The sequence below is a fragment of the Oncorhynchus nerka genome, linkage group LG28 (genome assembly GCF_034236695.1).
Source record: "Oncorhynchus nerka isolate Pitt River linkage group LG28, Oner_Uvic_2.0, whole genome shotgun sequence".
Lineage (NCBI taxonomy): Eukaryota > Metazoa > Chordata > Actinopteri > Salmoniformes > Salmonidae > Oncorhynchus > Oncorhynchus nerka.
Genome location: NC_088423.1, coordinates 70,781,074 through 70,902,969, shown reverse-complemented (window position 1 = coordinate 70,902,969; position 121,896 = coordinate 70,781,074). Strand labels below are relative to the sequence as shown.

The 121,896-nt window shown below is 42.9% G+C and overlaps 3 protein-coding genes across 8 annotated transcripts; all 3 read left to right on the top strand.

The window, feature by feature from the left end:
- The first annotated feature begins 2,322 nt into the window (after nt 1–2,322).
- LOC115113637 (alpha-parvin) lies at nt 2,323–11,634 on the top strand. The gene is made up of 13 exons (XM_029641506.2): nt 2,323–2,580; nt 4,887–4,976; nt 5,138–5,208; nt 5,330–5,432; nt 5,582–5,722; nt 6,775–6,890; nt 6,990–7,048; nt 8,000–8,019; nt 8,167–8,228; nt 8,316–8,384; nt 8,468–8,569; nt 8,675–8,747; nt 9,642–11,634. Exons 1-13 carry the CDS (start codon nt 2,445–2,447, stop codon nt 9,716–9,718), a joined length of 1,119 nt encoding a protein of 372 aa, XP_029497366.2. The 5' UTR covers nt 2,323–2,444; the 3' UTR covers nt 9,719–11,634.
- Nucleotides 11,635–17,219: 5,585 nt separating this feature from the next.
- LOC115113636 (transcriptional enhancer factor TEF-1) lies at nt 17,220–95,343 on the top strand. 6 transcript variants are annotated; one of them, XM_029641499.2, is made up of 15 exons: nt 17,220–17,392; nt 17,811–17,937; nt 57,951–58,203; nt 77,167–77,231; nt 79,009–79,071; nt 79,163–79,225; nt 84,045–84,056; nt 86,801–86,935; nt 87,214–87,260; nt 87,587–87,648; nt 87,824–87,948; nt 89,201–89,374; nt 90,582–90,722; nt 91,403–91,555; nt 92,201–95,343. In XM_029641499.2, the coding sequence occupies exons 3-15, from the start codon at nt 58,002–58,004 to the stop codon at nt 92,312–92,314; spliced, it is 1,356 nt and encodes a 451-aa protein (XP_029497359.1). In that variant the 5' UTR covers nt 17,220–17,392; nt 17,811–17,937; nt 57,951–58,001; the 3' UTR covers nt 92,315–95,343. The 6 variants fall into 6 exon arrangements, with proteins under 6 accessions (XP_029497359.1, XP_029497364.1, XP_029497363.1 ...); XM_029641504.2 differs by lacking the exon at nt 79,009–79,071; XM_029641503.2 differs by lacking the exon at nt 79,163–79,225.
- Nucleotides 95,344–97,396: 2,053 nt separating this feature from the next.
- Nucleotides 97,397–99,493, top strand: LOC115112817 (ras association domain-containing protein 10-like). The gene has a single exon (XM_029639816.1). It carries the CDS (start codon nt 97,628–97,630, stop codon nt 99,020–99,022), a length of 1,395 nt encoding a protein of 464 aa, XP_029495676.1. The 5' UTR covers nt 97,397–97,627; the 3' UTR covers nt 99,023–99,493.
- The last annotated feature ends 22,403 nt before the right edge of the window (nt 99,494–121,896 follow it).

The window sequence follows — 121,896 nt, the reverse complement described above, 5'->3', positions numbered from 1 at the left end:
GCTTAATGTCATTTACAACAGGATGAAATCTTTCCTGAATAATCGTATTGCTCAAGGGAGGGTCTGTTTGATCCCCAGTGTTTGGCTCCCATTATATGGCTCACCTCTCTATTGCAAGATAAGGCAGCTTGGAGACAAACAGGCCAGGACAGACTGCATATCTTCATAATGGAAAGGTTAAGGTGTTCTGAATACCACAACCTTCGGTCACATCTCAGTCTGACAAACAATGTGACCGAGTGCCAACCTGTCAGATCCAACATGTGACCATTACTGACACAGATTCTAATAAAATCTATCAGTTGAAGGAAATGAAAGACTTCAGGTTCTATTTTAGGAACCTGCTGAATAGCTAGCTATCAGTTGTGATAACCGCTTCTATTAATTTATTATATAGATTTTGTATAACCTCACCTCTTGACGTCAGTTATTTAACATGGAACATGCCTAGGCAAGTGGAGGTACCAGACGCTACATAGTACATAAGGGTTATCTGCTTATTAACTGGCTAGTGATATTAAATTCAATTACCAGCTGAGAAAAAATCATGCAAAGTCATTTAGACTCGGCACACACTCCTTGCTTACGCAATTGAAGAAAACAGAGATGCCATTTAAAAGCATTTAGCCCAACCAAACTGCACTGTGCAGATCTCTTTGGCATTGGATTACTTGTGTGTCATGGACACAGCATTTAATGCCTGGGGATGGAATTGGTAGGAGATGGGGTTAGCTGAGACCAGTTATGAAGGGAAAGTCAACTATCACAGTGATAACTCAAGTTTGTTTTGACGTGTGCACATGTGTTTGTGTGTGTCACTGCTGCATCTGAGGATCCCTCTGCCTGTGAACTTGACAGTCCTTAACCTGGGCCCTGTTCTGAAATTCTTTATTTATTTATTTTTTTATTTCACCTTTATTTAACCAGGTAGGCAAGTTGAGAACAAGTTCTCATTTACAATTGCGACCTGGCCATGATAAAGCAAAGCAGTTCGACAGATACAACGACACAGAGTTACACATGGAGTAAAACAAACATACAGTCAATAATACAGTATAAACAAGTCTATATACAATGTGAGAAAATGAGGTGAGAAGGGAGGTAAAGGCAAAAAAAGTAATAACAGCAGTGCATCAGTCAAGATGCATGTTGTTAATTCAGTACGTTATGATCAGTGTATTCTGGGAGTCCACCTACGAGCCGCACTCATGACCTAAGGTCTCAGATGAGACAGTAGTCCGTGGTGTAGGGTGACAGGGTGCATGGCCCTGGATGGTGGATAGAGAGGTGGGACTCCAGTGAGAGGAAAGGGAGCATTTTAGAGTTGTGTTCTTTGTTATTCTTTGTGTCTGTGGAGATGACCACAGTTGGGAGTTTAGGAGGCACAGGAGGCCGGATGCTGAGGTCGAGGGGATGTGGAGGTGTAAGGAGGAGGGCTGTGGGCTCAGCGCTCCCACTCCTCTCTAACATGCTCCTCATGCCTCACCCCACAGCAGGATCCTCCAGCACATGGGAAAATCGAAGTGCTGACACGGCCATGGGGGAACACATGCACTGACAAATAATCACACAAGCCCTATCACAGATCTCTCTCATTAATTGTGTCTAGTCTCAAGTTACATTTGACACCTCTGCATGTGATCAACACAACAGAAGCTGCAGGGACATGTTGAATGAGATTTCAGAAATGTATCTCTAACAGCAGAGCAAAGACCGATATGAGGTTTTCAGTCACACAAAACATATGTGAAGTGGCCCTGCTCTTACCCCTCACTGTCTTTCACAGAACTGAGTATGGCAGAGCAAGTGGCATTGGTAGAATGCTGGTGTAAAATGGAATCCACTGCAGAGGTCACTGTTCATTGTTGTATCTGCCTGTCCGCTCTGCTCATCCCCGTGGACTGCAATGTGACTGTGAATTGACTCTGGGGGGGTCCTTGAACAAGTTTGTTACACTCCTTGTTAGGACTGCAGAACAAGTGTGCTGTATATCATTGGTGTTATTTTCTATATTGGCCTGGTTCTAGCCCCATGAAAACGCATGTTTAGCATAAGTAAAAGAAAACTGATGGATAATTATATTGCTGGTGGTAAATACATCTGGGTAGCAGAAAAACAAAGGAAAAATACGTTTGATAATTTCGCTGGACTTAATTTTCCTATGACTAGAATCGAAACCCCTCTGATTATTTTACATTATCGGCTCTTGCTTTACTATACTTATTCCCAATAGCTGGACATTGGCTACCTTATTTTTCCCATATCCCATGAAAAGTGGGTGGGTAAGGGAATCAAATAACAGGGAGACGTCAGATGGCTGCGCAAATACTTGGAATTCCGGTTCCGTCGTTGGCTATTCCGTAAACTTTGACAAGCAGAACGTTGTATTTATATGATAGGCTACAACAGTCTCAATAGCTTGAATACCCAGTAATAAACTGGAAATGGCTTCTTCGCCACAGAAATCACCTTCTTCTCCCAAATCCCCGACTCCAAAATCACCACCTTCAAGAAAAAAAGATGACTCTTTCCTCGGAAAACTTGGGGGAACTTTGGCCAGAAGAAAAAAGGCAAAAGAAGGTTCGTGCATTGGGCTATATTTGGATTATTATTAAGGCATCTATATAAAACGATTGACATAACGAAAGCTAAAAAAGGATTAGAACTAAAATACGATTCCTGTTGAACAGTAGGCTACATTATGCTATAAATAGCCACATTCCAACGTTTTTTCCCTCAGAATTAAACAATTTGTTGAATAGATTTATGACAGTTTTTGCTTGAAAACAAGCTAAGAAACTTTGCTATATGCTGCTTTCAAGATAAATGGAAACTCGGAGAAAAAAATCATGACGTCTGTGATCTTCATGTCGGAAAGTCGGGGCTCTAGAAAGATGCACGAGTTCCCGACTTTGAATTCGAGTTGGATGACCGTTCAAAAAAACATTCTCAGTTGGAGCTCGTTTTTTCCGGAGTTCGCAGTTGTCTTGAAAGCACTGAAGAGTGAAATCAGAGATGTCCGAGTTCCCAGTTGTTTTGAATACGGTAATAGTATAGGCCCGCTAGTAATTGCTGGGTGTGTCTATTTCCATGACGTCATTTAGTTATACGTCAACGGGAATGGTGACTGAAAGACCCTCTTCATATTTGATGTCTGCATCTATCATCAAATAACTGTGATAACAATTTGGATGATTTTGTTTTTGGTGAGGGGGGACAGCATCTGTTTGAGTTGTATTACGTTGTGTCTGTCCAAGCCATTGCGGGAGAAGGCTGTGTGTCTGTGTTTACAGTACACATGGCTGAGCTACTGCCATGTAAGGATAAGAGACTGCTGATATTCCATTACAGATGTGTTCACCAAGGACTGAGGAAAAAATCCCATTCTCTCTCCAGCACAACCACTGCCTGAGTTCAGACCAGAGGCTGCTAAGGCTTTCATAGTTTCACATTTGATTTAAATCATAATTAAGTATTAATTAGACAAGCACTTGAGTTTTCGTTGAATCTTTTTGGTAAATGAGCAAGCATCAAGTATGATTAAATGTCTGAAGCACTATTATTGTTTATATTGTTTCTTGGAAGACACTTTGACCCATTTTCATTCATTACATTTGAAGCGTATCTTTTGATACAGACATGCCTTATATATACTCCTGAAGGGCATGTAAAAGTGAGTCTGCAGCTGAGCCCCATTCACCAAAATCCTGAACAAATACCGTCCAACCTGGTCCTGTAGGGGTCTGTTCCATGGAGGGCCTCTCCGCTGCCATGACAGCAACATACAGTATTTCAATCATAAGAGCGTTATTGTAAACCATGTTGTGTCTCTGCCTGTGAACTGAGCAGCAGTCCTTTCAGACCAGAGAGACAGAGACAGACAGAGAGGTTTACATTATCCAGATGATGCTTTTGCGTTGGTTCAACAATCTGTTGAAGAACCAAATGGATGCAGCTCTTTTATTGTGAGGAAGGAGGAAGGTGATCTCTGTCTCTGTGGGTTAGGCCTGAACAGCAGAGGGAGATCTTGGTGTTGATTACTAACAGGATGTTGACATCTCCAGGGGGCGCTTTCTCTGTTTGGGAGGAAACTAAAAAAAAAACTAGCGTAGTTTGTTCTGCAGGCCTTTATCACTTATGTTATGCAGCTCTACATCAGTGCTATAGTGATCTTACTGAAATATCAACTGGTCCGGACAGGAACCAGACAGAGTGGTCAGGTTGTCACATTACCTGTGTGAATTCCCCACATGTGCCAATTTGCACGATGCCAGGCGAGGTAAGTGAAATGATCAGGGAAGGAGGCGGATGCTCAGGACAGCAGCGTGAGACCGAGCCTAGATCTATGAATGCCTAGCAACTGGATGGAGAGGATGGCCTTGTCCTGTGTGGGGCGATGTGTCTCAGAGAGAAAGGTTTTTTTCAAAGAGGGCATGGTCTGAGCTATCAGAGCAACTGACCTTGACTGCTTAGTGAATAGACAATCACTCTCTCACATCTCCTCCAATTTACGGTAATAGTGTGATTGGCTCGTTCTGGGAGTCTCCCTTGTAGTATTATCACTGGCTACAATGAGGCACTTCATCTTATTAATCAAAGCTAGACTGAGCTCTCTCTCTCCTGGCTAACCCGAACGTGACCAAAGACTAGGTTATAATTAGAGACATGCGTTGTGAGCCAACTCTTTCTGGTAAGATCAACATGCCATGATACTAACAACCTGGCATGAAGAGCAGAGCGTAACCTGAAGAAAAGAGCCCTAAATTGGGTGGACATATTTTTTCATGAGTATTAACTCAATGGAGGTGTCAGTACAGTTGTATAATAATTAGCCTGTCACACATTGAGTCAGGCCACTAAAGGTCTCCGCTTCCCTGCTTCTGCAGTGTCTGAGCTCCAGGAGGAGGGGATGAATGCCATCAACCTGCCGCTCAGCCCCATCCCCTTTGAGCTGGACCCAGAGGACACCATGCTGGGTAAGGCCTCCATCTCCACTCCTGTAGTGTATCGCATGCACACACACACACACACACACACACACACACACACACACACACACACACACATACTCTCTCACTTTCTCACTCTCTTGTACTCTCTCTCATTGTCTATATTCTAAACATGTGTGTGGTTCTAGAGGAGAATGAGGTCCGCACCATGGTTGACCCTAACTCCAGGAATGACCCCAAACTGCAAGAACTGATGAAGGTGTGAGAAATAAAATGACTGCCGTATGTCACAATCAAAGCATTGGAAAGCGATATTATGGGCCTTATGAACGTACAGTTTGTATGTGCCTGTTAAATTCCATATAATGTTTTGTATGCAGGTACTCATAGACTGGATCAATGATGTGCTGGTGGGGGAGAGAATCATTGTCAAAGACCTGGCTGAAGACCTCTACGATGGGCAGGTTCTGCAGAAACTATTTGGTACAAATCCCTCCAAAACATCCCTTCTATGCTTGCAATGCAGCACATTATTCTCTGGAATTTGTCTGATTCCAATTGGATTTGATGGTCCTCCCTGTGCTCTCGTTGTATTTGACAATAAAACATGTTTATTTATTTTTGTGTTACAGAGAAGCTGGAGGGTGAGCGGCTGAATGTGGCTGAGGTGACCCAGTCTGAGATAGCCCAGAAGCAGAAGCTGCAGACAGTTCTGGAGAAGATCAACGACACTCTGAAGGTCTCAATCAGAAACATCAAATGGACCATTGACTGTGGGTGACATGTTTCACAGAGCGCTGTTTCATTTCAATTCTGCTATTCTATGAATGTGTTCATGTTTTTTTGGAATGTGTTGATCACAATAATTATTATGCCATCGGTGTGCGTAAAGGTGATGTAATAAGGCCATCGGTGTGCGTAAAGGTGATGTAATAAGGCCATCGGTGTGCGTAAAGGTGATGTAATAAGGCCATCGGTGTGCGTAAAGGTGATGTAATAAGATCATGTTATTTTTTTATCGTGCTTGTTTGGTCATTTTGTTGGGTGACAGAGAGGCACAGAGAAAGTTCACATTGGACTAATCTGCACCGTGCTGACCCTCTGACATTATGACCATAGAAGTAATCCCTGTCTCAAGTGGTGGGAGGTCATGGTACTCAGTCTTGTTTCCTTTTTCAATTTGATTTTTTTTCAATATTTGTAAGGGTAGGCTGAAGCCATGTTTCTTTTCACATTGGTTTATTATTCTTTGGTGAATTGTAACCCTCTAATTCTCTTAAATTACAGTTGAATTTTCTTTTTATCTTTGTAGATGATCTAAAAGCCCTTGAGGAAATCAATAGGATTGTTTTTGACTGTGATCAAAGGACAACTAGTCCCTTTGTTTTTCACTCATATCCTCCCATACAGGTTCTCTAAATAGTAAATGTAATATTTTTTTGTGGTAAATTATAATATTTCACATGTATTTTGGAATTCTATCTTTCAAGAAGTTGTCATTTGCAGCTCGTTGTATCAGTCACTTGAATCGCTTTGACATTACAGACAACAAGATTGGAATTGGTTGTAACAGTTTTCTAACAGTCACATTACTTCTACCCCAAAGACACAAGTTCAGTTTGTACAGGACACTGAATTCATTGTTTTGTTTTTGACCTTTGTTTAACCTATCTTGATAATTGTGAAAATAAATGTCATTTCTTCTTATCTTAAGCCTGCTCCAGTGCACCAGTGTGTGCATCATCTGTTAAATGACAATGCCAGTGGATGTACTAAAACATTCCTCTCATTCCTTCCCTCTTTCCCTTCCTATGTTCTCCCCTAGCTGTCCATGCTAAAAGCATCGTGGCCATTCTCCATTTACTGGTGGCGCTGTCTCAGCACTGCCGCGCCCCCATCCGCCTACCTGATCATGTGTCCATTCAAGTTGTGGTTGTACAGGTATAGTCCTTTCCTGATACATTTTGTACTATGAAAAGGGAAATCCTGAAAAAACTAAAATTTCTGTCAAATGTCATAATTGTCTGTTTTTCCCCACAGAAACGGGAGGGGATCCTGCAGTCTCGCCAGGTTCAGGAAGAGATCACAGGGAACACGGAGTATGTCTTCACTGTCATCCCTTTTAACTAACTATGTACAGATGTCTGGATGAAACTACCCAACTTGTCCTGTCTTCCACAAGGCCTTTATCAGACCCTCCAGGGTATGAAGAAAACATTTCTGAAACTGAATGCCAATGTTTAAGGAAAGAAGGCCTTAGAAACTTGGCCGTGAAGATTATGTTCATTAATGGAGGTATAAGTATGAGGGACGAAAACCGAACACAATCATGTACTCTGCCTTGGAAAGGTCATTCAAAACAAGGTGATTATAGGGCAAATCACATGTCTGTAAATATCTGTTCACAAATCAGTCAGCAAATAAGTCCACTGGGCATTGAAGCTGTTGGAACAATTGAGGGACTGCGTTAAAGCAGAAAGACAATGCGGACACGCCAACCCCTTGGGGGGCCGATATGGACAGTTGGAGCCCCATGCTGATGGGAACATTTAGTGTGTGTGTGTGTGTGTGTGGGGGGGGGGGGGTTCGGGGGTTCTGCTCCTGCCAGCCACACCACTACTTTATGGCGCTGCAGCTGATTAATAGTGGTCCAACGGGTGCAAATCAGCTCTGGAGATAAGAGGGAGGGGGCCCTGGGCTGTTGTCCTGTGAGGGGCAGCAGCTGCTGAAGCAGGTCTCTGCCGGGGAAGATTGGACCGTGAAGACAAGCCACTGCCTCCCGGGCACATGTCCACCAGGAAGGCCCACCACACAGCGTTTGATCGGACCGCTCCTGGGATAGAACCACAACGCAAATCTTTTTGTCTTCCTGCCTGGCCGTCTTGATTAGACCATCTGCATTCAGTTAATATTTTTTCCAGTTCAAACAAAGTCCTAGTTGATTTTTTCTTCTCATTTGAACTTGTCTGTTTCGTCTAATGTCTTTCTACAGTGCTGTGATTACACAGTACGATACCAGTGCTGAAATACTTTGTTCTCTTCTCTTGCAGGGCTCTATCAGGAAGACATGGTCAGCATTTTCACTTTGTTCTAATAAAATAAAACGGGTCATATTACCATACATTCATTTTAGTTCGTTTGCCATTACATTACTACTGTTTTATTACTCAAATGAACATTCTGTTATTGTAATCATTTAACATCTATTCAATTTCAGAACGAGATGCGTTTGACACCTTGTTTGACCATGCACCAGACAAGCTGAATGTGGTGAAAAAGGCAAGTCTCCATCCTAATTTTGAAAAATAGAAGTTATTTGTTGTTTGTGTAACATTTAAATTGACTGAATACCTGCCCTTCTTGCAGACTCTGATCACCTTTGTGAACAAACACTTGAACAAGTTGAACCTGGAGGTGTCTGAATTGGACACACAGGTTTGTTTCCCTTTTAATATACCTGCTTATGATTTGATGATGAACATGGTCATTATTAGTATGTCGTTCTACCTGTCATGCAGTTTGCTGATGGTGTGTACCTGGTGTTGCTGATGGGACTGCTTGAGGGCTACTTTGTTCCTCTCTTCAACTTCTTCCTAACGCCAGAGCATTTTGACCAAAAGGTAGGCTACAATGTAAATAGGACTCATTTTAATCTCTTACAAATAGTTTACAGTGAGCTGCTTACTGGACTGGCATGGCTGATGCTGGTCTCTTTTCCCATATAGGTGCACAATGTGGCTTTCTCCTTTGAGCTGATGCAAGATGGAGGCCTGGAGAAACCCAAGCCACGGGCAGAGGGTGAGTGCCTTCATTTTGTACACGTACATTGTTTCTGAAAGAAAGGTATGTGACAGCAGAATTTCAACATTTTGTCTTTTGGGATTAAACAAAAACAAAATGTGCCAATGTTTTTCCCTTGGAGCAGTATTCACTCAACACTATATATAGTCAGAGCATGCCTTCTAATAATAACAACAGAGAGAGAGTGCATATATTTCCATTTTTGTCATTCAGCAGACACTCTTATCCAAAGCGAATTACAGGCACTGCTTTGCTCAATTGCAAATCAAAAGATTTTTCACCTAATCAGCTTAGGGATTCGAACCAGCAACCTTTCAGTTACTGCCCCAACGCTTTTAACCGCTAGGCTACCTGCCACCCTATTTGACGTGGGATTACTTTTATCCCCTGGGTATAACCATGTGACCGTTGTGTTAATTGAACTGAGGCCTGTAATAGTTTTAATGGTACGGTCAAGCACCAGTGAGTGGCCCATGATGACTGCATTGGGCTGTAACATTAAGTGTTCCCCTTTAGCTTTGATTTAAAGGGTGGTTGCATGCCAAATTATAGCAATAGGCCTACTTAAAGCTCACTGCAATCAAAACAGCTTCATTGAGGCATGGGGCTCAGGCAACATCTGTTTTTATAATGCATCATTCCTCATAGCATAGATGAATGAGGCCAGTTTTGCCTCACTGGATGTAATGGGCTAATGTAGATCTTCTAGGTGATGTGTCTTAAGTATGCAGTAGCTAGCAACAGGAGCTGGTTCCAATTACAGGAGATGTTTGAAGAAGGTGTCATTACAGCGCGCACATCGCAGCTCTAAATCTGGGTCATTTAGATGTTTTTCTTGTAAATGTTTCTCAGAGTAAAGTCTGCCTTTTGGTTTTTCTGATCTTTTGGCAGATATTGTGAACTGTGACCTGAAGTCTACTCTGAGGGTACTCTACAACCTCTTCACCAAATACAGAAATGTGGAATAACGACTGGTACTTCGCCGTTCATTCAGTTATATTGACGTATCAATCAAGCAAATGCCCTGTTTAGATGTATATTTCAGGGCAAACACGATGCATCGAATAGGGAGAGCACACCTGTGTTAGCTTTGTCCTGCTGAAGGCTGACTAAAACACAAGTACAGCACAGTATGTTGTAAAGTACTTGGATATGAAAAGACAGATATATTTCAGTATTATTGAAGGTTAACTTAATGAGTTATTGATTATGCCGTCCTATTGTTGAGTCATTGCCATGTTGAATTGTTCTTGCCCATGTCATTCCGGGCCGACACCGTTTGAAGTCTACTTGGATTCACTTCCGACTACATGAAGGATCAGAATATAGATGTATTGAATGTATGACAGCTGGGTTTGTGCTCATCAATGTATTGACTTCCATCTTTTGAAAGAAATCAGACGTTTTGAATTGGCTCAGAAGGTTTTTGGTTGTTGTGCTTAAAGCAGTGGGACCACATACAGTGCACACTATTCATTTATATACTGCCACACTGCATATGTTTACCTTTGTTTGCTTTGTCTAATTGTATATATTTTAATACTGGTCATTGTACTTTAAATATAGTCTACCTGTAGTGGCATTTTGGCTTATCATTTACCAAAGATAGTATTTTAGATACATTATTTGAAGCTGTTAGATTCTTTAAAATATTTTCTACTTATGCAAAGCATGATGTGTGGCTAATTTTGACTATTTGTTTATAATCTATTCATAAAAAAAGGTTTGCAAAGTAATATTCCAGTGCAATGTTGACTACAACTACAGAACAGCAAGACCCCAGTACAGTTAATTTTTTTTAAATGACAAGAGCGTAGTATGAATTAGACGACAAAACACTATATTCAACAGAACTAGCTAGTAGTGCTGAGAATGTAGTGTGGGAGTTTGACCAAAATTGATTCCGTTGTGTACTTTAATTTGAAGGTCGTAATCATTTCTTTCTATGTTGTGGTCTTGAGTGCGGGTTTGATTATGGGCCTTGTGCTGTAGCAAACGTGTGGCATTCCTTCCCATGGAAACCTGTATGCTCTGTATTTGTTAATATGCCATATCATCAAGTGAAATATAGAAGAGCACAGTCAAATGCTGACCGCTGAATGGCACAGCGGTCTAAGGCACTGCATCTCAGGGCTAGAGGCGTCACTACAGACACCCTGGTTTGAATCCAGGCTGTATCACAACCAGCCGTGATTGGCAGTCCCGTAGGGCGGCGCACAATTGGCCCAGCGGCGTCCGGGTTTGGCCAGTGTTAATAAGAATTTGTTCTTAACTGACTTGCCTAGTTAAATAAAGGTTCAATAAAACATGTTTACATTAAAATACCATCAGGATTTGGTGGTTTTAACATAGATTGACTTTACTCAACTTTTGTTACACCTGGCATTGTACCATTTCATAAACAAATAATACTGTATGGGACTGTGGATGTTGGTTAAAGTGGCTGCTTTACAACGAGAACTTAGCTTACAGTGTTCCCAAGAAGTAGAGGTACTCTACATGCAATTCATGAATGAATTTGCTAACCACACAGACTGAATGGCTTTGCTAAGTGCTTAGCTGCAAATAGGAAGGTCACATTTTTCCTTTGAGTAACAACACTTCTGTACAGTGAAGCACAGCACATAATGCATGACAAGGTTACAATAGAAGTTTCAGTGGAATTTCTTTGTGCCTGATTTGAACTATATAGCATGTTTATTTTATTTAATTGCTTCTTTTTAGGAGTTGGAATTAATTTATTTCAATTTACAGACACTTAAGATTAGTTAAGATGCTTTTAGTGTGTCATGTCAACTGACTTAATTGAGCACAGAAATGAGTGAGAGGAGAAATGAGTGAGTTATCTTGTTTGAGTCTTCGAATAAAGTAGAAAATACTCATAGCTCAGTTCTTTGTTTTCTTGATATTTCTGTTTTTACTCTTGGTCATATCTCTTGTGAACTGAGTTGCTATCTTTCTATACATCATACTGTATAACCTCTGACCCTCTGTTGTCTTCATCTTGCTTTTTGTGGTGCGTTTAACAAGTACCGCTATTTCCATGAATTGAAGCCCAGAACTGAAGGCTTGGACCTTCAGGGGAGGATGTGACAATGTGTTTCAGTACTTCATTGTTCTGACACATTTCTGGTCATGCTATTATCAGTCAAGCCCAGGGACTAAGAGCTCTGCGTTTTCATCAGAAAGCTGAAATGACCATCCATAATCAACCATCGTGCGCAAAAGTGTTTTGAACAGGAGCTTTTGCAGCCATTAAAGTAATTACCCTCCCATCGCATCTTCTACATCCCTCCCTCCATTCATTATATCAAATAAGCCTCTACGCATGACTAACAGACATGATACTCTCTTGCCTCCGTAGTGTACGATGCTGAGAAAACACACACAGACACACACACACAAAAGGTGAGGCAAGAAGTGAGTAATACAATTGATAAGTGGTTCATAGTTATTACAGGGTTGGCACTTTATGTTGGTATCTATTGATTGGCACCAAGGATTATGATCTGAAAGAGTGAATTGGTCCTTCATTGAAGTTCCTTTTTTCTATGTAGTATATATGGTTGTAAAGGCTTTACCTTGTACTCCTTTTGTATAGATGGTTTGTTACATTTCTTGCTGAAGATTGCTTACGCCATTTTCCCTGTGTGCAATCAGTTTTTTCCTTATAGATTGAAAATATTGATTTATGTGTGGTAAGAGTTTTGGGGTTTTCTGTAATTAAATCAGGTCAAGGGACTGGCAGATATGCAGCAATACATATCTCGTTTAGAGACACATCATTCCTGTTTGTTGCTAAAGAGATGTGCAGCACTAAAGTTATATATATTTTTAAATGGTAGGACATGAAACAGCTTTAAAAACATACATTTGTGTGATACCGTAAAACCCTCTGCCTCATACAATCTGCACTCCCATCTGGTTTTAATCACATTTTAGAAATCGGTTATGCCATAATCTTTCTCTCTAATGGTTGTGGTTTACTGGCAGATACCTTTTGCTGAATAGACAGTGAAGTTTGCAGATGGAAAGCCTTGCTCGGTTTAGATTAATCTATCTGTTTTACATGCGATGCTGTGAAAGAAAAACACTATTTCAATGAACAATGTTTTGACCAGGATGTAGGTGTCTTATTTAATGATTACCCGTTACCTCTTCAAGAACTTACCTCTTCAAGAAGTTCCTATCCTTTGTGGGGTGGTAATCAAATTCAAAGACAACCCTATAGCTGTAGCTGTTCTTCATTATATTTACAATGTGTCAGGTTACTACAAAACAGACAATTGATTAACTCATCCACTCTCTCCCTTGCTATTTGTATTGATCTGGCAGAAAACTATTTTATTTTACTAGGCAAGTCAGTTAAGAACAAATTCTTATTTTCAATGACAGCCTAGGAACAGTGGGTTAACTGCCTGTTCAGGGGCAGAATGACAGATTTGTACCTTGTCAGCCTGGGGATTTGAACTTGCAACCTTTTGGTTACTAGTCCAACGCTCTAACCACTAGGCTACCCTGCCGCCCCAGGGCAGCCTAGTATATATGTAATTATGAAGAGATAAGATATGTGAATAAAGATAGGGCCTGTTAATGCAGGCTGTGCAGGGTAGGGTTGATAGGATTCATGCTTACTGTATAATGGTCTTCCAGTACCTTAGGAGTTGTACTCAAAGAATAAAATGTTCTCCACATGGTTGCACACTTATCCTTCATGTGATGTGATTCAGAAATAGCACATAGTCCTCTATGATTAGACAACAATGAAAGGATCTGCATGGCCACGTTGGCTGCATCATGTGATGGGGTCCTTGTTGTTCTCTGTAGTGCAGGATTGGTACAATGACATGCCTCTGAGTACCAGGATGACCATCAAAGGCAGCAGGCATTGATCCGTATCTTCAAACACTGCATTACAGAATTGAATTAAAGAGACATTTAGTGCACAAACATTTAGACATCAAAACCTCAGCTGTTGCCTGGAGACTAGCGAAACCGGCTAAGTGTCTGCACAGAGAGAGAGAGAGAGAGCGAGAGAGAGCGAGAGAGAGAGAACGGATAGATGGGCAGACTGAACTGACATACATACAGACAGAGGGTAAGAATGCACAAGGACTGAAATTGCCCCTCCTTGTAAGAGGCCCAGGTGTACCCTGTTATCCACTGTCTGTAATTCAATCTGCCTGCTGAATTCACTGGTGGAGTATGCAGTAATTCATGTTTGGCCCTTTGTCACAATTTGGCCTTTTGTCAAGGCACTTTTTTTGAGGTCAGTTACTATTGAAAGTTCATTTATATACACAGATAAATATATTTTCCAACTTTAAAAAATGACATCCTCACACTTCATTGTTTTCAATTGTCTTCAATTGATCATTGTTCAATATAGCACAATGATTGGTCATGGAAAGTTAATTTGAAGTGGGGGCTGTGTACAGTGTTTTACGTTTTAAGGTCATATGCAGTTAGACCATAGAGAGAAAACATTTTGCAATGATGTGTAAGTCATTGACTGAGCTCTGGCTCTACTATGGCATGTTCATACTGTAGTAGTCGATATACACAGCTTGCTCAATGTTCCTTAGTATGTTCACAAAGCACTGTTTCTAAGTGACCACAAGATGGCATCTGCTAACACATTTGGTTTGTTTGCGTGATACACTTGAATGTCTATACTTCCCAAACAAACTCCAACGCATGTTCAGTTTTGGCCAATGTCAACACCAAAATGGCCACACACTATGATATACTGTTTTGTTATAATAATTTAACCTTCAGGTTGAGGAATTGTTCTGGTATTTCATTTTCAGAAAAACATTTTACTTTATGCAAGATAAATTGATTTCAAATGAAGTGTAAGTGACCATATTAATCGAATTAACCCAGAGCCACCTTGGGTAATACCAATTTCTCTAAATAGTTTGATTGAAATGATGTGGGCTTTTTCCACCAGTCAGCTCCTTGCTTACCCCTCTCCTATCTTCTAATAAAGCCAATCAGTGCACCGTCAGAGCAGAAAGCCAGTGACGATCTGCACCTGGCCTCCCAGGGTCGTCTGATTAGGAGAGGTCGGAGGGCAGGGCAGCCGGTTCACCTCTCCCCCCAATATCTCCCCATCCTCCTCAACCAGCAGCACCCCAGGCCTCCCCTGGAGCAGAGGCTCCAGAAGGCTCCAGTTCAAAGCCCTGCCACACCAGACCTTTAGGGCCTTATCTGCCCAGGTGTCAGGCAGCAGGCAGCTATCCCTGGATGCTTCTGTAGTGACAAATGGTACTGTAGAACGCAAATCCATATCTGGGGTAAGACCTATGTAATTAACACTGAATGAGAAACGTGTAATTTAAAAAAGTGTCCTGTTAAAGTTTATATTTTAAACTTGTAAGATGTCATTGTTAAAAACAATGATCTGTGAACAAATACATATTTATTACAAATTAGGGCTAAATAGAATCTAACAGGATAATGATGTCCACTGCTCAAATACCAATAGATTTCTGTTGATACAATTACAATTATATTAGGCATATCTGTTTGGTTCCATCAATTGTCCCTGAATTATGGGATTGCCCTCCCCACTAAAATCCTTCTGTCCTCCCTTATTCCACCCCCACTCCTATTGCTCTGTGGCCACACCCAGTCATAAAAGAGTTTGAAGGCTGTGTGTGGATAGAGGGGTGGGGACAGAAACCTGCGATGTCTGTTTTGGGGTAAACAGTTCAGCCGTGTTGAGCACTGTCTTCTCCCCTCACCACATGCAGTGATCCTTTGCAAAGATGCACACAGATTCAATGATTAGTCTTGGTATAATTTGCCAGCGGAGAGGCACGAGAATTTCAGATGTTACGTTTTCACACGCGCACATGGGTTCCCATGCTGTCAGATAACACTTTTATGGCTTCATTATGACATGTAATATCTATTGTTTAACTTGTTCACCTATACATAGGAAGGAATAACAACACATTCTACACTGAAATGAGTGTTGGTTCAATATTGTACCTTGTCAAATACATTCCCAACTGGGTACACACACATACACACACATTTTCTTATGGCCACATTTCCTGGATGCAATCTGCCAGGAGACTCATGTGCCCGATAAGGCAACGAGAACAGGCTCTGATGTAAGGCTATGAACCATTTTACAGTTTGCCATTATGCTGGGATCCGCCGGTGGGCTTCCTGGATATGCAGGGCTAATATTTAACAAGGAGCTTGTGAAACACTGTCGACAGATGACCCCATGGCTGTGAATGAATCACCGCTGTGACTGTACTCAGGTGTTGGTGTGGTGTCACATGTGCTGTGCTAGCAGGGTTTGTTCCTCCAGGGCTTGCTGCATTTGCATAGATAAGACTCCCTTTTGATGGTTAATAGGTTGGTATTGAGGGAACAGACACCACCCTGGAGAAGAGAGAAGCTGATAAGATAAGGGGCCCTTGGAAAGCAGGCATGCAGCCGGTGGTTAAGAATCACAGCTTAAAGTAGAGCTCCGCCAAGATGATGCAATTGAGACTGCCTGATATAAGGAATATGGAAGTGAACCTCAATTTAAATGAAACTGCAATAGAGGATGTTGTTGACTGGCAATCCATGTGTGTGTGATACTATCTATAGTTCAAGAACAAAACCCCACCTCTCTCCATCTTCAACCCCACCCCCTCCTCTCGATCGCTCTCTTCCTCTGTCTCTCTTTTCTAAACATGCACAGACATGTGTTACAAATGTTGATGGATGTCTTCAACAGGCCAGCCGTTCATCTTCATAGATCCCTCTTCATAAGAATTGGTGTCAAAACATTGCCTCCTAATGGATGGCTTGCACAGACACGATCAGACATATAAGCCCAAACCTGCTCTATGGTGTTTGACATGTCTTATGATTGTCTGCTCTCCCATATTACCAGGTTGTACTTCATAAGTACCACTGATTGTGGCTCACTAGGTCTAGCCCACAGTTCTAGCCTGCTTGTGTCTCAGATGATACTGTATTGAATATATAGTTCTGAAGATATAAGGCCTACTGATGCTCCATTTACAACACATGCAGCTACCGAAGTCTGAGAGGCGGGTGACAGATGTTCAACCTGATAAATGTTTCTAAATCTGCTCTATTTCATGTCCCAGCTGCGGAAGTGTCAAATAAAAATGCCAGTGTTGTATTCACATGTGATATTTATCAAGCAACAACATTTCAAATGACTGATATGGTTGTGATGAAGGTATCATACATGTACTTTTATTCAGCTTTGTTGAGGTAGATGATTACAATATAATGAACTTACTCCACAAAGAAATTCCCTCTTCTTTCTCCCACCAATTTGAATTCGACGTGTCCTGTGAGATCATTCTGCTTGTTTTTTTCCGCCTTGTCCCTCCTATCTAGGGCTGTTAGGATCGGGATGACGCCACCTTTGCTCCGCCCCAAAGCAAACTCGCTCTTCGCGTTCATTTCATTCCTGTTCTCATTCCGAGCATTCTTCGCATCTCTGTCCGTGCGCTGTCGATTCACGTACACATATCCGGCTGGCCCAGAAACACAACAATAACTTTACACAGTTTACAAAAAAATGTAATATCCCACATTAGACAAACAAAGGGGGACGAATTGTATTACAAATAACAATAACGGAGGTGTTTGAGGTAAGTTTCAATGTAGTTAATGATATGCAAAATGGTTGCAGACTAACACTGTTATGATGAAGTTGCGCCTTTCATTAGAAATAAGAAGTAATGTATGGTATTAGAATGAGTGGGCATATTTTTATATTACAATAAAAGTGTGTCGGTGAGATTTTAGGTTGCCGTTTCTTGTCGCTGTTGCAACAGGGTGCTTTCACTTTGTCCACTCAGTGTTGTATTGACTGACACGAAAATCTTTGACATTTTTCAAATTTTTGTAAAGAAGCTCGACCATACGCCCTATTATATCGCAGTAAGTCCAGTGCATGAACCTCAAACTCCTAACAGGATTCCGGATACGATTGGACGTACATTATTTTATGAATGACAATTTTGGACAAGATGACGGATCAAAATGTTGCTGTTTTCTTCTCCTTAGTTGGCTCACCCGGGAGTTGGAGATTTCAGTGGAACATTTTCGGAGCAGTGCAAAAACATTCTGCTGAAAGACTTGTTGCTCCAACACCTTTGGTCGTGTATTTTATCCATCGTCCCTTGAAGTCACTGTAAGTATATTTTTTGTAATTTTATCAGGTTTAGGCAACAAAAATTCCATCAAATTCTTCGCATTCCATTTTCCATATGCGGGATTGATTCAACCGATCATAGGCAAGATCCATCAATGTTGCCGAATTGATTAGATGTGTTTTTTTAAGATAGTTTTTGATCATCTTTGACAGTAGAATATTGTGGCCTACATTTAAACACATATTAGCCTACATTTAAACACATATTGCCCATGTGCCATCACAGTGTAGGATAGTGGGCCGGGCAACATACTTTTAGAGAATATAATTGATAAAGCACAATCTGTTACATTTACAAAATAATCTGAAAATATTATTACATCATTTTGGTGTTCTAGAGATAGTAGATGAAAACATTTGATATGTGTTTGGATTCAAAGCTAGGTTTTACTTGGCTTTCGGGCACTGTTGAAACGTTGCAAAAACGAAAAAGAAAAAGACCATTGCTACCCAGTTCTTATTTGCAACTCCCTTTGTCTGTTTAGTTTTTAAACAATTGGTAATTCAATATAGATTTGAACTATTTCAAAAATAAATTCTTACAAGTAGGTTATTGTGGGCTTTGAGCTATGTTTATGTCTGCCTCATTGCTCTGTTCGATCCTTGTTTTCCATATCCGCCTTTTTTCGGCATACATTGTTTCCTGCTCAGCTAAAATCTGAATAAATCACAGGGACTGGGGTTGCATTATGTAGCCAAGGCCACTGCTATGTGTTACAAAGTTTCATCGCATCGGAAGAAACCGTGTGATCCGATGCCTATTAAATATAGGCCTATAACGTTAGTCCGTTAATCTCAGGAAAGTCTTGATCAAGGTTAAGGGAGATTATGGAGCTTTCTATTCCTTTAGAATTTCGTAATATACATTAATTACCTATAGGTTACACAGATGCGCAGTTTGTTGCTATTTTAAGGATGAATTTGTTGCGGGAAACTTTGCACTGCCTTTTATTGTAGGCCATGTGGATGTAGGGGTTTGCGCTGATGCTATTGCAGAGCTATGAAACATGAATATTAATAGGTTATGTAGCCTGACTGCCCTCACTTGCACCAAATTCTAAACGTCATCAAGGTCACCACATCAGATACAATTCCAATATAGTTTGTCTGATATTTAAGCAAATATATTTTATAGAGTAGGCCTATGTAATCATTGTGTAATTAACTAATAGTGTTGTTTATAGTATCTCAAATAATGTAAACCTTTCAATTATAACTGTTTATGCTTGTTGGTGAATATAGAAGGTGAAATGTCTTGGTTATTTCTATGCATGGTGATATACACTTCATTCGTGACTAAACAAACCTAACTGCATGAGGGTATTCTTTGGCTGTGCAAGTTCTCTTCTATGGAGTGGAATTCAGCTCTTAATACAAGTTAGGGTTAACCCTAACCCTATTGTGTGATTGGGGAAAAAACTCTTTCTTGCAGTTAATTACCATCTTATATTTCAGTTTGTCTCCCTTGAAAATAGGGGCCAGCAAGATACAATGTGTTATCGGTTGATTCCTCTAACTATGCTATTATAATTTACTACATTAAATAGGTTGACTTCTATCAGACTTAACCCCTGACATGTCATGATGTTGAGAAGTAAAGCTGCTTGCTGTAGGGGGGAAATCGGGAACAGCAATAGATGTTTTGTTTTCTGCTTATGCAACAAGTGGACCTGTTGGACATTAGCCTGCATGGCATTTTCAAGTGCAAGAATTGTACATTGTCTTTGCTTGACTCCATGTGTTTTTGCTTTTGAAATTGGGCTGATGAATTCCCATTTTACCAGATGATATCAGTTGAACCCCAAGTGTGTGTGAAGATAAGAATTATTATATTTATCTGGAATTTCTCTTTTTCAAAAGTAATACCATATGTATGTTGAAACCCAATCACATAAACATATAAGATTAATAAATAATAACAAGTCAATGTACATTATGGAAATATGCTACAGAGGCATTCAATAATGTATATCAGATGTATTGCAGGTATTTTGAACTTGGCATTTAACACAGATAGACTGTAGCCTACTAAGCCCGTCCTCCCCCATTTCTGAACATAAGTGTTGCATAGTTTTTTGTTATAACATTCATTTAGCCCCAATGACTCATCGGACAGGTACAGTTGAAGTCGGAAGTTTACATACACTTTAGCCAAATAGATTTAAACTCAGTTTTTCACAATTCCTGACATCTAATCCTAATAAAAATTCCCTGTCTTAGGTCAGTTAGGATAACCACTTTATTTTAAGAATGTGAAATGTCAGAATAATAGTAGAGAGAATGATTTATTTCAGCTTTTATTTATTTCATCACATTCCCAGTGGGTCAGAAGTTTACATACACTGAATTAGTATTTGGTATCATTGCTTTTAAATTGTTTAACTTGGGTCAAACGTTTTGGGTAGCCTTCCACAAGCTTCCCACAATAAGTTGGGTGAATTTTGGCCCATTCCTCCTGACAGAGTTGGTGTAACTGAGTCAGGTTTGTTGGCTTCCTTGCTCGCACACGCTTTTTCAGTTCTGCCCATACATTTTCTATAGGATTGATGTCAGGGCTTTGTGATGGCCATTCCAATACCTTGACTTTGTTGTCCTTGAGCCATTTTGCCACAACTTTGGAAGTATGCTTGGGGTCCTTGTCCACTTGACATGTTGCTTCAATATATCCACATCATTTTACTTCCTCATGATGCCATCTATTTTTGTGAAGTGCACCAGTCCCTCCTGCAGCTAAGCATCCCCACAACATGATGCTGCCACCCCCGTGCTTCACGGTTGGGATGGTGCTCTTCGGCTTGCAAGCCGTCCCATTTTTCCTCCAAACACAACGATGGTCATTATGGCCAAAAAGTTCAATTTTTGTTTCATCAGACCAGAGGACATTTCTCCAAAAAGTACGATCTTTGTCCCCATGTGCAGTTGCAAACTGGAGTCTGGCTTTTTTTATGGTGGTTTTGGAGCAGTGGCTTCTTCTTTGTTGAGCGGCCTTTCAGGATATGTTGATATAGGACTCGTTTTACTGTGGATATAGATACTTTTGTGCCTGTTTTCTCCAGCATCTCCACGAGGTCCTTTGCTGTTGTTCTGGAATTGATTTTCACTTTTCGCACCAAAGTACGTTCATCTCTAGGAGACTAAATGCGTCTCATTCCTGAGCGGTATGGCGGCTGCGTGGTCCCATGGTGTTTATACTTGCGTACCATTGTTTGTTACAGATGAGCGTGGTACCTTCAGTTTGTTAACAAGAAATTTGTTGCGTGGTTTAAAAATGAGTTTTAATGACTCCAATCTAAGTGTATGTAAACTTCCGACTTCAACTGTATTTGTTAGCACTCAATTTGACATGTGCAGTTGCTATGTGGTGGAAGTGAGCTTCACAAATGAACTACATCATACAAAAACACATTTAAGCTTAAAGCTAGAATCCTTATTAAAACAATATTAAAGCGTTTTCCCCATCCATGTTTGGGGCTGGATAAATGTAACCACTCTCAAATTCATAGACAGAGCTATGGATGTAAGGACTGACCACCAATGGTATGAAATGTGTAGTTTAACCATGTTTTGAGGCTATAGAATGTTTGTTTACATTTGCATCGTCTACAAACATTGGAGTAAAACAAGCTTATATTCTGGGTTCTGATGGGGTACAACAGTTTAACTAATCTCATGACATATAGTTGATGTCGGAAGTTTGCATACACTTAGGTTGGAGTCATTAAAACTCGTTTTTCAACCACTCCACAAATTTCTTGTCAACAAACTATAGTTTTGGCAAGTCAGTTAGGACATCTACTTTGTGCATGACACAAGTCATTTTTTCAACTATTCTTTACAGACAGATAATTTCACTTAGAATTCACTGTATCACAATTCCAGTGGGTCAGAAAATTATTCTTTAGAAGCTTCTGATAGGCTAATTGACATCATTTGAGTCAATTGAAGGTGTACCTGTGGGTGTATTACAAGGCCTCCCTTCAAACGCAGCGCCTCTTTGCTTGACATCATGGGAAAATCAAAGGAAATCAGCCAAGACCTCAGAAAATAAATTGTAGACCTCCACAAGTCTGGTTCATCTTTGGGAGCAATTTCCAATCGACTGAAGGTACCACGTTCATCTGTACAAACAATAGTATGCAAGTATAAACACCATGGGACCACGCAGCCGTCTCCAGGAAGGAGACTCATTCTGTCTCCAAGAGATGAACGTATTTTGGTGCGAAAAGTGCAAATCAATCTCAGAAAAACAGCAAAGGCCATTGTGTAGACGCTGGAGGAAACAGGCACAAAAGTATCTATATCCACAGTAAAATGAGTCCTATATTGGCATAACCTGAAAGGACACTCAGCAAGGCAGAGGCCACTGATCCAAAACCTCTATAAAAAAGCCAGATTATGGTTAGTAACTGCACATGGGGACAAAGAGCGTACTTTTTGGAGAAATGCCCTCTGGTCTGATGAAACAAAAAAGCACGGGGGTGGCAGCATCATGTTGTGGGGGTGCTTTGCTGCAGGAGGGACTGGTGCACTTCACAAAATAGATAACATCATGAGGAGGAAAATTATGTGGATATATTGAAGCAACATCTCAAGACATCAGTCAGGAAGTTAAAGCTTGGTCGCAAATGGGTCTTCCAAATGGACAATGAGCCCAAGCATACTTCCAAAGTTGTGGCAAAATGGCTTAAGGACAACAAAGTCAAGGTATTGGAGTGGCCATCACAAAGCCCTGACCTCAATCCCATAGAAAATTTGTGGGCAGAACTGAAAAAGCGTGTGCGAGCAAGGAGGCCTACAGTTACACCAGCTCTGTCAGGAGGAATGTGCCCAAAATTCACCCAATTTATTGTGGGAAGCTTTTGGAAGGCTACCCGAAACAGTTTGACCCAAGTTAAACAATTTAAAGGCAATGCTACCAAATACTAATTGAGTGTATGTAATCTTCTGACCCACTGGGAATGTGATGAAATAAATAAAAGCTGAAATAAATCATTCTATCGACTATTATTCTGACATTTCATATTCTTAAAATGAAGTGGTGATCCTAAGTGACCTAAGACAGGGAATTTTACGAGAATTAAATGTCAGGAATTGTGAAAAACTGAGTTTAAATGTATTTGTCTAAGGTGTATGTAAACTTCCGACTTCAACTGTAAGTTATATTCTTCAAGAATCAATGGGTATACAGTGCCTTCGGGAAGTTTTCTGACCCCTTGACCTTTTCCACATTTTGTTAGATTACAGCCTTATTCTAAATTTGATTAAATATGTTTTTTTTCTCAGCAATCTACACACAATGCCCAATAATGACAAAGTATTCCGACCCTTTGCTATGAGACTCGAAATTGAGCTCCGGTGCATCCTCTTTCCATTGATCATCCTTGAGATGTTTCTACAACTTGATTTGAGTCCACCTGCGCACACCTGTGTATATAAGGTCCCACAGTTGACAGTGTATGTCAGATCAAAAACCAAGGGTACCAAAACATTTCTGCTGTATTGAAGGTCCCCAAGAACACAGTGGCCTCCATCATTCTTAAATGGAACATGTTTGAATCAACCAAGTCTCTTCCTAGAGCTGGCTGCCCGGCCGAACTGAGCAATTGGGGGAGAAGGGCCTCGGTCAGGGAGGTAACCAAGAAACTGTTGGTCACTCTGACAGAGCTCTAGAGTTCCTCAGTGGAGATGGGAGAACCTTCCAGAAGAACAACCATCTCTGTAGCACTCCACCGATCAGGCCTCTATGGTAGTGTGACCAGGCGGAAGCCACTCCTCAGTAAAAGGCACGTGACAGCCTTCTTGGAGTTTGCTGAAAGACACCTAAAGACTCTCAGACCATGAGAAACAAGATTTTTTAGTCTGATGAAACCAAAATGAAACTCTTTGGCCTGAATGCCAAATGTCACGTCTGGAGGAAACCTGACACCATCCCTACGGCGAAGCATGGTGGTGGCAGCATAATACTGTGGGGATGTTTATCAGCGGCAGGGACTGGGAGACTAGTCAGGATCGAGGCAAAGATTAACGGAGCAAAGTACAGAGAGATCCTTGATGAAAACCTGCTCCAGAGCGCTCAGGACCTCAGACCGGGTCGAAGGTTCACCTTCAAACAGGACAATGACCCTAAGCACACAGCCAAGACAATGCAGGAGTGGCTTCATTTGCACACACTGTATACACATTTTCTATTGTGTTATTGACTTTACGTTTGTTTATCCCATGTGTAACTCTGTGTTGTAGTTTTTTTTGTCGCACTGCTTTGCTTTATCTTGACCAGGTCACAGTTGTAAATGAGAACTTGTTCTCAGTTGGCCTACCTGGTTAAATAAAGGTGAAATACATGTTTTTATTTTTTTATTCTCGGAATGTCCTTGAGTGGCCCAGACAGAACTCGGACATGAACCTGATCGAACATCTCTGGAGAGATCTGAAAATAGCTGTACAGCAATGCTCCCTGTCCAACCTGACAGAGCTTGAGAGGATCTGCAGAGAATGGGAGAAACTCCCCAAATACAGGTATGCCAAGCTTGTAGCGTCATACGTAAGAAGACTCGAGGCTGTAATCGCTGCCAAAGGTGCTTCAACAAAGTACAGAGTAAATGGTCTGAATAGTTATGTTAATTTTTAAGTTTTTTGTTTCAATAAATTTGCAAAAAATAATAAAACCTGTTTTTGCTTTGTCATTATGGGGTATTGTGTGTAGATTGATGAGGGGAAAAACAATTTAATACATTTTAGAATAAGGCTGTAATGTAACAAAATGTGGAAATCGTCAAGAGATCTGAATACTATCCGAATGCACGGTATATCGTTAATTTATCATTTAAAAAATGAATGTAGCAACTAAGGATTCTAGCTTTAAAACATGCTCCAAAATGTGAGTTTTTGAACCTCAACATGCAGTAGTTGTACGCAGACCACCTCTCTCTGAATACACATGCCTTTTTATAGATCCCACCACTGTACTGTTTTGGCTAAGAATGTGGAAGTCTCAGGGCCGGGAAAAGAAGAATATAGTCTTTCACTTGTGAAATGTGGGGAGAATATGTGCATTGCTGAGGCATTGAGTGGATTGGATTTCTTCTGGGAGCAGAGAGAGACCCATTGTCTTTCCTGTTGTCAAGACTGAATGTGTGCGAGGCTGTTGAGCTGCTGAGTGCAAACAAGCCCGTTCTCATTGACATCTGCTTGGGTCATTTTCTGCACCTGTATGAAAAAAAAATGCAAATATCAACATTTGCTCTAGCTTGTACTGCTCTGAGATTTAATGCCAACGACCATTAGTCAACTTGTGGTTCTACGTCCTGGCCAGGCCATTGTTGTGTCAAAAACAGGCTGTGCTGACTATGACACCATATGGCTCTTGTATGCTTCTGATAAGCTATCTGTTCCCTTGCTATATCATTTAATATGCTTCATATTTTATTCACCAGCTGTTGTAGGACAGTGTGTGTGTGAGTTATTGTAGGTGATGTGCACATACGTGATTTCGTCTTACCATGAAATTCCTGGCCTAGAATTGTACTTCGATGTTTACAAAGCATAAATGTTGAAGCGAACCACGAATACATTCATAGTTATTGTAAACAAGTTCACCTAGTCAAGGCATCAGTAGGTATGACTGAACCACACATGGGCATTACCACATCATTTACAATTAGCAAGCTTATTTTTCCCTCTGTGGTCATGGGCCATTGTGAAGATGTAAACTGTAGTGGGATTACAGCCCAAAGCAAACAGGCACGTCCTGTCGTTTTAATGTTCCACTAAGTCATAATTTCCTATTAAAATCCATCTGCGGTCAAAACGAATTCAGAGTTATCACAGGCAAAAGAATGCCATGGAAACCGTTGGATCTTTGAGTGTGTTGGTTTTGTGCAGGGGGGTTGTACTTGGGCTGGTGCCACATGTCAAGTTTTCCTTCACAATGCCATTTTATGTATTTATTTATTAGTAAAGGTTGGCATGGAAGAAATATTTTTTTCTTCAGAAAATCTATTCTTGTTCGATCCTCTTACATTTGCGGCATTCTTTAAGAAATGGAAACAGCTGTTAGGAATAAATGCCTAAACATATCAAAAGCACAATTAGGAATACTCAACAAATATTTTATATTCCTGTATGATAACAGTCTGAGAAATGCCTTGAGGGAATCTGAATGGCACAAAGCATTCCTTTATCTAATCAAGGGAAAAATTGATGAAATCAAAGGATGCTGCCTTTGTTATAGCTACACAAAACAGGAGGAGTAGGGCGAGCAAAAGAGATGTGATCTGTAATTTAATCTGGACACAGGGTCGTTAATTGTGTAATTACATCCAGACATTTAGCAGGGGAGGGACTCATCGCCACATCATTGTGTCTGTGATCGGATAGCATGCTTCACTAAAACACACTACCGTACTGCGGGGTTCCAGTCACTCAGTCCCCTGAGGTAAACTCTGTTGTAGAAAGAGAATTTTGCAGTATGGCCTGCTGCTCAACAGTTTCAGTAAGGCCTCAGAGAGGCCGATGTAGAGTGCCACCAAAACGGAAAAGCTGGCTCAAAGCCACTGACGTCATCTAAGTAAATCTGCTTCAGGACTGCAGTCATAAAATGACTGCAGGCTAGAATGCACTTTGGCCTTGTCAACCACCTTTGCAAGTGTAATTCACTTTTTCTACATATGTATAATTATGGCAAACAGCTTTTGTATTCATTTGTTTGTCCCACTTTGTCTGTTGGTATATTGACCTTTACCTCATCATATGTTAATTTTCAAAAGGTCCAAAGCACTTTCTCCCTAGATAAGTCAAAGAGTCAATGAAACCTTGAAAAACAAAGTTGTAGAGCATTATACTGCCATACTGTTGCAGGAAATCTGGGGGAAATAAGAAGGAAAGAGAAACATAAAATGTAAGAGCTTTCCTCATCTTTAGAAGTCATACAGTAAAGAAACCACTGTTTCAGCACTTTACAATTATAGTCTCATAATTCGTACCATATGTCAGCCTCAGTCAGTTTCTCAGGAAAGCAAATAATGTTGATACAAATTCTGTCTTAATCACATCTTATTAAACTGTAATGATTTGGAAGTTGGGATTGGGAAATTGTTATAAGTACCTTACCTGCTTTCACATTCTCCTAACTCTTCTTTTTTGCATGGGGGAAAAAGTCATTTAAACGAGCTACCACATGACCAGACAGACATGAGAAGCAATATCTAATCCATGAATCATTAGATGAGTCAGTTCCTGAAACCACTATAAACCTTCAAGCTGTTGGCCACAGCTGAAATCAGGAAATCCAGGCTTCAATAACTTCCCAGTGCAGGCTATGCTAGTGGTTTAGTGCCCACTAGCAATAGGAATATGTACGCCTGTGGAACAAAGGCCCTCAGTCACTTCATTTACTGAAACTGTTTATAATTTGTGGGCTGTATTCAAATGTGGGCTGTCCAGGCTCTCTGGCACCGTATTCCCCAGTCCTCTCCTGTAATAAATCCCTACAGGGCCTTTCATTAATGGCTGCTGTATTGTTATCATGGCCGACAGAGATCAGACAGGCTCGCTCTGCCCTGAAGCTGTCCTGGATTCAGCCGAGGCACAGATAGACTTTGGGTGAGCTCCCAACATTAGTATGCACTCTGTGCCCAGTGAATGAGTTTGAACTCTAGCCCGAAGCACAGCTTTCGTAGGTTTCTTTACAGCTTAGATCTATGTGTATGTAAATACTTCTGTAAGCATGTTTGGCTGGGATTCATTGGCCTAATATGATTGCACCTCATAAACAGTTTAATTGCTCCGTCTGAGGACCATACAGTACATATTGCTTTGATCCATTTTTGCGTTGATGCTGGATGTGGCTATGGACTACAGCATGTTGAGACATTCCTTGCATTTATTAAAAATGTAGTCTCAAAATGTTCTGACAAAGTTGTGTTTTGGTGTTGTTTTGCCCTGACAAATAAATTATATTACAAGGTAAGCACTTCAATAGAGTTCCCCGCCTTACATTTTGGGCTTCAAATACGGAAATGATCATTGTCAATGTGAAACTTAGTTTCTTTCAATAGTTCAATGGTTTTTTGTTTGTGTACACTGCTTGCTTAATTGGAAAAGCTCATGAAATGAATTAAAGCTTTGTGCTGAAGTTGGATGAAAAAAATCAGTTGAGTAAATCAGAGTTTGAGAAAACCTTGAGTGAGGTTTGAGCTTTTGTTTGACACTGGCAGATTTATATGGTATTTGTTTCATACAGTGACTCAACATGTACTTAACTAAGTCGGGTCAACAAGGAATTTTCTCCATCAAATTACCTTGGAGCTTCATGGGGACAATGTGGCACATCTGGCCAAGCCTTCCTTTAAGTACCAATAAACTGGACAGCGTCCGCCACACAATGAACAGCAAACAAAATAGTTTCTAGAAAATTCCATTTGACCTTTCTGCCGGTAGCACCTTGCTAGTAGGGGCTGGTTTATGGCAGATGGAGGCCCAAACAGATATCCTTTCTGAGATGGAGGCATCTGTGATGGTGAGTGTGGTGTGGAGGAGCTGGATGCAGATGGTGGTCTTCATGATCATCACTGATTTGTTTTTTCATGCCAATCCACAGTGTCCTGGCTGAGCCCGCGCCCAGCCTGAAGCCCCCAGACTGCTCTACTCTCATAACTGTCAGGGGATCCTTTATCTGCCGGACGTTTATTTACAGCTTTCATTTCCTGCGCTTTATGCGCTCCCCCTTCTCTCCTCACTAGTGTGACGTGACCATGTGCAGACGTTGGAATGCCCTGCATATTTTTGACAAACAGAAGTTTATTGCGTCGAATGCATTGATTTCCAACATCATTGTTGCGGTTGGATGGCATGGATTTGTAGTTCATAATTTCTGACGTGAAGAATATATCATGGGCACATTTTTTAGCAGATTTTTGCTAAGATTTTTGCTAATTTTCTGAATAGACATCTACAGTAAAAGACTGGTCCCCTGCACTCCCACTGTATCTGATGTGATGCCCAGGTCTAGAAGGTGCTACTTGATTCTGATGCGTCGTGAGGCAGGTGGGGACTGGGAGAGCTTCTTTGACAGCGCCTGTAAATCAATCCCATTCTCTACCGAGTAGAGATTGATCCCCGAGTGGCTGGCCCGTTGGTCGGGCACTGGGCGGCGGGCTCCAGACCTCACATTTGAGTGGGATATTATCAGACAGATTCACTGCACCCAAGCCTGCTGGTTTAAAGAGGCATGAAATAAACGCTTGGCCGTTGCCAATAACAGAGGGAGCATTACCGAGCTACTCTACTGAACCTTTTGCTCTCTGCATTGGGAGATTGGTATTGAAAACCTTGTTCATTCATTTATCAGCACTCCATACCCAGCAGATTTATTCATGAAACCTGGAGAAAAATCCAATACTACGTAGATCAATCGGTTTGTCCCTGTGTACGGCAAGACATTCTTGTGTTCCCCTGCCCACCTTGTCATTTTCCTCTCCTTAAAGAGGCTACAACAGAACAAATATCGTGCCTGTTTCAGAAAGAATACATGTCTAACAGAAGAAGCCTCTTATTTCTATGTTGCTGGGTGTGTTCATCTAAGAAATGTAAAGACAAGCTTTCTGAATGTTTGAATCATTTCATGAATGTTCTATAACTTTATATCTCAAGGTCCATACCGTACTACAGAAAGGGTTTCTGCTCGTCATTCTTGATACATGCCATTCCAGTTACAATGAACATGTTTTGATGAAGCAAACTGTAAATGGAATCTCAGTAATGTCCCATCATGGTAATATGCATAATTGGATATGTGTTGTTCCAAACATGAGGGCTTTGGCATACATTCAACATTACTGAAATAATTATCCAAAGCCCATGGTACGCCTTTAAAACTCACAGCGACCATTGAGTTTTGTAATCACATGGTAATTATAGTTCTCCACGGTGCAGGCTTAACTACTAGGGGTCATTATGGGGTGCGCAAAAGCCATTCACAGGATCATTATTGCACCCTCTGAGATAACAGCACAAAAGGACTCCACATGGAAAATTACATTTGAGACCTCTCATCTGCTATTTCATTACCCAGGTCTGTATGATCGGTGAAATGGGTTCTTTTAATTTAAGGAGCTGGATTCCAACTTAGCGTGAACGAGAGTGGTTTATGTAATCTGCCGTATAAGTGTCATCTCCCATAATGCCATGTCACAACTATGGCCCAACCCTTGCCAATGCATTCACTTGTTGCCCGCTTTTGTCTTTATCTCGCTAATAAGACCATTTCCATGGTTCCGACCTTGGTGTGATAGGAGTATGCAATTATCTGTTAGGGCCCCAAGTGTTTCTACAGGTGACATTCCTACCTCTCTCTTTGGCCGGGATAATTAGTGTTCAGATTCTCAGACACTAGGAGACCAGCTCAATAGGAAACCTCACAGTCCCCATGGACCTCTCACATCTCAGGACAGTAATGGCTCTAGAGTACCTCTGTGGAGATGGGAGAACCTTCAACCATCTGATTGATGCCACATGGTGTTGAAGACCAGGCGTCTGGGGACAGAGATGGAGAGATGGAATCTGGGCATATGTATGAATTCTGTGGTGTAGTCACTCAGTCCATGTTTCAGAAGTATTTAACACGGAAATAATGTATTTACTAATTCCTAACATCTTTTAGTTCTCTATTTATCACATTAGTACCTTCAAATCAAATTTGAATGGTCACATGTGCCAAATACAACAGGTGTAGTAGACTTTACAGTGAAAAGCTTACTTACGAGCCCATTCCCAACGACGCAGAGTTAAAAAGTAAAATAACCTTCTAACAGCATCAGTAATGGCTGTTCTAACTTGTGGGCCTGGTGGCTACTGGAAGTTTTGTGATAAACAAGGGGTAACATGCTGTCCTGGGGATATGTGGAGTCTATGAACACCAGTAACAGGAATACACAAGGAGATGGGTCTGTTCCATGACAGCCTATGTGATGAGGTGATAACGATTCCCACTACCACAGAGTCTTCTGCAGGAATAAAAGATCCCGGACCCACTCAGCAGAGAGTGAGCAGACGCAACAAAATATGCACACTCTCACACAGATGTGTGCCATATAAATGTGAAGGGTTGGTGGAGGTTGAAAAGGGGCTCTTTTTTTAGGTTAGCTTAATTGAATAGACATTTTATGATTGTAGTTTGTAGAAATCCTTTTGAATTGATGCAAGAACCTTAATCATATTCCTTGGCAATAACCTTATTCACAAGAAGCTTGTTTTAAAACATATGGGTTGGAATGTACTCAACATAGTTGTATCGTAAATGAAATGTCAAACCAAGCCATATAGGGTTTGGATTGGGAGTTTACAAGGGTTACAAAGACATTGGAATCAGAGTGTATAAAATATTAGGAACACCTTTTTCCATGACATAAACTGACCAGGTGAATCCAGGTGAAAGCTATGATCCCTTATTGATGTCACTTGTTAAATCCACTTCAATCAGTGTAGATGAAGGGGAGGAGACAGGTTAAATCATTATTTTAAAGTCTTGAGACAATTGAGACATGGATTGTGTATGTGTGCCAATCAGAGGGTGAATGGGCAGACAAAATAATTAAGTTCCTTTGTATGTGGTATGGTAGAAGTGCCAGGCGCATCGGTTTGTGTCAAGAACTGCAACGCTGCTGGGTTTTTCACGCTCAACAGTTTTCCGTGTGTATCAAGAATGGTCCACCGCCCAAAGGACATCCAATCAACTTTACACAACTGTGGGAAGCATTGGAGTCAACATGCCCTGACAACTCAATATTAGGAAGATGTTTATTATCTGTCTAAAAGTAATAGTGTTGTAGTTGTATTGTCATTCCTAAGGGAAAGCAGGACACATGAAAACTTTCAATTATGCGAAGAATGTCTCCCTCTTCTGAATGTTGTACATTTGACAATCTCAAACTTTGTTCTGTAGTGGTTTCCTTTGTTTAGGGAAATCTCTTTCCTCCATCTTTTCCAATGACCTTGAGAGAGCGTGACACGTAAAAAGTGAAATTCAATGATTGTCAACATCTTTTGAGTTGTCCATCCTATATTAATAGTGCAGTGAGCCGAGTCTTTGTATCTTTGGATAGCACTATCGCCTCTGGAGTTCCAGTAAGTTCATTTTTGGTAAGCACTCAGATTAGACAGTTCACTTCTCTAGGGACTAAACATATCAATCATGATATAGTTTGTGTCATGTTTTATTACAGAATAGGGTTTACAAAACCCGGTATTTCCCATCAAAACCGGAAGTGTCATTCAAAAGCATTATAAAGCATGTCTGGATTTGATTGGAGCTTTGGTCAGCATGAAAATTCAAACCTGATACTACCTGAGCCTGATGAGACATATATTAACCACATTTAATGAGCCCAAGCCCCCCAAAAATCAAATTCCGTTATCTAAGCACACAGTGCCTTCGGAAAGTATTCAGACCCCTTGACTTTAACCACATTTTGTTACCTTACAGCCTTATTCTAAAATTGATTTTTTTTTAAATCCTCATCATTTTTCACACAATACCCAATAATGACAAAGCAAAAACAGGTTTTTAGAAATGTTTGCACATCTATTACAAATAAAAAACAGAAATGCCTTATTTACTTAAGTATTCAGACTCTTTGCTATGAGACTCGAAATCGAGCTTTGGTGCATCCTGTTTCAATGGATCACTCTTGAGATGTTTCTACAACTTGATTATAGTTCACCTGTGGTAAATTCAATTGATTGGACATGATTTGGAAAGGCACACACCTGTCTATATAAGGTCCCACATTTGACAGTGGATGTCAGAGCAAAAACCAAGCCATGAGATCAAAGGAATTGTCCGCAGAGCGCCAAGACAGGATTGTATAGAGGCACAGGTCTGGGGAAGGGTACCAAAACATTTCTGCAGCATTGAAGGTCCCCAAGAACACAGTGGCCTCCATCATTCTTAAATGGAAGACATTTGGAACCACCAAGACTCTTCCTAGAGCTGGCCGCCCCACCAAACTGAGCAATCGGGAGAGAAGGGTCTTGTTCAGGGAGGTGACCAAGAACCCAATGGTCACTCTGACAGAGCTCTAGAGTACCTCTGTGGAGATGGGAGAACCTTCCAGAATCTCTGCCGCAGTGCACCAATCAGGCCTTTATGGTAGAGTGGCCAGACAGAAGCCACTCCTCAGTAAAAGGCACATGGAGTTTGCCAAAAGGCACTTAAAGACTTTCATACCATGAGAAACAAGATTCTCTGGTTTGATGAAACCCAGATCGAACTCCTTTGGTCTGAATGCCAAACATCACATCTGGTGGAAAGCTGGCACGGTCCCTATGGTGAAGCATGCTGGTGGCAGAATCATGCTGTGGGGATGTTTTTCAGTGGCAGGGACTGGGAGACTAGTTAGGATCGAGGCAAAGATGAACGGAGCTAAGTACAGAGAGCTCTTTGATGAAAACCAGCTCCAGAGCTCTCAGGACCTCAGACTGAGGCGAAGGTTCACCTTCCAACAGGACAACGACCCTAAGCACACAGCCAAGACAACGCAGGAGTTGAATGTCTCTGAATGTCCTTGAGTGTCACAACCAGAGCCGGAATTAAACTTGATCGAACCTGACCGATCCCTGGAGAGACCTGAAAATAGCTGTGCACCAACGCTCCCCATCCAACCTGACAGAGCTTGAGAGGATCTGCAGAGAAGAATGGGAGAAACTCCCCAAATATTGGTGTGCCAAGCTTGTAGTGCCATACCCAAGAAGACTCGATGCTGTAATCGCTGCCAAAGGTGCTTCAACAAAGTACTGACTAAAGGGTCTGAAAACTTATAAAAATGTATATTTCAGTTTTCTATTTTTTATAAATCAGCAACATTTCTAAAAACCTGTTTTTGCTTTGTCATTATGAGGTATTGTGTGTAGATTGATGAGGGGAAAAACGATTTGATCAATTTTAGAATAAGGCTGTAACCTAACAAAATGGGGGAAAAAGTCAAGTGATCTGAATACTTTCCGAAGGCACTTTATATGACATAAGCTACTGCACATTACTCAAGACAGAAAATCATAAAAGCCCATAGATATAGCTAGCTATATGCTCTCTTGGGTAAATAAATTAAACTAGCTCCAGTAGGCTAATATTTTTTATTGTGAACTGTATTACTGTACTGTATTGTTCTATACTGTTTTATATGGATTGGAATTAGGCACATTGTTCAAACTATGATAAAGCAGGGGAGAACATATGATTCTGGTGCAGCACATGCGGCCTACAAAGTTACAAGTATATGCTAGCGAATTGGATTTGAATTTTGAAAGATAATAGGGTCTATTTTTCAAATTAGTAGGCTGATGCATATATACAGTGGGGCAAAAAAGTATTTAGTCAGCCACCAATTGTGCAAGTTCTCCCACTTAAAAAGATGAGAGAGGCCTGTAATTTTCATCATAGGTGAGAAAAAAAAGTGTGACTGTTTGAGGTTCTGGACAGGTGTCTTTTATACTGATAACAAGTTCAAACAGGTGCCATTAATACAGGTAACGAGTGGAGGACAGAGGAGCCTCTTAAAGAAGGTCTGTGAGAGCCAGAAATCTTGCTTGTTTCTAGGTGACCAAATACATATAACAAAGTATTGAGATAAACTTTTGTTATTGACCAAATACTTATTTTCCACCATAATTTGCAGATAAATACATAAAAAATCCTACAATGTGATTTTCTGGATTTTTTTTTCTCATTTTGTCTGTCATAGTTGAAGTGTACCTATAATGAAAATCACAGGCCTCTCTCATCTTTTTAAGTGGGAGAACTTGCACAATTGGTGGCTGACTAAATACATTTTTGCCCCACTGTATAGGGTTATATATCAATCTAGAACACAATTATATATTTTGGATGCAATTTGAATGGAATATATGGAGAGAGACAGAATGCGAGAGAGTGCATGCGTGTGCACTGATTTAAGCAACGATAGGCTTTTTTTTAACTCAGCTTTAAAACTCTGCTTAATTTGCAGCTACAATTAAAAAAATTATAATCTTTACAATTGAAAAAACATGCTGACCCACGAAATCCAGGTGGAGATGGGTAAATTAGACGTGCATTTGGTCTTTATATTACTGTAACATAGACTAAGCTGCAGCAAATGTAGGCCTACCTGTTACCATGATGAGTTACCATGATGAGATGATAGGTCTACCTGCATTTTGAACTGCGCTCCATATTGAGATGGGCTGTCTGTCCCCACCCTCAGCGTTGATTCATCATGCAGAGGCCGTAGAGAAGACAGATTTAGACATCACATATCATTTAACAGTTCCATTTCACGCCATGCTGTTCATAGAAATAATTTATTATAATTTACCGCTTTCTTTGTTATTTATCCCGGGAAAAGGGAGTGGTTTTGGCGGTAAATCCCGGTAAATCTCAGTAACCGGGTTCCCACCATTCAACCATATCACTGAACTCTCTGAGGTATAAGTTGTCATTTTCTTTGTTTATGCATGTTGATAAATTGATTTTTGTCCTGATTCGCTCTATCACTCTCTTGCTTTCTCACTTTAATTTTCTATCATTCTCTCTCTCTCTCTCCCTCTCTCGCTCTCTCTCTCGCTCTCTCGCTCTCTCTCTTTCTCGCTCTCTGTCTCCCTCCTTTCTCGCTCTCGCTCTCTCTTTCTCTCTCCCTCTCTGTCTCCCTTCTTTCTTTCTCTCTCTCTCTCCCTCTTTATCTCTCTTGTGTAATAATGGATGAGACACATCAGTGCCTTATCATCCAACCAGAACAGATACCAGAAATCCTGCCATCAAACAATAGCCACGTGGTGTATCCTGTTAAGCTTCCATCGTTTTTTTTACAGTTCCAAATCCCCAATCCTGGAACTGTTGGTGTGTGTGTGTGTGTGTGTGTGTGTGTGTGTGTGTGTGTGTGTGTGTGTGTGTGTGTGTGTGTGTGTGTGTGTGTGTGTGTGTGTGTGTGTGTGTGTGTGTAGATGTCTGTGAGTTGTGAAAGAGGCGTGTAGGGGCACATCCTGGCTGAATTGATTGGGGAGACTTTTCAGAGAGGGGTACAGCCTCAGGAGAACCTGTGAACACACACACAGATACAATGAACACAACCTTTTGGCGAGGAAAGCTATTGAACTCCACTATGATATTATAAGCACATTAATAAAAAATGATATAAACATGGGCCTGGCTTATGACCGTGCCACTGAGATTTAAAAGCATAGAATTTGCCATCCACAGTGTTAGGTTCTTAGAGAAGGGAAATCCTCATTTCCAATTTTATGTTAGAGTAGACACGATGCAAGAAATCATCCATTGTATGTGAAGAGGGTTACAGGAATATGTGTGAGGAGAAAAGTACACACTTTGGGTACACGCTGTTGTTTCATCATTGATTCGATTTTTGGAAATTCAATTTATAAAATTAATTTAAAGTGGTCACATTATAGTCATCACATACTTTTCATGTGGGGTTTTGTTGATGTCTTGTTCTTGTCCATTAATCTTGTCATTATGATGACTGGAACAGTTGGGTTTAGTTGAGTTGGGAATTTGATTAGAGTTTTACAGAAACATTTCCAGACATTCAATTAACTGTAATCACTCACAAAAGCCACAATGCTCTTTACCTGCTGAAGGTTGCAGGTGTTCGTATTGTTTCATCATTCTTGTACTATTACGCAGAAATATATGAATGGAGCTAGATTGAGAAGCTCCCATCTACCATACAGTTCCGTTATTACAGCCAATTGCATTTATATGAAGCATCTTTCTGCTTTGTAGGCATGCTGTAGGGCAGCTAATGCAATGTTGCTCTACCAGTCTAGCTCCATCATTGTATTGAAAAGTGTACACCAAACACCTGCTTGTAGTGATACGTTAGTGCACACCAGATGAAATTATCATGTTTGTTGGTGGGCTATTTTGTTTTGAATGATGTACGATCGAGAGAAAGCACCTCTCCCTGGGTGGGAATGGGATTTGTCTGTAGCCTATGGTGTCCTTGTTCTGGGTATGTCTGAAATGCTTTCCCTGCTTTGAGAGCGAGGTGTAGCGACAGCAGCCCAGCCACAGTATATTGTTGCATGACTAATCTCTGTCTCCCATCTGCCACTGGGGCCTGGACAAACATCACCACTTCAGCATCATCTGGAGACATATTGCACTAATCACAACACGCGTCTCTCTCCCGGTCCAAACACACAGCCAGCTCAGCATAGCATACCAGGCACATTCTCCTCTGTGCGTATTTATACAGAAGGCTGTGTAACATAGACTAAATATTAGAGACACACTCGTTTGATTGCTGTAAAAAGTTCTTAACAACACAGTAAGTCTGTTAGGTTACTATGCTCTTGGCATGGTGTGCATTTGGATTTGGCTCAGTTCAGCTACATCATGTTGTATTGGTGAATTTCTTTCCCTTGTCTTTCATTACTCAAGTCTATAGGGGACAGCAAGGATTTATGTTCGTCATGTAAATGTTTTAGGGACGAAAAGCCGAAGTCTTGGGGAGTCAGCAAATCCTCTATTCTCTCCTATCAAGAAAGAGAAGTGTTTTATTTTCTGTTTGCAAACATCCCCTGCGTTTGTTTCTCCACTAAGACAGCTGAGTGTCCATAGTTTAGAGGACGTTCATTAGAAGAATGGCCAAGGTGTTCTATGATATTCGTCTTGTGTTTAAAAGCAAACTTTCAGCAAACAATGTCTACTGCTCTAATGATGACCTCACTCTGTTCAAAACAGCAAGAACGACTCACTTGTCAATGTCGAGAGATCAACGAAACACAGGGTAATCAGTAATTGAACCATAAAGAAATATACATCAAACTCTGGCTAATTGACCTCATATTTCCTCAGAAGGAGGTGATCACCCGCTTGGACACAGAATTCGTCTGGTTGTTGAGGTGTATCCTGAGAGATGCTCCTTATGAAATAGTGACAGAGGTCAATTATTTAGGGTGATATATCACTGAGCCAAATGACTGCAGAGTGACTTCAGCCATGCCCAGTGATTAAGCTGTTTTAACTCAATAGATTTATCTGCTGTTCTCTAACACTTGTTCAGGTTAATAGACTACAGCGTGCTAATGACAGTGTTAGGGTAAAGTCATTCATTCGGGGGACATACTGTAGAGTGCTTCTGGCTGTGGTGTCTTGGTGGGAAATAACGCCCTTGACGATGTACTATTCTATTGAATTTACTTTGGCGAATGGTGGCAAGAGAGTAATAGGATACGGCATGTGTCAAAATTGATTGATTGCTGACCTTATGACCTGATGACATGTACAGAATATGTTTTGCCCATGCCCCCTCCCCCCCCTGTTTGTGTGGTCATGTGTTAGAGGGTGTTTGAACTTTTGGGGCCCATGCCCCCTCCACCCCCCAGTTTTATCTCCCTTATGGTTGTTATCTATGAAGCAGGAATGTCTGGGGCTATAGATAGCGCTGGGGCCTCAGCATTATAAATGTCCAGAACAAGGCTTGCGAAACCCAGAACCGTAAACCCTATTTTTAAACATGGATTTTGCGATCAGTGGCAAAGCTGTGATGACTGTAGCCTCGGAGGCAGGACCGCGTCTGAAACATCGAGAAAGGGCAAAGTATACAGCCGCAATATACGATGCACCAAAAAAGCGTTTTTAAACGTGTATAGAACCCAGATACCGCCCGCAACGGTGCTGAAAGATGAAGTGTTGATGTCTAACGGACAGCATTGGGGGCATCTGTTTGATTACTTGGCCTGTAGCGTGAAACTCTATACGTTAGCCGAAGGAGAAGAATATACCGACCAGAAATTAGGCGTGACTTATGATGTTGAAGACTGGACGGTTTTTTCGACAGGTTTTGTGTCCCGAACTGAGCCGTATCACCAAGGGTTACAGCTTGTTCACAGGCTACGAGACCCGTTGGGAAGGTACCCCGGACACCTCAGGAAGAGTATTTCACAGAGTTAAATTACAACGTATAAATGGACGGCCTTGCGGGTGCGTGGAATTTTACGTCAGCACCGCGAAATCCGAAACCAAAACATCAGGGCTGGCGGTTCGGACGGGGATTTCCGGCTTCGAATGCTTATACCCCTTAAAAGCTGGCCTTTAATGGAATTGCAAATGTTGGAGCTGTTGGACGCTCTGTTTGTACAGAGCCAAAAGCGCCAGAGCATTGTACGGATAAAGAAGTGCATAATATATACGAATCCTGAGGATTACGACTCAAAGCAACCCCAAGAAGATACAACGTCAGGAGAGGCAGCCCCAAAGAAAGCGAGGTAAGCTGTGTTGTTAACCCCGCCCAGATACCCCGAGGGTTGGTTCAAGAATAAAAAGGCTGGTTCTTAAAACCTACAGTTCTTAACCTACGCATTGACCATGGATATTCCTAACGCATACCCGAACTCCGAAACGGCCTGGGCTCCCGACACTAAGGATTGTATGCCTCGCAGCCCTCCATTCTACTCCCCCCTGGCAAGACCCTCGACACCCCCTACCTGTACACAACCTGAGGACGTGTTTGATGGGGTGGTCAGTACTATTTTTGTTGACACAATCAAGGCCTCAGTAGCCGCGCTTTTAGACGTGGTGATTGGAGAATATATACGAGAAAAATGCATCGGTTGTGAGATTAATCACCCCAGCCAGCGAAGGCACCCCTGCCTATACGATCCCCCAAGATAGTACTTCTTCAACAATTTTGAGGCGCTGGTGAAAAGACTTTGGTCCCGACGGTTTATACCATCGCTGGTCAGAGCCCTGGAGGCTATGGGCCTTGTGCCGTCTATCCCCAGAGTTTACGGGGTAACCGAAGCATTCCTACACGAGCTAAAGGAGGCAATTCACATACACCAGAAACTCAAAGAAATCCGACACACCCTGGTGGAGGATAACAAATACAGGGAGGCTGTGGTGTCGGATGTGTTGGCTTTCTGGCTCAATAAACCCCAAGAGCCCGAGTGACATTTTTGTTATTTAAATGTAGAGCAATGGGTAACCATATGTATACGATGTTAGATAGAATAAATACATTTTTTCTTTTGAGAGAACTTACAAGTGTTATGCATCAAATTATTGAAAATAAAGTGAACAATGTCTCGTTCTACAAAACCCCCAATTCCGGGGCTAATGTAGAGCGTGTTTTGAAAATGGACCAAATCATGACTCATGTACGCCATGCTGGCGAGGTTCTACAATGGACACAAATGGTAACCCGGCTTGGTGGTGATTCTGAAGAACTAGAAACAACCTTGTCTAAGATTTTACTTTATTTGTTTGAAACACCCTTTAATTGTACCATGTATCATATTTGTTGTTTATATACTTTTATAGCGGATGTGTCTGTTGTAAAAATTCAGCGATACAAACCTGTTAATCTAACCCAAATATACAAGGTTTTACATGATTCGATCATAGAGAAAGGGGGGGCATGTATCCTGCAACGAATTAGGGATTGTCTGTATACGTAATACCTAATGTTTTCATGAAAATAAAAATCCCAAAAATGAAAATGAAATGTTGTTGTTATTTGAAAGTGGCTCATTAACATTATTGTACCTCAGAGAGGCAAGAAGGATGGCAGAGCAGATTTTGAAAAACATTTATTATAATCCCTCTATCCCGGGGTCTTATGGTGGTAAGGAGCGTTTACAGCGCTTTAGCCGAAGAAACAGGTCACAGGTTAAGCGATGCTAAAGTCACTGAGTGGCTATCCGAACAAGATGCGCACACTCTACATAAACCCGTGAGAAAACATTTTCCTAGAAATAGAGTTTTTTCTACACACCCATTGTCCCAATTTCAGGCGGATCTATGTGACATGCAGGCCCTTGCAGATAAAAATGAAGGAAACCGCTACATGCTAACGGTCATAGATATTTTCTCTAAAATAGCTTTTGTCCGGGTCTTAAAGAATAAGAGCTACGCTGAGGTGACCAGGGCATTTGCCTCTATCTTGAAGGAAGGAGGCGCCCCCAAGAAAGTGCAGACCGATGGCGGAAAATAATTTTTTAATAAGACCTTTCAGAAACTAATGTAAAAGCACAATATAGTACATTTTGCTACAGGATCGGATTTGAAAGCTTCTGTGGTTGAACGCTTTAACAGGACTCTGAAGGAGAGGATGTGGCGCTATTTTACAGCGCACAACACGCATAGATATATCGATATAGTTCAAGATTTAGTAATTGCGTATAACAATAGTTATCATAAAAGTATAAGGATGAAACCCTCCGAAGTCTCTTCGGAAAACTCTTTTCAAGTCTTTAAAAATCTGTATGGTTTGCTCCCTCTTCGCCGTAAGAAAAAATACATTTTAAATTTATTGTGGGGGACTTGGTTCGTATATCCAAGTTGAGGGGTGTTTTCGATAAAAATACGTGCAAGGATACAGTGATGAGCTTTTCACGGTTACAGAATGTCTGCCGCGCATACCCCGGTCTACATATTAAAAGATTATGACGGGGAACTTATAACGGGATCTTTTTATGAGCAGGAATTACAGAAGGTAACGGTTGGTAAAGACAAGGTGTTTCACGTAGATGAGATTCTAGATCAAAAGAGAGAAAAGGTCAAAAATGGGTGCTGGTCCGCTGGAAAAACTGGCCGCTAAAATTCAACAGCTGGGTATTAGAGAAGGATGTAGTGGAGGCATCAGGGGTTAATTTAAACCCCATGCATGATAAAATACATCCTCATTCGGGTGTACACCGGAGGGCATAATGGAACACAGCGGCTTCTACCTGACTCTCCCCAGTAATGCGTCCGCACACATATATCGTAATAATCAGAGTTCTAATTATACAACCAATTTTCCAAAGCCTATAGAGTTATCAGAGGCCTGGGAAGTAGGGCTCAGCGAGATTACATACCCCCATAGCTGGTATAATATCAAAGATAAGGACCGGGAATTTTATTTCAAAAAGTTAACGGAACCTGCTAAATTTATTAAGGTTAAAAAAGGGTTCTATAGCACCGTCGAAAGGCTCGTCTCCGAGTTGAATGAACGGCTATCGCAGAACAGTATGGAAATATTCCTGATGTACAACCCTATACATAAAAGGGTACAAATCTCAGGAGATGCTTCCGGGGGGATAAAGACCAGTGGTAATTTAGCCTACATGTTAGGAATGGGGCCCAATACATGGACGTATGTGAGAGATAAATTATTCCCATTCCCCGCGGATATACATGCAGGATTTTACAACATATTTGTGTATACCGACATCATATCATATCAAAGGGTCGGAGACAGCTGTGTGCCACTCCTGAGAACGGTTCATATAGATGGAAAGGATGGGGACATCGTCACTGTCACCTACGACAAGCCACACTACGTACCTGTAAGCAAGAAATATATTGAAAACATTCTTGTTGAGCTTAAAACGGATCAGAACGAAAACATTGAATTTACTTATGGTAAAACGATTGTAAAACTCCACTTTAGACCCACCAAAACCTCTCTACATATATAATATTAGTATTATATATTTTATATACATAATACATCTAAATTAAAATTATGGAACACCGACATCTCAACCCTAACCGGTATGTCACATACTATGTGGATCAAGTGGGTAATGGGTTACCAGGATATTATGGATCGCCCACCATGTATGGTTCGGGGATCGGAGGGATATTTCGTAATCTCTTTAGGATGGTTTTACCGTTTATGAAGAGATGCTTCAGCATAGCCAAACCGCATTTAAAATCAGCAGCAAAAAATATAGTAAGTGAGGTTGTCGCCAATGCGATAACCAGAAGGGCGTCACCAGATGTCGAGAGTCAAGAAGGCTCGGGGTTGATGATGTTGTCTCGAAGACCGAAAAAGAGACCACCCGGTATAAGGCGAAGACTTGAGCCTAAAAAACGGAGGTTAACCTCTTCAGTCGACCCTCTACTTTTTTGAACATTTTGTTAAAAATCGCGCAACATTTCAGCGCCCTGCTACTCATGCCAGGAATATAGTACGTTCATATGGTTAGAATGTGTGGATAGGAAACCCTCGGACGTTTTTAAAACTGGTTAAATCACGACTGTGGCTATTACATAACGTGCGTTACATCGGAAAGCGCAGGAAAACCTGATCACAGAAAATGGAAATAAATATCCTTGCGCCACTTCCAGCAATTGTTAACAGTGAGCCGAATTAGATAAGACCGAGCATTCAACTCCCACAGCATCCCCATGTTGTCTAGAGTCTTGTGAATTTAATCATCTTTGATTCTTGGTTGAACCGAAAGAGGGGCACCGCTTACCTCCGGTCTCCGCCCAGATCATTCCGGAAGAGCTCTCTCCTGAAATTTTTCCAAGACGACAGCTAATGATATTTACATCGCCTACGGATGATTTTTATCGCTTATTAACGTTTACTAATACCTAAAGTAGCATTACAAACGTATTTCGAAGTGTTTTGTGAAAGTTTATCGTCTACTTTTTGAATTAAAAAAAATGACGTTACGTTGTGAAATCGCTGTTTTTTTCGTTTATCACACAGTCTACATATAACGATATCTTGGCTTTATATGGCCCGATTTAATCGAAATAAAGACCCAATAGTGTTTATGGGACATCTAGGAGTGCCAACAAAGAAGATGGTGAAAGGTAATGACTGTTTTCTATTTTATTGTGCGGTTTGTGTAACGCCGAAATGCTAATTATTTTGTTTACGTCCCCTGCTGTGCTTTTCTGTTGTAGTGTATTGGTGCATGCTATCAGATAATAGCTTCTCATGCTGTCGCCGAAAAGCATTTTAAAAAACGGACTTGTTGCCTGGATTCACAACGAGTGTAGCTTTAATTTGATACCCTGCATGTGTATTTTAATGAACTTTTGAGTTTTAACTAATACTATTAGCATTTAGCGTAGCGCATTTGCATTTCCAGAGCTCTAGTTGGGACGCAAGCGTCCCAAGTAGAGGCAACAGGTTAACGGTTAAAAGAAACTCAGTTAGTCAAAGACGGGGTAAAGTGAGGAGGTCTGGACCAAAAACGGTAAAAAGAATACTCGGAAGTATTTTCTAAAAGAACAAGCACCATGGCTCTTTTACACCGCATGTCCTCTGAAGCTATAAAAACAGAGCTCGATCTTTTCACGGCCCCCTTAACCCAACATTCAGTAGAGAGGTCCAGTTATGTGGAGATAGCCCCACTCTCTGCCATTACAGACAACGGCCCCATAGAGTTTTTCATACCAGGCCACGGTGACAACTATCTGGACCTCAACAACACCTTGGTGCATTTGCGTCTAAAAGTAACCAAAAGAGATGGTACTGATATTGCAAACGATGCCAAAGTGAGTCTCATTAATTACCCAGTGGCCACCATCTTCTCCCAAGTGGATGTGACTTTGGGGGAACGGCTAATCAGTCAAAGCAGTGCCACATACCCCTACCGTGCCATCATGGAATGCTTACTCAACTACTCTGAAGACACTCTCAAGACCCAATTCAGCGCAGGGCTTTTTAGCAAGGATACTGCAGGAGGCTCTATGGAATCGACAGACCCATCCACAGGTGCAAATAAAGGCCTGGCCGCCCGGGCTCGCTACTGTGCAGAATCTCGAGAGTTCCATCTGCTAGGCCCTATACACTCTGACATTTTCTTTCAAGAACGTTTACTCTTAAATGCGGTTGATTTAAGACTAAAATTAACCAGGGCCAAGGATGAGTTTTGCCTAATGTCTGCAACGGATGGGGACTTTAGCTTAAAAGTGTTGGGGGCCACGCTTTTTATTAAAAAAGTATCGGTATCTCCGGCAGTTCGTCTGGGTCACTCACAGGCTTTGCTGAAAGGAAATGCCCTTTACCCTCTCCAAAGAATTACCATGAAAACCTTTAGCATACCTGTGGGCAGCAGAATCTGCAGTCAAGAAAACCTATTTCTAGGCCCTTTACCGCGATACGTAGTTATAGGTTTGGTTGATCACGCCTCCAATACGGGCAGCATAAATAAAAACCCTTTAATTTTCAACACTTCAATGCAGAGTATGTCGCTCTGTGTCAGGACGGACGTCAGGTCCCTGCTAAGGCTTTCCAACCGCAATTTAATAACAACATATCTGTGCGAGAATTTTACAATCTATTCCTGGCTACCGGGAGGCATCTAAAAGATCTCTCTTTACCTATTGACAGAAATGATTTTGCCGAGGGTTACACAATGTATGCTTTCAATTTATCCCCAGATGATGACACCTCAGGAAATCTTTCTGTGGTGTCCCAAGGTAACCTCAGGCTGGAAATGCGTTTCCGTACACCTTTAGCCTGTACGGTTAGCATGATTGTTTATGCCTGCTCTGATTCAATCTTGGAGGTGAATAGCCGAAGACAGGTTTTAGTAGATTATTATTAAGGATCGTTGAGCAAAAGACATGAATACCCAAGAGTTGGAAGGGCTGATGAGCCGACTGATTGGAAAACAATTTTGCGGAGTGTTGGCTTGTGATGAATTACCTATGGAGAAATGGAAGGTGCGGCCTGCAATGTTTATTGTCAATACCCATCCTAAAAACATGCCGGGTGAACATTGGCTAGCTGTGACCTTAGAAGAGGAAGGAGGAAGAAAAATCTCAACTTTTTTGATTCCTATGGTTTCCCACCCGGTTTTTCACATTTCCCCAAATCTATTAAAGAATTTCTGACCAAAAATGGCTCAAAGATATACTACAATATCAAACAGGTGCAAGATACCCTTTCAACGACATGCGGTCAACACTGTGTATTCTACCTATGCCAAAGAGCCCGGGAGTTTCTTTTGAAGATGTTATGTCTCTTTATAAGGATGATTTAAGAAGTAATGATAAAGTTGTAGCTTGTTTTGTTAGAAAATATCAAAAGTGTTCAAATGTGTATCCTCTAAGAACGTGTAATCAAGGCGTATGCTCACGCCAAATGTTTCAAGAATGCCACAAATGTTAAATTGCTTATTTTTCAAATAAAATTTATTGAATTTAATCATAGTCATTCAAAAGTAATTCAAAAGGCTAACCACCCAGAGAGATCGGGATTAGGGAAAGGTCCAGAGGCGTTCAGGGGGGTAAATGGGTTATCGTCATTCATTTCATAAGGATGCGAGGGTTTTGGGGCATCTTTAGGGGTGCTGTATCTCGGTGACGGTTTGTGTTTTAAAGAGTGAATCTGTTGCCGAATCTTATAGTTGGGTACACCCAAGAGGGGTATGTTGAGGATGGCCAGGGCCTTAAGAAACTGAAGCCACCCTGGAGGTCTTCGGTCATCAGCCACCTTGTGGGCAGATGTGGTACTTTTAAGCAAGTCAAGTATATGTGAACCCTTGACAACAGCCCCTGAAGGATAAACTCTCCTTTGTCATTCCAAGTAGCTGCCCCATTTGAGTCTTTTAGCTTGTTCATAATGTAGCTAACATTTTTCCTGTTACGTGCCGGAACATGGGTTAACAAGTCATGCATAACTTTATCTTCAACAGGCATTTGATCTTCAGATGGTAAGCTCGCAGGTACAGGCCTTACAGGGCGTGGCTCTCGCGAGGCTCGTCATCTTTTAAAGGGTCCTGTAGGGAAATAGTTAAATGGCCTGTCTCTCTCTCCCCTTGTTTCACCAAGGACAAATACCTTTGCAAGAGGTTTGTGTATTTTTGGACCTTATCATAGGGGTTCAATCCTTTTTGATTCAAAATATCCTTCATGGCCGTATCCAAATCATTTTCCGCTGTTTGTCTGATATTTTCGGGGGCCCCTGCATTTGTTTTTTTAAGTCTATCCAACTCTTGTTGTGGCACCAGATACATTTTATTGGCCATCACCCTATGTGTTCAACCACCACGTCGGGCTGCAATAAGGCTGGTGATGAAGGGCACGGCATAACTTAGTAAAGGTAGAATAAAACCGCCAGACTGTTGTATGCTATGTCGTTTCTTTTGAAGACTGACCCTTTTATTGGCAAAGAGCTTGATCGAGGTCTTTTGTCTCTTTAATTTTTTCAATTGTGTCAGGGTGAGTGGAATGCGTCCTTTGAGAAGATTCAAAGCAATCTCACATAGGGATAATATGAGATCTGAAGAACAGTGACCCAAGATGGCCTTCCGTTCATTAGATGTAGCCCCAACTAGGCTTCTCAAGAGGGGCAAGTTTCTTTTTAAACGCAGAGACATAGCGGCTACTTTTTTTTAGGAATGTACGCAGCCGGCCACTCCCACGGGAACAGACCGGTTCGTAGAATCAGGTGTTCTGGAGTATTTGCTTTTAAATCCACGATTAAATAAGAAAATGGCACTTGGGTTGCGTCCTCGTAGCTCTCCATAAAGTAGGATTTCCTTCCCGGGTACATCTGCTGAGCTAGAGTGTTAATTTGTAGTTTGTCTCTAGGATTTTTGAACAAAACCATGTAATTGGCGTTCAAACTGATGGTGCGGCTATTTTTACCTTGGTGAAACACATTCTGCACCAAGTAAAGCACGGACAGGTTTCTATGATGAGTATATTGGGTAAACGCTCGGGCAATTTCGGGATGTTCGCTACCTGCAAATAGCATATCGTCCAAAACCAACAGATTGTTTTTATGAGGAGGTAAAAGTTCATCATCAGACAGGGTATCAGGTATTCCTTCAACAAACTTGATTTTTATTGTCTTCAACAATTCATCATACAGAGGTTGATAACATGAATAACACCACACAACATTATCAGGCTTTTGAGATAACACATGTTCAGAATTCTCTAAAATACTTTTTACAAAACAAGTTTTACCACTATTCGAAGGCCCTGCGATTAAGGCCGAAAATGGTAGTTGCAACCGGGGTCAAAACCTTCTACAGCAGTCATTATATCTTAAGCTTTAAGACCCCTGTAGCTTGTAGCATAAGTCAGTAGCCATAGGGCAATGTAGTCCCGTCAGGCAAAAGCACTCTCTTGTCATAGACAACCCTGAATCTTTTAATGAGTGGGGCATTCCTCAGATGGAAGCCCTTTTATCCCTAACAATCTTTTTGTAGGAGCTCAAAATCTCCAAGTCACCATTCCTGTCATTTAGGAACCCCTCAACCAAGCGTGTGATTGATTCCAAGTTTACACGCTGGGCATTTTCATAGTTTTGAGTCACTCCTTTGGCTTTCAATACCACGTGATTCTTTAGCGTTCTAAAAGCATAGCTTTTGGGCCCACAGGATGACCATTCTGTGATATGGTCACCCTCTGCGAGTTCGCTCGTTAAGCCACCCAGATAGTTGCTGAGTGGGGGGCTCCAATCCCCTGGTTTGCTTACATAGACCACAGAGTCTGTGTCGTGGTAAAGTACCCGCCTCTGAAGCTGCTCCATGAGCTTGTACAGTTCAAGTCGGCCATAGGCCGTGGTAAATGCTACAAGAAACACATTTACATTACCCGGGGTTAGAACCCACTTCTTGTTACGTCGTCATTGCACCAAGGCAATGTCTTGACTCAAGAATGAAAAATGTGAAATTTCGTATTGGTCCGAAAAAATGAATTCCAAAAATTCTTCAGGGTCTTTAATAATCGACGTTGTCAACATATTACACCTCTGCGCTAATTTGCCCCAAAGCGAATTTAGGTACAATTTCGACACATTTCGTTTGGTTTTGTTGACCTCTATTCTGTCAGGGTCAAGAAGGATGCCTTCTCTGTCATGATAGTCTTGAATGTACCTGTCTTTACTTTCTTGATCTGTGACCGATGCAGGATAGCCTGAAGCCATTTGCTTACATCTCAAGAAGGTCTTGATGTACTCTTTAAAAAGAGTGTCTGATTTCTTTGGAAAGTTCCATACTTCAAAGATTTTGGCCACACGATACCCCATCTCTAAAGCCTTAGAGAATTCAGCTGTGACCCATACACCTGTCAGTGCTCTTTCTTGATCGGTGTGATCACATGGGGTTTGTTGTATGTTTTCACTGCAGGTGCGACAAAGGGGAAAGAAAAGTTTTCCTTGAGGGCCCCTGTAAGGCAACACAGGTATAAACAAACCCCTTGGAGGGTAGACTGTTGCTTTGATCAGACCAAAATAGTTTTGAGGTAAGTCAAAATCACGATGAATAATTTCAGGATGACCTATAGGATAGCATGAGGAACTCATTACATGCGGATAAAGGGATGTAAAATCCACATAGCCTATTGTCTCGTCGGGTTGCGCTACATACCTCAATGTCAAAGCATTGGTACAGCCGCCATACAAGGCCTGTCTTGGCTCCAGAGGTTCTGGGATGTCAAAGCTGGAAAGGAATGCTTGAACATGAGGATCAGACTTTTTGAGGGCTGTCCATTCGTGCTCCCACAAAACAACCACTTTTAGACCGTAAGTAGCCTGTAACGAATCAACTTTGTCTTGAAACTCTTGGTACATTTCCCCAAAAGTCTTTTGGGTTAGGACACATATGTTCTGGGGCACAAAGCAAGATTTGCAACCATGGAAGAAACAACCGTTGTACTCATACACGGTCTCAACCCCGTCAATCTTGGTGTAGCCATCTACATGGTAAGAGCCAAACGCCTTCTCCCCTCGATTCAAAGCATGTTGAATAAAAATGTCTTTATCCTGGGCCATATACTCTAGCCATTGAATGGACCCACTAGAGTAGGCCTTGAACTGGCGTCGGTAGTTGTCAGGCGAGGGATCGCTATAGAGGATGTCGGCATATAGTGTGTACGGTATGTTTTCATGCATGCCGATGCAATCGTTGTACAACTCCAAGGGTCAATACCTGCATCTTTGATTACCTCTTCTCTGAATCTGAGGCATCCTTCACGAAGTATAACCACATCATTGTCACAGTATGATTCCATCTCTTTATGGAAGTCAAAGGTGCCATATCTTACTGTCTCATACCAAGTCATGAATCTCTCTCGCTCTTTGGGAGACATTTGATCACACCCATACATTTCTGGGCTGGGATATGATCCTATATAGTGTAGATTCTCCTCAGATGTGAAGAAGTGGGGGAACCAGCCTTTCACAGAGTTTTCAAAACCCAAGGCCTCTGGCATTTGAGCCAATCTCATGGGTAAGAAGCTTAAACTGTCAATGTATCTCTGGTTGAAGGCGGGATCTACAAAACACAGGATTTTACTCCCTTGCGCTAGGACCCTCGGCGCTATGCCTTGCTGTATCAAGGGGTTCAGAAGAAGGTATGAGTCGTAGGCTCTAGCATTGTGCGCTATGAACGTAAAGTTTCGGTACTGTGGTTTTCTAAAATGTTTTAGAAAGAGTAGTGCACAATTGGATCCTTCTGCAGACCACTTTTCCCCGTGAATGTCATGGTAGATACAAAAATAGGCAAATGATCCCCGATTGCTGATTTGTCTCAAAATCATAGAACACATATTTCTCTGAAGGTTCATCTTCAGCCAAGGGCTGAATATAACACTCGTGTGGCACTTCTTGAACCACTTCAGCATTTCTGCTTTTCAGACCCCCTTTACAGATTGGACACTGTAGGATTCCACAAACATGTGGTTTAGGGCTATCTATTTTAAGGCTGTAATTGCAATGACATTTTGGGCATTTCTTGTTAATGGCACAAATGCTTACAGATTTACAGGCCTTAGGGTGCCATGTTTCAATTTTGTGTTTATCGTAACAGTAGGTCGAACGACATGTGCGATGGCAATCCTCACATGGTGTCAAGTTTAGGGTCTGCATAGGGCACTCGGCATCCTGACATACAGAACAGTTATAACGGCACGAGTGCCCCCTTTCGGCTGTAGCCGGTATGGCAGGATCTACACACATAGGTTGCCCCTAGGAACGCCGTGACGTTTGTAACGGCATAGTAATGTTCGTTTTGCACATAAAAGTACAGAATCTGGGGGTGCGGTTGGGGGGTGTTTTGGAACTTCAAGAGAGCTGCATTAGCTCTACTGTGGTACAAAACCACAATCTTGATATTCAGAAGGTTTTCAAATTTGACAATGTCTGAGAATGCCACGCCTTCATGGATCCCGAGACCCACCGCCGTTTGGATCTCTCTAGCCTTTTGCAATGCCGTCAGATCAGTACATCCGGGGTTAAGTAAATGCGCTAGGCCTATTGCAAAACATAGCTTATTATCGGGATTGTGAACGTTTATGAGGTAGGCCCTTTTATTGCTTATGATTTCTGACTGCATTAGGCTATCAAGCTTCCTTCCCTGTGGTTGACGTATTATTTGCACTACAAGCTCTAGGGTTCGATCGGCTATGATGGCTAAATTTGACTGAACAAGGCGTTCTACCAGCGCTGTAAATTGTTCAAGATCTGCTTCGCCATTGGGTAAAATAAGAGATACTGAATTATGCAGGCTATCTCCACATATTTCCAACTGTAAGACATCACGAGGTTCGCCATAATCTCTTGCTGTTTCTAACAGGTCATTCAGAGTGTCCATTATCATCATGTAAAATACAGCATAGTCAAGATTCTGATTCACACATAGGAAATTGAAAAACTGTCGAATCTCTGTATTGTTGAATTTTTCCTGTACACAACCCTGACACGTCTATCATGAACATCTGCTGCCAGATTTATTAGATAATTGTCCAATTCCCCAAAAACATCTTGTGGCGTTTCAGACTCTACGGACCTAGGCGTTACGGGTTGTTCTATCGCTGTCGGGGTTGTCGGGGCCGAAATTGTCTGACTCGCGTTCATACGATTAATTAAGGTTATGAGGGGTTCGGGAATCTGGGATAACATGTTTTCCTCAACCCCCCCTGACTGGTTCATACGATTAATAATTTCTAAGAGTTCGGCTGGAATCTGTGTTAATATGCTTTCATCTAACGTTCCTGAATCGTTCATACGTCTTATAACTTCTAGGAGTTCGTCTGGAATCTGGGATAAGAGGCTTTCAACTGTCTCCCCGTGTTGCGTTAGTTCTGCCATTTTTGGATAAATAAGAGTGTTCGTTTTTTTTTTTTTTCTGTAATGGTTGGTGTTACATGTATGATTTTAGCGTCTGTATTTGCGTTTTTAATGGGGTTGCTGTTTAACATGCGTGGAATTGTTCTATGCCAGAATAACATATCGTCTCTGTACTGTCTCTCAATTAAATCCCCCAGTCGTTTGTATAGCAAAACATTCCTCGATTTCAAAGCCCTGGAAAATAATGTGAAAAACCTTTCTTGTTCGGCTGCAGGTATTGAGGCCGTAGAATTGACTGGGTCTATAAGGTTGGCCGCATCACAGAATAGCTGGTCATCAACATCTGACATGTCATTAAAAACAGGTCTCTTGGGTGTTTCATTCGGAATGCTCGGGGCGCCGGAATCGCCCAGCTCTAGATTTATGTGGTCGTCTGTGCCGTTTTTCGCCGGTGCGGAGTCTGAATGAAAATAATACATACATAATTACGTTATTAGATATAAAAATATATATGTTAGCTACATACAAATGTCAAATACCTTTCCGTTATAATAATATATATTAACAGTACATAGTTAAAATACCTCAACTTTTTTGGCGCTTGTTGTGACGAATCGCCGAAACCGGGGGTGTGTGACTTTTTCCCTCTAGCGTTCCAGATTCTGCTGGGTCTGTCTCCGGGCAGTCTGAAAAAACATTATTTGTCCTTGTTTTAACATAGGCTATCAACAGATCTATAACTAATAAAAAGGCTGATAACTAATAACAAAACTGTATAATGGTCCCATACCTTGTCCCTGGAGCGCCGGCTCGTGAAGCAGCAAGTTCCTGGCCCAACAGTAGTTTTCGGGTGGGCTTGATTCTGAGCAGTGTACTTGGGCCACAGTTGATCGTTGCCTGTTGGGGTCTGGAATATGTCGGGAGGGGGTCGATGTTCCCTGGATTCGCGGTGAGTTTGAAAAAGCGCTCGTACAGAACGGTAGAATTGCATCAAAGTCCTGCGTGTCAGCTGTCCATAACGCATCCTTTATCATAAAGGGCTGTATGTCGGCTGTAAATACATAAAATAGTTAAAAAAATAGTACAACCTATTTTTAAAATGTTTATATATAAATATTTCTTGGGTATGTGTTTAATTATAAGGACTTACAACGAAAAAGGCCGTTGGTGATTGTCTGCCAGACTTTTGCTCCTGCGAACCCCATCATGTTCCAGATCAGGTAAATCGCGTAAAAGCTGCGTAAATGTCGGGGATCCTAGATTCCATTAGACAATGTTAACAGTTATACGCTATATCTACACTTTTTTTTATTTATTTTTTTACCTATATTGGGCTTTTGGCCTGAAATACCCAAATAACTAGGGTTTAATATTCCAATAATATTCAAACAAATCTTAAAATATGTTTTTTTCATTTACTCACCTCCAGAAATATCCATTATGCGAGATTCCCTTATTCCGAATATTATTATTATTATTTTAATCTGTCCGTGCAGCTCAATATTCGGGCCTTTATGTTTGCGCTAAAGCAATGCTGACAACGTTAAAAAATAGTTCTGTCCCTAACTATCTAAAAGTTCGGAATGAGTTTTTTTGAGAGATGTATGCTACACCCCAACCCATGTATGTCTGGTTTAGAGAACACAGGCTGTGAATTCAAACAACAGGAGGGGATGTCGTGACATTCTGTCTGCAAACGGGGTGTGTGGGGGCCGCAGATTAGAGATATCTATGTTTAACCCCCGCTGTTCGGCTGATATCTCGACATGCCTTATGCATGATAGTGCACACCTTGGTTTCAAACGGTTCTCTACAGATAAGAGTTCTGGGACCCCCCAACCTTAGGATTTATGTTACACACACACCCAACCACACACACACACACACACACACACACACACACACACACACACACGCCTGTTGCTCCGCCTCAAGACCCCTCCCCACACACACACAAACACTCTGATTCTATTTTACTTCGCGACAGAGCTGGAAGACGTTGTTAAATAGGTTTTTCACATAGTTAAAGGGTGAGATACCGTTTTTAAACATTCCTTTTATTGAATTCCAAAATATTTCGTACAACCTTTAAGACATGTTTGAATTAAGTAACCCATTTGAATAATATTTAAACATGCAGCACACGTGTTTTATGTAAAAATAAAAAAAAACCTTGGATGCAGGTCTTTGTACATTATTACAAACTTTAATAAAACGTAATGTTCATAACATACCCAATGTAGGAATAGACTATAAAATAATACATGTTTTTTTCAGATCTTACAGTTGTCTGCGCCAGACCCTAGCTTGAGAGAAAAGAGCGCTACCCCTTAGTTAAATGGGGGGGTATACATTTTCAAAAATGAACACCTACATTTTAACACACCTTATAATTCAACATTTATTTTAACTATTTCTTACAGATATATGGGGTCCTGTTAGCCCTGAACATTATCCGTTTCCAATTCCCCATCACAAAGTATTTTCCGCGCTCCGTCGAAGCTCTGTCCACTTTCCTGCCAGGGAAAGATCCGCCTTCGAACTTGTTGTTGTTCCGGGGTATGTCTCAACGATAACCTAGGCCATCGCCGTAATTGTTCACGATTTTCGAAAAGACTGTCCAGCTTATTCATCAGGGTTCGGAAAATGTGGTAATCGCGCCATTTAAAACTGAACATTATTTGAAAAAAATTTACATCCTTGCATGCTTTGGAGGATACATATGGACTGACCGTTTTCGTAGCATTTGACCTGTCAAATTGTTCACATGCTAAAATTGTCACTCTGGAGTCCGGGGTATACCCCATGGAAGTGACTCTCAGGGCCATTAGATCCTGGCGTCCACAGACTTGTTCTTCCAACGCATATCCTGGCAGCCTTGAAGCACTCAGGGCACGTTCCATTTGACACAAAGCTAGCCTTATTTTAAGCCATTCTCGCATCCTTAGCGCTAGAGAAAAAGGCTCGGGTTCTGCACGATAAAAGGGTTGGGACACGCTGTCTGTGAATATCTTAACCGTAGATTCCTCCGGGTTGAATATGTACGAAATATGGCCCTCACTTGTACACAGAAATCCGTTAAAACATTTGGGAGCCTCTACCAAAATATCCTCCAAGCTTTTGGCGTTGGGTTCGTGACATGAGCTACAGAGCACTCCGAGAATTCCCCTTGTAGACATATTTTTAGATGCTTAATATTCAGATCTTAAAAAATGACTTGTTCTGGACATTTATAATGCTGAGGCCCCAGCGCTATCTATAGCCCCAGACATTCCTGCTTCATAGATAACAACCATAAGGGAGATAAAACTGGGGGGGGGGGTGGAGGGGGGCATGGGCCCCAAAAGTTCAAACACCCTCTAACACATGACCACACGAACAGGGGGGGCGGGGCGGGGGCACATATTCAGTACATGTCATCAGGTCATAAGGTCAGCAATCAATCAATTTTGACACATGCCGTATCCTATTACTCTCTGTGGCAATTAACGTACCAGTAACAAGAGAAATGTGTAGTTATCACCAAAGAATTATGCGGACATTGATTATATCACATTGTAACTGCCACTAAGTAAATGTGTTTGTAAATAGCATTGACTTACTGTAGATCTGCCAGCTGTACGATGTGGGTGCTTCTACTGGCCAAGAGAGGTACTCTTGAGCCCCTTTGCCGCCTCAGTCTTTTAAACTCTTTGTGATTACATGGCAGTGAGTGTGTACCGCTGTTTCCCCCTCAGAGTAATCCTGCAGTAGCTGCGGCGGCACACCATCCTCAGCAATGGATGGAGGAGACAGAAAATAGTTATTTATATTGGTTATATTAACTAAATTCATTAAGAGTACCACTTAAAATGAATTAATTAGCCTACCAGGTTCTATTATAACATTTCAATGTTATATATTACCCCTCCACCCCTACCCCCTCCATCTTTATACCTCAAATATTTTCTGCTCTAATCTTTTCATGTAGCAATATTATAGGCCAAGGATTTCTGCTGCCCTTCCCTAGTGGTAAATGCTAGTCGTGGTTGAGAGCTCAGTTTTTGTTTTGTTGTTGGACGGGGGTGGGGTGGTGGATTCAATAATTCATTGCACGCTTCAGTGTAACAGTATTCATTTCCTGGTGTGGCGCATCAGGGGAAACCACCTGTAGAAGAGCGGGGAAACATCATCCCATTGTGGGATGAACATGGCCATGAGCTCACTAAACACCCCTCCAAATGTCAGTGTTGTTTCCCTCTTTTTGTCCAGACACTCACGTTAGCTCTCGCTTTCTCGCTCTCACTTTTCTCTCTCGCTCTCTCTTTTCTCTCTCTCTTTTCTCTCTCTCTCTTTTCTCTCTCTTTTCTCTCTCTCTCTTTTTTCTCTCGCTCTCTATTTTCTCTCTCTTTTCTCTCTCTCTCTTTTCTCGCTCTCTCTTTTCTCTCTCTTTCTCTCTCTTTTCTCTGTCTCTTTTCTCTCTTGCTCTAAATATTTTTTTCTCTCTCTCTCTCTCTCTGAATGGTGAACCCCTGGAAAGAGCATTCACAGCCATTTAACTTGTTGAAGAAGTAAAGAAATCTTGCTTGAGATCAAGTATTAAAATCATGACCGTGCTGGAAGTGATTACCGGTGTAGTTTATTATTCAGTCTGGGTGGGGGGAGCAAGGCTGGAGAAAAAGCCCAAGCCATTTAGTGGTCGAAATGGGCGGTTTTTCCCCTCCCTCATCAGTCTGTGAGTAAGTTCTGCAGTGTCAGCAGTCAGCTCACAAAAACGGAATTCAGTAAATGCTCCCTCCGCTCTCTGGGAGTTTTTTTTCTCCCAAACAGCTTGCTCCCATCCCCCCTCTCCCCCCTCACAAACCGACATTCTAGAAGAAACATATGCTGCTAGTCCCACTTCACAACAGCTTGTGCTGCTTGAATAGAATCTTGCCGAGAGAGGGAGCGGTCGTCTGGAAGGGGAGAGGAGGATAGGGCTAAAGACGGTGGACCGAGAGGGGAGGATAGGGAGGGAGACTGGGTAGTGGGATGGGGGGTGGGGGGTGCTAGAGTGAAGGGCTACAAAAACATCCACCGAATGAACTCCCCAGTTGTGATGTTCACCGTTAAAATTAAACTCAGCATGATTGTCTACAGCAATACATTAGAACCTACATTGCTTTTATGAGTCACTTTGTGGACAATAGTTTTGATTAAGGAGAGATGGACACTTTCAGTTTAGGTACATTTCTGCCTCTAATTCAATCAAATTTCAATCAGATGTATTTATAAAGCCCTTCTTATATCAGCTGATGTCACAATGTGCTGTACAGAAACCCAGCCTAAAACCCCAAACAGCAAGCAATGCAGGTGTAGAAGCACTTAATGTTAAATGTTAAATGTGATTTCCTCCTTCTGCGCTTACAATCCAGCCGTTTGAATGAGTTTTTAATGGGGATCTAATTCAGAGCATGTTGCTTACACAGCATAAATGCAATGAAAATTGAGGAACCTCACAATGGAATGTTCTATGTCAAGGGAATTCACAATGTGGAAAACAGACTCTTTCCTGGAACAAAGAGGACAGGGGATATTTCTTCCGTTTGAAATTTAAAGTGGTACAGATATGGTTGCATCCTTTCTTGAGTGGGCTTCTCTGTTTCTTTTTTTTACAGTTCTCCTACACGAATTTCATCCAGATTTAAGAGTCTATTTGACAGTCCTGACAGCTGGTATAAAAAAGCTTCAACTGTTCCTGAAATACCAGGTGCGCTGGATGTGTTTTAGGGTTATGTTCTCATTATATATTTTATATCTGCAGTCTTGTATTTTTATTTGCCTGCTTATCTATTTTGGAAAGTAAAGGAGGTGAATCTACTACAAGGTAAACATGTATCCTGTGATGAAGTAGCTACATGTGACCTCCATCACATATATTTGTTTCAAATGGGAGCTAACATGAAGTATTTTCAATAGTACCATTTCACATGTCGTACAAAAACTAGCATAAAGCAAAGTTTCAGTCCCTTCCATGGCAACTAGTAAAACTGTACCACAGTCATCCTAATATCATAGGTAGATAGCAAGGCCAAGAATCCTCTCCTGTTTGTCTCACCACACCATTGACCAGTGGCCATGAGCAGTGTGTTGTCGTCTTGGAGGCAGATGTCTGTGCTGTGGAGAGTAACGGATGGCTTGTGTTTGTTTATTTGGGAATTCCAGATCTCTCCCTACTGTGCTCCAGGCTTCGGCTTGGAGATCCCAAGCACCACCATGGACCCCAGCAGCTGGAGTGGCAGCGAGAGCCCTGCCGAGGACATGGAGAGGATGAGCGACTCGGCAGACAAGCCCCTGGACAATGACGCCGAGGGGGTGTGGAGCCCCGACATCGAGCAGAGCTTTCAGGAGGCGCTGGCCATCTATCCCCCCTGTGGGCGCAGGAAGATCATTCTATCTGACGAGGGAAAGATGTACGGTGAGTACATGGGGTCAGGGATGTGGGTTGGAACGTTGCAGGAAAGGCGAGGATACCCTCCTTTGTAATTATACATGTCTATTTTTTACATACATTTTTTTAAGATGAAGGTCACAACATTTCACTTTTAAAACCAATTGCATATCATCATTACACACTCAAATAATCTTGGTATGGGACCTTAAAAAGTGCCCAAAGTGACTGAGGAATATTTTCAGAGAGATTCCGTGTTGATAAAAGGGACCGCACAAGTGAAACAATAGACTGGGAGTGAAAATGTCAATCGAATTCATTTGTGGGACTTGCAGGCCTCCCTGGCTGTGGCCATACATTAATATCACTTCTCTGCAGAAGTAGGAGTCTATAAGTAAAGCAGCATTAACTATTAGTCAGGGGCAGATGGTACTGCGGCTGCCACCAGCTGTGTCCCCCCTCCCCCATCCCTGGCTGGGTGATGTCATGGAAAGAGGGAATATTTTCTTTCTGCAGTGTTGGACTCTCTCACAGCCTGTCAGTGTCAAGTGAAAGCAGAAAGCCCCTCGGGGTGTTAGTTTGCAGCTGTCATGTGACCCCTCCGGCCAAACCAAATGTAAAGTCTAGGAGTCGCAGCGAAGCCCCCTCAGCTGCCGGTACAAAGAGGCTTCAGACCACATGACCAAGCAGCTCACCACCCCAGCACCACCTCCTCTCTCCTACAAGCCGAATGGGAGTGCCAAAGAAACTCACTCACACTCCCCCTGCTCATGATTAGAGCATAACAAATAGGTTTGCCTAGCAAGTTTTAAATGATTAGCGCTAAGGACAAGACTCACTAGTGCAGACTGGACACGCCAGTCTCGTTTTTGGTTGGACGCATTCTTCTCTCCGATAAGAGATCAAATTAGGTGAAATAAAAGTTACATTTGGAGGAGAGATGTAACACCTTACTGAATGCAGTTTGTTTAATGTCCACCATCAGACATATTTTAGCTCAGGTACTTCTACCATTTCAAATTCCACAAAACAGCATTTAACATAATACAGCATGTTTTGTGTCAAATGCAAACCTTGGGAGAATTGATAGGTCTTTGCTGGCTCTGCTGATGCATAAAGAATATGATAATAGCTGATTCAAGGTTATTCATTTACATGAAAATCCATTGTCTGGAGCTCTGTTTGTTTCCAGTGCTGTGTAAAGGGAAGTGCTATGCAGAGTGGTGTTTACAGCTATTCCGTCAGTGCTTGTGTTATTGGGGGTATTGAATGTACTTTAACCTGCCTGAGATCGGGGGGGATTGAGCAAAGGTCAACCATGCCAGATGTGCTGGGTATCCGGTTGCATATATACTCACCAGCACAATCCACTGTCTCCCCAGACTGGCCTTTTACTGTGCCCTGAACCAGAGCTGTCAGCCACCCACAGTGAAATATATTTACGGAAATATACACTCAGTTGCCAGTCTATTAGGTACTCAACTTTGTTCACAGAAATGGTTCGCTCCTACAGACCGTGAGTCACTTGGCCGTGGCTTGTAAAATAAAGCAGGCAGACAGGCATCAAGGCATTCAGTTACTGTTTGATTGAACGTTGGAATGGGCAAAAAAACTAGTGACCTAAACGACTTTGCCTGGTGTCAACAGTACATGCTGGTGGTAGTGGTGTTCTGGTTTGGGGAATGTTTTCCTGGCACACATTAGGTCCCTTGATACCAATTGAGCAACGATTGAACACCACAGCATGTCATACCCCAAAGAAGTCAGGCTGTTCTGGAGGCAACCTGCGTAGGTGTGTAGATCTAGTGGGATGATCCCTCTTGTATTGAAGTAATGCTTCAAGTACCACAGAAGTTTATCAAGGGATGTGTTAATGGACAATGTATTATGTGAGTAACACTCTTTATTTTCATGCTGCATAATTCAATTGCTTTTCTGCAGCACAATGGCCAATGGATCCAAAGATGTGAAGACAACAAGCTTACATGCTGCACATGAAAGCTCTATACAAGGTTGTTTGTTGTGCCTTGGAAACAGACTGGGTCGAGTGCCAGTGTTCAGCTGTGTGAAAGAGCTTTTGAAAGACAGTGTGTAGAGGAAGATTTGTTTTTGTTTTTTTCAAGGGGGCTAGGGAGGAGGGGGAAGTGGTCTTTCAGTGCCTAACTAACACAAAGTTTGGTGGGACTGTGAGGCGGGCGGGAAGGTTAGCAGATTGGAACTGGTCTCAGTGTGTTAGTGGGCTTTTTCTGGGGGCAAGGCTAGCTGTTCTGTTCAGCCTGGCAGCTGCTGCCGGGTCCTAGTGCCAAACCCATCATAGTGTGAACTGTGACCCCACTCATACTCACTGAGCCATTAAGAGGACTGTAGCACTACCCAGTATGGAAAATAGGCTGCCTTTTTACTGGGACTGTTTTGATTTTTTAAAACCTGGGTATAGTGTTTGTTTACATATAATAATTGTGTAATTAAGGAAATAGTAAGAAACATCAAACATCTTACCTTCAATCAATTTTACCAAAATCATTCCACTCAAATGTTATTGTTTTATTAAGAAATAATATTTGCACAAAAATGGTAAATAATTATCAAATATTGAAATTGTATTATTATTAGAAGAATGCCAACTAGAGGGTAGTTGTGTTGTACACTGTGGAGAGATGCAGCTCTCAATGAGGCAATGTTGTCTCACAGGAGACACTGAGTCTGGCTGGAGAGCCAAGAGGAATCTCACAACCCAGCCTCTTCATCTCCCTCAGGAATCTCACACCTTCCTTTGTCACCAATCATGGATGGTTGGGATATCTGTATGATGCCGTGTCATCCTTTAAAAAACAGAGAACAAAGGGGATATCTCTAGAGGTAGCGCCCGTCAAAGCAGATTTACCAGCAAGAGCCTCATCTTTAGACATACCGACCTGTTGCATTTCCCAGAGAAAAACTGAAGCGTTTTGTTTACGATGTTAGATATGTGTCTGTTTCTCCCTGCATGCTACAGATTTCCATTAGTGAGGTGCTCTAGCTCGCAGGGCATCACTTCAGAATGCCACCAGAGATGATGAGAAAGCCATGAAGTGGTCTTCAGTGCTGATGGAGGGCATTGATTGGTCTGAAACGCCACAGTGATTTGTGTTTTAAGAGGGCAAGCCGGGCCCTGCTAACCATAGAACATCTCCCCTCACACAGCCTTGTAATCCTGGTCCACAGAGTTGTGCCCTGATGGACAGACAGACAGACAGACAGACAGACCACCACCGCCCCTCTCATGGCATCTGTGACAGGTGGGGAGTGGAGACACAGGTATTTTGGTGATGAGAGACCCTGGGGATAGTACTTGGGTACCGTGCATAAAGCTCATCACAAGAGGAACTGTCCTGAGTGCCCTTAAGCCCTTTGGTACCCCCGGGCCGAGTGTAGTTAATTAGCAACAGTCTCTATAGCAACTGCCTCTTGGTACAAAACAATGTCTAATTTCGGCTTCTTAGCCTAAATGTTTACCTGAAGAGCTTTCTGGTGCCCTGAATCTCATCGGGGCTGGTGCCATGCCCAGTCTCAGAGGTTAATTGTGACTGGGGTGAACAACAGCACAGCTGCATGGTAGGCAGAGCCTGGCCCTGGGCTGGCTGATGAGAGGATCATGAAAAGCCCAGTGAGAAAGTGGCTGTGGTCCCAAGCCCCTAACACTGCTGCTTACATAATTCACCTGCTGTGCAAACCTCTATTTAACTCAGCCCAGAAATAAGGTTGACGCAGGAAATGACATGCCCCACATTATGAATGTATTCACTGTATATTTGCATTTACGCGCTTGCCTTGAATATTTCCCATTTTACTGCTGGCAAAGAGAATCTGAATTCATTAATTTTCCCCAGGTGTTGCCTATAGTCACATTTCTTGTATTTTACACCCATCACTTTAAGAGGATGGCTGTATCTAATTCTAGTGTACCATAGCAGAGCTGTTTAACTCCTCTGGTGTGTGTGTTACATACCACAGCAAATGATTCCACTTTACATCAATGTAGACAAAGCACTGGCACTGCTATCATAAACCAGTCTAAATATCACAATATGTTTGTGTTGGAGCAGTGACGCCGTGGCAACAGTAATGATTATGATGTGTGAAACGACCATCTGTCTGGGGAACTCAGAGGTGCTCTGCTCTCGGAGGCTGTCGTCTGATTGGGCCCTATCTGACCCTGGTCAGTCAACACACTGCATCTGTTGAGTTTACAGGTGGAAAATGTTACGGCTTTCTGTCATTTCAGCTTGATGACTAAGGTACAGGTAAGACAGGGCTTTACATACGATTCTGGAGATTGGTGACACTATCAGTCCACATACAGTCCACGTATGTCTTGGTCCTTCTTGTCTTTTGAAACAAAGCTTTCCTATTACTGCTATGCTGTGTGCTCTGTCATCTCATCAGTGGGCCGACCCATGTCCCTCCTATGGGCACTAAGTGGCACTTGGTTTGCAGGGATGCCAAGGATGAGTTAGGCATAATGAGCAGACCTGGCTCACCCCCGATGGCCCAGCTCTGTGCTCCTCTGGGGCCCGCCTCGCCGGCCCTGCAGTGCTTCCAGAGACAGCGAGCGGACCTGAGATCCCCCGCTGGGAGGATAATGAGGAATTCTGGGATCAGCTCAGGCTCTCTGAGTCACCTGCATTCACACAGATTGGAGTGTGCGGAACTTCAGGACGGAGAGGCATCAGACACCTCCACAATAATCCCCTCTTTGTTCCTGAGCCATTGTGGCAATGGAGCACTGCTGTGTTTTTACACACATGAAGGAAAAATTCCAATTATATTATTTTTTTCTCCTGATAAGAGGAACTCTTGAAGTGTAATCTGAGTTTAGTCTGGACGGACTGGATGTTGGCATTGTGAGACTAGCAGGGGGTTGTGTTAAATAATGTAAAGGATGTAAAGGTCATGAGTTCATAGGTTGACACACCAAGTTATGTAGTCATTCTGGGTCAGTCAGTGAAGATGTTTCTGCTTCTATCTGCCCGTCTCTCTGTTTGTTTGTCGTCCGCCCTGCCCCACTCACTACAGTATATTTAGTTTACTCTCAGGGACAATGCTTCCAATTGTCTGCTCCTTAAAATTCTGTCGGATTTTCAAAGGGAGATAGTTGCAGTATAACGAGACTCAAAGGCACATGACATTTCAGCCTCTAAAATTCAAGGAGGGTACCTTTTATATGTGCTCTTTGTGCTGTCACTTTAAACCAAGCTCAACGCTGACAATCCTGCTGCTGCTTGCCTGCACCTGTTGTTTTGTGCCCGTGGCAATGAAGAGAGAGACGTGTGTGTGTGTGTGTGTTCGTTCAATACGCAATACGCCAGCTCGAAGAGTATGAGGACAGGTGATAGAAACAGGTCGGGTTATATTTACAACTGGATTTCATATCGCTTATGTAATCGTAATGTAATCAATTTACATTCGAATGGATTTTCACCGAGATTCTACGCTTTTTTGATGATCAGTACTGTTATTTTTAGTAGGGGTCTCCCCAGCATGTAGACCCCAGTGTCGACCTGCGTTGTTATTGAAGTGACCCTGTGTGTGAGGTGTGACCAGGCATGGCATGTTGGCACTTGTCGTAGATTCCTGTCTCCTGCCTGCCTGCCTGCTGCGTTAACCAGCCTCAGGCTGTTGGGGGATTGCACCACGCTTGGCTGCTCAGCCAGAACAATGGGCCCTGGACTCTTGTTGTTGTTATTTGTTGACCAGTGGGTGACGGGATGCTTTTGGCAGGAGCTTAAATAGTGCTAAAGAGGCGGCTTACTCGCAGACGCAGAAATAGGAACGGAGATTTGATTTTGATTTGATTTGAGATAGCATGCAACGTTTATGAATATTGAGGATACTTTTGGTGTATCCATATGTCAGGGTTAGACGAAGGAAAATCCTTGTAAATCTCTTTCCGCTGGATTTGTTTCGTGACATTTAGGGACTTTTCGGTATATTACGTCAATCCATCAGCATACAGTAGCTGGTATGTCTGTTATGAACAGCAGTCTCAGTTTGTCTTTTGTAGGTCAGGACCTCAGTTGGTTTATCAATGTCCAGACACAGGCTCCTCATCAGAATGGAATGTACCATGGAATCTCAGATGGCTTTCTTAGAGACTGTGAGAACCCAGACACATTTATACACAGACAAAACAGACACACATACATACATGTAGGCTAAACACACACACACACACACACACACACACACACACACACACACACACACACACACATAAATGCGGACCTCTGTGTCCTAAAATGATCAACACTGAGGCTGTTTTTATCATGAAATGATTGTACAAAATACAATGTTTGTTTTTCCCATATAAAGGACACAATCGGGTTTTCAAGTCCCATCCTGGTCTAACAAGAGAAGAACGAGCGCTTTCTAAAGGTGCCATGTAACCCCTGACCTGCAGGGAAGAGAGACTACAGAGGGTTACAGTGTGCTCAGTTGTGATTTGACCGTGGCGAGGTTTGCTCAACGTTTTTTTCAGGAAATGTTTGCATGTGAGAGCAGGGTTAGGTTAGTAGGGAATATTCTTCTGCCCGTGTGTGTCAGGGACTTTATGGGGTGTGTCCCAGCAGGGAAGCCTGTGTGAGTCTCTTTAGAGCTGGGCTGGTTTCAGGTTGCACGCTCCCAATTGGCTGCTTTTGTTTGAGTAAAACGCTGAAACTCTGGGTTTCTTAAAGTTGCAGTGTCTTGTGCTCTCCATTCACGTAGAGCATCAGTTTAACACTGATGATGGCACCATTTTATATTTATGAAACACTTTCTACTGATGAGACCAACCATTCTACACTGACGAAACCATTCTGTGTAATCAATGTAAGAATGGAATCTGTACTGTTACTCTATATTTTTCAACCAGTGCTCCTAAAGCCTGTGTTTAATGTTGGCAGCAGATGTTGAAGCCTGTGATTGTATGTCCAAGGTAAAGCCTATAGTATTCTAAACTGTAGAAACTGTAAGTCTGTTCATGAAGAGGATCATGAAGAACAGGTAGGAGATATGCTAACCTTGCCAATACTGCACAGTGTTTTTTCCAGAGAAGCAGACAAAGGAGCTGCTCTTAGAAGACTTCTATACTCATATCTCAACAGCAGAGAAATGATCACATTGGGCATGTTTACTATCATTTACTATCATTTACTATCGTGTTTGGTCTGTATCACAGGCAGCTATCTCTTCTAGACTGATTGGAGCTGTCAGATTGTTACAGCCTTGACAGAGAGGATTGTGTGCGATTTCTCTGTTGGAAAATGATAGCATTCCCTCACAACTTTGAGAGATACGGTTTTTACTTTCAGCCTGTGTGAGTGAAAGAGAAGCAAACAGGGAGTAGGAGAGGCAGACCACATCAGGGCCACAAAGTTGGGCTTTTCATTTACACATATTGGTCGCCGCTAACAGGTTTTCTTTGTGTTCAGATGCCGGATTGATCCTGAGAGATTGAAAATATTGATTTAACCCTGTGAGGGGGCGGTTGGGGGTGCCTCCCTGCCTGCCAGCCAGCGTCATGTTCACACATCGGCCGCGCTCCGCTACGAGTTCCACAGGGGACTCCTAATTACCGCCGCCCTCACAGATTAGTCCAGCAGCCAGTCTGACTGTAGCCTGACTCCCTGGTTGTTTATTTCATCCCTCCGTCCTTCTCTCTCTTCTCCTCCCTCACTACTCCTGAAAGACACACCCCGACCCAACGGCCAGGCCTGCCTCTGCAGTAATGTATGTGATGATATACTCAGTGGCTTCTAATTGATAGAGTGATTCAGACGAGTGCTGGTTGCGTTAATTGGTCCCCGGTGAGCGCATGTATTGCTCTGAGAGGGGGGAGTAGGCCTCAGCCGCAGGCTCGCCTAAGCAGTACAGGCCAGGAAGAGAGGACGTAGAGCCGGCCAGGGCCACTGAGTGATGGGTGGCGCCCCTAACTCCTTGCCCCTGTCCAAAACACAGTCGCCATTTAGCAGAGGTTAGCTGGTGTAATCCTTTCTGTGTCTCCATGAAGATCCAGGTCAGTAACCTGTTGATATCTGATGTCCCGTTAGCTTGAGAGAAAATACCCCACCTTTAATCTCTCGCGGTTAACCTGACTCATTACCTCAACCACTCACTGGGCTTTTACCCCACTTTAAGGTCAGTTAAAGTTAAGTATTGATTTCTTTTTGGTGTTGGCAGATATAAATATATGTTTAAAGAGGTATTAATTACATACAAAGACATTATAAGGAGATATTAATTGATCAGCAGTCAGATTTCCAGCCACCGAATGAGACTTTTTATCCATTAATCAGGCCTGAAGACTAAACACAGTGCCTTTGAGTGTCTGTGAGCACCGACCTCCACTGGGTTGAATTATGGATGTGTATCAGGAGTCGCGAGAACTTGGCGAAGCCTATTCAGCTGGCCACTTTCTGCGGGTGAAAGTGATGGTCTATTACCACTGAATGCTTGTAGATCCTGGTTGCATACCATGCTGTTACTCACTGTGGAACAACAGTTATATCACATGACAATGATTAAGTAGCGGATATTGTTGGATGTCTCGATGACTGAATGAGAAACATTACTCAGGTTTGGGGTCTGCTGCTCTGTTTGTTCTTTGTTTTCTTAAGACCACAAATATAGCCTAGCCGTTCCATAGAAGAGCTCACCCTTTGTAGCCCTAATCATCAGAAGGAAATGCTTCTATTTTCTCAGCCAATCAGCAAAGGCCTCACATTAGAAACCACAAATGAACAAACTGCAGAAATGGGGTAGATGAATCACTTGAAATCATAGCGTATCTAAGAGAAAATTAGATTATACTTCAGCAAATATAAGATCTTCTCATAGATAAATACATTTTTAGACAGAAGTCTATGTCTTTGAAAGTGGACTGGATTTTGCCTTTTTGTTTGTGGAGCTCATTTTATATGGCGTTTTTAATGTTAAACATGATATTATGTAAACATCATCTTAAAAACATCATCTGTTCGTGTAAAACCATATGTGAGTTTAGTGAGTTATTCGAGGGCATTCATGTTTTGTAAATGGGTGATATGAATCTCTGTGGTTTCTGTCTGCCCCACCGGCCTGTTTGAGAAGTCCTGAAGAGGGGACACATTACTTAATGACTTTTTAAACCAACCAAATTTCTTCTTCAGTGTTACATTAGTGCCCTCATGGGTTGGTTTCATTATTTGATTTTTTCTGTTTCAAATTAGCTCTGAATTGTTGTGATCTGTGGCGGTATGAATGAGAAATACCTATGTTGAGTGTTGGGACCGAGGTCAGAGCCGAAAGCAAACAGCCACTGATGTTCCAATTCTTTCTCCCAGACATATTAAGGAGCCTGCCCTACATTTACACAGGCACACAGCAGGCTCTACAAATCAAATAGTCAAATCATGGATTGTGGAATTTTGGGTGAAGGCTACAATGAATGTACAGACTGCAGATGACAAATCAGAATCCCTTCAAATAATTCAGAAAAACATTCTTGAAAACTTTTTGTGCAAAAAAACGAACATATGGTCTTTATTAATCCTTTTTTTCCTCTAACTCAGCAGCATGGCACCATGCGATGGATTATTAAAGCAAGCTGAGTGAGTAGGATGTAGAGGATGTGTATACGTGTGTTTGCCTGTGACCTTGCCCTCTCAGCAGGAGGCAGATGGACGCACGCAGACGGCCTCTCTGGAAGATAATTAGGCTTAAACTTTCAGTTTGTAAAAGCCAGGAGGGATGGGTGGGACGTGTGTGTCTGTCATCGTGGGGGGTGGGCTAAACTATTGTGACCCTAAGAATGGCCCGAGTGTGTGTGAACGTCGACGTGCCAACTTTGGCCTTGAAGTCTTTCTTAGGGCCCCACACTTTAAATATGGGTGGAGGGGGGGGGTTAAGCCACCCTAATAAGTAGCTGGTTGGCTGGAGTCAGATGTTGGGATCAACAGACGTTATCCTCTTTCTAAATGGATTTCCCTGGCATAAGGGGCTGAGCCCCCTCTCCCTCTGACCCTAATTATTACTGATGAGAGAGCAGAGATTTGAAGAAAAGGGGGAGGAGGAAGAGGGGAGGGAGTTTCTTTGAGCCACACCTTCATGAGGAAACACCTGCAGGATCTTAGCAACTTCAAACCTTTATTGTTAGAAGCACTGGAATTGTTTCAGCTAGCCTCTTGCTCAAAGGGCAGACCTATTGTTTTGTTCAGCTTGGCAGCTCAGCAAGAATTGTTTTTGTACAATTAACACCAATACAAACAACATACTTTTGCAGTGTGATAATGTTTAATGATTATACAACTCGGCTATTGTTGCGTCATTTAAAAAAAAAATTTTGTACATATTAAAATGTAGGTTACTTGAAATGGAAAGCCAAACGTAGGACACCATTGTCTGTCACCTGTTCATTTTCCAGGCCACAAGTCTCCTTTATTGTTAGTGACAGGTTCTCCTCTTGGCACTGTTTCCCAGTGTGTCGCTGTTCTTGTCAAGTTAAAGGCTTTCTGCCTCCTCTATCCACACCCTGACCCAGCCAAGGACCCTCCTGCTGAATGCCTCCTCTACCCACACCCTGACCCAGCCAAGGACCCTCCTGCTGAATGCCTCCTCTACCCACACCCTGACCCAGCCAAGGACCCTCCTGCTGAATGCCTCCTCTATCCACACCCTGACCCAGCCAAGGACCCTCCTGCTGAATGCCTCCTCTATCCACACCCTGACCCAGCCAAGGACCCTCCTGATGAATGCCTCCTCTATCCACACCCTGACCCAGCCAAGGACCCTCCTGATGAATGCATCCTCTATCCACACCCTGACCCAACCAAGGACCCACCTGCTGAATGCCTCCTCTATCCACACCCTGACCCAGCCAAGGACCCTCCTGCTGAATGCCTCCTCTACCCACACCCTGACCCAGCCAAGGACCCTCCTGCTGAATGCCTCCTCTATCCACACCCTGACCCAGCCAAGGACCCTCCTGCTGAATGCCTCCTCTACCCACACCCTGACCCAGCCAAGGACCCTCCTGCTGAATGCCTCCTCTACCCACACCCTGACCCAGCCAAGGACCCTCCTGCTGAATGCCTCCTCTACCCACACCCTGACCCAGCCAAGGACCCTCCTGCTGAATGCCTCCTCTACCCACACCCCTGACCCAGCCAAGGACCCTCCTACTGAATGCCTCCTCTACCCACACCCTGACCCAGCCAAGGACCCTCCTGCTGAATGCCTCCTCTACCCACACCCTGACCCAGCCAAGGACCCTCCTGCTGAATGCCTCCTCTACCCACACCCTGACCCAGCCAAGGACCCTCCTGCTGAATGCCTCCTCTACCCACACCCTGACCCAGCCAAGGACCCTCCTGCTGAATGCCTCCTCTATCCACACCCTGACCCAGCCAAGGACCCTCCTGCTGAATGCCTCCTCTACCCACACCCTGACCCAGCCAAGGACCCTCCTGCTGAATGCCTCCTCTACCCACACCCTGACCCAGCCAAGGACCCTCCTGCTGAATGCCTCCTCTATCCACACCCTGACCCAGCCAAGGACCCTCCTGCTGAATGCCTCCTCTACCCACACCCTGACCCAGCCAAGGACCCTCCTGCTGAATGCCTCCTCTACCCACACCCTGACCCAGCCAAGGACCCTCCTGCTGAATGCCTCCTCTACCCACACCCTGACCCAGCCAAGGACCCTCCTGCTGAATGCCTCCTCTACCCACACCCTGACCCAGCCAAGGACCCTCCTGCTGAATGCCTCCTCTATCCACACCCTGACCCAGCCAAGGACCCTCCTGCTGAATGCCTCCTCTACCCACACCCTGACCCAGCCAAGGACCCTCCTGCTGAATGCCTCCTCTACCCACACCCTGACCCAGCCAAGGACCCTCCTGCTGAATGCCTCCTCTATCCACACCCTGACCCAGCCAAGGACCCTCCTGCTGAATGCCTCCTCTACCCACACCCTGACCCAGCCAGGGACCCTCCTGCTGAATGCCTCCTCTACCCACACCCTGACCCAGCCAAGGACCCTCCTGCTGAATGCCTCCTCTACCCACACCCTGACCCAGCCAAGGACCCTCCTGCTGAATGCCTCCTCTACCCACACCCTGACCCAGCCAGGGACCCTCCTGCTGAATGCCTCCTCTATCCACACCCTGACCCAGCCAAGGACCCTCCTGCTGAATGCCTCCTCTATCCACACCCTGACCCAGCCAAGGACCCTCCTGCTGAATGCCTCCTCTATCCACACCCTGACCCAGCCAAGGACCCTCCTGCTGAATGCCTCCTCTATCCACACCCTGACCCAGCCAAGGACCCTCCTGCTGAATTCCTCCTCTACCCACACCCTGACCCAGCCAAGGACCCTCCTGCTGAATGCCTCCTCTACCCACACCCTGACCCAGCCAAGGACCCTCCTGCTGAATGCCTCCTCTACCCACACCCTGACCCAGCCAAGGACCCTCCTGCTGAATGCATCCTCTACCCACACCCTGACCCAGCCAGGGACCCTCCTGCTGAATGCCTCCTCTACCCACACCCTGACCCAGCCAAGGACCCTCCTGCTGAATGCCTCCTCTACCCACACCCTGACCCAGCCAAGGACCCTCCTGCTGAATGCCTCCTCTACCCACACCCTGACCCAGCCAAGGACCCTCCTGCTGAATGCCTCCTCTACCCACACCCTGACCCAGCCAGGGACCCTCCTGCTGAATGCCTCCAGATTGTTGCTTTAGTCTATTGTAATGCTAATGTTAGCCTGAGACCCCTGAGTAATCTATCAGGGATGACAAGGAAGTCAGGCCTATTGTCTGAACCTGCTACTCCATCCACATAGAGAGAGAGGCTGGCCTCTGGCCCACACTGCATTCGGGGACAGGAAACCCAATGGAAAAGGATCAATGCTGCTCTTACTCTGCCCAAACAGGAAAACTGTCAAGCCATTTACATTGACAAGCATTCATGTAATCGATACTTACATAGATGCCTGTGTCTTTAGGAGGAGGGGGGGGGAGACAAGGAAGCACTTCCTCTGGTTTGAGAAAGTCCCCTGTAGTGCTCCTTGACTTACGAATGAATGTTTAGAGACTGGAGAATGCGTAATAGGTGCTTTACCCAGTAGTTTCCTACAGCACAATGTTCTAAATATTGGGTTGAGATAATGACTGAGCAGTGCCCGAACATCTTACAGCGTGTTAAGCTTTCACAGGTCTAATTCAGATTAAGCCTGGGCGAAATCACATTGGCGGTTCCCTTTGGGCCTTGACAAGTGACACTTGAGAAAATAACATTTGAATGACAACGAATGATAGATATGTTTGGTGGGGGAAGGGCGTGTGGGCGAGAGGTTGCCCCCTGTGCTGTTCAAGGCGTGTCCCGTTGTCCTACTAAGAGGAGAGAGTTAAAACCACATGAGTGGCTGACATGGAGCCAGGCCCAGCACGGTCTCAACATCCATTGACATCATCGCCCACCGCCGGACCAGATGTGACTGTGGTTGTGCCTGCATTAAACAAAAGTGCTGCTACAGGAAATGAGCGCCTTGAAAAGGAGGGAAAAAACCTTCAGCAAAGCGTTGTTATTACCACTCAAAGGACGTAACCAAGGCAGTTAAAACGTTTAATACACCATAACCTAAATTATTCCAATGTTTATCATATGCGGGTGCATTGCTTTGGGGCCTGTTCAGATTTAATGATCTTTTCATTGATATGCCAGTGGAGATGCTTTGTTTACAATGGCCTCTGGGTGCGTGATCAGTGGCAAATTTATGCACATCAAGCTCACTTATACTTATACCAGCTCACCCTCTGGAGAAATGTATCTCATCACTGACATGGATGAGAACATGTATGTCTGGGCTGAGTTCAAGTTCTGGAGGGTCAGCACCATTTTCGACCTAAATTAATATCTCATACCATATATATTCAGTGGATATTATGGCCACATGACCCAGGCTATTGGTCTATCTCATTCCCTTCTTCAGATGAGGCTCTAGCACTGCTGTTCTCCTGGCAGGTGACAATAGTCAGACCACAGCACCACCTGTCTTTCCCCGGTGTCACTCACCACTCATACGTAGCAGGATACTTTAGAATATGGGCTGAAGCAGAAGGACATGTGGTCTACACATGTGGGATGAACTAACTTCAACTCAAACATCAATATACTGTATCTCCTGCAAGACTCAGCTTCTCTGCTTTTCATGGAGCAGCTAATGATGGACGGTTTGTTAGCATTGCTTAGTTTAAATATAGAGACAGTAATGTGATGAGGAGAGAGAGAGTCAAGACATATAAATGATGAGAAGGGCTTACCGAGAAACATTTCCAAAAGGACTCATTCAAGGTAGAAAGGAGTTGGAGCGCTCAACAAAAAATGATACAGTGGGGATTTTTGAAACATTGAGAAAATGATTCCTAAAGAGGGAGTTCAACTTGGAGTAATGCTAATGAATGTCACTCAACGTGTGATTGAACATGGTCAGAATATGCCTAGGGAAAGTGGAGGAGTTGTAAATAAACTGTGAGTCTGTTTTTTTTAGGGGGAAGCAGGCTCCAGCAACACCAGAGGGGGTATGAGTGGGGTGGGGTAGAGGCAGTGTGGGGGCTGGCTGTACGGGGGTGTTGGATGGGAGCTAGGAGCAAGCAGACACAGCAGCTGTGTAAACCCCAATAGTTCAGGGAGGGATAGAGCGGGGGACTTTCCAGCTAGGCCAGTTAACCTCATAGACTACTGCAGTCTCACTCAAAAACATTTTTACAGTTTAATGGTGGAACGTGTTATGTGCTACAATAACTGCATACCTTAGATGTTTCAAACCATGAAATAAGTGGTGCTGCTGTCTGAACCATGACAGCTAATAGGCCTAAGCAGCAGGTCATCCATCACATGTTGAATTGAAACATTATCCTATTAAAAGTGTGTTTGTGCACCCTTACCGTCCAGCAAACGTTACCGGAGCAACAGGACCAACAGGCTCCGAGACAGATTCTACTCCCAAGCCTTAAGCCTGCTAAATAGCCATAAGACTGCTAAATAGTTAATTAATGGTTACCTGGACTATCTGCACTGGCCCTATCTTGCACTGACTCTATGCACACTCACAAGACTATATATACACACTCATTCACACACACACTACACTGACACTCTCACACAAAACCCACAAGCATTCACACACACACACACACTATTTTACTTGTATTATTATCTATCCTGATGCCTAGTCACTTTACCCTGCCTTCATGTACATATCTACCTCAAATACCTCATCTGGTACTGGTACTCCCTGTATATACCTCCACATTGATCTGGTACTGGTACTCCCTGTATATAGATCCATTCTTGTGTATTTTATTCCACTTTTTCCCCCATTTTTTTTCATGATTATTTTTTAAAACTCTGCATCGTTGGGGAGGGCTCTTAAGCAAGTATTTCATGGTTAAGTCTACACCCGTTGTATTCGACTCATGTAACAAATCAAATTTGATTTGATTTTTGATTGCAGGGGCAGAAAAAGTGCATTCCTGTGGTCAGGCTTGAGTGGACTGTGACTATATTCTCTACTACTATTGTAACACCCAGCAGGGCTAGGGACCAGGGTGAGGCTGTTCCAGGATCCTCCCAGGGAGGAAGGATGCTCAGGGCCAAATTAGATTTCTGACTGAATGAAGAATCAGCTCTGGGGGACAATCCCAGGAAGAGTGGACCGACTGGCTCTTTGTGGTGCTGGGGTTTGAGTGCCATTGATATGGCCCAGGACCTTCAGGGTCATTGAGATTCAGAGGAGACCATTCTTACCAGGGGGAAGTAATCCACAGAGCGACTCTACTCTGGGGATCACACCATAAATATCTAATCCTTTTCCTGCTGCTTTGAGTGACAACAAGAACCCGCCTTCAAGAGTTAACTCCCTCAGTTAACCCCCATCCCCTCGCCATGACTTTCCCTATTTTCCTCCAGTGGGGCACAACTATCCACCCATCAACCTGAGTGAAAATGAAATCGTGGTCCCAACTCCCAAACGATGGTCCCAACTCCCAAAGATTGAGAGCTTCCCCCTCAGCAATTCCCTTCCAGCGCTCTGTAACTCAGGCGGATGCCCAGGGCATCATCGGTTATGATGCAGGGTTACTTTTGCCCAGCGGGAAACCTCTGGAGGAGAGATGCAGAGGAGCCAGGTCAGCGTAAAAGTCTGGTCTTGCGTTGGGAGAAGGTGTTAGCCAACATGTTGACAGATAGTGGAGTAAAACAGGCTGCTGCAGTGTCTTTAGGGGTGATAATTCATCCCAGTCGTATACCTCACTAAATAAGATGAACAGCTCATGTCAGCTCTGACTCTTACCTCCCACAGAGTGGAAATAAGCATGTGGGATGAAGCAGAGCTGGGACCCTGATGCTCATGTGGAGAAAAGGGTCTATCTTGATTCACAACAACTTTCAACTCCCTAAATGCTATTGGTTCTCACTGTTTAGGGCATAGTAATCTGTTGATTCTCATTGAAATAATCTGCTAATCTGTTTTGAATTGATTGTTCTCATTTGTATGAATTGAATGACTTCTTTCACTTTAGTTAAGTAAAAACGTTCATGGCATCGAAAAGCTTGTTTGATCCAATGCCAATTGTTTCCAATTATGTAATGTGCTTTTAAAAGAGGAAATTGAAAACACAACTGTACTTGAAAAGTGTGAATGAAAAGGAAAGAGAGAGAGAGGGAGAAAGAAAGAAAGTCATCTGGCACTGCTTTAGGTTCCAGTGAAATGAAAAGGCCGGACTTTAAAGCGTTGAAATAGAACTCTCAACGGGGGTAACTTCTCTACCCCGCGACTCCAGGCACTGCACCACATCTCCCAGAGTAAAACACAAGTGTTGATTAGTTTACGGGAGACACAGTATTGCCCCTCAGAAACATTTTGAGTAAGTCGGAGAGCGGTTGAATAAAGTGGATTCAGAGTGCTGAATGTGGCCAGTTGCTGTTTTAGCAAATGTTGTTTTGCTGTGGAAACACAGGAAAGAAAGCAGGCTTGCCAAGACCTGCTGAGCAGTCTTTTTTCAGCCTGGTCAAGAAAAAAAAGAAAATTCAGCAGTAAGCATTTGTGTGCTTTGATCTAGGAATCAGGCGTCTGCATGAATGCCCTTATTGTCATGTTATGTGTACACAGTGTGTGAATTATTGAAAACAGCGTAGCCCCTAGGTTCATCTGGGAGAGATTACTGTGCAGGCACGCTGGGAGGCCCGGGCAGGGATTGAAATCCCCCAGATGCTGTTTATTTTTCCAGGGGAAGGAGACCTGATTCAGTCACCCTGGCCTTGTCTAAATGCTCCTTGTGAGGAGGCGAGACTTGGGTCACGACTCTCGCCACACCCCTCCCTCCTGGTGCCTCGCCCACAACAATCCCCAGCCCCCGTCACGCTGCAGAGCAACACCTGTCTGGGTGTGCCAGACACATGGAGCAAGGTGTTGTGCTACACAACATGTGTTTACTTAACCTCTTCAGTTTTATCAGTGCGCTGATTTAAATGTGCCATTTTGAAAAGGCACTGGTAAATCTGCTACATCAGGGTGTCTTCTTTCAAAAGAAACTGAACATTTGACATGCTTATATATAGAGCCAGTGGTGAATCTAGGGGCATTTGATAAAATAGTGAAAGCAAACATCTTGGCATCCAAACCCCTCTGGCATCCAAAAATAACACTGAGGGAGTCAGCCCGAGAGAGAGACAGCCAGAGAGAGAGAGAGCCAGAGAGAGAGAGAAGAGAGAGAGTCAGCTCGAGAGAGAGAGAGAGACAGCCAGAGAGAGAGAGAGAGACAGCCAGAGAGAGAGAGAGACAGCCAGAGAGAGAGAGAGAGAGAGAGAGACAGCCAGAGAGAGAGAGAGAGAGACAGCCAGAGAGAGAGAGAGAAAGACCCTCTCCGTTGACAGGTGTTGTTAATGGCAGTAACTCGAGGGGCAATACCCAGACTGAACGTCCTTTCATCTGGCACACCTGAACAGAGCGCGCTCCCTGGGTTCACAGCAGGTGGAGGCTTCTGCCTGGCTGCCTCGGTGTGACATTACACAAACAACAGGCAGAACATACAGCCCCAGCCTAACAACCCAGACCTGCCTGCCACCACCTCCACTACGCTTGTTCTATACTTCACTTTAGTCACCATCCCCATGTGCAGCCTCTGCATTAGGCCATCCACTGCCTTTCACAGGAAATGTTGTAGCTTTTCCATTCTGAGAACACAGTCACTGCTCCGTAGCCAATGTACCGTTGTATATTGATGATGCTAAGTGAAATATCAAGACAAGGCCTTTCATAGAGCTGGAGAAAAAAAGCCTGTTTGGTTGTTTAAAGGACATGGGAGGGAGAAGTAGGTCCATGGCATTGGTTGCCTTCAGCTGGACACATAATTAGAGTGGCTCCTTACCTATAATTTGCGTAATAGTTTTGGGGTGGCGGTATGTTATTACCATATGAAAAGGCTAAGCAGGGGTCATTGTGCATCGCTGCAGCAATTAGAGGCGAGCTGAGGGCAGAAGAATGTTTGGAGCTGCCATTAATTGGAAATCACTACAAAGCCCATGCTTTAATAATCATTTAGTGAGAACAGCACTGCTTAAATTAATATATTTCCAGTGCCATTATTTACAGTAACAGTACGAATGTCTGGATCAGTTTCTTTTCATAGTGTGAGGCTTTGAAGAGAATGGGATTCAATTAGATGAATTTGAAAGGCTGTATGCTTGTTGTAGGGCTTTCGCATGCTAATGCAACATGCCGCTTTTACATTTAAATGGGATTATTGTTTGTTTGTCGAGATGTATATAGTGAGATGTAAATGTCTGATGATTATACAGTATGATGCATATTTGACTATTGTGTGCTTCATTTGTGTCATTGTAAATGAAAAGGACACACGAAGTCCAGGATCTCAGTGATGGCTTATTGTGTGCTAACCTTTCTCTCTCCTTGCTGTGTGCTTTCTGCAGGTCGGAATGAGCTGATAGCCCGATACATCAAGCTTCGGACTGGAAAGACGAGGACGAGGAAGCAGGTAAGAAGAGAGCGGAAAAGTTTGCATGGCATGTTAAAACCGAAGAAGACCTGAATGTACCCGCTGTCTGTGTTTCTGCTGGAGAGAACACAGGGCACACACACACACACACACACACACACACACACACACACTCACACACACACACACTCACACACACACACACACACACACACACACACACACACACACACATACACATACACACACACACACATAGAGCTTTGCTGCATGCTTGTTCTGAGGGGAGGCTGTCTTACCAGACCCTGGATGTGTTTAGTCTTCTTACAGTTATCCTGCATGAGAAGATGCCTCTGCAAACGCTCTCTCTCTCTCTCTCTCTCTCTCTCTCTCTCACACACACACACACACACACACACACACACACACACACACACACACACACACACACACACACACTGACTTGGACACCATCACATTACAGTAACTCAACTATAATTCACTTGTTCCGTCTGGAAGGGTGTTATAAGGTGGATACATTACTCAATATTTGTTGTGAAAAATGTATTTGTTGTTTTACAATAATCACAACAGAAACTGGATTAGGACATAGATGATAGGACATGGATTAATAACAACATTATTGTTGTATGTTATAAGTTTCCAGTTGATGTAAGCAACAGACTAGATATAAATAGATGTTACCCATAAGCTCCCATAATATCAGTTGGTGGTAAGGTGTCTGGCCATGAGGTCCATCAGTCTAGTTGAGCAGGAAGTCATGCTCGTATGTCCATGATAAACACCCCTGTGTCCAGACAGACACTCTATAGCTGGGTGGGAATTGATCAGCCAGCTAGAGGAAAGTCATGTGTGCTATGTCTCTGTAATTCACTCTCTCAATGGGGGATCACACAAGGCAGAAGGTTGTTTGCCTGCTGTAATATAATTTATGATACAATCAAAAAACACAAATATTTCATATTTAATTATTGAAGTGTTGAGATGTTAAGAAATCAGTCTCAATCAGAAATAATGGTAATTTATTTGAGTTAATTAACATAATTTGAAATATTATGATTACTTCCACATTCACTGTTCTAACTAAAGAGCCTTGTTCTATATGAGACTAGAGGAAACAATATCAAGGCATAGGTTGATTAAAATAAGGAATGTCAGATTGAATTGTAATCTTATTTTGGCGAGCTGGAACGGAGTACTTTCCCATTACCCTGCTCCCCGTATTAACAGACATGCTTTTAGGCTTTGATCATTCCCGGGTGACCTGCCTCAACAGCCACTTGTGTGTGATTGGCCTGATTAAGACCGAGAGGAGAGGAAGGAAATCCCCCTCAGACCAAGTGTTCGTCCCTCCCCCGTCAGAAATGCAGACTGACCACACATTATCTTACTATAGCCAACCATTTACACAACTGAATATTTTATACAAAAGCATGACATATTTCCAAGTCTGTGTGAATGTTGAAGCAGCATGGGCCTCTGAAACACCTTATCCGGCTCCCTTAAGGATACAAGACTGTCCGATTCTCAGTCAGTACACAGTCGATCACATCTGCGCCCTGTTAATGTGTGCTAAAGAGGCCTGCATCCTTCTTAATCAGCTCACTTAAGTGACAACAACAGGCAACACAATGCTTTGTGGCTGTGAGCTTGGTGTGTGGCTTGGATATGCTTCTATTATCCTATTGGGCAGCTCAAATCCCCCTGAAGTGTTCTCAACAAAGAGATGTGTAATCCTTTTTGTATTTTTGGTTTTCTTGTTTTTTCTCTCTTCTTTTGTTTTAAAAAATTGGAGGTGTCTAGTCACATACAGGTCTTAGCAAGAAAGAAAGTTCGAGAAATCTCAGCTGCCATCAAGGTACGTCTGGCTTTGCCCAGTTGCAGGGGGGCTTTTCATCGCCATGGTTACAGGCTGTTCCTTTGTTTTCCTCCCCTCCCCTACCCCGCAGGTGTCTAGTCACATTCAGGTTCTTGCCAGAAGGAAATCTCGTGAGTTTCATTCCAAGCTAAAGGTATGCGCTTTTCTGCTTTTGGGCTTGTGGTTGCTGTGCGTCGTCTTACTTCCTGATTCCCGTGGTGACAGAGTGAATGCCTGACGCTCTGATTCCCGTAGTCTAGATTCCCTGCTTATGATTAGAATTCATAATATAACCACACACACACACACACACACACACACACACACCTCTCCATAAGTGTTTTATTTCTATTTTCTTTATTGTCATTGAACAATACGTGAATTTGCTTTGAAAACAATTGTAAGGATCCGTTTAAAAACTTAAGGACTATATTTTAGGTTTGTGAACAATATAAGTTATAGTATTACTTAAGTGTCCATAATGCAAGTCTGAAAATAGATAGCATTTTAAAATGTATTTATTTATTTAACTATTCAAGTCAGTAAAAAACTCATTCTTATTTACAATGATGGCCTACACTGACCAAACCCGGACAACGCTGGGCCAATTGTGTTCCACCCTATGGGACTCCCAATGATGGCCTACACTGACCAAACTCGGACGACGCTGGGCCAATTGTGTTCCACCCTATGGGACTCCCAATGATGGCCTACACTGACCAAACCCGGACGACGCTGGGCCAATTGTGTTCCACCCTATGGGACTCCCAATGATGGCCTACACTGACCAAACCCGGACGAAGCTGGGCCAATTGTGTTCCACCCTATGGGACTCCCAATGATGGCCTACACTGACCAAACCCGGACGACGCTGGGCCAATTGTGTTCCACCCTATGGGACTCCCAATGATGGCCTACACTGACCAAACCCGGACGACGCTGGGCCAATTGACTCCCAGTCACAGCCCATTGTGATTACAGCTTGGATTCAAACCAGGGTGTCTATAGTAGAGGTCGACCGACTATGATTTTTCAATACCGATACCAATTATTGGAGGACCAAATAAAGCCGATACCGATTAATCAGCCGATAAAAAAAAATGTATTTATTCATCTGTAATAATGACAATTACAACAATACTGAATGAACACTTATTTTAACTTAATATAATACATCAATAAAATCAATTTAGCCACAAATAAATAATGAAACATGTTCAATTTGGTTTAAATAATGCAAAAACTAAGTGTTGGAGAAGAAAGTAAAAGTGCAATATGAGCCATGTAAAAAGCTAACGTTTAAGTTCCTTGCTCAGAACATGAGAACATATGAAAGCTGGTGGTTCCTTTTAACATGAGTCTTCAATATTCCCAGGTAAGAAGTTTTAGGTTTTAGTTATTATAGGACTATTTCTCTCTATACCATTTGTATTTCATATACCTTTGACTATTGGATGTTCTTATAGGCACTTTAGTATTGCCAGTGTAACAGTATAGCTTTCGTCCCTCTCCTTGCCCCTACCTGGGCTCGAACCAGGAACACATCGACAACAGCCACCCTCGAAGCATCGTTACCCATCTCTCCACAAAATCCGCGTCCCTTGCAGAGCAAGGGGAACAACTACTTCAAGGTCTCCGAGCGAGTGACGGCACCGATTGAAACGTTAATAGCGCGCACCACGCTAATTAGCTAGCCATTTCACATCGGTTACACCAGCCTAATCTCGGGAGTTGATACACTTGAAGTCATAAACAGCGCAATGCTTGAAGCACAGCGAAGAGCTGCTGGCAAACGCACAAAAGTGCTGCTTGAATGAATGCTTACGAGCCTGCTGCTGCCTACCACCGCTCACTCAGACTGCTCTATCAAATCATAGACTTAATTATAACATAATAACACAGAGAAATACGTGCCTTAGGTCATTAATATGGTCAAATCCGGAAACTATCATTTTGAAAACAAAACATTTATTCTTTCAGTGAAATACGAACCGTTACGTATTTTATCTAACGAGTAAAATACGTAGTCTAAATATTGCTGTTACATTGCACAACCTTCAATGTTATGTCATAATTACGTAAAATTCTGGCAAATTAGTTTGCAACGAGCCAGGCGGACCAAAATGTTGCATATACCCTGACTCTGCGTGCAATGAACGCAAGAGAAGTGACACAATTTCCCTAGTTTAATATGGCCTGCTAACCCGGATTTCTTTTAACTAAATATGCAGGTTTAAGAAAATATACTTCTGTGTGTTGATTTTAAGAAAGGCATTGATGTTTATGGTCAGGTACATTCGTGCAATGATTGTGCTATTTTTGCAAATGCGCTTTTGTTAAATCATCCCCCGTTTGGCGAAGTTGGCTGTCTTTGTTAGGAACAAATAGTCTTCACACAGTTTGCAACGAGCCAGGCAGCCCAAACTGCTGCATGTACCCTGACTCTGTTGCACAGAACGCAAGAGAAGTGACACAATTTCCCTAGTTAAAATAAATTCATGTTAGCAGGCAATATTAAATAAAAATGCAGGTTTAAAAATATATACTTGTGTATTGATTTTAAGAAAGGCGTTGATGTTTATGGTTAAGTACACAGTGCTTTTTTCGCGAATGCGCTTGTTTAATCACCCATTTGGCGAAGTAGGCTATGATTCAATGATAAATTAACAGGCACCGTATCTATTATATGCAACGCAGGACAAGCTAGATAAACTAGTAATATCATCAACCATGTGTAGTTAACTTGTGATTATGTTAAGATTGATTGTTTTTTATAAGATACATTTAATGCTAGCTAGCACCTTACCTTGGCTCCTTGCTGCACTCGCATAACAGGTAGTCAGCCTGCCACGCAGTCTCCTCGTGGAGTGCAATGTAATCGGCCATGATCGGTGTCCAAAAATGCAGATTACCGATTGTTACGAAAACTTGAAATCGGCCCTAACTAATCGGCCATTCCGATTAATGAGTCGACCTCTAGTCTGTAGTGACACCTCTAGCACTGAGATGCAGTGCCTTAGACCGCTACGCCACTCGGGAGCATATATAGATATAATGTGAATGAGAAATTCAATATTCTCATGAGAGGAAGGCTTGCTAAATATTCTAAATCTGTTCCACATAGCTCAGAGTGGGCACTCTTAAAAAGAGCTTAAAGAATTTCACTTTCTTCTGTATTTTTTGCCAAGAAAATATTTTCATGTTAGTCCAGACATCCAAAAGGCAATGTCATCATTTTCTACAGTTAAATTAAAATGAGCCCAACTGCGTTGGATCCTTATAAAACCCTCAAAGCAAATGGCGCTCACAGTTTGTGGACTTTGTTGCTTCTTTCTTTCTGTTTGGCATGACAATGTGAACCCAGAATCAGAGGTTGGTACTGGTGTTATCTGTACTGTATGTGGGAAAGCATGTTGGCAAGATGCATTGGCTGTTGGTGAGTGGCTGAGAGCTGGAGTTCAGAGGTCATCAGCAGAACTCTGTTTACATGTCATAAGCAGACACACTATCAGCCACTGATGTGCTGCATGTATAAAGGGTTTAGGTTCAAAGACTAAGGGTGGTCTATGAAAAAACCTTTGCCTCCTTTTTGTTGTTGCTGTTTTAACCTAATCATCTTCCCCTGTCAATGCTGAGTTAAGACCATGAGGAAGCAGCATCTCACCTGCCCTCTCTGCTGTTGTGCCAACCCTCCATATTGATAACTCTAGGCTATTACATTGACATTGCTGTCAGTTGCCTTCTTTTCTCTGTGTACATGTGTAGCTGTCCTATTACATTCTTCCTCTGTGACTCATTTTACCAATAGCAATGTGTTGAAAATCATGGGCTAACACCAAATATACCTTTTCAAAACTGTATATTGTGAAAGATGTAATCTTGTCATACATGTACCTGTAATTCAAAACATTTTTACAAGGGTCATTTGGTAATGTATGTGTGTTTAAGGACCAGATTTCTTTCTCTCTCGTCTTTGAGGGGATGACTACATCTTTTGACTTTCCCCTGTTCCCAGTGTTCAGATGGATTAATGACCCCTCATTAGTGTGTGTGTGTGTGTGTGTGTGTGTGTGTGTGTGTGTGTGTGTGTGTGTGTGTGTGTGTGTGTGTGTGTGTGTGTGTGTGTGTGTGTGTGTGTCAGCCAGCTGTGAATGCCTGGTCTTTCAGGCACAGTGCGTCTGTCTGAGTTAAAACAGCCATCTTTTGTACGGGTCTCTGTCTACTCTCATCTAAAGCAAATTAGAGATCAGCAGCAAAAAGAAAGGCACGCGTCCCCCTCCATTTTACAGGGAACATCTCTGTAAATCTGCTCTGTCTCGTTTTTTATCTGAGACATGTTGAGTGAAATGACAGTCATTATGGTGCCATTCTTTGCTACTTCTCTCGAACCATAGCTGACCATAGTGATCAAATCCTCAGACATTCCAAGTCCACCACATTCTCCAAAATGTTCCACCCCACATTATTACTATCCAAGTTTCAGTGTGACAGCAGTGCTAGTTGATTAATGAGTCTGAGGTTCCTGTACCGATACATTATTTCAGTGTAATGTTTTGACAGAGGACATGGCATGAATACTTCAAAGTGCAGTTTGCTTTGAATACACATTTGAATATTTTATACCATTTAAAAATTGTATTTTGTCAGTCTAGGTTTTCTTACATTTTTGTTATGACCAAAGGGTATAATGTCCTAAAATATGATTCAATAGAATTCATATAATTTTGCAAGCATTATTTTTTTAATCAAATCTGATTAACTGAAATCTGATTAATTGAATGAAATCATAGAACTTTCACCTACATTGTCAAATTGATTAAAGTGATTCCTAGAAATGCTCGTTGTTATCATCATTGAAATCACAATGCTGTTTGATAATACATACATTTTTACATCTTGCTAAAGCAGGATTGTTGTCCAGATAGATTGTAAAATTGTAAAATTACAATAAAACCTTGTTTGTTTGCATTCAGGTTACAAGCATGGTAAGTATCAATTATCTGTCCAAGCACCTCGCTCTGCTCTTGCCAGACCTGTCAGACCTTGAGTATCTTTGCTTCTGCTATAGTACCATAGCTGCTGCTGCAGCCCAGTGACTGTCTAGTCTGTGGGCCTCCGTCATAGTTTCACACCACTGCATCTACAGATACTGTACAGCTCTTGCCAGCATGCTTAACATCAGCTTCTGCATGTGTTCTCATGGGGACCCTAGTTCTGTAGGGATGGGTCAGAAGACATACTGTATACTGCTTTACCTGTGTTGAGATAAGAAACTACATCATTCTGTTTGTTTGTGCTGCTGTGTTAACACAGTAGAAACGGAATGCCATAGATAGGGTTTAGCTGGATGGTATACTCCAGACTACTGAGTGGAACTGATGCTAGCGAGTATTTCTCCGTCGTTCCCTCAGCCACTAACTCCCTAACTCACTACTCCTGCTATCGATTAAATAACCTTGCTTAATATCAACATTAAATTAAATGTGATTACATTTTTCTGATACACAAAGGCTGATTGTAGTCCTCATGTACTGTATTGAGCTGAAGCCTTTCATTTTTATTTTTTTTACCAGATAGGCCAGTTGAGAACTGCGACCTGGCCAAGATAAAGCAAAGCAGTGTGACACAAACACCACCGAGTTACACATAGGATAAACAAACGTACAGTCAATAACACAATAGAAAAATCTATAAACAGTGTGTGTAAATATATTAAGATTAGGGAGGTAAGGCAAAAAATAGGCCATAGTGGCAAAATAATTACAATTTAGCAATTAAACACCGGAGTGATAGATGTGCAGAAGACGAAAGTGCAAGTAGAGATACTGGGTTGCAAAGGAGCAACAAAAAAAAAAGCATTATGGGGATGAGGTAGTTGGGTGGTCTATTTACAGATGAGCTGTGTACAGGTGCAAGGATCTGTAAGCTACTCTGAAAGCTGATGCTTAAAGTTAGTGAGGGAGATATAAGACTCCAGCTTCAGTGATTTTTGCAATTCGTTCCAGTCATTGGCAGCAGAAAACTGGAAGGAAAGGTGGCCAAAGGAGGAGTTTGCTTTGGGGATGACCAGTAAAATATACTTGCTGGAGCACGTGCTACAGGTGGGTGCTGCTATGGTGACCAGTGAGCTGAGATACGACTTATAGATGACCTGGAGCCAGTGGGTTTGGCGACGAATATGAAGCGAGGGCCAGCCAACGAGAGCATACAGGTCGCAGTGGTGGGTAGAATATGGGGCTTTGGTGACAAAACGGATGGCACTGTGATAGACTACATCCAATTTGCTGAGTAGAGTGTTGGAGGCTATTTTGTAAATGACGTCGCCAAAGTCAAGGATCGGTAGGATAGTCAGTTTTACGAGGGTATGTTTGACAGCATGAGTGAAGGATGCTTTGTTGCGAAATAGGAAGCCAATTCTAGATTTAATTTTGGATTGGAGATGCTTAATGTGAGTCTGGAAGGAGAGCAGACACCTAGGTATTTGTAGATGCTCACATACAGTGAGGGAAAAATGTATTTGATCCCCTGCTGATTTTGAATGTTTGCCCACTGACAAAGAATTGATCAGTCTATAATTTTGATGGTAGGTTTATTTCAACAGTGAGAGACAAAATAACAACAAAAAAATCCAGAAAAACGCATGTCAAAAATGTTATGAATTGATTTGTATTTTAATGAGGGAAATATGTAGAAATGTGTATATTGCTTCCTAACTTCCCTGAAAAGTTGCATATCGCGGGGGCTATTTGATGCTAATGCATGTTGTTGTACTGGTCAAGGGCAGTCAACTCTGGAGTGAACCAAGGGCAATATCTGTTCTTAGTTCTACATTTTTTGAATGTGGCATACTTATTTAAGATGGTGAGGAAAGCACTTTTAAAGAATAACCAGGCATCCTCTACTGACGGAATGAGGTCAATATCCTTCCAGGATACCCAGGCCAGGTCGATTAGAAAGGCCTGCTCGCTGAAGTGTTTTATTAGGGGTGGTCGTTTGACCCCGGACCCATTACGGTCGCAGGCAATGAGGCAGTGATCACTGAGATCCTGGTGGAAGACAGCAGAAGTGTATTTAGAGGGCAGGTTGGTCAGGATGATATCTATGAGGGTGCCCGTGTTTACGGATTTAGGGTTGTACCTGGTAGGTTCCTTGATAATTTGTGTGAGATTGAGGGCATCTATCTTAGATTGTAGGACGGCCGGGGTGTTAAGCATATCCCAGTTTAGGTCATAAGGAGAAGAGTGGGGGGACTTGGTGAGAGGAGCCATGAAAGGAACTCTTAACCAAAGCTTTCGTCCTTCAGACTTAATTTAGTCATTCTATTTGTATGGTTAACTGTGTTCTGTCAGGCAGACAAATCCAACCTTGACATAAGAACTATTGAATTAAGGAATAACGGAGAAAGGAGTTATTAATCACTCTATTACCTATTCTATATGGTTGGAAGTGTGTTAGTGATAGATTTGTCAACAAGGAAGCATTAAGTGCATACCTAGACTTACCATTTTCAGGAATTCAATTTTCAATTTACTCTGTGGCACATTCCTTTGAAACAATCCACTTCTTTAATGGCTGCCGCAATATGTTTGCTTTTAACATGCATGCTGTCCGTTGTTGTTGGAGGCGAGTGTGTGTGCTTGTGTGTTTAGAAGTGGCTGTTGTTATCACTGTTCTATGTCCCCCATCTTGCCGTCTGTGAGTGCTAAGCCTTTTGTGATGGCTGTTGAAGGATCAGACCGTGAAGGACAAAGCCCTCCAAAGCATGGCCTCCATGTCCTCGGCTCAGATCGTCTCTGCTACCGCCATCCACAACAAGCTGGGCCTGCCAGGCATCCCGCGCCCAGCCTTCCCCGGAGCGGCAGGGGTAAGAGGCCCGCCGGCAACCCACTATCGGTCCACTCAGACCAACACACCACAGAGGGCAGCCACCAGGCCCCCTGCTCCCCAGCCAACACAGCTGACGTCCCATCCAAATCACGTTACACACACCAGGGCTTTATGGAAACTGACCACATCTGATAAGCACACAATCAAAACGAATGCTAGTCGAGATAACTACATGTGTTAATTGCGCTGCTTGGAAGTATTTTTCGGTGATGTGTTTGGATGTTTTGTTTTGTATTGATATATCTAATTCTCTAGTTTTGGCAGGGCATGATATCGACAGCCCAACCTGGATCATCACAAGAGTGAGTATTGTGTTCTATTCTCAGAACACATGCAACGTGACTGTTTTCCATTTCTCTCCCTCTCTCTGTTTCTCTCTGTCCACCCTCTTGCTGTTCCGCTCACTCTCTCGCTCTGTATGTCACGTACTCGCCAATATTTTCTTTGTGGGTGCTGCGGTTGAAGGGCCTATATGTTCCAGAGATAGAAATGAATGGGCTCTCGTACAAATACTTCAGTCAGCCTTCTTTCTTCCTCGCTGCTTGTCAGTAGTGATATATTCAATATGTTGCTCTGTAGATGTTCCAGACCATTGCATTTTTCTAATGGGATCCTCCCTCTGTTTTAGCATCAAGCCATTCACCCAACAAGCATATCCCATCCAGCCAGGAGTAACAACAACGATTTCCAGTAAGGCTTTCACTCATGCTTACAACCAATTTCCTTTTTTTTCTTAATACGTAGACCTGTGGCGTTGTTTAAAATCTGACATTATAATGAGTTATGGAGATACAATTCAGTTTGATGATATGTCAGAGAGAGGAGTTGTGTTATCTGAGTGTTGCTCATGGTGGTTGTGATGCAGGTTATGAGCCCACGTCAGCCCCAGCCCCCACAGTCCCAGCGTGGCATGGCCGCTCCATCGGGACATCCAAGCTCCGGCTAGTGGAGTTCTCTGCCTTCCTGGAGCAGCAGAGAGACCAAGACTCAGTGAGTATCAGGGCCCCATACTCATTTATCAGACACTTTTATCCAGAGTGATTTACAGGAGCAATCAGGGTTAAGTGCCTTGCCCAAGGGAACATCAATAGATTTTTCACCTAGTCAGCTCGGGGATTGGAACCAGCAACCTTTTGGTTACTGGCCCAACGCTCTTAACCACTAGGCTACCTGCCGCTACTCATCACCACTGCATATGTATCTTACATGTACCACTCTACCAGGCTACTCATCACCACTCTACACCACTACACACTGCCACTGACCTATTCACTGTATCCAGACTGGCACTACCTCAGGGTTATTTATGGGGTTTTAATGTTGAGGGAAAAAATACCCGCTCGCTCTTATAGCTCTTCTTTTTCATGAAAGCATGTAAAAGCATGTCAAGATAGGGAGGGTATTGTCTGTATTCATGGCCGCTCTCACGAGACATAGCTGTCAGTCATTTCCAGCTCTTATCAGCCAGTTCTGGCCCCCTCTCACCACACAGAGAGTCTAGCTGCACACTGTCGAGGATCAAAGAGACGAGAATGAATGCACACTTGATTGAATTCCCTTCGCTAGTTCTGACCGACCATACACACACACACAGAACACTGGGATTAGGGAAAGTAAGATGGACCACAGACCCATGTCACGTCATGTGAAAAGGCACACAGGCCAGCAGCCCTAAGCTCATGCCTCACATTCTTTATTGTTTGGTTTGGACGTGAGCGATCTGTCTTGGTTTGTCTGCATTCCCCCGAGAATTTTATTTTGTTATTGATATCGCATGACAACAGCCATTAATCTTGTATTTAGCTGAATATTTGAGATGGTTACATGGCCTTAAGGCTAGGCTGGAGAGGCCATGCAGCACTCTGGTACTGAAGTAAAGGGCAACAGTGACTTTGAAATAACCCTCATGATAAGATTTGACTCTCTCACAACCAGAGCATTAGGACAATAGTACAGATTTAATTGTGAAGATATTCCCAGATTTGCTGGCATTCCTCCTTTTTGTCTTATGACTATGTATCTTATTTATAGTTTTATGTATCATACACATGGAGAACAGACTGACTGGTACTGTAAATTAGAATTTGGCTGAGGATCTCAGTCAGCCAGATGTTCTACAGTTATTGAAAACAGAACAGCAATAAACTGAGAGATCAATACCCAAAAGCATTTTTTAAATGATTTACATATGTGTCTTTTTTGATATTAGCTCTGTAAGATTCTCATGTTTACTGTCTTTCAGTACAACAAGCACCTCTTTGTGCACATCGGACAGACGAACCACTCCTATAGCGATGCCTTGCTGGAGTCAGTGGACATTCGTCAGATTTATGACAAATTCCCTGAAAAGAAAGGAGGACTGAAGGAGCTCTTTGGCAAGGGTCCCCAGAATTCCTTCTTCCTCATAAAATTTTGGGTGAGTGTCATGTTGCAAAGTATCTGCACTGGTCTGGTGACTGAATAGCACTTGAGTGTGTACAGTAGGCCAGTGTGTTTGTATGAAGAAAGAGGTAAGAAAAGATATGGAGAAGAAAAATAAACTCAAACAGATATTTAAACAAATATGTTCACAGAACTACTTACTATTAATTAGCTTGTGAAATGAAACGGGTGAGATTTAATGAATTTTGGTCTACATTAGTATCTCCATAAAGATATATTGTATATCATTTCTCATGTCGTTTCTGTGGTAAAAAGCATTTCCTGTTTTACAACCCAGAGAAAACTGAATTTGTTTGGTTTCATCTCTAGTGAATGGGTTTAAGCAGAGGCTAAACACTGAAGATGGCTGCAGAATGCATGTTGCTATATTTGGCCTCGCATAGCAGGAGAACTTGTGATCAAAGCGCTCGCTAATTCAGTGTAATATCTAAAAACAATGGAGTGACCTGGTTGCACTCTTAATGGCTGTTTAAACATTGCATGTATTTTAGCCCAATGGAAAATGCTAACTAGCGGCAGCCAACAAAGTGGGCCTCGCCGTCGCAGCCAGAACAGCCCGCTCAAATTCCGTTTGAAGTGACCGGCCAATCTGAATTTCAAATGAAAGGCACAATCTGCACAATAATTAAAGTGTAACTGCTTTGACTAATGAAGGAGGAGGATGCTATAGAAGGATATGTGCTCTTTTTGTCCCCATAATGAACATGATGTCCTGGACCTGGAGAGCTGCCCTCAGAGCACTGCTCCTTTTCACTAGCATGAATCAGCCTCTGAACATAACTTCATTTAATCTCCCTTATAATCTAGTTCCAAATATGGATTACATTTACATAGTCATTCAGAGGTGGCTAAGAAGTGTTTCATTTATTTAAGACTATCCATTCACTTGATCACTGATGCCCCACTAGATGGTCATACATTCACAGGTGTAGGTCATTATTTATTTGAGATAAATGACTACTTTCAATCTACACTAACATTTTTCCATTGCATGGTGAATATCCATACAACATTCTGCATTCCATTAAATTGTCATCTCATTGCCCTCTCACTGGAGGGGCAGTATTGTGATGATGGCCATTTTTGGGCTAAAACACATTTCTCTCACCTCATATGGATGAAGAAATGGAACACATTTCTGTCTAACCAACGACTAATATTGTGTTATTTGTGGTTCCCAGGCTGACTTGAACTGCAACATTCAGGATGAAGCGGGGGCTTTCTATGGAGTGACCAGTCAGTATGAGAGCTCCGAGAACATGACAATCACCTGCTCAACAAAGGTGTGCTCCTTTGGCAAGCAGGTGGTCGAGAAGGTGGAGGTGGGTACTCAATCTGTCTTATTGTTTTAAAAAAAAAGATAATATTCTGTAAATGACATATTCAGTCATCAGTATATGTGGAGGTGGAAAGAAGCGCACACCTGGTCAGGTGAGGTTCTCAGGTGAGGTTCTCAGGTGAGGTTCTCCGGTGAGCCGCACACTCTAGGAGTTCAGATGAAAAAATGTATTACCAACGTTTCGACAGACAAGCTGTCTTCATCGGGGTTTAATGACAAACATTGCGGGTCACTAGTTTATGTAGTTTGGAAGGACACACTCAGGTGTCTGTAATCCTGGCCAGCTGTGGCATGATTTCATTGGTCGATTTACAAATATCAATAGAACATGTAAAAAAGCATGAATGGATAACATACGATCATAGATACAATTAGGCTACATCATATAGGCCTACAAACACTTTATTTACAATGGATAACAAAAACACAATCATCACAGGAATGACTTCAGATCAAACTCTACGATGAGACCGAAGGGACAGAGGGTCTTTAATTTAAAGATCCAGGCGGTCTCTTGTTTTAACAATAAATTGTCAAGGTCACCTCCTCTCCTAGGGATGGTGACGTGTTCGATGCAGATATAGTGATGGTATACAGTATGTGTGACATAGCTATCAGTATATGCGGCACACATTTCTGGATGTTGGTTCTCTCTCTCCCCAGACGGAGTATGCCCGGTTTGAGAACGGACGCTTTGTGTACAGGATAAGCCGGTCTCCCATGTGTGAATACATGATCAACTTTATCCACAAGCTCAAACACCTGCCTGAAAAATACATGATGAACAGTGTCCTGGAGAACTTCACCATTCTATTGGTAAGGATTACTTCTTGTCCTGTCCGTCCTACTACTGCTTCCTTAAGCAGGCAATTACAAAAGCCAGTCTCCCACTACTCTAACCTGTGGCTAGGACCCTCCCTTTCCTTTATCCTAGCTTTCTGCTGGGCGCCTTTGGCTCCAGCGAACCTGAAAAGAGGAGCTCTGACTGGGGCCTGAGATGAGCCTCACTCCCTGCTCCTGCATTCCTAACATTCCACAGGGGATGGAATGCAGTGTGAGGAGCCTTATCATCTGCAGGGGAGAGGAAAGGAGGAGGGGAGGGGAGGGGAGCGATCAGAGGGGGTGGGGACCCCTGTTATTAGCCATCACATGGGGGCTTAAAGTCCTTTTCTCCACTGCAGAGAGAGGTCTTTTTAATGCATGTGTGGGTGTGCACTCTCAACCCTGCCCCGGTTTTGTTTGTTTCATTTCTTTTCACCCACTCCTTTAAATTCCTTAGATTTACAAATTGACTTGTTTTTGTCACACTGTTTGCTGATTGACATCTGTCCGTGGGCCTTTTAATATCGGAAAGTCCTTTTCCCGAGACCCATATTCCTCTCCAGAGACTGCTCATTGCATTACATGGAGTGGGATTGCGTTAGGTCTGAATGACTAACATGACATCTCCGTCTCTTCCAGGTGGTGACGAACAGGGACACACAGGAGACTCTGCTGTGTATGGCGTGTGTGTTTGAGGTGTCGAACAGCGAGCACGGTGCCCAGCATCATATCTACCGACTGGTGAAGGAATGAGACTCCTGAACCCCCTGAATCCTCCCTTTACATAGACTAAAAAACCTCAAAACAAAGTGACAGTGCCTCTAGCTGAAAATCACACATGCACTGCTTTTCGGTCACATTTTGGGCGAGGCCTATTGTTAGTCATTTCATTGTATATTAATGTATGTATTTGATGTTTGACTGCAGCTGTGAATTGCGGTACAGTTGTTCTATGTTTTGATGCAGGATAAGTTTTTCATTTTAAGGATGGCAAGTCAATCTTTGTTTGTAGGATGTACATATATAAGAGGCAGTATGTAAGGAATCTGTTGGTTGGGTTTAATTTGGTCAACAGACATTATGTGTATGTTGTCTTCTTCCTCTTTGATCTTGTAATGTACACTTAGAAAACACTAGGAAGATGTTGTCTTTTCCCCATTGGTCCTGTAAACTATGTGTATATCTGTAGTTGATTTGTGAGCGTATAGGTCACAGGAGGTTGGTGGCACCTTAATTGGGGAGGACGGGCTCGTGGTAACGACTGGAGTGGAATCAGTGGAATGGTATCAAACACATTGTTTCCAGGTGCTTGATGCCATTCCATCTGCTCCGTTCCGGCCATTATTATGAGCCGTCTTCCCTTCAGCAGCCTCCTGTGGTATAGATATACAAACCGTACATACACACTTGACCAATTGGTTTTCCAAAGAAAAGCATTTTTTTTTTAACATTTTGGGGATAATAAAATTGCTACACGAAAGTTAGTCGAAGGCAGGTGATTGTGGGCACCATAATAGTGAAGTTATTGCTTTACAAAAACATCTGTTTCTTTCAGGGAAATAAGATACCGATCCCTGTGGACAATCCACGGTGTTAGACACTAACAGCAGAATGAATGCACTGTGATTACACTACAGACGCCTAGTTCAACCTGTGTCTCTGCCTCAGACAGGGCTCACACGTCTTACATTGCAATACGGAAACCATACATCTGTCCTGTTCCAGTGTGTGTCCGAGTCATTCAAATGGATTTGATTCTAAAAACATGAAAGCACTACTTTAGCTACTCTGAGTGGACTGCCACCTTGTCCTAAGCACTTGGTTCCCCTTCTAGGACATGCCAATTTTAACTTGTACCTTTTTTCCTTTAGATGTGTGATTTAAGGTTTTAGGATATCCTGAAATAACCATGAGAAAATGGATCACTTCTTAGACAGCGGGCTGTGTTCAGTATGCAGTTTCATTGCCTCTAAACAGATGATGCATTTTGTCTGGCCATTGCGGTGTAATTTCTACTAAGTTCTAGCCAATGTCGCTGCCTTTAACGTTCACACCACCCCATGAATCTGTGGCCTACACCAATTCCGAGCCTTAAACATGTTACGGACGTGTGAATTCCAAAAGATGCCACTAAAGCTGTGATCTCTTTCCTAAGCTGGGTGACTAATTTTCACATTTTGTAGGAATTCACCTACAGTACAATCTGCCAAAGTGTAACAGTGTACAGTGCCTTAATGTATGGTGTCAAACTGGCCTTGGTTCACTTTTAAGAATGTATTTTGTTTTTAACACGCACAAAAAATATATTAAATCACTCACCAATATACATATTGGTACAAAATTTTACCACAAACATGCGAGTTGAACTGAGTTAGTTTTTAACATAAATAAGAACTGACTTTGCCTTTCCTGTTCTGAAAGACCAAAAATACAGAGATACATACGATCTCTAGTCATGTCCTGCACTGTAGCATGGAAGTGCCTTTGGTTTAAAATCTCCAGCAAATGAAAATAGTAAATAATTATGAATTAAGTGTTGCTAAACCAAAAAGAGATGTAATGACACCAATCACCACATTGCCTTGCTGAAGGTTTGTACTAGATGACAAGGGACAGTGAGTGAGTCGATCAATGGTGAAATAAATGATATATTAATATAATTTGGTTTTAAGAAATGACCTGTTAAGAAGAGTACCTGTACTATTCATGTGTGTAAATGTATAGTCTGTGAAAGGCCTGTTTGACCAGACAGCAACTGATAGAATGGAGGATGGTGACTCGTTCCAGCAGCTGTGAAGTCACATAGGCTTACAACTTTACCTTAAGAAGAGATACATTTTTCCTGATTCTTACTCAATTATTTATGGGAACGTCTCATTCTGAATCATTGCAGAAAATGTTTCTGGTGGATACAGACAATGTTGGTTCAATTGCTCAGTATTTTTGCTACAGCCCTATGGAGACTGGAGTTCAGTAGGCATATGTGTTTTTCCTTTGTTACCTGTTTTATCTAATTTTTGCCCTGTGTACTAGTTCACGTTTATGAATTACTTACTGAGGTGTTCCTGTTTTATTGTTCTATGTGTATATGATGGTTTGTGATTACATGTTGGGTATATTCCAAGCCCCAAGAGGGTGGTGATGCTGTTACTGCTACACTGCTGGTACATTTGACATGTCAGTTCCAGGCTGGAACAGCTGACTGTACCTCCCATGTCTCTGGGGACCAGAAGACTGTTGCCTTTGATCAGATGAATTGTCTAGAGGACACTCTGAATAAAATGGACACAAAGCATAATAACAGAATCTCGACACAGACATATCAGCAGTTTAGCTCTTGTTGTTATTTGTTTGTAATTTTGTCTAAATGTAGGTACTGGTACCTTTTTTGTTGGTTATTACCATTTTAAGATGTTGGTTATTACCATTTTAAGATGTTGGTTTTAAAGTGAACTTTTCCATAGTTCAGATAGTATCATAAAAACAACTATTGGGTTTGTGTGCAGACATTTTCTTTGTAAAAAAGGTGCTTTGTATAAAATGATATATCCTGGCTTTTCTTGGTACAGAAGTGTGATAACTTTTCATATCCACGACAGTAACGCGAGCAAGGGACAGAAAATAAAACCTGCTATGTGTATGTGTTCTCTACTGCATATGGTCTTGTCTTTGCTCCGTAACATTTTGATGCATTCTTGATAAAGTGGTCGATATTTTGTAGCTTTCTAGATACTTTGTATGTATACAATATTGAAGTTAAATAAATCAGGAAAAATATGGTCTCCCTTTTTATTCTGTGATCAACTGACAATTTTGGGGGGGAGCATCTCCAAATGAATACTTAAAATCTAACCAAACCTTTAGATTACAAAATATAATATGTAAGAACACATCAGCTGTACTAACCACAATTACACACCAGAGGGAGCCATTCCCTGGCTTTTGTATTGGTGCCAGCCTTGTTACAGTGTCTCCATGTGGCAGTATTTTCAATTATGAAACTAGATTTCATAATCTGGGACAACAATTTACAAAAGAAGTCTCTATAACAGCAACATTGAAGCCACTTAGAAAGGCTGCACTCTTCGATAAAGATTGTTTACATTTAACAGACACTCTTATCTAGAGCGACTTGCAGGAGGAATTAGGGGTAAGTGCCTTGCTCAAGGGCACATCAACAGATGGTTATAGAATCCCCCAGCCGACTACATGAACAAACACCCTTTCAGTTACTGGGCCAAAGCTCTTAAAGTTCTGCTAGGCTAGCTGCCGCCCAATGTTATTATCCCTAGAGCAAAGCCCTCTCACAGCTAAAGTTCTGTGCTTTGTTCATTTTGAATAAGATCTAGCATGACTATTGCACTTAATTATATATATTTTTGTGAATAACTTATGAAGCATTAGTGTCATTGTAAAATGTATCACTTTCCTTTTTGAATAACAGTTATCATGGGTAACACTGAATGCTATAACACCAGATGGAGCTATTGTCAAATGAAAAGACTTGTCCATTGGACCAACCTAAAAAAGACTGATGGCCACGGTGCTGCTGTTTAGCTGTTGCACTGACATGCTCATTCTGTAACACTGGTGTAAAAAGTGATAGCAAATTTCAACCTGGAGCCTAGGTATGTCTATTGCTCTCTCATTCACTCACTCACACATCGATTATACCTTGTAATGGTTTTACGTTGTAATGACTGTAACATCAGTAGTTTTGTGTGCTTAAATAATCAGAGACAGAACAACTCGCCTGTCTACAGAATGCCCTCTCCCTATCCTCTCTCTCCACTGACACTGTCCACATAATATCTAACAGATGTGTGTCTGTCTGTCTGGCTCATGTGTGTGAGAGGATCTGATTATGGAGACATGTTTAAATCCATGCACAGTGCACCAGTGTAATCTTCCCAGGGGTCAGAGCCCTGACAGATTTGGACTACTACACTTCCTGTTTCCAGGGAGGCTTTTACACAGCTGTATCTGAGTACAAGAGGAATAATACTGGACACTCATAATGGGTGTGAAATGTGTAGCTGTGTAGCTGTCCTCACTTGACAGGTACCAGCAGGGGGACAGAATGTCTCTCTAATTCCAGATAAATCCTTGAGATCAAGTTTAGAACGCTGCCTTCTGAATGAACCAGGAAGTGATCATCCCATTCGGGGCACAGACGTCATTTCAACGTCTAGTTTTGGTTTACATTTGGTTGAGTCGTCATGTAATGAGAATTCAACATAAAATCAACAAAGAATGTCAGCATGTCATTGGATTTAAGTGAAAAAATATGACATTCCCTTACGTTTCCCACGTTGATTCAACATCATCACAATGTATTGTTTTTGTTGAAATGACGTGGAAACAACATTGATTCCACCTGGCTATATACTGTGGAACCACGAAGCTGGCTCAATACAGTTGTTTTTCTTTTACCATCTGTTTTATCGGGGTGTTTGTCAGTCAAGTGACATATGTGTGTCACCCAGAGAAGATGCATGGTGCAATCTATTAGGCTACAGCCTCCTATGCAGATGTGTGTAAATTAGTCTTATTTTGTACACTGCATGCTAATGTCTTTGGTTTTAAAAAGTATAGATGTTCAGCAGTAAGATAACATCTTCTGATTTAGGGATGTCAGTACCTTATTAACTGACTTGCTTAGTTAAATACACATTGTTATCACGTTTTATCAAAATACGCAATCAGGTTCTCTGGGAGAGTAACAAACTGTATGGGCGGTGTTACTTGTTGAGTTTTGAAACTGTACAGTTGTCATGTGATCAAAGTCTCCGGTTGTAAGCACAGCGCGCAAAGAGCGCAGTTGAGTGTGCTTACTTGGACACAGAGCAAACAGCGACAGCAAGGACTTCCCATACGCTACCAACTACTTGAGCGTAAAATGAACAATTTATCTCAGAATGTTGGATGTTGCTTTTTATTCTAACGTATGCGGATGTACAATTAATTTAGCACTTAAATGACAAAACTCTTTTCCAATCCGTTTCCATCCTCAAAAAACGTAATTTGAATAGTTATCTAAAGGGGGAAAAGGTTTAGTTTTAGTTTATGATGGAGTCCAAGGAAAGTAAGATATCTGTGTGGGTTTGCCGAGAGGAGAAGCTTGTCTCCGGACTGTCAAAGCGCACCACCTGTGCAGATGTGGTCAATGTGCTCCTAGAGGATCAAAACTTGCAACAATGTGTCTCTGTAGCCATGCTCTCGGGATCACCCCAGTCCTATTGCATCGTAGAAAAATGGAGAGGATCTGAGAGAATTTTGCCCAATAAAACGAAGATCCTTCGACTTTGGGGCGCGTGGGGAGAGGAGCAGGAGAACGTGCGCTTTGTGTTGGTTAAAAATGAGGCTTCTTTGGCTAACCATGGACCCCGGAGCGCAGAGGCCCGTGTGGTGCTCAGCAAGGAGAGCCCGTGCATTTACAAGGGGACAGCAAGAGCCACCATGGGCTTCTCACCCGAGAAACAACGTCGGATTGTTAGGAAAGCTTTCAGAAAGTTGGATAAAATAAATAAAAAGAAGGCGCAAACCGTGTCCAAGGATGCGCCCACTGGGGAGAAAATGGAAACTTTGGTTCACCTGGTCATATCCCAGGACCACACAATCCGCCAACAGATCCAGAGAATTAAAGAACTGGACAGAGAGATAGAAATGTATGAAGCTAAAGTTCATTTTGACAGGATGAAAATGCATGGGATCAATTACGTGCAGGACACATACTTAGTGGATGCGCATTCTGACGGGCTCTCCAAGCAGGAGGGTGAGAAGCCGTGCTCGGCGGAGGCTGTTGCCCAGTTTGAGGAGTATGCCCAACGGTGTGAGGAGGTGATTAGACTTCAGGATGAATTGGCTGAGCACGAAGCGCTCATGGACAGTATTACTGTGGAGATCCAAGAGGAACTGAATCAGAGGTGGATGAAGCGAAGGCAAGAGGAGCTGTCAAGTAAAGAGGTGAAACCCAGCGCGGGAGAGACCGCTATGTGGGTATCAACAGCCCATGCGACACACACAGACACTTTAGCCCTCGAGGCTGACACATCATTCGATAACGATTTGCTTCTGGAGGAGGAGAGGATCAAAACGCAGCTGGATACTAGTTTATACATTGGACTGCGCTTGAACACGGATTTGGAGGCTATTAGGAATGATTTGAATGTAACCCAGGATATTTGGGGGGCGAAAGAAAAGGAGATACGGGATTTGCTGGAGAAAGTGAACTCATTGTATATAGAGGATGACGAGACACCAAGCGAGGACAATGACTGCAACTCTGTGGTTACTGAGGCAGCAATGATGCGTCCCCTGGAGACGAAAAGCGAGTGGGTGGAGCAAGCCAGGGGCCTTTCAAAGACATGCAATGCCAACGATGACGACTCAGACACTGGCCTGAGCTCCATGCACAGTCAGGACTCGGATAACCCGCCTGTGTGCGAGTCATTGGTATAAATTGCCAGGATGCTTCAAATTCTATTGACAATTATGGGACATAATTACTGTATGTCTAAAAACTCAGGGATCTGACATAGAGTATATCCCCACAATGAACAACACAATACAATGTATTCAAAAATGTCCCAAAATGTATTGACTAATATGTAGCTTACAGAGTCAAATGACTTGGTCACTTATATATATAAGCACTTATAGCTATTCACATATTTTGCTGCCTTTTCTCTATAAAAAACAACAACTTTGACATGTGCCAGGATAAGACACAACTCAGTGTTATTGGTCAGATTATTATTGGTTAATTAATAAGGGATGGAAGTCTTTGTGGTTTGCAAGACTAAACAGACTTAAAATGTAACACTGCACAAGTGCTAATTCTGGTTGGAATGTGATTTTGTGGACACACTGATGAGTCTTAAATATGAAGGGTGTATGATATACTAAAATAAACATAATTTACAAAGCTTATGTGCAATTGCTTCATTGAAATGTGCAGAAAATGACTTTGCCTTGCCTAATCAATACTAAGTCTGCAAATTGTATGCATCAGGAAAGAGTTTGGGAAGAGTGAAAAGTATAGGATGATGTTAAACCATGTATATGTGTGTGTGTGTGTGTGTGTGTGTGTGTGTGTGTGTGTGTGTGTGTGTGTGTGTGTGTGTGTGTGTATGTATGTATGTATGTATGTATGTATGTATGTATGTATGTATGTATGTATATGTATGTGTATGTGTGTGTGTGTGTGTGTTCATGCCCTTGCCTGCATGTGTGCTTGAGAGAGACGGTAGGTAGGGTAAGGGGTGGCATGCAGCGTTACGCAATGGGATGAAAACTCCAAGCAGATGCTGGGCTCACACAGAGTAAACCAGAGCCTGTACAGTACATAACGGATCAGGGATACATACAGGACGTTTGTGCCCCAGTGTGAGTGAGAAAGGCCAGGGAGGGCATGAAGGATTTGGGCTCATATCCATGGGCTTCAGGAGATTCCAGGGGTGAAAACTTCCTCTGACATAAACCACACAGGGAGAAGCAGCAGAGATGCCTTTGACAGAGAGACATACAGTAGTATGGCATTACATTGCATTTCCCCACAATAGCGAGTGTGAGGCTTGCTGTCTGGCCCAGGTGGGGTATCGCATGATGCTACTGTATTTCACTGTTGACTGGTCTTCAGTCTGGCTTCAGATCCAGTCCCTCTCAGCCAGGGTCTCATAAAAGGATCACCCCCCTTCTCCTCCCCCCCTACTGTACCCCTGCTATAGTGCACTCTTAACACATCCCTGAACACTAGATCAAACCAGCATCAGCTGTAATCAGAGGCTGGGTGTTGTCTGTTGAGCAGTGTGAGGATTGTAGCTATAAAACCAGAGCTGCAGATGCATTCAGACTGTCACAAATAACATCATCAGGTTTGTTTGCTAATGTCAGAGCATTACCTCTGGCTCTACTTCACATTCACCACTGTAGCAACATAGTTTATTTATGCGGAACACTTAACAGATATTAACATTTTAATCATTCAGATAATATTGTTATTACATATGTATAAGCTACAGAATTTCATAACAGGGTGTAATATGCTCCAATGGCCCAAATAGTATCTGTCTGTCTATCACAGCCAGTAAACATCTGGACTAAAGTATTACCTCACCTCGGGTTGGGCAGGGTAATCATGGATTAAAGCAACATACTGTACGTTTGGCCAATAGCGTTTCCAGATGACAAAATTATAAAAGATTATAATAAGGCTGGATTATAATGTGGGTCAAAGACCAGTCATAATGAAAACCTCCAGTCTCAATGGTAGGGTTACTTTACTCTATAACCATGCTATTTCAGAAATGATTTTAGAATTCCAATCACTCTCAATTATATTAAATCTGTTCAGAAATTGATGTTAGAATGCCACCAGCACACCACTGAATGAACTAGTATGTGATCTGGATGCATTAGTGGATGTACTCAGAGGTCACAACAGATAGAGAATGCTAATCCCTTTTTAATGTCAGACCAGAAACACTTGCTAGAGTTTATGGGAACCTCTCGTACCCTCCTCAGTAATAAAGTCAAGGCTCCGTGACGCACCAACGAGGAGGAATGCTGTAAAACTCCCTTCCTGGCTTTGCAGGCTCAGGAACACATAGTGTATGTCTTCCACTGATATACACTATAGGGGCTAGGTTAGATTTTTACTCACACAAGAATGGCCACCCAACTAGTATGACATTTTACTGTTGTTGTAACTTATGTCACTATTTTCATGAGGCTCTCTTCACACACACACACACACACACACACACACACACACACACAATCATTTTTATATGAATTCTACAAGCTCTTCCAAGGAGTGTGGGAAAGTGAGTAACACTGTGGTGACTGAGCTGTAGCTTTGGGGAGGAGGTGTATTTAGAAGAGGAGGTTCTCAGGGGGCTCCTTCATCTCTCAAACAGCAAACAGGACGCAATTACTGCCATGTCTTTGATCCTTCATCAATCTCTTCCACTCCCCTGCACCGAGCACTGAGCCCCCACCCCCTCTAATGAAGCCCTGCCCCACTGACTCCCTGCAACTCCTTCCCCTGTCCTGAACGAGGCAGGTATCTATCAATGGGTGATAATGACAGGTACTCTAACTCCACCCCTCCCATAAATACTTCATTAGGAGGAGAGGACAGGGCTATTATTGTTGACCCGGGTGGTCCAGGTTTCAGACTGAACCATAACCTTCTCTTTACACAGGGACAGAACCAGACCAGATAAAACACTTGATTTTCTCCCGCTTTATTACTTGCTCTCACTCTCTTGCCCATGCGCGCACGCACAGAGAGAGAGAGAGAGAGAGAGAGAGAGAACTACCACACTATCAAAACTCTAATATTTGAAGGTTCAATGACTCCAGAGTAGATGAAGCCAAAATAGGGCGCAGGTGTCAATCAAGTCATGGTCATGGGACACTGCCTTGCTCGGGGGGATGTTTGTTTGTGTTTTAAACAAGAGGGAGAAAAAAATGTCAGCGCCAAACTGACTTTCCAGACCAATAAGCAAGGCTCCAGCATCCTGACACTCACTACAATCATCCATTTCCCTGATTTGGCTGCTTTACAGTAGGATATCATTTATATTTGGTACTCAGAGCCATTGAACATTGTATACAGGAGCCATGACAACAACATACAAGCCAAGCACAGCATGCATGCAGCCACGAAAGCACCCGCATCCATAAGCATACACAGCATACTGAGCACACTAACTCAAAAGGAGAAACTACTTGGGGTGTTTCCACATTTTCTTTTGTTTCTAACATCCTGGAGTAGGAGTCCACTGTTGGCTTAAATATTGACCAGATTGACCAGGTTCTTATGACGCTCTGATTTTCCACCATATACAGTCGGCTACTTTGGTGGTTCCAGCAGTTTTCCTACAAAGACGGATTATAGCTAAACTAAACTCCTTACTGTATGGATTCCTAGATACCACACACACTGTAAACCAACCAGTGTTTAGTATACACACTGTACCTGTATACAGTAGGTATCCAGCGTCAGGTGTTGGAATTGAGACATAGCAGCAGTATACTTTACTGCCTCCATCCTGGAAGCCTGGCAGGAGGTTCTCTGTTTTACGTGTTTGATTATAATTGGATAAAACAAAACCAGAGGACTAACAAATGGCTATTCAATATTTTCAATGTATCGTATAAATGCACAGAGATGCTATGAGAAAGTTCTGTAATTATTTTGGGATGTCTAATGAGAACCTCAAGGTTATAAATGCAGACAAAGCCTATTATGGCACAATGCACTTCTTCCGTGGTCTCCAACTGCTCTTAAACGCTAGTAAAACCAAATGCATGCTTTTCAACCGTTCGCTGCCCACACCCGCCTACCCGACTAGCATCACTACTCTGGATGGTTCTAACTTAGAATATGTGGACAACTACAAACACCTAGGTGTCTGGTTAGACTGTAAACTCTCCTTACAGACTCATATTAAACATCTCCAATTCAAAATAAAAATCTAGAATCGGCTTCCTATTTTGTAACAAAGCCTCCTTCACTCATGCTGCCAAACATACCCTGGTAAAACTGACTATCCTACCGATCCTCTACTTCGGCGATGTCATTTACAAAATAGCTTCCAATACTCTTCTCAGCAAACTGGATGCAGTCTATCACAGTGCCATCCGTTTGTCACCAAATGCCCCATATACCAACCACCACTGCGACCTGTATGCTCTAGTCGGCTGGCCCTCGCTACATATTCGTCGCCAGACCCACTGGCTCCAGTTCATCTACAAGTTGATGCTAGGTAAAGCTCCGCCTTATCTCAGCTCACTGGTTATATTAACAACACCCACCCGTAGCATGCGCTCCAGCAGGTATATTTCACTGGCCATCCCCAAAGCCAACACGTCCTTTGGCCGCCTTTCCTTACAGTTCTCTGCTGCCAATGACTGGAACGAATTGCCTTACCTCCTCACGCCATTTGCACACACTGTATATAGACTTTCTTTTTTTCTATTGTGTTATTGACTGTATGCTTGTTTATTCCATGTGTAACTCTGTGTTGTTGTTTGTGTCACACTGTTTTGCTTTATCTTGGCCAGGACGCAGTTGTAAATGAGAACTTGTTCTCAACTAGCTTACCTGGTTAAATAAAGGTGAAATAAAATAAAAATTTAATATTGGATGAAAAGTGTACGAGAGCATTAAAAGTATTCTTTCTAAGTTGACTAAATAAGTCACACGAGCATGTTGGTATGTACGTTTATGGTGTAGAACATAAGACCAGAGGGGTGTTATGTTCAGTTCATGCACAATACTTCCATTGAATTTTAGCTTCTATCTCAAGGCCATCAGACTGTTAAACAGCCACCACTAACATTGAGTGGCTGCTGCCAACACACTGACTCAACTCCAGCCACTTTAATCATGGGAATTGATGGAAATGGATATAAAATATATCACTAGCCACATGAAACAATGCTACTTAATATAATGTTTACATACCCTACATTACTCATCTCATATGTATATACCCTACTCTATATCATCTACTGCATCTTTATGTAATACATGTATCACTAGCCACTTTAAACTATGCCACTTTGTTTACATACCCTACATTACTCATCTCATATGTATATAATGTACTCGATACCATCTACTGCATCTTGCCTATGCCATTCTGTACCATCACTCATTCATATCTTTATGTACATATTCTTTATCCCTTTACACTGTGTGTATAAGGTAGTAGTTTTAGAATTGTTAGGTTAGATTACTCGTTGGTTATTACTGCATTGTCGGAACTAGAAACACAAGCATTTCGCTACACTCGCATTAACATCTGCTAACCATGTGTATGTGACAAATACATTTGATTTGATTTGAGTTTTTTATCCAACACAATACTTCCACTGAGTTTTAGTTAGAAAACTTTTATCCAACATCAAAGATACTTGATAACCATAAAATGGGATCTGATACTTTGACAGCAATTAGCGTTGAGACCAGACACTATCCATAAGGAACCTACTCATGTGTGTTATTCACCCACAGGTACATCACCCATCCACCTCTCTATTGTTACCTTCTCTGATATCTCTCACCTTACACTACTAGTACAGACCTGGGATGGAGTGGTGATACTGTAACAAACTGCCCAGACAACCAGAGAGAGAACAGACATCTATCTGTAAGATCTAGACAGCCACCCTGACGTTCCCAGTCTAAACAAATGTATTGGAAAATACTATGTTTCATATTTTGATTCCTTTGTGTTTGCATATTTGACAAAGGCAGACACTCCAGCGGACTTATGAACATGTCAGAGGGCCTCCTGAGTGGTGCAGTGGTCTAAGGCACTGCATCGCTATCTGTGCCACCAGAGATTCTGTGTTTGAGTCCAGGCTCTGTCGCAGCCGGCTGCGACTGGGAGACCCATGGGGCGGTGCACAATTGGTCCAGCGTCGTCCGGGTTAGGGGAGGGTTTGGCCGGCAGGGATGTCCTTGTCCCATTGCGCACTAGTGACTCCTGTGGCGGGCCGGGTGCAGTGCACAGTGTTTCCTCTGACATATTGGTGTGGCAGGCTTCCGGGTTACCAAGCAGTGCGGCTTGGTTGTGTTTTGGATGACACAAAGCTCTCAACCTTTGCCTCTCCTGAGTCTTTAAGGAAGTTGCAGCGATGAGACAAGACTGTAACTACCAATTGGATACCACAAAATTGGGGAGAAAAATAATTTAAAAATTTAACATGTCAGAGGGGGATTAGTCTGAAGCCAAAACTCTAAACAGAACAATGACCCCTCTTCCCTTGTTATACAATCGGTGTCTTTTACAGTTCTCTGCTCATCTGCCATTTCTCATAACTTACTATGCTGTATGGCTTTTGCATTTTGAAAGAACACACAGGCCTTGAGGTAATGTTGACATTTTAATACCTTTGGCTCAGAAAACAATGAATCAGTTTCAGAGTGGTCCAACAGACTGGGACACACCTCAAACAGGTTGAACGTTTTTATGCTCAGTATATGGGCTGTATTAGAAGAGAAGACAACCATCCACTGTGCTTATCAAATCCACCAAATGCAATATTTCCCCAAACCCATGAAGCCAGAACTCATGCACTAGACAATACAACCTCCTCGGCCAACCGAGCCGCGGCCTGCTCTCCCCGCTTCCATCACTCAGACGAAGGCTGTATAGGAGAATCATGGCAAAAACTGTCAGACACGCCAATAGCTTCTACCCCCAGACCATCAGGCTGCTGAATAGCCACTAGGCAGCTATCTGATATCCCTGTCCCCCTTATTATTGTCTCATCCACTTCTCACTTCCCCCCTGCTGCTCCCCCCGAATGGACATGTATCCTCGCCCCACCCCCCAATGGACACTTATAGTGCCACCACCCCCCAATGGACATGTATCCTCGCACCACCCCCAATGGACATGTATCCTCGCCCTACCCCCAATGGACACTTATAGTGCCACCACCCCCAATGGACATGTATCCTCGCACCACCGCCCAATGGACATGTATCCTCGCCCCACCCTCCAATGGACACTTATAGTGCCACCACCCTCCAATGGACATGTATCCTCGCCCCACCCTCCAATGGACATGTATCCTCGCACCACCCCCAATGGACATGTATCCTCGCCCCACCCCCAATGGACACTTATAGTGCCACCACCCCCAATGGACATGTATCCTCGCACCACCCCCAATGGACATGTATCCTCGCCCCACCCTCCAATGGACACTTATAGTGCCACCACCCCCCCAATGGACATGTATCCTCGCACCACCCCCAATGGACATGTATCCTCGCCCCACCCTCCAATGGACACTTATAGTGCCACCACCCTCAAATGGACATGTATCCTCGCCCCACCCTCCGATGGACATGTATCCTTGCCCCACCCTCCAATGGACACTTATAGTGCCACCACCCCCAATGGACATGTATCCTCGCCCCACCCCCAATGGACATGTATCCTCGCCCCACCCTCCAATGGACACTTATAGTGCCACCACCCCCAATGGACATGTATCCTCGCCCCACCCTCCAATGGACACTTATAGTGCCACCACCCTCCAATGGACACGTATCCTCGTCCCACCCCCAATGGACATGTATCCTCGCCCCACCCTCCAATGGACACTTATAGTGCCACCACCCCCAATGGACAGGTATCCTCGCCCCACCCTCCAATGGACACTTATAGTGCCACCACCCCCAATGGACATGTATCCTTGCCCCACCCTCCAATGGACACTTATAGTGCCACCACCCCCAATGGACATGTATCCTCGCCCCACCCTCCAATGGACATGTATCCTCGCCCCACCCTCCAATGGACATGTATCCTCGCCCCATCCTCCAATGGACATGTATCCTCGCCCCACCCTCCAATGGACATGTATCCTCGCCCCACCCTCCAATGGACATGTATCCTCGCCCCACCCTCCAATGGACACTTATAGTGCCACCACCCCCAATGGACATGTATCCTCGCCCCACCCTCCGATGGACATGTATCCTTGCCCCACCCTCCAATGGACACTTATAGTGCCACCACCCCCAATGGACATGTATCCTCGCCCCACCCCCAATGGACATGTATCCTCGCCCCACCCTCCAATGGACACTTATAGTGCCACCACCCTCCAATGGACACGTATCCTCGTCCCACCCCCAATGGACATGTATCCTCGCCCCACCCTCCAATGGACACTTATAGTGCCACCACCCCCAATGGACATGTATCCTCGCCCCACCCCCAATGGACATGTATCCTCGCCCCACCCTCCAATGGACACTTATAGTGCCACCACCCCCAGTGGACAGGTATCCTTGCCCCACCCTCCAATGGACACTTATAGTGCCACCACCCCCAATGGACATGTATCCTTGCCCCACCCTCCAATGGACACTTATAGTGCCACCACCCCCAATGGACATGTATCCTCGCCCCACCCTCCAATGGACATGTATCCTCGCCCCACCCTCCAATGGACATGTATCCTCGTCCCACCCTCCAATGGACATGTATCCTCGCCCCACCCTCCAATGGACATGTATCCTCGCCCCACCCTCCAATGGACACTTATAGTGCCACCACCCCCAATGGACATGTATCCTCGCCCCACCCTCCAATGGACACTTATAGTGCCACCACCCCCAATGGACATGTATCCTCGCCCCACCCTCCAATGGACATGTATCCTCGCCCCACCCTCCAATGGACACTTATAGTGCCACCACCCCCAATGGACATGTATCCTCGCCCCACCCTCCAATGGACATGTATCCTCGCCTCACCCTCCAATGGACATGTATCCTCGCCCCACCCTCCAATGGACACTTATAGTGCCACCACCCCCAATGGACATGTATCCTCGCCCCACCCTCCAATGGACACTTATAGTGCCACCACCCCCAATGGACATGTATCCTCGCCCCACCCTCCAATGGACACTTATAGTGCCACCACCCCCAATGGACATGTATCCTCGCCCCACCCTCCAATGGACATGTATCCTCGCCCCACCCTCCAATGGACACTTATAGTGCCACCACCCCCAATGGACATGTATCCTCGCCCCACCCTCCAATGGACATGTATCCTCGCCTCACCCTCCAATGGACATGTATCCTCGCCCCACCCTCCAATGGACACTTATAGTGCCACCACCCCCAATGGACATGTATCCTCGCCCCACCCTCCAATGGACACTTATAGTGCCACCACCCCCAATGGACATGTATCCTCGCCCCACCCTCCAATGGACACTTATAGTGCCACCACCCCCAATGGACATGTATCCTCGCCCCACCCTCCAATGGACACTTATAGTGCCACCACCCCCAATGGACATGTATCCTCGCCCCACCCTCCAATGGACATGTATCCTCGCCCCACCCTCCAATGGACACTTATAGTGCCACCACCCCCAATGGACATGTATCCTCGCCCCACCCTCCAATGGACACTTATAGTGCCACCACCCCCAATGGACATGTATCCTCGCCCCACCCTCCAATGGACATGTATCCTCGCCCCACCCTCCAATGGACACTTATAGTGCCACCACCCCCCAATGGACATGTATCCTCGCCCCACCCCCCAATGGACACTTTATCATTGCTACGGTTGTAAATGTGTATATATTTGTATTGTATTATTTTATTTTATTGTCTCATTCACTTCTCTTCTTTACATTTTTATTTTTTATTTTTTTACCCCCTTTTTTCTCCCCAATTTCGTGGTATCCAATCGGTAGTAGTTACAGTGTTGTCTCATCGTTGCAACTCCCGTACGGACTCGGGAGAGGTGAAGGTCGAGAGCCATGCGTCCTCCGAAACACAACCCAACCAAGCCGCACAGTTTCTTGACATAACACACATCCAACCCGTACACCTGGCGACCTGGTCAGCGATGCAGTGCCTTAGACCACTGCGCCACCCGGGAGGCCCACTTCTCTTTTTTTAACCTGCACTGCTGGAGCATAAGAATTTCACTGTACCCTGCGATTACATCTGTGACTCTGTGAATAATAAACAAATCTGATCTATCTAATCCTATCAGTGGTTTACACAAACAATCTACAGGAATTCCCCTCCAGATCCCACATAAAGGGTTACAAAGTCATGGCATAACATCCATTCCATCTGGCTTCCATGTTAAGGATCTTCTGACATGGCTACAGTGGGTGTCTGTCCACACACAGAAACAACAACCAGAAACCCTATGGACCTGACCAGGCATGGGAGGGGCCCCTCACTTTATGGAGCTCATTAGGACCTGAGTGTAAGGAGCTGCCAGAGGTGCCATACACCATGAGGTCCACTGAGAGAAACACATGAGGCGGTGCAGGGTTCATCTCCCCTCTTTTCATCACGTCTCTGCACCATTTATCAGTGTATGAAAACACCCGGGCCTGGCCCCTCAGTCAGTTGTGTAAATAGCTGGCTGGCTGAATGGGAGGTTTACAGTGTTCGCACGGCATGTCATGAGGCCTGGTAGGCCTATCACTCTGGAGAAGTTTGGAGCTGTATGGGGGACAACAACATCTCTTGTTTATATTGGTATTGGAATGTTAACTGCAGTAAATGATTGGTATATTGATCTTAATCACTTTGTGACAGAATAGAATGTGATATATGTCCCATACTACATTCTATGGCAAACATTCCAATACCGTAACATTATATACTGTTTACATGTGCTATTATCAATAATCATATTACCACAATTCCAGGCAATGTACTAGAATATGTTTTTCTTCCCATAATGACAACTGTGAGGCATAGGCAGTGAATTTGAAGAGTATAGGACCTGTTTTGTGTCTTGACTTAAATGGTAAAAGTAAGGTTTCTTCCCACACAAACCACAATAACACCATCACAGCTAGCCATCTTCAGAAAAAGAAGGGAGCGTGCAGGATTGAGAATAGGCCTGATTTGCATTTTGATTTAGGGGGATTACATTACTGGACCCTCACAACGCAGCTTCACTGTGTGGTATAATTGAAGATAGTTTGGGGAGTGTGCAATGACCAGCTCATACTGAACAATGTGTCTTGAACCCCTCACGTCTCAGAGGCTGTGACTTCTGGGATGTGTTGTTTGTCTCGCTTAGCAGTTGACATCTCGGTGACAGCTCCGCATAAAAGGGGCAAAAAAGGAAGTGATTGCAGTGCATGCAAACAGGCTCTTTCGAAACGTGTGCTAAAGGCAGAGCAAGTAGGAGAAGGAGAGGGGCGACAAGCAAACATGCATGAAACAATGTGGCTTTCAGGGGCGCCAGCGAGATACTGTGTGTGCCTCTCAGTGAAAAAAAAAAAAAAAAAGGGAATGCACATGAAGCATGGCTGAGTCAGAGCTTAGGATCCCACACTGGCAGAGCCAATACCAGAGCAGAAGTTAAAACAATACATGAATGTTAGGCAACAGGTGCATCCACCTTACGCAATTAATTAATTCATTCCATTTCCTTTTCTATTCTAAGTGGTTCTAAGTACACACAATATAATAAAATTACATGTTGGAGTATCATGGATCTTTTGTCCAGTATTTTGTACTTCTTGATAGTGAAGGCACCTGATGGTTGAAGTAAACAGTTATTGTAGTTCAGAGATAAAGACAATTAAAAGTCTCAGTGTTGTTTGAAATAAAGGGTTGCATTACCACCCTGAATAATAGAAGATGAATTGCACATAGAACTGAAGTCCCGAGGTGTCCTATCCCTTTAGGCACTAACAGCACTTCAGCATAATGCAGAATGCAGTTGAAAGACACTGAATATGAAATGCAGCTCAGAAATACAACAGGAAAGAGCTTTTATTCAGGGAGGCAAAAGGAAATAAAGAACCAAATGAGGATTTCATCATGTGTGGTTTATTTGGGGATATGAGGTTCACTCCACTACTCCTCTTAGTTCTTAGATTAGTCATAATAATACGGCCTATATCTAGAATCTAGATGAACATGGGATGTTTTTCACCTTATTTCTACTCGTGTAATAATAATCAATACAAATAGCTCTAATGTCTGTGAGGGTGTTGAGAGAACAAGATGGTGGAACTTGACATTATATACATCTTATATACCAACTTTCCTGTTTAGTATAACCCGTTTCAACAGTTCACAGTTACAGTAGACCATCTATGTTCTCCCTCATTTATGGCCCTGTGTTATGAATGAACTTGTTTGGTGACATACAAAGCACATAAAAGCTGGGTTAAAAACAACCCATGTGCAGTGGAAACCGGTCACAGGCACTGCACTCAGTTTGTCTACGTTTTCCAATATCCCCTCAGCCTGCTTCCTCTGCTGCATCTCATGAATAATTGGCCTCGGAGGAAAAACACTCTTTTGCCACAACTCTCTGACTTGATACTGTGTTGTGTTAACCAGTTGCTGCAGCCTCGTGTCATGTTAAGCAGCTGCTGCAGCCTGCCTGCCCTTTGTCTGGCAGTCCACGGTATGTGAAGAGAAATGACCATGCAGACCTGAGCTGCTCTTCAGCTGCAGGCTGTGCAGGCCCACTGTGGGTAGATAAGCAGGACAGGTCATTGACCAAGCAAATGGACCATACACACAGCCTCTAATACCACTACAAACTCTAAGCCCCAGACACACCTCAGCCTGATGCTGATGGAATGAGTGTGAAGCTCCACATCTGCTCTTGTGAATGGACCACAGGAGCTCAGCTCAACTTGCTAGCCAATCCAATGGTTCAGTGAAGAGGGAAATGGAAAGGGAATTAGAATACGAAAAGTAAAAGGTGGAAATGAGAGAACGAAATGCCTTTTGACAGCCCAAAAAACATATTTAGTCACAGAGACAGACCTGGTCCTACCGCCAACTAGGAAGAGGGGAGAGAAGCCAGTCCTACTCTACCCAAACACATTGCCCTAGCCATATGGGATCTGACTGGGACAGACAGTGCAGACAGCGTGGGCTGTCTGTTTGGACCTTCATGTCCCAGAGAATTATAACCCTGTAAATAAACCAATATACTTTGTGCAAACTCACGTCACAAAATATTGAATCTGGCAGTTAAACTGGGACAGTAGAGGAACATTACCGCCATCTTTGTTGACCGTCGATGGACCAGACCAGAGAGAGGAGTAACTTAAATAATGATCCTGCTGGATTACAAGAAATGCCTCAATCCATTAATCATCATGATCTTTATAGTCATTTCTGTTTTGCTTTGTGATCAGGACAGACTTCATCTTGAAAAGAAGCTGCATGTATTTAAGTTCAGTCAAGGTTGCAACCTGTGGATAAGGAGACGTAGTCATAAGATGTTCATTTCCAATGCCTCAAACATCCTACAGCCAGGTAGGCATGCAGTCTACAAGACTAAACCTAGAGAACAAGGACTACGCGTCTTTGTAGAGAAAACATCTCAGCTCGGTGGTAACAGGGAAGCTTTTATGATGACTGTGGGGAAAATGTTCACCCTAAAAGTGTAGGGCTGGGCGATATGGCCAAAATATCATATGACAATCTTTTCCCCCCATTTTTGACAGTACGGCGGTATTTGACAGTATTTTATGCTCCTAAATAATACAGGTTACAAATATGTTTGATGAGTAGTGCATGACCCTACAATGGCAACACATTAATTCTAAGTGATGTTCATAGGCTTTCTCCATTCTGGTGGTTTTATTCTCAACCAATCTAGGCCAAAACTGACTGACAGTGAAGTAGTCCAATTTGTTGAACGTTCATAGACGGTATTGTGAAAATCCATACCGGTATACCAGTATTCACAATATATTTCCCAGCCCTGTGAGAGTGTTACTCTGGCCTGAAGAGGGAATGTGGTAAAACATTAACGACAGGCCCAGAGTGGAACTTATAACTCCTCTTATAGAATATAAATAGATAGAATATGATCTTAAATACAGTACCAGTCAAAAGATTGGACACACCTACTCTTTAAAGGGTTTTTATTTATTTGTACTATTTTCTACATTGTAGAATAATAGTGAAAACATCAAAACTATGAAATAAGACATATGGAATCATGTCATAACCAAAAAAAAGTGTTAAACAAATCAAAATATATTTTATGTTTGAGATTCTTCAAAGTAGCCTCCCATTGCCTTGATGTCAGCTTTGCACACTCTTGGCATTCTCTCAACCAGATTCATGAGGTAGTCTACCTGTAGTGCATTTTCAATTAACAGGTGTGCCTTGTTAAAAGTTCATGTGGAATTTCTTTCCTTCTTAATGCATTTGAGCCAATCAGTTGTGCTGTGACAAAGTAGGGGTGGTATACAGAAGATAGCCCCAAGTCCATGTTATGGCAAGAACAGATCAAATAAGCAAAGATAAACAACAGTCCATCATTACTTTAATCATGAAGGTCAGTCAATAAGAAACCTTTCAAGAACTTTGAAAGTTTCTTCAAGTCCAGTCGCAAAAACCATCAAGCGCTATGATGAAAATGGCTCTTATGAGGACTGCCACAGGAATGGAATACCCAGAATTACCTCTGCTGCAGAGGATAAGTTCATTAGAGTTTATTGCACCTCAGATTGCAGCCCAAATAAATGCTTCACAGAGTTCAAGTAACAGACACATATCAACATCAACTGTTCAGAGGACACTGCGTGAATCAGGCCTTCATGGTCAAATTTCTGCAAAGAAACCACTACTAAAGGACACCAATAATAAGAAGAGAATTGCTTGGGCCAAGAAACAAGAGCAATGGACATTAGACCAGTGGAAATCTGTCCTTTGTTCTGATGAGTCCAAATTTGAGATTTTTGGTTTCAACAACCATGTTTTTGTGAGACGCAGAGTAGGTGAACGGATGATCACCGCATGTGTGTTTCCCACCGTGAAGCATGGAGAAGGAGGTGTGATTGTGTGGGGGTGCTTTGCTGGTGACACTGTCAGTGATTTAAAAAAAAATTCAAGACACAAAGCAGCCAATAAGTGCTCAGCATGTGTGTAAACTCCTTCAAGACTGTTGGAAAACCATTCCAGGTGAAGCTGGTTTACAGAATGCCAATAGTGTACAAAGCTGTCAACATTTTTTCTTTCTTCTTTGGTTACTACATGATTCCATATGTCTTATTTCATTGTTTTGAGGACTTCACTTTCATTCTACAATGTAGAATAAAGAAAAAACCTTGAATGAGTAGGTGTCTTTGACTGGTACTCTATATATACAAAAGTATGTGGACACCCATTCAAATTTGTGGATTCTTACTGAAGAGCTCAGTGACTTTAAATGTGGCACCGTCATGGGATGCCACATTTCCAACAAGTCAGTTCGTCAAATGTCTGCCCTGCTAGAGCTGCCCAGCTTAACTGTAAGTGCTGTTATTGTGAAGTGGAATGTCAAGGAGCAACAACGGCTCAGCCACGAAGTGCTATGCCATAGAAGCTCACAGAACGGGACCAAATAAGGGTCTGGGGCTGTTTTTCATGGTTCGGGCTACACCCCTTAGTTCCAGTGAAGGGAAATCATAACGCTACAGCTTACAAAGACATTCTAGACGATTCCGTGCTTCCAACTTTGTGGCAACAGTTTGGGGAAATCCCTTTCCTGTTTCAGCATGACAATGCCCCTGTGCACAAAGCGAGGTCCGTACAGAAATAGTTTGTCGAGATCGGTGTGGAATATCTTGACTGGCCTGCACAGAGCCCTGACCTCAACCCCATCGAACACCTTTGAGATTAATTGGAACGGTGACTGCAAGCCAGGCCTAATCGCCCAACATCAGTGCCCAACCTCACTAATGCTCTTGTGGCTGAATGGAAGCAAGTCCCCATAGCAATGTTCCAACATCTAGTGGGAAGCCTTCCCTGAAAGTGGAGGCTATTATAGAAGCAACGGGGGGACCAGCTCCATATTAATGCCCATTATTTTGGAGTGAGATGTGTCCGCTGTGAAAGAAAAATTACATATTTACCTGATTTATTTGATATTATTGGTTAACAATTGAAATGTAACTAATAGTAAGACACTTCTGTCCTGCTAGTGTCTGTATTTTCATGGGCTCCACTCTAGTTCCCTGCAGCTAATCTGTGCACATGGTCACCAGAGATGGCTTGAGCTGACAAATGAGTTAAAGATTCCATTACATAGACAAGAATGTGTTTTACCAGGGATAGCTTAGGAGTAGAACAATCCCTCATCGTCTCAAAATCATCCTTGCGTCTGGGAAACTAAGCCAGGGCGGGGTTAAGACAACAACCCACTTGCAGTTAACGACAGGATGAACCCAGAGTTGCTTATGATTCCCCAATCTGCATGGGATTGGTGGAACCAATCATGACTAAGCATTTTTAGTGTAAGCTATACGTATATAGTACTCTGCATTTGTGTAAAGGTTAGGTTACTTGGTCGACCAGCCTCATTATTGTAATAATTAATCGATGTTGGTTAAAGGTGATGGTTTGAATAATTGTCCAAGTCTCTCTCAGTACTGAATTTTCCACGACATCACAAACTTTTAGTGCATACTGTATATATACTGCAATGGTTGCAGTTTGATTCTTCTCCCTGGCACTTATAAAGAGAAGAAAGTAAGTACATGTTCCCAGGTTTGTTCCTTGAAGAGAACTCCTCGGCCCTGTGAGTTATTGCATTACATAACCAAGGCTTCTCATTTCCTTTCTCTGCCTCCTCAGAGAAACCTGAGCCATCTAAAATGCATGGTAATGGTGGAGAATCTGGAGCACCATCATTATCAGACAAGAGGAAGTACTGTATCACATGGCATGTGAATGTTAGTCTTCCTGCTTCTTAAAAAACATATACAAACGCTTTTCACTGTGTAGAACTCTCTCAGGTGGCTCTGTTTCCATTGCACACATTATTTTGCCACAGGACTTGACAAGGAAACCTTTTCTGTGTCAAGTCAGATTAGGATGAATTATTTTACCCATGCGAATAATGAGTGTATTCTTTTCCTTTTGTTTTACAGGTGTGACTCTTCTGGTGTTTGTTTCCCACGCTACTGGAGAGGGTGGTCCCATCTGGCAGGGGTTGAAGACCACTACAGCCACCTGAGAGGCAGTGGTGGAATCTGGAGTGTCCTGGTCCTCTTCTCTCAGACATTCCTCTGGACTGGGCTGCTTTAATGAGGTTAGGGTTCCCAGCAGCCTCCAACTGAAACACATTCAACAGTGTTTCCCCCAGTGGGCTCTCTGATAACCCTCTCCACATCCCCTCGTCTGCCGGCATTATATAACTCTACCCACACACAGGCATAAGCTCAGACTTTTGCACTCACGTGCGAACACACATGCACACACTCACCCGAGTTTCCACACACACGGACACATGGGAGGCACACACAATGGCATGGGCCAGGGCTTTGTTCTGGGGTCTGGGTCTGAGAGGCAGAGGTCAGCCCTGAGCCTCTATTTGCTCCAGGATCATTGGGGGTAACAGTTGGGAAATGGGGGTGTATAATGGCAGCATGCTCTGAGGGCCAGGACCCCTCTGACTTTGGCCCTTCAGAGCCAGGCCGTCCACATGGTCACTACTTCATCATGTCAGTTTATCAGCTCTTTAAAAGAGAGACAGGAACTTCTTACGCACCACTCTGTCTCATTAGGGTGACAGCCAGAGAGAAAACGTCATAATTCAGTTCAAGAATGCTTTTAAAAAGGCCATTATCTATGGTAATCATTGTGCCAGTCATGGTGCTTGTAGGGTGTCGTCACCTTTGGTCCTAAATTGAGAATCCAAGTCCATTTAGTATCTAATGGAGGTGTAACTTAAAAATAAATCATTGCATGGGAAGATGGATTGATGCCATTTTCCAAGGTTGGTCCCGACCACACCAAACTCCCACAGCTTTCCTGTCCCAGCCACAGGACAGCGATGCAGATACAGGCCTACTGAGACCCAGGTCCCCTACATATTGTCCTATTTTAACTACACTTTAAAGGCTATTCCTGTGTTGAGGCCCATCCAGAGGTAGAAAATAAGCCACAGGGCTATAACAACTCTCTCAGATACATCTCAGTCTGTTCACACTGCTATGCTTTATCTTGGCCAGGTCGCAGTTGCAAATGAGAACTTGTTCTCAACTAGCCTACCTGGTTAAATAAAGGTGAAATTATAAAAAATTTAAAAGATAGGCTAGAGATGGCTTTCTCCTGCTGCATATACACTACATGACCAAAAGTATGTGGACACCTGCTCATCGTACATCTCATTCCAAAATCATGGCCATTAGTATGGAGTTGGTCCCCTCTTTGCTTCCAATGCTTGTCCTTCCACTATAAGTGAAAACATTGTGGTGGGACTTGCTTCCATTTAGCCACAAGAGCATTAGTGTGGTCGGGCACTGATATTGGGCGATTAGGCCTGGCTCGCAGTCAGCGTTCCAGTTCATCCCAAAGGTGTTTCGATGGGGTTGATATCACTTCACAATAACAGCACTTACAGTTGACCGGGGCAGCTTCAGCAGCGCAGAAATTTGACGAACTGACTTGTTGAAAAGGTGGCATCCTATGACAGTGCCACGTTGAATCTACGGCCAATGCTTGTCTATGGAGATTGCATGACTGGGTGCTTGATGTTATTCACCTGTCACCAACGGGTGTGGCTGAAATAGCAGAATCCACTAAGTTGAATGGGTGTCCACATACGTTTGTATATATAGTATATATCTTGAAATTACAGTATATTGGAGAAAAAACAATGTTAGATTGAACAACTTTCACATTAGGAAATATTGTGTCTCTTTTAACGGCACAATCTTTCAACGCTCCTTAATCCCTGGAATGTGTCACTTTGTGTTGCTAGGTCCCTTTGTTCCCCTGCAGAAAGAGCCCCGTGGTGGAGTCACTAATGAGGGAAGGGACTTGAGAGCCAAGCTTTCCATTAGGGTTCCACCAAACGCCACTCTGCCCCAGCACTCTGGGCTGAGGTACTCAGCACTGGTATCAGACTGGGACCAGCAGTACTATGCTCATTAAGACTAGTTATTCCAGCGACAGGTGTGTTAATCCAGCAGGCCTGTAATGTGACCTCTGAACTCTAGCACAGTGTGGTGCTATATGGCCCCTCCTACTCACACCGGGGTTGTCACATCCGTTAGGAGCAGACGTGTCCCAGGTCTGCCACCGACACAGCAAGGCCCACTGGCTCACGCCTCACTGGGTTTTATAGGTATGGCAAGGCAGTATTGAAATCACACACTGTTGAGTTGTTCTGTACTGATTAAAAGTTCTGCAGAAACTCTCAAGACATCAGAGCCCAGAAATGCTGTTATACGGACTCAGATTTAATTGTTTCTGTAAGTGATGTAACTTTTTGTAAATGACTCATCACTTTGAACCGATAAGCAAATAAAGATGGCTTGTGATTCATGTCTACAAAACTGGAGGGACGAAAACCCTATTGCTTTGACTGACTGACAGCATCACAACCACTGGTTCCACCAGTCATTCATTCTCTGGTCTACAGTAAACAATAGACATCTCAACAAACTCATCAACAAAGGCTATTTATTGTAATCGTAGAGGGGAGAGATGCTGGGGAAATTGTTGCAGTGTGATGCCAGCCATGAGAGGACAGCTGGAGATTAAAAGCCACGTGTTAGGATGACTTTCACATCTCTAATGTGCTGTTACATATGAATCAGCTTAACACTGTCTCTTACCTGGAGCAATTAGCACAGCTCCTATTTAGAATGCAACACTCCCCATTTACAATGACTGAATGTCAACTGCAGCAGATCCCCTTGACTGCCCCGCTGCAGGGAAACTAGCGTCATCAGAGTGCCAAGTGGTGCTCACCTGATGTAACCTGCACTTACAAATTTGAACGCTCCCGATTACCACCCCAAAGTCTCTCACTCAATGCTTGATTTAATTAATCAACTGCACATGCTGTTGACAGATGAGAGCTAAAACACAGGCCACGACAAGGTGAGGGTCAACCAAAACACAGACGCCGCTTGGTTTCACGGCCGTGACTCATTCTCGCCATTGTCTTGACTGACACCCTCCCCTTGCTGCCTCAGGGGTCTCATTGTTGCGCCGTATTTAGTATTGGAGCACTGACTTGGAGCATTGACAATGTAGGGCCCCCGGGGCGGAAGGGAGGAGCAGCACCTGCAACGCTGGAGGTCGTGTCCCAGGCTGTGGCCTCGTTCACTGGGCAGCTCTGGTCAGGGCAGTGGGTGCAGACCCAAAGGTCAGGCTACTGAATTAAATGGAGAATAGTGTTTATGGGGGTATTTTAGAGCTCACTATAAACCAGCCTCCAAGCTTGTGAGCAACCCAGAGTTTACCTCAAATGCTAAACACAGAGGACCTCTTTCAAATGAGCAGCATTGAAGGCAGGTTAAGGAAATAATGTTTTCTTCCACAAACTCTCTCTGTGGTCACTCTCCATTCTCCTGTAAATGTAAATCTGTGATTAGTACACTAGACCCTACTAAGTCACTGTGTGGTCGCCCAGCCTTCCATGGCAGTGGGCAGCATGCTCTGAAGTGGTTAAGACCCTTAAGAATATTAGTGTTTGTGTGACTGCCACTGTGCAGAAAAGCAAATAAGGCTTTACTGCCATGAGCTGAGAGAGGAGCTAAATCTTTGTTTCCCCCAAATGTAATAATCCTGAACATGACCCCTAGCGTCCTGCTCTTCATTTAGGACATTTCCGCCACTCATCAACTCTGGCATGGGAGCAAGCGGGAATGTCAGGTATGTGCCCTGTTTCGGAAGAGGCCAGCTCTGGATGTTTTGTCTGTGCTCACAGACGTGTGTCTGCTATGGTGAGAGAGTGTTACTGCCTGTGCCAAAAGAAAAAAATACACCTGCATGCATATGTTCAATCATGCAGAAGGAAGGGTAGTACTGATCTCAGTTGAGAAGTATTTGATCATTTTTAACGCCACAAGTCTTTCCTGACCTTGTGACCTAACAAGGAAATACTCCAGGCCCTATTCATGTTTCATCATTATTGTGTTACCCTATTCACTGGGGTTGTCAGACTGCCAAAGTGTTGAATGTTGAGAATATTGCAGACCAGAGTTACAGATCAGATTTAAATGTTTTTGTATGCACGCCTGAGGCAGCTTGTAGGCGTTTGCTCTGGCTCACCCAGTGACACTACCTCGTTTCTTTGATGTGTACCACAAGGCTAAAGGGCTCATCTGCTATGGCCATTCTTTGCTAGCAGGATCAAATACTCCAAAAAAGAACAAAAGCTATCCCCGCCTCTTTGGAAAACGAGTTCTGCTCCAGAAGCTTCTGTAGAGACTCCAGAGTTCAGCGTTCAGCTGCAACATGGATTCTCTTTGATGGACTGTTGTCTGATTAAAGACTTCATACATTGACAGCCCATATGCACTGTCTAAGGAGTCACTGAGAGAATAGTGGTGTAAGGAAATGCTCAATAACCAAGGAGGAAGATATATGTGTAACAGACTGGTAACCACACCTATGGGTGAAGAAAGGTTGATTGTAGCCAATTTACAGCTGAGCATTTGGTTGAATTATCTCCTCCAATAACACACAGGTGTACTCTTAACATGCATAACAGAGGATTCCACGGGTGCACTTGGTATAAGTTACAGAAAAACGCATGAACATTTCTGGGTGTTTCTCAACCTCACAGAATGATCTTCCTCTCCATAATAAAAGTGAAGGGACTCTGTCCGGGGGCAAAACTCACAAGATCTTTGCACCTGAACAATTGCTGTCGCCCCCATGTTTATCACTTGATGGGGGAAAGTTTGGTTTCACTCACAATGGCATTGTATCATGTTGCAAAGATTTTTGTGGAGCACATTCTTTTAGCGTTCAGGCACATTGACAATATGCAGGCAGGGTTGAAATAGGATCCCAAAATGGTGGATGTGGTACCTTTTTTACGATGTTAAAGTTAAACACTAATGCGGCAATAAAAATGTCTTTACCTTTGATGATTTCCAGTGAAAATGTCCTTGTTGCTTTTGTATTGTGGTTGCAGATACTCGGGACACTCATCCCCCAAAGGTGTATTTCAGAAAGACGCAAGAGGGACAGGCTTACAATGGACAGGCTGAGAGTTTCAACATTATAAAACACTTTGTATGCACAGTGTATAATAGATGTTAGCTAACACATCACTTCTCACTTCTGAGACTTATGTTTTGCTGTACATTGTCCCTGTTTCAAATAAGGGTAGTAATAAAAAATTAAAAACAGACTTCCAAAATTACTGGGATTTGCTTGAGGCAAGTTTCCACAGATGGGGAAAGCATAATCAAGCAAAGAAATCATAACTGCACTTGGGCGGAAAAACATTTGTTATGACACTACTTAAGTGTCCTACTTACAGACTAGGGTTGCAAAGTTACCTGTAATTTACCAAAGTTAACAGAATCTTCAGTAATCTATGGTAACTTTGCTAATTTATATAGTATACATTTGTTATATTTATATTTCTAGTGGATAGGCTAATAGAGGAAATAGCCTTATTAATTACAAAACATTTACATCAAAGACATATGGACATAGTAAAATAAATAAAAGTGTGTAGAAAAATAAGCAAATATATATTATGTTGAAAGCCTTATATTGAACACCAATGGTATTCACTAAGTTGATGGTTTATATTTAGGATAATGTTTTACAGCTTTGCCATTCAATGTTGTATTTTAAAATCATCTTATTCTATTATTGTATATATTGTACATGTGATAAGGCCACACAGAGGAACAGAAATAATAACGTACACCTGTGATAATCTGAATTACCCAAAAAGGCCAGTAGATGCATTTTTATAAAATTACCCAAAAACCATCAAAGCTACCAAAATTCTGGTAGTTTACTGGTAAATTTAGAAAGTTTCTGGTAATATACACTCCCTTTGCAACCC

Coding starts and splice junctions, on each gene's coding strand:
- LOC115113637 (XM_029641506.2), top strand. CDS start 2,445: ATGGCTTCTTCGCCACAGAAATCACCTTCTTCTCCCAAATCCCCGACT. Junction 5,433..5,581: donor GGTTCTGCAGAAACTATTTG/GTACAAATCCCT, acceptor TTTGTGTTACAG/AGAAGCTGGAGGGTGAGCGG. Junction 8,570..8,674: donor CAGAGCATTTTGACCAAAAG/GTAGGCTACAAT, acceptor TTTCCCATATAG/GTGCACAATGTGGCTTTCTC.
- LOC115113636 (XM_029641499.2), top strand. CDS start 58,002: ATGGACCCCAGCAGCTGGAGTGGCAGCGAGAGCCCTGCCGAGGACATG. Junction 79,072..79,162: donor AAATCTCAGCTGCCATCAAG/GTACGTCTGGCT, acceptor CCTACCCCGCAG/GTGTCTAGTCACATTCAGGT. Junction 87,949..89,200: donor AGCAGAGAGACCAAGACTCA/GTGAGTATCAGG, acceptor ACTGTCTTTCAG/TACAACAAGCACCTCTTTGT.
- LOC115112817 (XM_029639816.1), top strand. CDS start 97,628: ATGATGGAGTCCAAGGAAAGTAAGATATCTGTGTGGGTTTGCCGAGAG.